Source organism: Bufo gargarizans, unplaced genomic scaffold (genome assembly GCF_014858855.1).
Source record: "Bufo gargarizans isolate SCDJY-AF-19 unplaced genomic scaffold, ASM1485885v1 original_scaffold_1790_pilon, whole genome shotgun sequence".
Lineage (NCBI taxonomy): Eukaryota > Metazoa > Chordata > Amphibia > Anura > Bufonidae > Bufo > Bufo gargarizans.
Genome location: NW_025334517.1, coordinates 1 through 141,652, shown reverse-complemented (window position 1 = coordinate 141,652; position 141,652 = coordinate 1). Strand labels below are relative to the sequence as shown.

At 53.7% G+C, this 141,652-nt stretch overlaps 6 protein-coding genes across 8 annotated transcripts in view; 2 read left to right on the top strand and 4 right to left on the bottom strand.

Moving 5' to 3' along the window:
- The window catches only part of PARP9 (poly(ADP-ribose) polymerase family member 9), a 34,752-nt gene extending 12,136 nt beyond the window's left edge, over positions 1-22,616 (top strand). The window contains exons 2-9 of one of the 2 annotated variants that reach the window (XM_044274503.1): positions 86-943; positions 5,739-5,954; positions 7,375-7,590; positions 9,340-9,412; positions 10,770-11,300; positions 14,202-14,326; positions 14,538-14,697; positions 22,104-22,616. In XM_044274503.1, coding sequence (XP_044130438.1) covers positions 89-943; positions 5,739-5,954; positions 7,375-7,590; positions 9,340-9,412; positions 10,770-11,300; positions 14,202-14,326; positions 14,538-14,697; positions 22,104-22,387 — 2,460 coding nt within the window. In that variant the 5' untranslated portion in view covers positions 86-88 and the 3' untranslated portion in view covers positions 22,388-22,616. Of the gene's footprint in view, positions 1-85; positions 944-4,052; positions 5,955-7,374; positions 7,591-9,339; positions 9,413-10,769; positions 11,301-14,201; positions 14,327-14,537; positions 14,698-22,103 lie in introns of those variants that run through there. The other variant, XM_044274502.1, reaches the window with a different exon arrangement.
- LOC122923652 (serine/arginine repetitive matrix protein 1-like) lies at positions 2,350-3,615 on the bottom strand. Its single transcript, XM_044274505.1, has one exon. It carries the CDS (start codon positions 3,076-3,078, stop codon positions 2,350-2,352), a length of 729 nt encoding a protein of 242 aa, XP_044130440.1. The 5' UTR covers positions 3,079-3,615.
- Positions 22,617-40,650: 18,034 nt separating the features above from the next.
- FAIM (Fas apoptotic inhibitory molecule) lies at positions 40,651-57,374 on the bottom strand. Of its 2 annotated transcripts, none has more exons than XM_044274501.1 (5): positions 56,448-57,374; positions 52,738-52,873; positions 44,389-44,617; positions 42,739-42,788; positions 40,651-41,714 (listed from the first exon to the last, which is right to left on the bottom strand). In XM_044274501.1, exons 2-5 carry the CDS (start codon positions 52,846-52,848, stop codon positions 41,565-41,567), a joined length of 540 nt encoding a protein of 179 aa, XP_044130436.1. In that variant the 5' UTR covers positions 52,849-52,873; positions 56,448-57,374; the 3' UTR covers positions 40,651-41,564. The 2 variants fall into 2 exon arrangements, with proteins under 2 accessions (XP_044130436.1, XP_044130435.1); XM_044274500.1 differs by lacking the exon at positions 56,448-57,374 and adding an exon at positions 53,078-53,101.
- Positions 57,375-60,596: 3,222 nt separating this feature from the next.
- Positions 60,597-68,567, bottom strand: HACD2 (3-hydroxyacyl-CoA dehydratase 2). The gene is made up of 8 exons (XM_044274499.1): positions 68,455-68,567; positions 65,598-65,721; positions 63,653-63,770; positions 63,561-63,579; positions 63,074-63,162; positions 62,866-62,987; positions 62,616-62,794; positions 60,597-61,408 (listed from the first exon to the last, which is right to left on the bottom strand). The coding sequence occupies exons 2-8, from the start codon at positions 65,717-65,719 to the stop codon at positions 61,332-61,334; spliced, it is 726 nt and encodes a 241-aa protein (XP_044130434.1). The 5' UTR covers positions 65,720-65,721; positions 68,455-68,567; the 3' UTR covers positions 60,597-61,331.
- Positions 68,568-68,643: 76 nt separating this feature from the next.
- CEP70 (centrosomal protein 70) lies at positions 68,644-85,141 on the top strand. The gene is made up of 19 exons (XM_044274498.1): positions 68,644-68,786; positions 68,910-68,945; positions 69,047-69,069; positions 76,298-76,385; positions 76,600-76,723; positions 78,353-78,497; positions 79,017-79,180; positions 79,838-79,897; positions 80,753-80,849; positions 80,929-81,017; positions 81,254-81,331; positions 81,880-81,967; positions 82,859-82,957; positions 83,100-83,270; positions 83,339-83,488; positions 84,254-84,413; positions 84,500-84,608; positions 84,715-84,794; positions 84,890-85,141. Exons 2-19 carry the CDS (start codon positions 68,930-68,932, stop codon positions 84,952-84,954), a joined length of 1,806 nt encoding a protein of 601 aa, XP_044130433.1. The 5' UTR covers positions 68,644-68,786; positions 68,910-68,929; the 3' UTR covers positions 84,955-85,141.
- Positions 85,142-85,242: 101 nt separating this feature from the next.
- Positions 85,243-140,648, bottom strand: ESYT3 (extended synaptotagmin 3). Its single transcript, XM_044274497.1, has 23 exons — positions 140,298-140,648; positions 118,985-119,026; positions 117,833-117,967; positions 117,625-117,701; positions 110,322-110,391; positions 109,856-109,945; positions 108,708-108,763; positions 98,231-98,351; positions 96,603-96,779; positions 95,887-95,969; positions 95,757-95,805; positions 95,597-95,686; positions 93,177-93,239; positions 93,022-93,090; positions 92,880-92,942; positions 92,644-92,730; positions 92,277-92,426; positions 91,655-92,025; positions 91,487-91,576; positions 91,276-91,407; positions 90,968-91,073; positions 90,829-90,878; positions 85,243-85,454 (listed from the first exon to the last, which is right to left on the bottom strand). The coding sequence occupies exons 1-23, from the start codon at positions 140,562-140,564 to the stop codon at positions 85,418-85,420; spliced, it is 2,475 nt and encodes an 824-aa protein (XP_044130432.1). The 5' UTR covers positions 140,565-140,648; the 3' UTR covers positions 85,243-85,417.
- Positions 140,649-141,652: the final 1,004 nt, after the last annotated feature.

Below are 141,652 nucleotides of genomic sequence, written 5' to 3'. Positions count from 1 at the left end.
GTCCCAATTCACTTACAGTAAGCAGAGATATTTCCTTACAGCAGTGCTGTGTGTACAAGTGAAGGTCCCTGTGCTTTGTTGGCAGGAGATGGAGCAGGTCTGTAAGGTCACGCTCCCTGAAGATGTCCACCGCGTCCTCCTCAGCTGTAAGACCAATGTGAACGACCTCTTCATCAGGAAGTTCCGGTGCACGGCCGAGGTGAGCGGACACAGGCCGGCCGCCACTACCGCCCCTGTGCCGGTCTATGAGAAGCTGCTGCGCACAGGACAACTGATCAGCGTCTGGCGGGGGGATCTCACCACACAGGACACCGACGTGGTGGTGAATGCAGCTAACGACCACTTGGAGCACATCGGGGGGCTGGCGCGCGCCCTGGTGGAGGCCGGAGGACAGCAGATTGTCCAGGAGAGTCAAATCATCATCTCTCAGAGGGGGGTTTTGGCAGCAGGAGACATTGAGGTGACCAGTGCGGGAACGCTGCCCAGTAAACACATTGTCCATGCGGTGGGGCCCCGGTGGTCTGAGGGTACAGCGGAGAAATGCAAGGGCCAGCTGCGGCAAGCCATCAGGAAGGTTCTGGAGTATGTGAGCAGCCAGAGGGACCTGAGCTCGGTGGCCATCCCGGCGGTCAGCTCCGGCATATTCGGCTTCCCCCTTGACCTCTGCGCCAGTATCATAGTGGAAGTGGTTGTCGAACATTGTCGGACTGAGCACGTGAGTCGCCTGAAGGAGATCCGCCTCGTGAACCATGATGACAAAACCGTGCAAGCAATGAAGAGCGCGTGCGAGCAGGGGCTGGGGCAGAGCGACGCGCTGAGTGGCGCAGCCTCCTCCTCCTCAGCACAGGCCTGGCATCAGGGGGCATCTTCACAAATGACCACCCCCCTCACTGTCAATGGCCTGAACCTTCACCTGAAGACGGGAAAGATTGAGGAGGAGAAGGTCCGTGTCTTCAAGAAGTAGAATTAATTCAGTGGTCATGTGACCTGTGTGCGTGTCATCATGTGATATGACCGTGTGTATGTGAGCCTCTCGCACTGAGGTGTGGGCGCGGGGCTCCTCGTGTCTGATGTGTGGGCGCGGGGCTCCTCGTGTCTGATGTGTGGGCGCGGGGCTCCTCGTGTCTGATGTGTGGGCGCGGGGCTCCTCGTGTCTGATGTGTGGGCGCGGGGCTCCTCGTGTCTGATGTGTGGGCGCGGGGCTCCTCGTGTCTGATGTGTGGGCGCGGGGCTCCTCGTGTCTGATGTGTGGGCGCGGGGCTCCTCGTGTCTGATGTGTGGGCGCGGGGCTCCTCGTGTCTGATGTTGGGCGCGGGGCTCCTCGTGTCTGATGTGTGGGCGCGGGGCTCCTCGTGTCGTCTGTGTGGGCGCGGGGCTCCTCGTGTCGTCTGTGTGGGCGCGGGGCTCCTCGTGTCGTCTGTGTGGGCGCGGGGCTCCTCGTGTCGTCTGTGTGGGCGCGGGGCTCCTCGTGTCGTCTGTGTGGGCGCGGGGCTCCTCGTGTCGTCTGTGTGGGCGCGGGGCTCCTCGTGTCGTCTGTGTGGGCGCGGGGCTCCTCGTGTCGTCTGTGTGGGCGCGGGGCTCCTCGTGTCGTCTGTGTGGGCGCGGGGCTCCTCGTGTCGTCTGTGTGGGCGCGGGGCTCCTCGTGTCGTCTGTGTGGGCGCGGGGCTCCTCGTGTCGTCTGTGTGGGCGCGGGGCTCCTCGTGTCGTCTGTGTGGGCGCGGGGCTCCTCGTGTCGTCTGTGTGGGCGCGGGGCTCCTCGTGTCGTCTGTGTGGGCGCGGGGCTCCTCGTGTCGTCTGTGTGGGCGCGGGGCTCCTCGTGTCGTCTGTGTGGGCGCGGGGCTCCTCGTGTCGTCTGTGTGGGCGCGGGGCTCCTCGTGTCGTCTGTGTGGGCGCGGGGCTCCTCGTGTCGTCTGTGTGGGCGCGGGGCTCCTCGTGTCGTCTGTGTGGGCGCGGGGCTCCTCGTGTCGTCTGTGTGGGCGCGGGGCTCCTCGTGTCGTCTGTGTGGGCGCGGGGCTCCTCGTGTCGTCTGTGTGGGCGCGGGGCTCCTCGTGTCGTCTGTGTGGGCGCGGGGCTCCTCGTGTCGTCTGTGTGGGCGCGGGGCTCCTCGTGTCGTCTGTGTGGGCGCGGGGCTCCTCGTGTCGTCTGTGTGGGCGCGGGGCTCCTCGTGTCGTCTGTGTGGGCGCGGGGCTCCTCATGTCGTCTGTGTGGGTGCGGGGCTCCTCATGTGTGGGTGCGGGGCTCCTCGTGTCTGATGTGTGGGTGCGGGGCTCCTCATGTCGTCTGTGTGGTGCGGGGCTCCTCATGTGTGGGTGCGGGGCTCCTCGTGTCGTCTGTGTGGTGCGGGGCTCCTCATGTCGTCTGTGTGGTGCGGGGCTCCTCGCGATGTGTGGGTGCGGGGCTCCTCGTGTCGTCTGTGTGGGCGCGGGGCTCCTCGTGTCGTCTGTGTGGGCGCGGGGCTCCTCGTGTCGTCTGTGTGGGCGCGGGGCTCCTCGTGTCGTCTGTGTGGGCGCGGGGCTCCTCGTGTCGTCTGTGTGGGCGCGGGGCTCCTCGTGTCGTCTGTGTGGGCGCGGGGCTCCTCGTGTCGTCTGTGTGGGCGCGGGGCTCCTCGTGTCGTCTGTGTGGGCGCGGGGCTCCTCGTGTCGTCTGTGTGGGCGCGGGGCTCCTCGTGTCGTCTGTGTGGGCGCGGGGCTCCTCGTGTCGTCTGTGTGGGCGCGGGGCTCCTCGTGTCGTCTGTGTGGGCGCGGGGCTCCTCGTGTCGTCTGTGTGGGCGCGGGGCTCCTCGTGTCGTCTGTGTGGGCGCGGGGCTCCTCGTGTCGTCTGTGTGGGTGCGGGGCTCCTCATGTGTGGGTGCGGGGCTCCTCGTGTCTGATGTGTGGGTGCGGGGCTCCTCATGTCGTCTGTGTGGGTGCGGGGCTCCTCATGTGTGGGTGCGGGGCTCCTCGTGTCTGATGTGTGGGTGCGGGGCTCCTCATGTCGTCTGTGTGGTGCGGGGCTCCTCGCGATGTGTGGGTGCGGGGCTCCTCGTGTCGTCTGTGTGGTGCGGGGCTCCTCGCGATGTGTGGGTGCGGGGCTCCTCATGTCGTCTGCGTGGTGCGGGGCTCCTCGCGATGTGTGGTGCGGGGCTCCTCATGTCGTCTGTGTGGGCGCGGGGCTCCTCATGTCGTCTGTGTGGGCGCGGGGCTCCTCATGTCGTCTGTGTGGGTGCGGGGCTCCTCGCGATGTGTGGGCGCGGGGCTCCTCATGTCGTCTGTGTGGGCGCGGGGCTCCTCATGTCGTCTGTGTGGTGCGGGGCTCCTCGCGATGTGTGGTGCAGGGCTCCTCATGTCGTCTGTGTGGGTGCGGGGCTCCTCATGTGTGGGTGCGGGGCTCCTCGTGTCTGATGTGTGGGTGCGGGGCTCCTCATGTCGTCTGTGTGGGTGCGGGGCTCCTCATGTGTGGGTGCGGGGCTCCTCGTGTCTGATGTGTGGGTGCGGGGCTCCTCATGTCGTCTGTGTGGTGCGGGGCTCCTCGCGATGTGTGGGTGCGGGGCTCCTCGTGTCGTCTGTGTGGTGCGGGGCTCCTCGCGATGTGTGGGTGCGGGGCTCCTCATGTCGTCTGCGTGGTGCGGGGCTCCTCGCGATGTGTGGTGCGGGGCTCCTCATGTCGTCTGTGTGGGCGCGGGGCTCCTCATGTCGTCTGTGTGGGCGCGGGGCTCCTCATGTCGTCTGTGTGGGTGCGGGGCTCCTCGCGATGTGTGGGCGCGGGGCTCCTCATGTCGTCTGTGTGGGCGCGGGGCTCCTCATGTCGTCTGTGTGGTGCGGGGCTCCTCGCGATGTGTGGTGCAGGGCTCCTCATGTCGTCTGTGTGGGTGCGGGGCTCCTCATGTGTGGGTGCGGGGCTCCTCGTGTCTGATGTGTGGGTGCGGGGCTCCTCATGTCGTCTGTGTGGTGCGGGGCTCCTCGCGATGTGTGGGTGCGGGGCTCCTCGTGTCGTCTGTGTGGTGCGGGGCTCCTCGCGATGTGTGGGTGCGGGGCTCCTCATGTCGTCTGTGTGGTGCGGGGCTCCTCGCGATGTGTGGGCGCGGGGCTCCTCATGTCGTCTGTGTGGGCGCGGGGCTCCTCATGTCGTCTGTGTGGGCGCGGGGCTCCTCATGTCGTCTGTGTGGGCGCGGGGCTCCTCATGTCGTCTGTGTGGGCGCGGGGCTCCTCATGTCGTCTGTGTGGGCGCGGGGCTCCTCATGTCGTCTGTGTGGGCGCGGGGCTCCTCATGTCGTCTGGGCGCGGGGCTCCTCATGTCGTCTGTGTGGGCGCGGGGCTCCTCATGTCGTCTGTGTGGGCGCGGGGCTCCTCATGTCGTCTGTGTGGGCGCGGGGCTCCTCATGTCGTCTGTGTGGGCGCGGGGCTCCTCATGTCGTCTGTGTGGGCGCGGGGCTCCTCGTGTCGTCTGTGTGGGTGCGGGGCTCCTCGCGATGTGTGGTGCGGGGCTCCTCATGTCGTCTGTGTGGTGTGGGGCTCATCGCGATGTGTGGGTGCGGGGCTCCTCATGTCGTCTGTGTGGGTGCGGGGCTCCTCATGTCGCCTGTGTGGTGCGGGGCTCCTCATGTGGGGGTGCGGGGCTCCTCATGTCGTCTGTGTGGTGCGGGGCTCCTCATGTCGTCTGTGTGGTGCGGGGCTCCTCATGTCGTCTGTGTGGTGCGGGGCTCCTCATGTCGTCTGTGTGGTGCGGGGCTCCTCATGTCGTCTGTGTGGTGCGGGGCTCCTCGCGTCGTCTGTGTGGTGCGGGGCTCCTCGCGTCGTCTGTGTGGGTGCGGGGCTCCTCATGTCGTCTGTGTGGGTGCGGGGCTCCTCATGTCGTCTGTGTGGGTGCGGGGCTCCTCATGTCGTCTGTGTGGGTGCGGGGCTCCTCATGTCGTCTGTGTGGGTGCGGGGATCCTCATGTCGTCTGTGTGGGTGCGGGGCTCCTCATGTCGTCTGTGTGGGTGCGGGGCTCCTCATGTCGTCTGTGTGGGTGCGGGGCTCCTCATGTCGTCTGTGTGGGTGCGGGGCTCCTCATGTCGTCTGTGTGGGTGCGGGGCTCCTCATGTCGTCTGTGTGGGTGCGGGGCTCCTCATGTCGTCTGTGTGGGTGCGGGGCTCCTCATGTCGTCTGTGTGGGTGCGGGGCTCCTCATGTCGTCTGTGTGGGTGCGGGGCTCCTCATGTCGTCTGTGTGGGTGCGGGGCTCCTCATGTCGTCTGTGTGGGTGCGGGGATCCTCATGTCGTCTGTGTGGGTGCGGGGCTCCTCATGTCGTCTGTGTGGGTGCGGGGATCCTCATGTCGTCTGTGTGGGTGCGGGGCTCCTCATGTCGTCTGTGTGGGTGCGGGGCTCCTCATGTCGTCTGTGTGGGTGCGGGGCTCCTCATGTCGTCTGTGTGGGTGCGGGGCTCCTCATGTCGTCTGTGTGGGTGCGGGGCTCCTCATGTCGTCTGTGTGGGTGCGGGGCTCCTCATGTCGTCTGTGTGGGTGCGGGGCTCCTCATGTCGTCTGTGTGGGTGCGGGGATCCTCATGTCGTCTGTGTGGGTGCGGGGCTCCTCATGTGGGGGTGCGGGGCTCCTCATGTCATCTGTGTGGTGCGGGGCTCCTCATGTCGTCTGTGTGGTGCGGGGCCCCCATGTGGGGGTGCGGGGCTCCTCATGTCTGGGTGCGGGGCTCCTCATGTCGTCTGTGTGGTGCGGGGCCCCCATGTGTACTGTTTTCTCTTGGATGCTTTGTCTCTTCCAGACGTCGGTCATCGTAAACTCCATTTCCTCGGATCTGGACCTCACTCGCGGAGCCATATCATCAGCCATTTACAGCAGAGCCGGCCCGAAGCTTCAGGAGGAAGTCTGGAGGAAGGGCCACTCATTCAGCAACATGATCTCTACCAGGGGCCCCAACCTGCCCTGCCACTTTGTGTACCACGTGATATTAGCAACTGGTGAAACGAACGTGGAGAAGGCGAGTGTCTTCTTGCACTGTACACCCAGAAACCGGACATCTTTTTAGTGATATTTGTGGTGTATCGCTAGGATATGACATAAATGTTTCCCCGCTGGGACCCCTCTTATGTCCAGAACGGGGCCCAGCACATCGCACCCGCAGCCACCCTCCATTCACTGCGGTGAGTCCCATAACGGTGAAAGGAGAGAACGTCATGCATGTGTGGTGTCACCTCAGGGCCTTGTTCTGGAGATAGGTGGGGGTATTTCCCCTGAGACCCGCTCCTATCAGACATTTATGTTATATTGGGGGGTCTGGAGGAGGGGAACCTGGGGGAGGGGTCTGGAGGAGGGGAACCTGGGGGAGGGGTCTGGAGGAGGGGAACCTGGGGGAGGGGTACCTGGGGGTCTGGAGGAGGGGAACCTGGGGTTCTGGAGGAGGGGAACCTGGGGGGGGGGGAACATGGGGGAGGGAACCTGGGGGGGGGGGAACATGGGGGAGGGAACCTGGGAGGGGGTCTGGAGGAGGGGAACCTGGGAGGGGGTCTGGAGGAGGGGAACCTGGGGGGGGGGTCTGGAGGAGGAGAACTTAGGGGGTCTTGAGGAGGGGAACCTGGGGGAGGGACCTGGAGGAGGGGAACCTGGGGAGGGACCTGGAGGAGGGGAACCTGGGGGAGGGACCTGGAGGAGGGGAACCTGGGAGGGGTCTGGAGGAGGGGAACCTGGGGGAGGGGTCTGGAGGAGGGAAACCTGGGGGAGGGGTCTGGAGGAGGGGAACCTGGGGGGGTCTGGAGGAGGGGAACCTGGGGGGTCTGGAGGAGGGCAACTTAGGGGTCTGGAGGAGGGGAACCTGGGGGAGGAGAACCTGGAGGAGGGGAACCTGGGGGAGGAGAACCTGGAGGAGGGGGAACCTGGGGGAGGGGTCTGGAGGAGGGGACCCTGGGGGAGGAGAACCTGGAGGAGGGGACCCTGGGGGAGGAGAACCTGGAGGAGGGGACCCTGGGGGAGGAGAACCTGGAGGAGGGGACCCTGGGGGAGGAGAACCTGGAGGAGGGGACCCTGGGGGAGGGGAACCTGGAGGAGGAGAACCTGGGGGAGGGGTCTGGAGGAGGGGAACCTGGGGGAGGGGTCTGGAGGAGGGGAACCTGGGGGGTCTGGAGGAGGGGAACATGGGGCAGGGTCTGGGCGAGAGGAACTTGGGGGAGGGGGATCTGGAGGTGGGAACCTTGGGGGGTGGGGTCTAGATGTGGGGAACCTGGGGGTGTGTGGAAGAGGGGAACCTGGAGAAGGTCAGAGGAGCAGTAGTTCTCTCCCCTCTTGCACACATGCATACTCGGTCATGTGGGGTGAAGGTCAGGGAGATAGCTGTTCAGGTGTGTCATGTGTATGGCCGCCATGCTTGGTGTGTAATAATAGAGTGTATGTTTGTCGTATTCCAGACTCTACAAGAAGTCACCAAGAAGTGTCTAATGACCGCACATACTCATAAGTCTTCCTCCATCTCGTTCCCAGCATTGGGGACTGGTAACATGGGTCTGCAGAAACATAAGGTGGCAGACATCATGACACAGGCGGTTCTTGATTTTGCCAGATTGCACCAGTCCTCGATGGAGGTGAATTTCGTCATCCACCCCTTGGACGTGGAAACATTCCAGGTTTGTGCAGATTTTGCTTCCGTTCAGGACGTTATATGGAATGTGGATGATTAGTAGTTGATGATACGAGGGGTTAACCTGCCACACCTGTCTGCAGGGGGAGGTATAGGACATTAGTGGGCGGTATTTTCGTAAATGTCGAGTCTCCAGAGCCCCCATCAATCAGAGCTCCGACCTTCCATACTTCAGGCTGTCAGAGATGCCGACATTTTACATTAGTCTATGTTGCATGTACTTGCCTTGAACTAAAAATAATTTTTTCAATTAGTTTTTATTGAAAATATGGAGCCCTTTTCTCTGTACAGAGCTGAGATTCTGTAGTGGCTGCCTGTGGACTTTCTGTCTTTTCCGTCAGTTGGGGAGATGACGGGCTCCTTATCTCTGCACTCATTATAGCTCAGAGAAGCAGTTATGACCTCTCAGTAGTTTAGCGATAAGATTTATTAGATGACCAGCACAAAGTGAAAGCACCAGTCACACAGAAAAACAGCTAACTCTTTGTGACAGAATGGCTCAATATTTTTAATAAAGGGCATTTGAAAATATGATTTTTAGACAAAAATTTAGTATAATGCAATCATAAACAAAAATTGCCTCCAATGGTGTACATAGCCTTTAAGTCCTTAAAGGGTTATTGTGTTGTCAGACCTTTATTAGGGGGATGAACTGGAAATGTCTGGGATGAGAGTGACGCTTTTAACCACTTCCTGCCCCCTGCTGTAAGCTGAGCCTCTGCTCAATGGCAATTACAGCATCAGTAGAGGGAGGCGACTGGATTATTAGCCCCAGGGATGGCGACCACCGGGGCTGATGGTTTTAAGGAGCAGCTGTGACCCAACAAGAGCAGTACAAGGATGATCCCTTCTCGGGCAAACCTGCCGTGTCCTAACAGCGGTCATTAGAACGTATGTGTGCGACCATCTTGCCTGACCTCCTGCTGTGAGCTGTGGAATGGGCAACCAATCACAGCGCAGCTTCCATTCATCAGGAGAGCTACACCTAATTAAAGCTGCACTGTTTCATAAATCACCTCTATTTACTTGTATGGGAGAAGGTAGAGAGCATGCTGTGTATATGGGAGAGGGTAGAGAGCATGCTGTGTATATGGGAGAGGGTAGAGAGCATGCTTTGTGTATGGGAGAAGGTAGAGAGCATGCTCTGTGTATGGCAGAGGGTAGAGAGCATGCTCTGTGTATGGCAGAGGGTAGAGAGCATGCTCTGTGTATGGGAGAGGGTAGAGAGCATGCTCTGTGTATGGGAGAGGGTAGAGAGCATGCTCTGTGTATGGGAGAAGGTAGAGAGCATGCTCTGTGTATGGGAGAAGGTAGAGAGCATGCTCTGTGTATGGGAGAAGGTAGAGAGCATGCTCTGTGTATGGGAGAAGGTAGAGAGCATGCTCTGTGTATGGGAGAAGGTAGAGAGCATGCTCTGTGTATGGGAGAAGGTAGAGAGCATGCTCTGTGTATGGGAGAGGGTAGAGAGCATGCTCTGTGTATGGGAGAAGGTAGAGAGCATGCTCTGTGTATGGGAGAAGGTAGAGGGCATGCTGTGTGTGTATGGGAGCGTGTCCCTGTCCACCGGCACTTGGTCAGAGCTAGTGATATCCTCAATATCCACATCCTGCTTGACATGGAGAATGTTGACGGTGATATGGATTGAGATAAGGATTCTGGTCAGTAATAATGTTCACTAAAGTAACAAGAAGGAGCAGAGTATCATAACAATCATCTTCTTCCATCCACCTTTAAGGCTTTTCTGGACAAGTTCAAAGCATCTAGGATCACAAATGTCAAGAATATGGAGTTTACCAAGAACCCCAAAGGTGAGAATGTGTGATACTAACTGCCCCCAGGAGGGAAATACTGAGGGGGTAGGTACATCTGTACATCTGCTCCCACCACTAGGGGGAGCTCCTCACATACAGATGTATATACAGTCACCACTAGGGGGAGCTCCTCACATACAGATGTATATACAGTCACCACTAGGGGGAGCTCCTCACATACAGATGTATATACAGCCACCACTAGGGGGAGCTCCTCACTTATAGATGTATATACAGTCACCACTAGAGGGAGCTCCTCACATACAGATGTGTATACAGTCACCACTAGAGGGAGCTCCTCACATACAGATGTGTATACAGCCACCACTAGAGGGAGCTCCTCACATACAGATGTGTATACAGCCACCACTAGGGGGAGCTCCTCACATACAGATGTATATACAGCCACCACTAGGGGGAGCTCCTCACATACAGATGTATATACAGCCACCACTAGGGGGAGCTCCTCACATACAGATGTATATACAGCCACCACTAGGGGGAGCTCCTCACATACAGATGTATATACAGCCACCACTAGGGGGAGCTCCTCACATACAGATGTATATACAGCCACCACTAGGGGGAGCTCCTCACATACAGATGTATATACAGCCACCACTAGGGGGAGCTCCTCACATACAGATGTATATACAGCCACCACTAGGGGGAGCTCCTCACATACAGATGTATATACAGCCACCACTAGGGGGAGCTCCTCACATACAGATGTATATACAGCCACCACTAGGGGGAGCTCCTCACATACAGATGTATATACAGCCACCACTAGGGGGAGCTCCTCACATACAGATGTATATACAGCCACCACTAGGGGGAGCTCCTCACATACAGATGTATATACAGCCACCACTAGGGGGAGCTCCTCACATACAGATGTATATACAGCCACCACTAGGGGGAGCTCCTCACATACAGATGTATATACAGCCACCACTAGGGGGAGCTCCTCACATACAGATGTATATACAGCCACCACTAGGGGGAGCTCCTCACATACAGATGTATATACAGCCACCACTAGGGGGAGCTCCTCACATACAGATGTATATACAGCCACCACTAGGGGGAGCTCCTCACATACAGATGTATATACAGTCACCACTAGAGGGAGCTCCTCACATACAGATGTATATACAGTCACCACTAGAGGGAGCTCCTCACATACAGATGTATATACAGTCACCACTAGGGGGAGCTCCTCACATACAGATGTATATACAGCCACCAGTAGGGGGAGCTCCTCACATACAGATATGTATAAAGTGGGTGTTGTTGGTCCTCTCACCTGTCGGATTCATCGGCACCTCTCGCCCTCTTTTCTGTTTTGCAGGGCCTGAGCCGTCTGATGAGGGGATGTGTGTGACCATTTCTGGGGAGTGCGGTGAGGATGTGGCAGAGGCAGCGGCCTGGCTCCAGGGGGTCCTATCCCCCTCCCCCACGCCGCTGCTCTTACACAACAACCTCCTTCTGCTCTTTGGAAGTGAAGAAATTGACGCTTTAGCATCTTGTCCCGCGAGTGTTGAGATGGAAGAAGATCTGCGAGACGGTCGAGTCACCCTGAAGATCAGCGGTCCTCTGCCAGACAGGATAGTGGCGGCCGTACAGGTAGAGCGCCTCCTCCTGGATGTCCAGAATGAACTGGCGCAGTCCCTGGAGGCGGAGCTGCTGGAGGCCGCCGTCACCTGGTTCTATGAGAGTCCGTCAGAGAGTCACCGATACCCAGCGAAAGCCAACAGGGAGCTGGAGAAAGCGTTCGCCTCCCGGAGGAACTTCGTCCTGAGTGCGCCGCCCGGTCATGTGATCAACTTCGACAATGACACTGCGATGGAAAGAGAGCGGAAATACACCCTCCGGAGACGATGTGAGTGCAAAACCTCCGTCATATGGTCAGAAACCGGGCACCACTATGTCACACTGCAGGGCACTACTACTGACACTGCGGGGCACTACTACTGACACTGCGGGGCACTACCACTGACACTGCGGAGCACTACTACTGACACTGCAGGGCACTACTACTGACACTGCGGGGCACTACTACTGACACTGCGGGGCACTACTACTGACACTGCGGGGCACTACTACTGACACTGCGGAGCACTACTACTGACACTGCGGGGCACTACTACTGACACTGCGGGGCACTACTACTGACACTGCGGGGCACTACTACTGACACTGCGGGGCACTACTACTGACACTGCGGGGCACTACCACTGACACTGCGGGGCACTACTACTGACACTGCGGGGCACTACTACTGACACTGCGGGGCACTACTACTGACACTGCGGGGCACTACTACTGACACTGCGGGGCACTACTACTGACACTGCGGGGCACTACTACTGACACTGCGGGGCACTACTACTGACACTGCGGGGCACTACCACTGACACTGCGGGGCACTACCACTGACACTGCGGGGCACTACCACTGACACTGCGGGGCACTACCACTGACACTGCGGGGCACTACCACTGACACTGCGGGGCACTACCACTGACACTGCGGGGCACTACTACTGACACTGCGGGGCACTACTACTGACACTGCGGGGCACTACTACTGACACTGCGGGGCACTACTACTGACACTGCGGGGCACTACCACTGACACTGCGGGGCACTACCACTGACACTGCGGGGCACTACCACTGACACTGCGGGGCACTACCACTGACACTGCGGGGCACTACCACTGACACTGCGGGGCACTACCACTGACACTGCGGGGCACTACTACTGACACTGCACAGTGTAGGGCATGTCTTAGAGAACAGCAGGGGGCACCGTGCCTCCCAATGCTGTTCTCTGGATGAACCTTGATGACACCATTGTACTAGGTACAGCTGTAGTCAGGACCTGGGGGTCTCACTGTAGTGCAGCGCGCCTGGGGGTCTCACTGTAGTGCAGCGCGCCTGGGGGTCTCACTGTAGTGCAGCGCGCCTGGGGGTCTCACTGTAGTGCAGCGCGCCTGGGGGTCTCACTGTAGTGCAGCGCGCCTGGGGGTCTCACTGTAGTGCAGCGCGCCTGGGGGTCTCACTGTAGCGCAGCGCGCCTGGGGGTCTCACTGTAGCGCAGCGCGCCTGGGATGTCTCACTGTAGTCGCGCGCCTGGGGGGGGGGTCTCGCTGTAGTCGCGCACGCCTGGGGGGGGGGTCTCGCTGTAGTCGCGCACGCCTGGGGGGGGGGGTCTCGCTGTAGTCGCGCGCGCACGCCTGGGGGGGGGTCTCGCTGTAGTCGCGCGCGCACGCCTGGGGGGGGGGTCTCGCTGTAGTCGCGCGCAGCACGCCTGGGGGGGGTCTCGCTGTAGTCGCGCGCGCACGCCTGGGGGGGGGTCTCGCTGTAGTCGCGCGCGCACGCCTGGGGGGGGGGGTCTCACTGTAGTCGCGCGTGCGCCTGGGGGGGGGGTCTCACTGTAGTCGCGCGTGCGCCTGGGGGGGGGGGGGTCTCACTGTAGTCGCGCGTGCGCCTGGGGGGGGGGGGGGGTCTCACTGTAGTCGCGCGTGCGCCTGGGGGGGGGGGGGTCTCACTGTAGTCGCGCGTGCGCCTGGGGGGGGGGGGGGGTCTCACTGTAGTCGCGCGTGCGCCTGGGGGGGGGGTCTCACTGTAGTTGCGCGTGCGCCTGGGGGGGGGGTCTCACTGTAGTTGTGCGCCTGGGGGGGGGTCTCACTGTAGTTGTGCGCCTGGGGGGGGGTCTCACTGTAGTTGTGCGCCTGGGGGGGGGTCTCACTGTAGTTGTGCGCCTGGGGGGGGGTCTCACTGTAGTTGTGCGCCTGGGGGGGGGTCTCACTGTAGTTGTGCGCCTGGGGGGGGGTCTCACTGTAGTTGTGCGCCTGGGGGGGGGTCTCACTGTAGTTGTGCGCCTGGGGGGGGGTCTCACTGTAGTTGTGCGCCTGGGGGGGGGTCTCACTGTAGTTGTGCGCCTGGGGGGGGTCTCACTGTAGTTGTGCGCCTGGGGGGGGTCTCACTGTAGTTGTGCGCCTGGGGGGGGTCTCACTGTAGTTGTGCGCCTGGGGGGGGGTCTCACTGTAGTTGTGCGCCTGGGGGGGGGTCTCACTGTAGTTGTGCGCCTGGGGGGGGTCTCACTGTAGTTGTGCGCCTGGGGGGGGGTCTCACTGTAGTTGTGCGCCTGGGGGGGGGTCTCACTGTAGTTGTGCGCCTGGGGGGGGGTCTCACTGTAGTTGTGCGCCTGGGGGGGGGTCTCACTGTAGTTGTGCGCCTGGGGGGGGGTCTCACTGTAGTCGTGCGCCTGGGGGGGGTCTCACTGTAGTCGTGCGCCTGGGGGGGGTCTCACTGTAGTCGTGCGCCTGGGGGGGGTCTCACTGTAGTCGTGCGCCTGGGGGGGGTCTCACTGTAGTCGTGCGCCTGGGGGGGGTCTCACTGTAGTCGTGCGCCTGGGGGGGTCTCACTGTAGTCCCGCGCGCCTGGGGGGTCTCACTGTAGTCCCGCGCGCCTGGGGGGTCTCACTGTAGTCGTGCGCCTGGGGGGTCTCACTGTAGTCGTGCGCCTGGGGGGTCTCACTGTAGTCGTGCGCCTGGGGGGTCTCACTGTAGTGCAGCGCGCCTGGGGGTCTCACTGTAGTGCAGCGAGCCTGGGGGTCTCACTGTAGAGCAGCGCGCGCGCGCACGCCTGGGGGGGGGGTCTCACTGTAGTCGCGCGTGCACGCCTCGGGGGGGGGTCTCACTGTAGTCGTGCGCCTGGGGGGTCTCGCTGTAGTCGCGCGCGCCTGGGGGTCTCACTGTAGTCTCTTTCTTCCAGGTCTACGTGATTCCTTCCAGAACATCCAGACAAGTCCGCTGCCGTCGCTGGAGGTGGAGCGGAGCAGTCCGGAGTTCAGGGAGCAGAGCACAGAATTCAGGAAAGCAGGGCTGATCCTGCAGAAGGTAACCCGCTATCAGTGCGCCCCTCAGCACTGGGGTGGATATGGGGGGCAGCGGAGGCTCCCTGAGATTGGCAGGATCTGCCAGGTAGAGGCCTCACCGGCATGTACAGCACCCTGTAAATAGAGGGGCAGGATGATGGGAGTGATGGTGTCATATATATTCAGGGGGGGGGGGGGGACCCCTCCAGCCCCTCACAGTCGTCTCTTTCCAGATGGAGAAGGTGCAGAACGAGCTGCTGTTCAGGGTCTTCCAGTCCAAGAAGGATGCGGCGAGGGCGCGGAGGAGCGAGACCCTCTACCAGCTGGTCCCCCGACAATTCTGCAGGGACATCTGTGATGTCGGCTTCCACAGAGTGTACGGCACGCCCAGAGGTGAGAAGCCGCGTCACTTACTGCTCGTCGCCCCAAAAAGCTGCGTCACGTGATTCCTCTCGTCCGCTCGGACAGGATCATGTGACCCCAGATTGGTGGGCAGGAGGGGGGTGAGGGGCGCTGCGTGGGCTCAAGTTTTGTGAAATGTGTAAAGCTGATGCGTTTATTTGCCACAGTTTCTGCAACAAAAACTGTCGGTGTGAATACAGCACTACAGCGGTGGGGGCCCCGGCCATGTACGAGGCAGATCCCCCCCTTAATCCCTTGTGCTCCTCTATATAGAGGAGTCACTATGATATGTGAAGGTGCATGCGGCTCTCTGCGCACTCCCCGTGTTCTCCGCTGGGTCCTGTATGTTTCGCACTCCCCGTGTTCTCTGCTCGGTCCTGAGTGTCACACACTCCCCGTGTTCTCTGCTCGGTCCTGTGTGTCACACACTCCCCGTGTTCTCTGCTCGGTCCTGTGTGTCACGCACTCCCCGTGTTCTCTGCTCGGTCCTGTGTGTCACACACTCCCCGTGTTCTCTGCTCGGTCCTGTGTGTCACACACTCCCCGTGTTCTCTGCTCGGTCCTGTGTGTCACGCACTCCCCGTGTTCTCTGCTCGGTCCTGTGTGTCACACACTCCCCGTATTCTCTGCTCGGTCCTGTGTGTCACACACTCCCCGTGTTCTCTGCTCGGTCTTGTGTGTCACACACTCCCCGTGTTCTCTGCTCGGTCCTGTGTTTCACGCACTCCCCGTGTTCTCTGCTCGGTCCTGTGTTTCACGCACTCCCCGTGTTCTCTGCTCGGTCTTGTGTGTCACGCACTCCCCGTGTTCTCAGCTCGGTCCTGTGTGTCACGCACTCCCCGTGTTCTCTGCTCGGTCCTGTATGTTGCGCACTCCCCGTGTTCTCTGCTCGGTCCTGTGTGTCACGCACTCCCCGTGTTCTCTGCTCGGTCCTGTGTGTCACGCACTCCCCGTGTTCTCTGCTCGGTCCCGTGTGTCACACACTCCCCGTGTTCTCTGCTGGGTCCTGTGTGTCACACACTCCCCGTGTTCTCTGCTCGGTCCTGTGTGTCACACACTCCCCGTGTTCTCTGCTCGGTCCTGTGTGTCACGCACTCCCCGTGTTCTCTGCTCGGTCCTGTGTGTCACGCACTCCCCGTGTTCTCTGCTCGGTCCCGTGTGTCACACACTCCCCGTGTTCTCTGCTGGGTCCTGTGTGTCACACACTCCCCGTATTCTCCGCTGAGTCCCGTGTGTCACGCACTCCCCGTATTCTCCGCTGAGTCCCGTGTGTCACACACTCCCCGTGTTCTCTGCTCGGTCCTGTGTGTCACACACTCCCCGTGTTCTCTGCTCGGTCCTGTGTGTCACACACTCCCCGTAGTCTCCGCTGGGTCCTGTGTGTCACACACTCCCCGTGTTCTCAGCTGGGTCCTGTGTGTCACGCACTCCCCGTGTTCTCTGCTCGGTCCTGTATGTTTCGCACTCCCCGTGTTCTCTGCTCGGTCCTGTGTGTCACGCACTCCCCGTGTTCTCTGCTCGGTCCTGTGTGTCACGCACTCCCCGTGTTCTCTGCTCGGTCCTGTGTGTCACGCACTCCCCGTGTTCTCTGCTGGGTCCCGTGTGTCACACACTCCCCGTGTTCTCTGCTCGGTCCTGTGTGTCACACACTCCCCGTGTTCTCTGCTCGGTCCTGTATGTTTCGCACTCCCCGTGTTATCAGCTGGGTCCCGTGTGTCACACACTCCCCGTGTTCTCTGCTCGGTCCTGTGTGTCACACACTCCCCGTGTTCTCTGCTCGGTCCTGTGTGTCACACACTCCCCGTGTTCTCTGCTCGGTCCTGTGTGTCACACACTCCCCGTGTTCTCTGCTCGGTCCTGTGTGTCACGCACTCCCCGTGTTCTCTGCTCGGTCCTGTATGTTTCGCACTCCCCGTGTTCTCTGCTCGGTCCTGTGTGTCACGCACTCCCCGTGTTCTCTGCTCGGTCCTGTGTGTCACGCACTCCCCGTGTTCTCTGCTCGGTCCCGTGTGTCACGCACTCCCCGTGTTCTCTGCTCGGTCCCGTGTGTCACGCACTCCCCGTGTTCTCTGCTCGGTCCCATGTGTCATGCACTCCCTGTGTTCTCCCCTGGGTCCTGTATGTTGCGCACTCCCCGTGTTCTCTGCTGGGTCCTATGTAGGGTTGCTCCGGGTATCAGATTATCGATACCCAATAGATACTTTTGCACAGTATCGATTCGATACTGGGATTTGCCATTTACAGAGAACATGGAGCACGCTGCTCTCCGCGCGCTCCATGTTCTTCTCAGCAGCACAGGGGAGAAGCAGTTTCTCTCCCTCCCTCCCCCTGTGCTGCTGCCGCTGCCACCAATGAGAAGAGAGAGGGGCGGAGAAGGGGAGGGGCTGTGGCCACTGCGCCACCAATGATGATGATAACTAAACCATTAATACAAATACAGTAGGCGGGTGCTGCACCTGAGGGGTTAACTGCCGCTGATCGCAGCTCCCTGTCATAGCGGTCGGGTGCCGGCTATGTGATTCTGCCGCCGGCACCTGCCTCCTGTATCTGTATTAATGGTTTAAAAACATTGATGGCGCAGTGCACCCCAACACCCCCAGTATTAAATCATTGGTGGCAGTGGCCACAGGGTCCCTTCCCCTCCTCTTTATTGGTGGCAGTAGCAGTTGTGATCGGAGCCACAGCAGAGTAATCGCGGGGCTCCGATCGGTTACCATGGCAGCCAGGACGCTACTGAAGCCGTCCATGGTCAGCACTATGCACATGGCAGCAGGGAGAGTGTGAGGTCCTATTCACCCTGATAGATCTCTATCAGACTCTACTGAAGCCCTGGCTGCCATGGTCAGCTCCCTGCTGCTGTGTGTACAGAGCCCAGGACAGCAGGGAGAGTGTGAGGTCCTATTCACCCTGATAGATCTCTATCAGACACTACTGAAGCCCTGACTGCCATGGTCAGCTCCCTGCTGCTGTGTGTACAGAGCCCAGGACAGCAGGGAGAGTGTGAGGTCCTATTCACCCTGATAGATCTCTATCAGACACTACTGAAGCCCTGGCTGCCATGGTCAGCTCCCTGCTGCTATGTGTACAGAACCCAGGACAGCAGGGAGAGTGTGAGGTCCTATTCACCCTGATAGATCTCTATCAGACTCTACTGAAGCCCTGGCTGCCATAGTCACCTCCCTACTGCTGTGTGTACTATGCACAGGGCAGCAGGGAGAGTGTGAGGTCCTATTCACCCTGATAGATCTCTATCAGACTCTACTGAAGCCCTGGCTGCCATGGTCAGCTCCCTGCTGCGGTGTACACTATGCACAGGGCAGCAGGGAGAGTGTGAGGTCCTATTCACCCTGATAGATCTCTATCAGACTCTACTGAAGCCCCGGCTGCCATGGTCAGCTCCCTGCTGCTGTGTGTACAGAGCCCAGGACAGCAGGGAGAGTGTGAGGTCCTATTCACCCTGATAGATCTCTATCAGACTCTACTGAAGCCCTGGCTGCCATAGGTCAGCTCCCTGCTGCTGTGTGTACAGAGCCCAGGACAGCAGGGAGAGTGTGAGGTCCTATTCACCCTGATAGATCTCTATCAGACTCTACTGAAGCCCTGGCTGCCATGGTCAGCTCCCTGCTGCTGTGTGTACAGAGCCCAGGACAGCAGGGAGAGTGTGAGGTCCTATTCACCCTGATAGAGCTCTATCAGACACTACTGAAGCCCTGGCTGCCATAGTCAGCTCCCTACTGCTGTGTGTACTATGCACAGGACAGCAGGGAGAGTGTGAGGTCCTATTCACCCTGATAGAGCTCTATCAGACTCTACTGAAGCCCTGGCTGCCATAGTCAGCTCCCTGCTGCTGTGTGTACTATGCACAGGGCAGCAGGGAGAGTGTGAGGTCCTAGTCACCACTATAGATCTCTATCAGACTCTACTGAAGCCCTGGCTGCCATGGTCAGCTCCCTGCTGCTGTGTGTACAGAGCCCAGGGCAGCAGGGAGAGTGTGAGGTCCTATTCACCCTGATAGATCTCTATCAGACACTACTGAAGCCCTGGCTGCCATGGTCAGCTCCCTGCTGCTGTGTGTACAGAGCCCAGGACAGCAGGGAGAGTGTGAGATCCTATTCACCCTGATAGATCTCTATCAGACTCTACTGAAGCCCTGGCTGCCATGGTCAGCTCCCTGCTGCTGTGTGTACAGAGCCCAGGACAGCAGGGAGAGTGTGAGATCCTATTCACCCTGATAGATCTCTATCAGACTCTACTGAAGCCCTGGCTGCCATAGTTCAGCTCCCTACTGCTGTGTGTACTATGCACAGGGCAGCAGGGAGAGTGTGAGGTCCTATTCACCCTGATAGATCTCTATCAGACTCTACTGAAGCCCTGGCTGCCATGGTCAGCTCCCTACTGCTGTGTGTACTATGCACAGGGCAGCAGGGAGAGTGTGAGGTCCTATTCACCCTGATAGATCTCTATCAGACTCTACTGAAGCCCTGGCTGCCATGGTCAGCTCCCTGCTGCTGTGTGCACTATGCACAGGGCAGCAGGGAGAGTGTGAGGTCCTATTCACCCTGATAGATCTCTATCAGACTCTACTGAAGCCCTGGCTGCCATGGTCAGCTCCCTGCTGCTGTGTGTCACTATGCACAGGGACAGCAGGGAGAGTGTGAGGTCCTATTCACCCTGATAGATCTCTATCAGACTCTACTGAAGCCCTGGCTGCCATGGTCACCTCCCTGCTGCTGTGTGTACAGAGTCCAGGACAGCAGGGAGAGTGTGAAGTCCTATTCACCCTAATAGATCTCTATCAGACTCTACTGAAGCCCTGGCTGCCATGGTCAGCTCCCTGCTGCTGTGTGTACTATACACAGGACAGCAGGGAGAGTGTGAGGTCCTATTCACCCTGATAGATCTCTATCAGACTCTACTGAAGCCCTGGCTGCCATGGTCAGCTCCCTACTGCTGTGTGTACTATGCACAGGACAGCAGGGAGAGTGTGAGGTCCTATTCACCCTAATAGATCTCTATCAGAGCTCTACTGAAGCCCTGGCTGCCATGCTCAGCTCCCTGCTGCTGTGTGTACTATGCACAGGGCAGCAGGGAGAGTGTGAGGTCCTATTCACCCTGATAGATCTCTATCAGACACTACTGAAGCCCTGGCTGCCATAGTCACCTCCCTACTGCTGTGTGTACTATGCACAGGGCAGCAAGGAGAGTGTGAGATCCTATTCACCACAATAGATCTCTATCAGGGCGATTAGACAAGGGATGAAAAGATCCCAGGTTTTACCCCTAAGGGGGGAAATAGTTATTAAATAAAAAGTAAAAAAAAACCTTAAATATTAGGTATAAATCACCCCTTTCCCAATTTAACATATAAAATATATAAATAAACATCACATATTGCTACGGCCCAAAAGTCCACACTACAAACCGGATTCCAAAAAAGTTGGGACACTATACAAATCGTGAATAAATACTGAATGCAATGATGTGGAGGCGCCAACTTCTAATACTTTATTCAGAATAGAACATAAATCACGGAACAAAAGTTTAAACTGAGAAAATGTACCATTTTAAGGGAAAAATATGTTGAATCAGAATTTCATGGTGTCAACAAATCCCGAAAAAGTTGGGACAAGGCCATTTTCCCCGCTGTGTGGCATCTCCCCTTCTTACAACACTCAGCAGACGTCTGGGGACCGAGGAGACCAGTTTCTCAGGGTTAGAAATAGGAATGCTCTCCCATTCTTGTCTAATACAGGCCTCTAACTGTTCCATCGTCTTGGGCCTTCTTTGTTGCACCTTCCTCTTTATGATGCGCCAAATGTTCTCTATAGGTGACAGATCTGGACTGCAGACCGGCCATTTCAGTCCCCGGACCCTTCTCCTACGCAGCCATGATGTTGTGATGCAGAATGTGGTCTGGCATTATCTTGTGGAAAAATGCAGGGTCTTCCCTGAAAGAGATGACGTCTGGATGGGAGCAGATGTTGTTCTAGAACCTGAAGATATTTTTCTGCATTGATGGTGCCTTTCCAGACATGCAAGCTGCCCATGCCACACGCACTCGTGCCACCCCATACCATCAGAGATGCAGGCTTCTGAACTGAGCGTTGATAACAACTTGGGTTGTCCTTGTCCTCTTTGGTCCGGGTGACATGGCGTCCCAGATTTCCAAAAAGAACTTTGAATCGTGACTCGTCTGACCACAGAACAGTCTTCCATTTTGCCGCACTCCATTGTAAATGATCCCTGGCCCAGTGAGAACGCCTGAGCTTGTGGATCTTGCTTAGAAATGGCTTCTTCTTTGCACTGTAGAGTTTCAGCCGGCAGCGGCGGATGGCACGGTGGATTGTGGTCACTGACAATGGTTTCTGGAAGTATTCCTGAGCCCATTCTGGGATTTCCTTTACAGTAGCATTCCTGTTTGTGGCGCAGTGTCGTGTAAGGGCCCGGAGATCACGGGCCTCCAGTATGGTGTTACCGCCTTGACCCTTACGCACAGAGATTGTTCCAGATTCTCTGAATCTTCGGATGATGTTCTGCACAGTTGATGATGATAGATGCAAAGTCTTTGCAATGTTTCGCTGGGTAACACCTTTCTGATATTGCTCCACTATCTTTCTGCGCAACATTGTGGGAATTGGTGATCCTCTACCCATCTTGGCTTCTGAGAGACACGGCCGCTCTGAGAAGCTCTTTATACCCAATCATGTTGCCAATTGACCTAATTAGTGGTAATTGGTCTTCCAGCTCTTCGTTATGCTCAAATTTACTTTTTCCAGCCTCTTATTGCTACTTGTCCCAACTTTTTTGGGATTTGTTGACACCGTGAAAATTTGAATCAACGTATTTTTCCTTTAAAATGATACATTTACTCGGATTAAACGTTTGATCCGTCATCTACGTTCTATTACACATAACATACTGACATTTGCCATCTCCACATCATTGTATTCAGCTTTTATTCACAATTTGTTTAGTGTCCCAACTTTTTTGGAATCCAGTTTGTATTAAAATATAAAAAAATATCTCCTACTGCGCGATTCGCCATTTTTTTTTAGTCACCTTGTCCACCCTGTTCTATTATGGGCCGGACATTCCATAAAATGCGGAATGCACGCGGCATTTTTGGGGTTTTATTTTCTTTGTGTTGTATCGAGTATCGCAATACTTTTTTAAGGTATCGAAACTGAATCAAAATTTTGGTATCGTGACAACCCTAGTCCCGTGTGTTGCGCACGCCCCGTGTTCTCTGCAGGGTCCCGTGATTCAATCACTCCCCATTTTCTCTGGTGGGCCCCATGTGTCGCACACGCTCCGTGTTTTACACTGGGTCCCGTGTGTCACGCATGCCACGTGTTCTACACTGGGTCCTCCATGTTGACTCTTTTGCTGTCTTTCAGACACTAGGTACGGATCGGGGGTTTACTTCAAGAAGTCTCTGCCCAACATCACCCAGCGCTTCCAGTGCCCAGAGAAGGACGGGCTTCTCTGTGTCCTCCAGGCGGAGGTGCTCGCTGGCGACTTCACCAAATATGCCAGGAATCAGCCTTCTCTCCCCTGCATTGGGTCCGATGCTCTGCAGGTGTACGAGGGTCTTGTAGACGGGGGGATGCCTGCAGAGCATTACGTCATATTTGACCTGTTTCCAAGCCAATCCCCAGTATGTGTTCACCTGCAGACGTAAGGAGTGACGCCCTGCCGCGAGCGCTGCTCAGTAGCACCCATGTGATTTCTTGGACCTTACCCTCCAATATTGCCGTGTACATTTTACGGTTGTTTTGTGTAAATTGCAGTCCGACCGCAGCGTGTGAACACAGCTCAGTATCGTGTGCCTTATAGACGGCTGTGGATCCGCGCGGTGGGAGGAGCTTGTTTACTGATTCACTGCACATTAAATCTATAATATTCTTCCACTGGATTCTGGATTTATTACGCCGAGTGCGAGTGTGTGTGTGTGGGGGGGTGTCACGTCTGAAGGTGATGATCTCGTGGTCTCAGTGCGTCACATTATGGCGGATGCATTCTTCAGATGTACGTGTGCCAGAACATACAACAGCATTGAAACTCCAGGCTGAGTCATTATGGAGCCGGAGCAGAACTCTGACATCATAGTGAAGGGGCGTGTAGACTTATTCAAATTAGACTCTAATCATAATTGTGTTCAAATGAGCAAGAAAAGGGAAACATCCCCAGAAATCGTCTTTACAGGCAGAACAGGAGAATACAGTCTATTGCCCCCTGTTATCAGCCATTTCAGGGGAGAGGACGACTGTAGGACAGGAGAATACAGTCTATTGCCCCCTGTTATCAGCCATTTCAAGGGAGAGGATGACTGTAGGACAGGAGAATACAGTCTATTGCCCCCTGTTATCAGCCATTTCAAGGGAAAGGATGACTGTAGGACAGGAGAATACAGGCTATTGCCCCCTGTTATCAGCCATTTCAGGGGAGAGGATGACTGTAGGACAGGAGAATACAGTCTATTGCCCCCTGTTATCAGCCATTTCAAGGGAAAGGATGACTGTAGGACAGGAGAATACAGTCTATTGCCTCCTGTTATCAGCCATTTCAGGGGAGAGGATGACTGTAGGACAGGAGAATACAGTCTATTGCCTCCTGTTATCAGCCATTTCAGGGGAGAGGATGACTGTAGGACAGGAGAATACAGTCTATTGCCCCCTGTTATCAGCCATTTCAGGGGAGAGGATGACTGTAGGACAGGAGAATACAGGCTATTGCCCCCTGTTATCAGCCATTTCAAGGGAAAGGATGACTGTAGGACAGGAGAATACAGTCTATTGCCCCCGTTATCAGCCATTTCAGGGGAGAGGATGACTGTAGGACAGGAGAATACAGTCTATTGCCCCCTGTTATCAGCCATTTCAGGGGAGAGGATGACTGTAGGACAGGAGAATACAGTCTATTGCCCCCTGTTATCAGACATTTCAGGGGAGAGGATGACTGTAGGACAGGAGAATACAGTCTATTGCCCCCTGTTATCAGCCATTTCAGGGGAGAGGATGACTGTAGGACAGGAGAATACAGTCTATTGCCCCCTGTTATCAGCCATTTCAGGGGAGAGGACGACTGTAGGACAGGAGAATACAAGTCTATTGCCCCCTGTTATCAGCCATTTCAGGGGAGAGGATGACTGTAGGACAGGAGAATACAGTCTATTGCCCCCTGTTATCAGCCATTTCAGGGGAGAGGATGACTGTAGGACAGGAGAATACAGTCTATTGCCCCCTGTTATCAGCCATTTCAGGGGAGAGGATGACTGTAGGACAGGAGAATACAGTCTATTGCCCCCTGTTATCAGCCATTTCAGGGGAGAGGATGACTGTAGGACAGGAGAATACAGTCTATTGCCCCTGTTATCAGCCATTTCAGGGGAGAGGATGACTGTAGGACAGGAGAATACAGTCTATTGCCCCCTGTTATCAGCCATTTCAGGGGAGAGGATGACTGTAGGACAGGAGAATACAGTCTATTGCCCCCTGTTATCAGCCATTTCAGAGGAGAGGATGACTGTAGGACAGGAGAATACAGTCTATTGCCCCTGTTATCAGCCATTTCAGGGGAGAGGATGACTGTAGGACAGGAGAATACAGTCTATTGCCCCCTGTTATCAGCCATTTCAGGGGAGAGGATGACTGTAGGACAGGAGAATACAGTCTATTGCCTCCTGTTATCAGCCATTTCAGGGGAGAGGATGACTGTAGGACAGGAGAATACAATCTATTGCCCCCTGTTATCAGCCATTTCAGGGGAGAGGATGACTGTAGGACAGGAGAATACAGTCTATTGCCCCTGTTATCAGCCATTTCAGGGGAGAGGATGACTGTAGGACAGGAGAATACAGTCTATTGTCCCCCTGTTATCAGCCATTTCAGGGGAGATGATGACTGTAGGACAGGAGAATACAGTCTATTGCTCCTGTTATCAGCCATTTCAGGGGAGAGGATGACTGTAGGACAGGAGAATACAGTCTATTGCCCCCTGTTATCAGCCATTTCAGGGGAGAGGATGACTGTAGGACAGGAGAATACAGTCTATTGCCCCTGTTATCAGCCATTTCAGGGGAGAGGATGACTGTAGGACAGGAGAATACAGTCTATTGCCCCCTGTTATCAGCCATTTCAGGGGAGAGGATGACTGTAGGACAGGAGAATACAGTCTATTGCTCCCTGTTATCAGCCATTTCAGGGGAGAGGATGACTGTAGGACAGGAGAATACAGTCTATTGCCCCTGTTATCAGCCATTTCAGGGGAGAGGATGACTGTAGGACAGGAGAATACAGTCTATTGCCCCCTGTTATCAGCCATTTCAGGGGAGAGGATGACTGTAGGACAGGAGAATACAGTCTATTGCCCCCTGTTATCAGCCATTTCAGGGGAGAGGATGACTGTAGGACAGGAGAATACAGTCTATTGCTCCCTGTTATCAGCCATTTCAGGGGAGAGGATGACTGTAGGACAGGAGAATACAGTCTATTGCCCCCTGTTATCAGCCATTTCAGGGGAGAGGATGACTGTAGGACAGGAGAATACAGTCTATTGCCCCCTGTTATCAGCCATTTCAGGGGAGCGGATGACTGTAGGACAGGAGAATACAGGCTATTGCCCCCTGTTATCAGCCATTTCAGGGGAGAGGATGACTGTAGGACAGGAGAATACAGTCTATTGCCCCCTGTTATCAGCCATTTCAGGGGGGAGGATGACTGTAGGACAGGAGAATACAGTCTATTGCCCCCTGTTATCAGCCATTTCAGAGGAGAGGATGACTGTAGGACAGGAGAATACAGGCTATTGCCCCCTGTTATCAGCCATTTCAGGGGGGAGGATGACTATAGGACAGGAGAATACAGTCTATTGCCCCCTGTTATCAGCCATTTCAGGGGGGAGGATGACTATAGGACAGGAGAAAGGAGATTTTTGTGAAACTCACCTGTAAAATCTTTTTCTCGTCTTTTCCATTGGGGGACACAGACCATGGGTATAGCTTAGAGGTATTAGTAGGAGGGACACTATGCAAATGAAAGAGCTCCTCCTCCTCGGGCTATACCCCCAGACTCCACCAGGAGGAACTCAGGCGTTGCACAAGCAGTAGGAGAAGGAGCAAGAAAAAAATCATGGAAACCATCGGACCAAGCCATAAGGTCCAACCAGAAACAGAAAAACTGAACTAAAGACCCCTCCTGCAACAGGAATAATGGGTGGGAGCTGTGTCCCCCAATGGAAAAGACGAGAAAAAGATTTTACAGGTGAGTTTCACAAAAATCTCCTTTTCTCGTGCTTTTTTCCATTGGGGGACACAGACCATGGGACGTCCAAAAGCAGTCCATGGGGTGGGAAAAAATATCAGCACCGCCAGGAGGAACGCCCCAACGGTCAAACAGGAACCACAGCCTGCAAAACCCTGCGGCCAAAGCCGCATCAGCCGAAGCCAGTGAATGCAACTGACAAAAATTTGCAAAGGTATGCAAGGACGACCAGGTGGCCGCCGTACACAGCTGAGACGCAGAGGCACGACTGCGTCTTGCCCAGGAAGCCCCCTCCGCCCCAATGGAGTGAGCGGCAATTCTAGCCGGGGGAACTCCACCACAAGCGTGACAAGCCGCGGAAATAGCCAAGCAGATCCAGAGCGCCAAGAACGGCGGACGGAAGCAGTAGCCGCGAGACACACCTTCAGGACCCGTACAACATCCAGGGAATGCAGAGTGCGTTCCTTGGGGTTAGCCGGAGAAGGACAAAAGGAAGGCAGGACAAGATCCTCATCAAGGCGGAAGGGAGAGACCACCCTGGGCAAAAAGAAGGGGACTGGACGGAGCACAACTTAATCCTGGATGGAAAACCATAAGGCTCCTGACAGGAAAGAGCGGCCAGCTTCGACACCAGTCTGACCTAAAAGCTCGTGATGGGACGTGAACTCACAGCCACTGCATAATAGCCCAGAACTTTAATCACTACGCTATGTAGCTGTATCAGAAGCTATGGTCACAAGGAAGTCCAGATGAGAACAGTCAGAGAGACCCTCCTCAAAGGCTCGAAGGGGAGCCGACTGCAGAGCGCGCAGAACCAAATTGAGATCCCAAGGAGACAAAGGGGGAACATACGGGGAACCGAATGCGCCACCCCCGAAGAAAGGTCACCACCGGACCCTTAAGAGCAAGGGACCTCTGACGGCCCGCGCCGAAACCTGACCTTACAGGGAACTAAGCGACAGTCCCTGCACAAGCCCAGACTGAAGAAAAGACAGTACCATCAAGATGGAAAACCGAAGGGGAGGGAACCCCGAACCCTCAAAAAAGGATAGGAAGGCCATCCAGGTACGATAGTAAATCCGGGAGGAAGAAGACTTCCCCGGACTGATCATGGTCCTAACCACTGAATCCGAGAACCCCATCTTTATCAGGATGGCGGTTTCAACAGTCACGCCGGTAAACGAAGAGACCGCAAATTCCGGTGGAAGAACGGGCCCTGAGACAGTAAGTCCTGTCCGTCGGGAAGAGGCCATGGGGCGTCCGCCAGCAACCGAGCCACGTCCGAAAAACCACGCGTGGCGAGGCCACTCTGGGGTGATGAGAACGGTCGGAGTCCCTTCCGCCTCGAACTGGCGTAGACCCTTTGGCAGGAGAGGAAAACAGAGGAGGCTGAAGTCCTGCCACGGAGACACCTGCGCATCCATCCGTACGCCTCCGGATCTCGGGCGCGAGCCAGGACCACTGGGATCTTGTTGTTGAACCCGGACGCCATTAAGTCCACATCCGGACGGTCCCATCTGTGGCAGATTTCTTCGAACCCTTCTGGATGCAGAGACCACTCGCTTGGATCCACCGTGTTGTGGCTTAGAAAGTCCGCTGTCCAGTTGTCCACTTCCTGGAATGCAAACTGCTGACAACACCGGAACGTGAGTCTCCGCCCACGTCAGAATTCACTTCACCTCCTGCATCACCATCCGGCTGCGGGTCCCGTCCTGATGGTCGATATAGGCCACGGCCGCGGCATTGCCCGTTTGAACCCGCACTGGGAGGCCCGCAAGGAGAGAGGTCCAATAGGAGAGAGAGAGCGGAAAAAATCGCCCTCAGTTCCAGAAAGTTGATTGGAAGGCGAGACTCTGCCGCCGACCAAATTCCTTGAACCGTGCGAGACTGGAAAACGCCCCCCCAACCCAGGATGCTGGCATCGGTGGCGGCGATCGTCCAGGAGAATGCGAGAAAGGAACTCCCCGACCTCAGGTTCTTTGGGAACAGCCACCAAGGGAGAGCTGCCCGAACCCGCTGAAAGGTAAAGGATCTCCTGTTGCGCCAGGCGAGTGTGAAACTGGGCATATGGAAGGCCTCGAAAGAGGCTACCATAAGACCCAGGACCTGCAAGTATTCCCGAATGGAGAGGCACGGGGAGCGCAGCAGATGCGACACTGCCCCCTGGACCTGGGAGGACTTGAAGGCTGGTAGAATACTTTGGCAGCCGAGGTGTCCAAAATCACCCTCCGGAAGGAGAGCCTCTGGGACGGGAAGAGGCAGGAGTTTGGGAAAGTTACCAGGCCAGCCGAACCGTTCCAGGGTCTGAACAGTGATCCGGACGCTGTCCGTGGTCTGCGGTAGAGAGGGGGGCCTCTATCCGGATATCGTCCCGATAGGGCAGCAAAGGAATGCCCCTGGTACGAAGAAGCGCCATGAGCGGTCCAGGACCGTGGCAAGGACCCGCGGGGTGGTCGCCAACCCGAAGGAAGGGCGACAAACTGACAGTGTCGACCCATAATGGCGAAGCGCAGGAATCGATGGTGGGATTCCCGCAATCGGGACATGTGATAGGCCTAGGAGCAGCAGGGCGGGCTGACTGGGCCCTCTAGTGCCGGGAAGGCTGGTGCAAAGGAAGGCCTCTTTGCGGGCGACCTGAGACCCCCGGCGGAGGAAGCAGGCGACGGCCTACCAGATGAGAAACGGCAAAAGGCATGCAGAGATGAACTCGTCCAGCTGATCCCCATAAGGTCCTGGAAACCCCAAAGGGGAGATTAGCAAGGGAACGCTTGGTGGAGGCGTCAGCGTCCCACACCTTCAATCAGATCTCTTCGCGCTGAGTGACAGAGATGGCCAACCTGCGGGCAAAGAGGGAAACAATGTCCCTAGAAGCTTCGCAAAGAATGTTAGAAGCCTGAGACATCTGGAGAACCAACTCCAGTGTGTTAGTAGCCGCATCTCGTACCGCCAGTTCCTGGTGGTGGTGCTGTAACCACACCGAGAGAGCACTGGCTACTCCTGCTGAGTGAAAGGTAGGTCACAGGGACGCGCTGCCAGCGAAAAAAGGACCTGGAAGAGAGTCTATGCGTCTGTCTACAGCATCCTGGAAAGAGGAACTGACTAAGACAGGAAGGGCCACATAATTGGCTAATCCGGCCACCGGAGGATCCACCTTAGGGGGAGGAGACACCTCTCCTCGCCGTCAGCAGGGAAAGGAAAGTATATTCATGCGCTGGGTGGTCGAGAACCTTATTAAGACCACCCCAGGCCCTGGACATGACCACGGAAAAATCCCTCATGGACCGGGAACATGGTAGTCTCCGACTGCCTGGACGGAAAAAGGGGGAACTCCTGACCAGTGGAAGGAGGAGAATCCCCTTGGAGAATAAAGGTGTCTCGGACAGTCACCACTAAGTCAGCCACCCTGGTGGAGAGCTTAGGCGAGGGGTCCCGCTCCATGACCTAATCAGAGCCGGAAATTCTCCTTCAGACTTGCGCTCCCTAAGGGAGGGGAGAGTCGCCCGAACGCGCCTCTAGACGAGGGGGGGGGGGGGGGGGGGAGAGCCAGAGCCATCCGAGGAGGGATGCTGCTGCTCACGCTCCCTGTTAGTATTCGGGCGTCTTCTGTGGAAAACCACTTAGAGAGGTGGTTGGCGTCACAGGATTTGAAAATGCCCTATAGTCCAAAAAGGACGTGGCTCGTCCGAGCCGGATAATTCTCCTTCGGAGTACTCTCCCTAGGGAGGGGGAAGAGCAGTCCGCAAGCGCCACCGGCGAGGTGAGGGGGGTGGAGAGACAGAGACATCCGAGGTGGGATGCTGCCGCTCACGCTGCCTCTTCGTAGTCAGTCACCCACTGTGGGGACCACTGAGAGAGATGGAGTCGTTAGCGCCACAGGATTAAAGGACATGGTTGCCTTGGTGACTAAGACCAATTTAGCGGCCGCGCTGGACATGGCAGATGCCCAAGCGGGGACCGCAGGCCCCCAGGGACGTGGAGGAGGGGTGGAGGAGGGGGGTAAGGCAGGGATGCAGGCAATACTTATCTGCTCCTGCAGAACTTCTCCCTCGACTCCAGGACCAGCAGGGATGCACCTCATCAGGCTTCTGACTCCTTGTCCAGGAGTGCAGTGTTCTGGTGGAGGGTGGCAGCAGGAGACCCAGTAGCTGGTGGGATACCGGAGCTGCAGGTCGAGCCCGGATCCACTTGTCTTCTTTGGGGGGCAATGGAGGCAGCCAGGCAGCGTCCAAGGACGGCAGCGGGCATTCCACGGGGGACCAGGAAGGCGCCATGCCGACCTGTGTCCCCATCTAGAATAATGTAAACAATTTTTGAAGGCTGAAAGGGGCTTTGAACTCAGAAAGCCTGGACATGGGGCAGCAGCAGCAGCAGTACCACTGAGCTACCAGCTTGCCTGGCACAAAACGGAGTAGAGTGATGAGGAGCTGCACGGCCATGAGCAAACAGAGTCTCCGGTGTAAGGAGAGTCAGAGCGGCATGCCGAGGCTCCGCCTCCCCGAACGCGTCATTATGGCGCGAAAAAAGCGCGCGAAAATAAGCGCGCGCACGAAAAATAAGCGAGAAAATAAGCGCGTGCGCGAAAATAAGCGCGTGCGCGAAAATATGCACGCGAGAATAAGCGCGCGCGTGATTTAAACAAACACCACGTGGAGGAGCGGCCTGCCGGCGGGCGCTGAGGGAGCGCAGCAGCCAAGGCCCGACGAGAGAAGCGCTGAAGCCCACAGTTTAAGGGGGAAGAGATGCCAGTACTCCAGTGCCAAAATGAAGAAAGTGCCCCATCAGGATCCTTCTTCAAGCTCACCCAGGTAGCCACAGACAAATAGACACAGAGGGAGGGGGAGGGATTGGGCAACACTTATCTGCTCAGCATGCTCCCTCGATGTCCAGACCAGCAGGGATGCGCCTCTTCAGACTTCTGACTCCAATCCAGGAGAACAGTGCTCTGGAGGAGGGTAGGCAGCAGGCGTCCCAGCAGCTGGTGGGATGCCGGAGCTAACAGGTCGAGCCCGGATCCACTTATCTTCTTGGGGGGAAATGGAGGCAGCCAGGCAACGTCCCAAAGACGGCGGCGGGCACTCCACGGGGGACCAGGAAGGCGCCATGTCGACCTGTGTCCCCATCTAGAATAAAAATAACAAAAAGGAGTAGAATCAGAGAGTGTCAACCTCCTTCACCAGACACTAAGCAAAGACTGAGTTCCTCCTGGTGGAGTCGGGGGGTATAGCCCGAGGAGGAGGAGCTCTTTCATTTGCATAGTGTCCCTCCTACTAATACCTCTAAGCTATACCCATGGTCTGTGTCCCCCAATGGAAAAAAGCACGAGAAATACAGTCTATTGCCCCCTGTTATCAGCCATATCAGGGGAGAGGATGACTGTAGGACAGGAGAATACAGTCTATTGCCCCCTGTTATCAGCCATTTCAGGAGAGAGGATGACTGTAGGAGAGGAGAATACAGTCTATTGCCCCCTGTTATCAGCCATGTCAGGGGAGAGGATGACTGTAGGACAGGAGAATACAGTCTATTGCCCCCTGTTATCAGCCATTTCAGGGGAGAGGATGACTGTAGGACAGGAGAATACAGTCTATTGCCCCCTGTTATCAGCCATTTCAGGGGAGAGGATGACTGTAGGACAGGAGAATACAGTCTATTGCTCCCTGTTATCAGCCATTACAGGGGAGAGGATGACTGTAGGACAGGAGAATACAGTCTATTGCCCCCTGTTATCAGCCATTTCAGGGGAGAGGATGACTGTAGGAGAGGAGAATACAGTCTATTGCCCCCTGTTATCAGCCATTTCAGGGGAGAGGATGACTGTAGGAGAGGAGAATACAGTCTATTGCCCCCTGTTATCAGCCATTTCAGGGGAGAGGATGACTGTAGGACAGGAGAATACAGTCTATTGCCCCTGTTATCAGCCATTTCAGGGGGGAGGATGACTGTAGGACAGGAGAATACAGTCTATTGTCCCCCTGTTATCCGCCATTTCAGGGGAGATGATGACTGTAGGACAGGAGAATACAGTCTATTGCTCCCTGTTATCAGCCATTTCAGGGGAGAGGATGACTGTAGGACAGGAGAATACAGTCTATTGCCCCCTGTTATCAGCCATGTCAGAGGAGAGGATGACTGTAGGACAGGAGAATAAAGTCTATTGCCCCCTGTTATCAGCCATGTCAGAGGAGAGGATGACTGTAGGACAGGAGAATACAATCTATTGCTCACTGTTATCAGCCATTTCAGGGGAGAGGATGACTGTAGGACAGGAGAATACAGTCTATTGCCCCCTGTTATCAGCCATTTCAGGGGAGCGGATGACTGTAGGACAGGAGAATACAGGCTATTGCCCCCTGTTATCAGCCATTTCAGGGGAGAGGATGACTGTAGGACAGGAGAATACAGTCTATTGCCCCCTGTTATCAGCCATGTCAGAGGAGAGGACGACTGTAGGACAGGAGAATACAGTCTATTGCTCCCTGTTATCAGCCATTTCAGGGGAGAGGATGACTGTAGGACAGGAGAATACAGTCTATTGCTCCGTTATCAGCCATTTCAGGGGAGATGACTGTAGGACAGGAGAATAGTGTCTATTGCCCCCTGTTATCAGCCATTTCAGGGGGGAGGATGACTGTAGGACAGGAGAATACAGTCTATTGCCCCCTGTTATCAGCCATTTCAGAGGAGAGGATGACTGTAGGACAGGAGAATACAGGCTATTGCCCCCTGTTATCAGCCATTTCAGGGGGGAGGATGACTATAGGACAGGAGAATACAGTCTATTGCCCCCTGTTATCAGCCATTTCAGGGGGGAGGATGACTATAGGACAGGAGAAAGGAGATTTTTGTGAAACTCACCTGTAAAATCTTTTTCTCGTCTTTTCCATTGGGGGACACAGACCATGGGTATAGCTTAGAGGTATTAGTAGGAGGGACACTATGCAAATGAAAGAGCTCCTCCTCCTCGGGCTATACCCCCAGACTCCACCAGGAGGAACTCAGGCGTTGCACAAGCAGTAGGAGAAGGAGCAAGAAAAAAATCATGGAAACCATCGGACCAAGCCATAAGGTCCAACCAGAAACAGAAAAACTGAACTAAAGACCCCTCCTGCAACAGGAATAATGGGTGGGAGCTGTGTCCCCCACTGGAAAAGACGAGAAAAAGATTTTACAGGTGAGTTTCACAAAAATCTCCTTTTCTCGTGCTTTTTTCCATTGGGGGACACAGACCATGGGACGTCCAAAAGCAGTCCATGGGGTGGGAAAAAATATCAGCACCGCCAGGAGGAACGCCCCAACGGTCAAACAGGAACCACAGCCTGCAAAACCCTGCGGCCAAAGCCGCATCAGCCGAAGCCAGTGAATGCAACTGACAAAAATTTGCAAAGGTATGCAAGGACGACCAGGTGGCCGCCGTACACAGCTGAGACGCAGAGGCACGACTGCGTCTTGCCCAGGAAGCCCCCTCCGCCCCAATGGAGTGAGCGGCAATTCTAGCCGGGGGAACTCCACCACAAGCGTGACAAGCCGCGGAAATAGCCAAGCAGATCCAGAGCGCCAAGAACGGCGGACGGAAGCAGTAGCCGCGAGACACACCTTCAGGACCCGTACAACATCCAGGGAATGCAGAGTGCGTTCCTTGGGGTTAGCCGGAGAAGGACAAAAGGAAGGCAGGACAAGATCCTCATCAAGGCGGAAGGGAGAGACCACCCTGGGCAAAAAGAAGGGGACTGGACGGAGCACAACTTAATCCTGGAGGAAAACCATTAAGGCTCCTGACAGGAAAGAGCGGCCAGCTTCGACACCAGTCTGACCTAAAAGCTCGTGATGGGACGTGAACTCACAGCCACTGCATAATAGCCCAGAACTTTAATCACTACGCTATGTAGCTGTATCAGAAGCTATGGTCACAAGGAAGTCCAGATGAGAACAGTCAGAGAGACCCTCCTCAAAGGCTCGAAGGGAGCCGACTGCAGAGCGCGCAGAACCAAATTGAGATCCCAAGGAGACAAAGGGGGAACATACGGGGAACCGAATGCGCCACCCCCGAAGAAAGGTCACCACCGGACCCTTAAGAGCAAGGGACCTCTGACGGCCCGCGCCGAAACCTGACCTTACAGGGAACTAAGCGACAGTCCCTGCACAAGCCCAGACTGAAGAAAAGACAGTACCATCAAGATGGAAAACCGAAGGGGAGGGAACCCCGAACCCTCAAAAAAGGATAGGAAGGCCATCCAGGTACGATAGTAAATCCGGGAGGAAGAAGACTTCCCCGGACTGATCATGGTCCTAACCACTGAATCCGAGAACCCCATCTTTATCAGGATGGCGGTTTCAACAGTCACGCCGGTAAACGAAGAGACCGCAAATTCCGGTGGAAGAACGGGCCCTGAGACAGTAAGTCCTGTCCGTCGGGAAGAGGCCATGGGGCGTCCGCCAGCAACCGAGCCACGTCCGAAAAACCACGCGCGGCGAGGCCACTCTGGGGTGATGAGAACGGTCGGAGTCCCTTCCGCCTCGAACTGGCGTAGACCCTTTGGTAGGAGAGGAAAACAGAGGAGGCTGAAGTCCTGCCACGGAGACACCTGCGCATCCATCCGTACGCCTCCGGATCTCGGGCGCGAGCCAGGACCACTGGGATCTTGTTGTTGAACCCGGACGCCATTAAGTCCACATCCGGACGGTCCCATCTGTGGCAGATTTCTTCGAACCCTTCTGGATGCAGAGACCACTCGCTTGGATCCACCGTGTTGTGGCTTAGAAAGTCCGCTGTCCAGTTGTCCATTCCTGGAATGCAAACTGCTGACAACACCGGAACGTGAGTCTCCGCCCACGTCAGAATTCACTTCACCTCCTGCATCACCATCCGGCTGCGGGTCCCGTCCTGATGGTCGATATAGGCCACGGCCGCGGCATTGCCCGTTTGAACCCGCACTGGGAGGCCCGCAAGGAGAGAGGTCCAATAGGAGAGAGAGAGCGGAAAAAATCGCCCTCAATTCCAGAAAGTTGATTGGAAGGCGAGACTCTGCCGCCGGCCAAATTCCTTGAACCGTGCGAGACTGGAAAACGCCCCCCCCAACCCAGGATGCTGGCATCGGTGGCGGCGATCGTCCAGGAGAATGCGAGAAAGGAACTCCCCGACCTCAGGTTCTTTGGGAACAGCCACCAAGGGAGAACTGCCCGAACCCGCTGAAAGGTAAAGGATCTCCTGTTGCGCCAGGCGAGTGTGAAACTGGGCATATGGAAAGGCCTCGAAAGAGGCTACCATAAGACCCAGGACCTGCAAGTATTCCCGAATGGAGAGGCACGGGGAGCGCAGCAGATGCGACACTGCCCCCTGGACCTGGGAGGACTTGAAGGCTGGTAGAATACTTTGGCAGCCGAGGTGTCCAAAATCACCCTCCGGAAGGAGAGCCTCTGGGACGGGAAGAGGCAGGAGTTTGGGAAAGTTACCAGGCAGCCGAACCGTTCCAGGGTCTGAACAGTGATCCGGACGCTGTCCGTGGTCTGCGGTAGAGAGGGGGGCCTCTATCCGGATATCGTCCCGACAGGGCAGCAAAGGAATGCCCCTGGTACGAAGAAGCGCCATGAGCGGTCCAGGACCGTGGCAAGGACCCGCGGGGTGGTCGCCAACCCGAAGGAAGGGCGACAAACTGACAGTGTCGACCCATAATGGCGAAGCGCAGGAATCGATGGTGGGATTCCCGCAATCGGGACATGTGATAGGCCTAGGAGCAGCAGGGCGGGCTGACTGGGCCCTCTAGTGCCGGGAAGGCTGGTGCAAAGGAAGGCCTCTTTGCGGGCGACCTGAGACCCCCGGCGGAGGAAGCAGGCGACGGCCTACCAGATGAGAAACGGCAAAAGGCATGCAGAGACGAACTCGTCCAGCTGATCCCCACAAGGCCTGGAAACCCCAAAGGGGAGATTAGCAAGGGAACGCTTGGTGGAGGCGTCAGCGTCCCACACCTTCAATCAGATCTCTTCGCGCTGAGTGACAGAGATGGCCAACCTGCGGGCAAAGAGGGAAACAATGTCCCTAGAAGCTTCGCAAAGAATGTTAGAAGCCTGAGACATCTGGAGAACCAACTCCAGTGTGTTAGTAGCCGCATCTCGTACCGCCAGTTCCTGGTGGTGGTGCTGTAACCACACCGAGAGAGCACTGGCTACTCCTGCTGAGTGAAAGGTAGGTCACAGGGACGCGCTGCCAGCGAAAAAAGGACCTGGAAGAGAGTCTATGCGTCTGTCTACAGCATCCTGGAAAGAGGAACTGACTAAGACAGGAAGGGCCACATAATTGGCTAATCCGGCCACCGGAGGATCCACCTTAGGGGGAGGAGACACCTCTCCTCGCCGTCAGCAGGGAAAGGAAAGTATATTCATGCGCTGGGTGGTCGAGAACCTTATTAAGACCACCCCAGGCCCTGGACATGACCGCGGAAAAATCCCTCATGGACCGGGAACATGGTAGTCTCCGACTGCCTGGACGGAAAAAGGGGGAACTCCTGACCAGTGGAAGGAGGAGAATCCCCTTGGAGAATAAAGGTGTCTCGGACAGTCACCACTAAGTCAGCCACCCTGGTGGAGAGCTTAGGCGAGGGGTCCCGCTCCATGACCTAATCAGAGCCGGAAATTCTCCTTCAGACTTGCGCTCCCTAAGGGAGGGGAGAGTCGCCCGAACGCGCCTCTAGACGAGGGGGGGGGGGGGGGGGGGGAGAGCCAGAGCCATCCGAGGAGGGATGCTGCTGCTCACGCTCCCTGTTAGTATTCGGGCGTCTTCTGTGGAAAACCACTTAGAGAGGTGGTTGGCGTCACAGGATTTGAAAATGCCCTATAGTCCAAAAAGGACGTGGCTCGTCCGAGCCGGATAATTCTCCTTCGGAGTACTCTCCCTAGGGAGGGGGAAGAGCAGTCCGCAAGCGCCACCGGCGAGGTGAGGGGGGTGGAGAGACAGAGACATCCGAGGTGGGATGCTGCCGCTCACGCTGCCTCTTCGTAGTCAGTCACCCACTGTGGGGACCACTGAGAGAGATGGAGTCGTTAGCGCCACAGGATTAAAGGACATGGTTGCCTTGGTGACTAAGACCAATTTAGCGGCCGCGCTGGACATGGCAGATGCCCAAGCGGGGACCGCAGGCCCCCAGGGACGTGGAGGAGGGGTGGAGGAGGGGGGTAAGGCAGGGATGCAGGTAATACTTATCTGCTCCTGCAGAACTTCTCCTGCAGAACTTCTCCCTCGACTCCAGGACCAGCAGGGATGCACCTCATCAGGCTTCTGACTCCTTGTCCAGGAGTGCAGTGTTCTGGTGGAGGGTGGCAGCAGGAGACCCAGTAGCTGGTGGGATACCGGAGCTGCAGGTCGAGCCCGGATCCACTTGTCTTCTTTGGGGGGCAATGGAGGCAGCCAGGCAGCGTCCAAGGACGGCAGCGGGCATTCCACGGGGGACCAGGAAGGCGCCATGCCGACCTGTGTCCCCATCTAGAATAATATAAACAATTTTTGAAGGCTGAAAGGGGCTTTGAACTCAGAAAGCCTGGACATGGGGCAACAGCAGCAGTACCACTGAGCTACCAGCTTGCCTGGCACAAAACGGAGTAGAGTGATGAGGAGCTGCACGGCCATGAGCAAACAGAGTCTCCGGTGTAAGGAGAGTCAGAGCGGCATGCCGAGGCTCCGCCTCCCCTAACGCGTCATTATGGCGCGAAAAAAGCGCGCGAAAATAAGCGCGCGCACGAAAAATAAGCGCGCGCGCGAAAATATGCGGGCGCGCGAAAATATGCGCGAAAATAAGCGCACCACGTGGAGGAGCGGCCTGCCGGCGGGCGCTGAGGGAGCGCAGCAGCCAAGGCCCGACGAGAGAAGCGCTGAAGCCCAGTTTAAGGGGAAGAGATGCCAGTACTCCAGTGCCAAAATGAAGAAAGTGCCCCATCAGGATCCTTCTTCAAGCTCACCCAGGCAGCCACAGACAAATAGACACAGAGGGAGGGGGAGGGATTGCAACACTTATCTGCTCAGCATGCTCCCTCGATGTCCAGACCAGCAGGGATGCGCCTCTTCAGACTTCTGACTCCAATCCAGGAGAACAGTGCTCTGGAGGAGGGTAGGCAGCAGGCGTCCCAGCAGCTGGTGGGATGCCGGAGCTAACAGGTCGAGCCCGGATCCACTTATCTTCTTGGGGGGAAATGGAGGCAGCCAGGCAACGTCCCAAAGACGGCGGCGGGCACTCCACGGGGGACCAGGAAGGCGCCATGCCGACCTGTGTCCCCATCTAGAATAAAAATAACAAAAAGGAGTAGAATCAGAGAGTGTCAACCTCCTTCACCAGACACTAAGCAAAGACTGAGTTCCTCCTGGTGGAGTCTGGGGGTATAGCCCGAGGAGGAGGAGCTCTTTCATTTGCATAGTGTCCCTCCTACTAATACCTCTAAGCTATACCCATGGTCTGTGTCCCCCAATGGAAAAAAGCACGAGAAATACAGTCTATTGCCCCCTGTTATCAGCCATATCAGGGGAGAGGATGACTGTAGGACAGGAGAATACAGTCTATTGCCCCCTGTTATCAGCCATTTCAGGAGAGAGGATGACTGTAGGAGAGGAGAATACAGTCTATTGCCCCCTGTTATCAGCCATGTCAGGGGAGAGGATGACTGTAGGACAGGAGAATACAGTCTATTGCCCCCTGTTATCAGCCATTTCAGGGGAGAGGATGACTGTAGGACAGGAGAATACAGTCTATTGCCCCCTGTTATCAGCCATGTCAGGGGAGAGGATGACTGTAGGACAGGAGAATACAGTCTATTGCCCCTGTTATCAGCCATGTCAGGGGAGAGGATGACTGTAGGACAGGAGAATACAGTCTATTGCCCCCTGTTATCAGCCATTTCAGGGGAGAGGATGACTGTAGGACAGGAGAATACAGTCTATTGCCCCCTGTTATCAGCCATGTCAGGGGAGAGGATGACTGTAGGACAGGAGAATACAGTCTATTGCCCCTGTTATCAGCCATGTCAAGGGAGAGGATGACTGTAGGACAGGAGAATACAGTCTATTGCCCCCTGTTATCAGCCATTTCAGGGGAGAGGATGACTGTAGGACAGGAGAATACAGTCTATTGCTCCCTGTTATCAGCCATTACAGGGGAGAGGATGACTGTAGGACAGGAGAATACAGTCTATTGCCCCTGTTATCAGACATTTCAGGGGAGAGGATGACTGTAGGACAGGAGAATACAGTCTATTGCCCCCTGTTATCAGCCATTTCAGGGGAGAGGATGACTGTAGGACAGGAGAATACAGTCTATTGCTCCCTGTTATCAGCCATTTCAGGGGAGAGGATGACTGTAGGACAGGAGAATACAGTCTATTGCCCCCTGTTATCAGCCATTTCAGGGGAGAGGATGACTGTAGGACAGGAGAATACAGTCTATTGCCCCTGTTATCAGCCATTTCAGGGGAGAGGATGACTGTAGGAGAGGAGAATACAGTCTATTGCCCCCTGTTATCAGCCATTTCAGGGGAGAGGATGACTGTAGGACAGGAGAATACAGTCTATTGCCCCCTGTTATCAGCCATTTCAGGGGAGGATGACTGTAGGACAGGAGAATACAGTCTATTGCCCCTGTTATCAGCCATTTCAGGGGAGAGGATGACTGTAGGACAGGAGAATACAGTCTATTGCCCCCTGTTATCAGCCATTTCAGGGGAGAGGATGACTGTAGGACAGGAGAATACAGTCTATTGCTCCCTGTTATCAGCCATTTCAGGGGAGAGGATGACTGTAGGACAGGAGAATACAGTCTATTGCCCCCTGTTATCAGCCATTTCAGGGGAGAGGATGACTGTAGGACAGGAGAATACAGTCTATTGCCCCCTGTTATCAGTCATTTCAGGGGAGAGGATGACTGTAGGACAGGAGAATACAGTCTATTGCCCCCTGTTATCAGCCATTTCAGGAGAGAGGATGACTGTAGGACAGGAGAATACAGTCTATTGCCCCCTGTTATCAGCCATTTCAGGAGAGAGGATGACTGTAGGACAGGAGAATACAGTCTATTGCCCCCTGTTATCAGCCATTTCAGAGGAGAGGATGACTGTAGGACAGGAGAATACAATCTATTGCCCCCTGTTATCAGCCATTTCAGGAGAGAGGATGACTGTAGGACAGGAGAATACAATCTATTGCCCCCTGTTATCAGCCATTTCAGGGGAGAGGACGACTGTAGGACAGGAGAATACAGTCTATTGCCCCCTGTTATCAGCCATTTCAGGGGAGAGGATGACTGTAGGACAGGAGAATACAGTCTATTGCCCCCTGTTATCAGCCATTTCAGGAGAGAGGATGACTGTAGGACAGGAGAATACAGTCTATTGCTCCCTGTTATCAGCCATTTCAGGGGGGAGGATGACTGTAGGGCAGGAGAATACAGTCTATTGTATAACACTGTTATACAAGCTGTATACTGACTACTTTACATTGTATCAAATTGTCAGGTGAAAATCGCATTCCCATTACTCCTGGAGTCGGCCCCGTATATCGCGTTTCCGTTACTCCTGCGGTTGGCCCCATATATCATGCTTCCGTGGTCAGCCCTGTATATCACGCTCCCATTACCCCAGAAGGTCCTACTTTTGTAAATTGTGACCATTCATTACAGTCATTAATAAATATTGGCGCCCGGAGAGGAGAACATAACAGCACAAATCATCGGGAGATTTTATTCATTGGGATTTCGGATTAAAGAAAATAAGAAAAATGTTAAAATATTTACATAATAAAAAGCGCCAGGACGAGGCGACCAATCAGGTCCCGGCTTCACCACCTGATGCTGCCCTCTGATTGGCTGCAGTGGGGATTGTGGACACTTTGGCAGCAGTGGCTCTTACACCTGAGGCCAGCTGGAGAGCTGCGATGACATCACGGCACAGACTGCCCTAAACAGCACCCCCCACAGGACGCCGCCATGTCTGGCTCTGTTCACATGTATGCTGAGGATCCCAGTTATAACGGAATCCATGCTGCAAGGGAGATCTGTTGTACTACAGGTACCAGCACTGCCCGGGGAACATCACTTACAATGGAGGTCACATGTCCTTGTAATAACTGATCAGCAGGGCCCCAGCAACAGTATCCCCCATGACCTACTTATCACAGGGAACCCATCAGCAAGGAGGCATGCACAACCCATCATTCACCACTGCTACAGAAGCGTCGTGATATCAGTCCACCCTGTCTCACACTCCAGCGACATCCAAAGCTGTTCGGTACTATGCAACATGATCTCAAAACCTCAGGGCAGCTCTGCATGTGACTGGAGTCATTGACATGATGTAACAGAATAGTGACTGCAGCTTTGGATGTGACTAGAGTCATTGACATGATGTTATATCAGAATATAAATTTTCATCTTTAGTTTCTTCAACAAAAGTAAAAAAAAAAAAAAGACAAAACTCCTTTTGTATTAACAAAATAAAGTCCTCTGAAAGCTAAAAGTTTGTGGCCCCCCCCGGGTGACGGCAGGAAGAGGGGGTGTAACATGTGCGGCTCCGGGGTAACATCCACTGACACCTGCAGACTCCTGATGAGGACCTGAGCGGTGACAGACATTACTCGCTGCTCTCAGGTATTTCCCGCTCGTCCATGATCAGCGTGTGGATGATGCCTTCCCTGCGTTTGCCGCTGCTCACAGCCTTTATACAGCAGTCGTGGTTGCCAATTGTGAAATGCGTCTCGGTGCCGTCGTCTACGAACTCCCCCTGCAGAGAGACAAGAGTCCGAGCTGAGGAGACAAGGAGACAACAGCGCGACCAGCGAGGAGGAGACAAGGAGACAACAGCGCGACCAGCGAGGAGGAGACGAGGAGACAACAGCGCGACCAGCGAGGAGGAGACGAGGAGACAACAGCGCGACCAGCGAGGAGGAGACGAGGAGACAACAGCGCGACCAGCGAGGAGGAGACGAGGAGACAACAGCGCGACCAGCGAGGATGAGGACGAGGAGACAACAGCGCGACCAGCGAGGAGGAGACGAGGAGACAACAGCGCGACCAGCGAGGAGGAGACGAGGAGACAACAGCGCGACCAGCGAGGAGGAGACGAGGAGACAACAGCGCGACCAGCGAGGAGGAGACGAGGAGACAACAGCGCGACCAGCGAGGAGGAGACGAGGAGACAACAGCGCGACCAGCGAGGAGGAGACGAGGAGACAACAGCGCGACCAGCGAGGAGGAGACGAGGAGACAACAGCGCGACCAGCGAGGAGGAGACGAGGAGACAACAGCGCGACCAGCGAGGAGGAGACAGCTGATAACAGCACAAACAACAATTACAGGTGTAGTCTACAAATGGCACAGCTCTCCTACAAGAGCCTGAGGAAGTCTGAATCCCACAGGTTGTTGAATTGTCAACCCCCATATTTTACACTTCAGCTCTGCCTACTCAGGTCACAAACTAAGGGCTTAGTCAGACGGCCATATGTATGGGTTCTCTGTGCAGGCGCATTAATTTCAATAGGGCCCCAAAAGATGCAGACAGCACATCGTGTTCCGTTCCGCGATCCCAGAGAAAACATGTCCTATTTTTGCCTGCAATAGCGGAAAATAATAGGCATTTCAATCATAGGGCCGGCCGTGTGCGGTCTGCAAAATGTGGAACACACACAGCCGGTATCCGTGTTTTGCGGATCCACAATTTGCAGACCGCAAAACACTTATGGCCATCTGATCCCGACTCTACATAAATAGAACAGCATCACATGACACAGCAGTCACCGCCCACTTACTGCCGTCTCCAACATTTTTCCATTGCACCAGACGTCCATCGTGTCCTTCTCTGAAAGAAATATAAACTGCATCAGACATACAGATCAATGACCCCAACCCTGTGCTCCCTCTAGTGGTGACTGTATATACATCTGTATGTGAGGAGCTCCCCCTAGTGGTGACTGTATATACATCTGTATGTGAGGAGCTCCCTCTAGTGGTGACTGTATATACATCTGTATGTGTGGAGCTCCCCCTAGTGGTGACTGTATATACATCTGTATGTGAGGAGCTCCCTCTAGTGGTGACTGTATATACATCTGTATGTGAGGAGCTCCCTCTAGTGGTGACTGTATATACATCTGTATGTGAGGAGCTCCCCCTAGTGGTGACTGTATATACATCTATATGTGAGGAGCTCCCCCTAGTGGTGGCTGTATATACATCTGTATGTGAGGAGCTCCCCCTAGTGGTGACTGTATATACATCTGTATGTGAGGAGCTCCCCCTAGTGGGACTGTATATACATCTGTATGTGATGAGCTCCCCCTAGTGGTGGCTGTATATACATCTGTATGTGAGGAGCTCCCCCTAGTGGTGACTGTATATACATCTGTATGTGAGGAGCTCCCCCTAGTGGTGGCTGTATATACATCTGTATGTGAGGAGCTCCCCCTAGTGGTGGCTGTATATACATCTGTATGTGAGGAGCTCCCCCTAGTGGGACTGTATATACATCTGTATGTGAGGAGCTCCCTCTAGTGGTGACTGTATATACATCTGTATGTGAGGAGCTCCCCCTAGTGGTGGCTGTATATACATCTGTATGTGAGGAGCTCCCCCTAGTGGTGACTGTATATACATCTGTATGTGAGGAGCTCCCCTTAGTGGTGACTGTATATACATCTGTATGTGAGGAGCTCCCCTAGTGGTGACTGTATATACATCTGTATGTGAGGAGCTCCCCTAGTGGTGACTGTATATACATCTGTATGTGAGGAGCTCCCTCTAGTGGTGACTGTATATACATCTGTATGTGAGGAGCTCCCCCTAGTGGTGTCTGTATATACATCTGTATGTGAGGAGCTCCCTCTAGTGGTGTCTGTATATACATCTGTATGTGAGGCGCTCCCCCTAGTGGTGGCTGTATATACATCTGTATGTGAGGAGCTCCCTCTAGAGGTGACTGTATATACATCTGTATGTGAGGCGCTCCCCCTAGTGGTGGCTGTATATACATCTGTATGTGAGGAGCTCCCTCTAGTGGTGACTGTATATACATCTGTATGTGAGGAGCTCCCCCTAGTGGTGACTGTATATACATCTGTATGTGAGGAGCTCCCCCTAGTGGTGATTGTATACACATCTGTATGTGAGGAGCTCCCCCTAGTGGTGTCTGTATACACATCTGTATGTGAGGAGCTCCCCTAGTGGTGACTGTATATACATCTGTATGTGAGGAGCTCCCCTAGTGGTGACTGTATATACATCTGTATGTGAGGAGCTCCCCCTAGTGGTGGCTGTATATACATCTGTATGTGAGGAGCTCCCCCTAGTGGTGGCTGTATATACATCTGTATGTGAGGAGCTCCCTCTAGTGGTGACTGTATATAACTCCAGCTTCTATACAGATGCTGATGATGTAGATATTGGGTTGGCGTGTCTCTTACCCAGCACCACCCGGCAGTCCTCCCCATCCACGTGCAGCACCCACGTATTGGTGGTCTTGGAGCGGTTTTCCATGTATTTCTTGAGGCTTTTACCGTTCACTTCCAGGGTGTATTCATAGGCAAAGCCGCTGACGGCGTCAATGTTGATGGTGGCCTTTGTCTGCGAGGCGCCGACTGGAAATGTCTCTTTCCCGACCAGTTTAAACATCCAGTCCTTCCGGATGATTTCCTGGCAATGGAAAGAAGAGAGAACTCGCACCCGGACACACAGCTCATAAAATACATCCACATCAGAGAGAAACTTTCAAGATTTGGTTTGTTGAAAAATGTGGTTTGGATCTGAAGCGAGAGATGAGATGTCTGCAGGAGACACTGCTCTTGGCTTCCAGGAAGAATAGATGCCGATTGGGATTAGACAGGATACCCTCTCTTTTCTGTTTTGTCAGACAAGCTAATTTGCATACCTTTGGGTTTCTGGGAAAGATATTCAAATCAGCTTTTCTTCCAAAACTGAAAATATTTTTTGGTCTCCCTAATGATGAAGAGCAGCAGAAATGGTAGCCCACCGGCCGCTCAGCCAGAAGCTCGTGGCTTCTCAATGACAGAAGTGACCCCTGCGGTTTCCACAAATGCGGGGAACTCGACTGCGTTATTTCGTGGTAGTGGGGGGACTGCGTTTGTGCTTTCCCCCGATTTTCTCTGGTTAATAACAGTGCTTGATACAATACTACACAGAGACAAAAAGTAATCAGTAATGTAATCCTCGTAGTATTATATTGTACCATTGTTCTGACAACTGATTGTGAATAAGTGTCACCCTGGGTGTCAGAGTTCTCTATTACTTTGGGGTCTGTCTCTGGTTCACCTGTAGGTGCTCGTTCTTAGAGGGTCTCTCTGCGTTCACTATCCTGATCACATGGTGTCCACATGATGTCATTTGTTACCAAAAATAAAGACAAAGCAAAAGAATCTTCAGAGCTGGAACTTCTTTCTGCTGTTTATATCTTGAGAACTTGCAGTGAGTGTAGTGTGTACAGTGAGCAGTGTGTATGTACAGTGAGCAGTGAGCGTACAGGGAGTAGTGTGTATGTACAGGGAGTAGTGTGTATGTACAGTGAGCAGTGTGTATGAGCAGTGAGTGTACAGGGAGTAGTGTGTATGTACAGTGAGCGTACAGTGAGCATACAGTGAGTAGTGTGTATGTATAGTGAGCAGTGAGCGTACAGGGAGCAGTGTGTATGTACAGTGAGCATACAGTGAGCGTACAGGGAGTAGTGTGTATGTACAGTGAGCGTACAGTGAGTAGTGTGTATGTACAGTGAGCATACAGTGAGTAGTGTGTATGTACAGTGAGCATACAGTGAGTAGTGTGTATGTACAGTGAGCATACAGTGAGTAGTGTGTATGTACAGTGAGCATACAGTGAGTAGTGTGTATGTACAGTGAGCAGTGTGTATGTACAGTGAGCGTACAGTGAGCATACAGTGAGTAGTGTGTATGTACAGTGAGCGTACAGTGAGCAGTGTGTATGTACAGTGAGCGTACAGTGAGCATACAGTGAGCAGTGTGTATGTATAGTGAGCAGTGAGCGTACAGTGAGCAGTGTGTACAGTGAGCAGTGTGTATGTACAGTGAGCATACAGTGAGCGTACAGGGAGTAGTGTGTATGTACAGTGAGCAGTATGTACAGTGAGCGTACAGTGAGCGTACAGTGAGCATACAGTGAGCAGTGTGTATGTACAGTGAGCATACAGTGAGTAGTGTGTATGTACAGTGAGCATACAGTGAGTAGTGTGTATGTACAGTGAGCATACAGTGAGCAGTGTGTATGTACAGTGAGCATACAGTGAGCAGTGTGTATGTACAGTGAGCAGTGTGTATGTACAGTGAGCATACAGTGAGCGTACAGGGAGTAGTGTGTATGTACAGTGAGCGTACAGTGAGCAGTGAGCGTACAGTGAGCATACAGTGAGTAGTGTGTATGTACAGTGAGCATACAGTGAGTAGTGTGTATGTACAGTGAGCAGTGTGTATGTACAGTGAGCGTACAGTGAGCATACAGTGAGTAGTGTGTATGTACAGTGAGCGTACAGTGAGCAGTGTGTATGTACAGTGAGCATACAGTGAGCAGTGTGTATGTACAGTGAGCAGTGAGCGTACAGTGAGCAGTGTGTATGTACAGTGAGCAGTGTGTATGTACAGTGAGCATACAGTGAGCGTACAGGGAGTAGTGTGTATGTACAGTGAGCAGTATGTACAGTGAGCGTACAGTGAGCGTACAGTGAGCATACAGTGAGCATACAGTGAGCATACAGTGAGCAGTGTGTATGTACAGTGAGCATACAGTGAGCAGTGTGTATGTACAGTGAGCATACAGTGAGTAGTGTGTATGTACAGTGAGCATACAGTGAGCAGTGTGTATGTACAGTGAGCATACAGTGAGCGTACAGGGAGTAGTGTGTATGTACAGTGAGCGTACAGTGAGTAGTGTGTATGTACAGTGAGCGTACAGTGAGCAGTGAGCATACAGGGAGTAGTGTGTATGTACAGTGAGTAGTGTGTGTATGTACAGTGAGTAGTGAGTGTACAGGGAGTAGTGTGTATGTACAGTGAGCGTACAGTGAGCATACAGTGAGTAGTGTGTATGTATAGTGAGCAGTGAGCGTACAGTGAGCAGTGTGTATGTACAGGGAGCAGTATGTACAGTGAGCGTACAGTGAGCAGTGAGCGTACAGTGAGCATACAGTGAGTAGTGTGTATGTACAGTGAGCATACAGTGAGTAGTGTGTATGTACAGTGAGCGTACAGTGAGCAGTGTGTATGTACAGTGAGCGTACAGTGAGCATACAGTGAGCATGTATAGTGAGCGTACAGTGAGCAGTGTGTATGTACAGTGAGCAGTGTGTATGTACAGTGAGCATACAGTGAGCGTACAGGGAGTAGTGTGTATGTACAGTGAGCAGTATGTACAGTGAGCGTACAGTGAGTAGTGTGTATGTACAGTGAGCATACAGTGAGTAGTGTGTATGTACAGTGAGTAGTGTGTATGTACAGTGAGCGTACAGTGAGCAGTGTGTATGTACAGTGAGCGTACAGTGAGCAGTGAGCGTACAGGGAGTAGTGTGTGTATGTACAGTGAGTAGTGTGTGTATGTACAGTGAGTAGTGTGTATGTACAGTGAGCGTACAGTGAGCGTACAGGGAGTAGTGTGTATGTACAGTGGGTAGTGTGTGTATGTATAGTGAGTAGTGTGTACAGTGAGCATACAGTGAGTAGTGTGTATGTACAGTGAGCGTACAGTGAGCAGTGAGCGTACAGGGAGTAGTGTGTATGTACAGTAAGTAGTGTGTGTATGTATAGTGAGTAGTGTGTGTACAGTCAGCTGTAAGCGTACAGGGAGTAGTGTGTATGTACAGTGAGTGTACAGTGAGTAGTGTTAACTGTTAGCGTAGGGCGAGTAGTGCGTGTGTACAGTGAGCAGTGTGCGTACAGTGAGTAGTGTGTGTACCGTGAGCGTACAGTGAGTAGTGTGTATGTACAGTGAGCATAGTGTGTGTATGTAGTGAGCGTACAGCGAGTAGTGTGTGTACCGTGAGCAGTGAGCGTACAGTGAGTAGTGTGTATGTACAGTGAGCATAGTGTGTGTATGTAGTGAGCGTACAGTGAGTAGTGTGTGTACCGTGAGCAGTAAGCGTACAGGGAGTAGTGTGTGTACAGTAAGCAGTGTGTATATACAGTGAGCGTACAGGGAGTAGGGTGTATGTACAGTGAGCGTACAGTGAATAGTGTGTATGTACAGTGAGTAGTGTGTATTCACAGTGAGTAGTGGGTGTATGTATAGTGAGTAGTGTGTATGTACAGTGAGCGTAGTGTGTGTACAGTCAGCTGTAAGCGTACAGGGAGTAGTGTGTGTGTATGTATGTACAGTGAGCATAGTGTGTATGTACAGTGAGTAGTGTGAGCGTACAGTGAGTAGTGTGTATGTACAGTGAGCGTACAGGGAGTAGTGTGTATGTACAGTGAGCGTACAGGGAGTAGTGTGTATGTACAGTGAGCGTACAGGGAGTAGTGTGTATGTACAGTGAGTATACAGTGAGTAGTGTGTATGTACAGTGAGCATACAGTGAGTAGTGTGTATGTACAGTGAGCGTACAGTGAGCAGTGAGCGTACAGGGAGTAGTGTGTATGTACAGTGAGTAGTGTGTGTACAGTCAGCTGTAAGCGTACAGGGAGTAGTGTGTATGTACAGTAAGTAGTGTGTGTATGTATAGTGAGTAGTGTGTGTACAGTCAGCTGTAAGCGTACAGGGAGTAGTGTGTATGTACAGTGAGTGTACAGTGAGTAGTGTTAACTGTTAGCGTAGGGCGAGTAGTGCGTGTGTACAGTGAGCAGTGTGCGTACAGTGAGTAGTGTGTGTACCGTGAGCAGTAAGCGTACAGTGAGTAGTGTGTGTACAGTGAGCAGTGAGCGTACAGTGAGTAGTGTGTATGTACAGTGAGCATAGTGTGTGTATGTAGTGAGCGTACAGCGAGTAGTGTGTGTACAGTGAGTAGTGTATGTATGTAGTGAGCGTACAGCGAGTAGTGTGTGTACCGTGAGCAGTGAGCGTACAGTGAGTAGTGTGTATGTACAGTGAGCATAGTGTGTGTATGTAGTGAGCGTACAGTGAGTAGTGTGTGTACCGTGAGCAGTAAGCGTACAGGGAGTAGTGTGTATGTACAGTGAGCGTACAGTGAATAGTGTGTATGTACAGTGAGCAGTGTGTATATACAGTGAGCGTACAGGGAGTAGTGTGTATTCACAGTGAGTAGTGGGTGTATGTATAGTGAGTAGTGTGTATGTACAGTGAGCGTAGTGTGTGTACAGTCAGCTGTAAGCGTACAGGGAGTAGTGTGTGTGTATGTATGTACAGTGAGCATAGTGTGTATGTACAGTGAGTAGTGTGTATGTACAGTGAGCGTACAGGGAGTAGTGTGTATGTACAGTGAGCGTACAGGGAGTAGTGTGTATGTACAGTGAGCGTAGTGTGTATGTACAGTGAGCGTAGTGTGTATGTACAGTGAGCATAGTGTGTATGTACAGTGAGCATAGTGTGTATGTACAGTGAGCATAGTGTGTATGTACAGTGAGCAGTGTGTGTATGTACAGTGAGCATAGTGTGTATGTACAGTGAGCATAGTGTGTATGTACAGTGAGCATAGTGTGTATGTACAGTGAGCATAGTGTGTATGTACAGTGAGCATAGTGTGTATGTACAGTGAGCATAGTGTGTATGTACAGTGAGCATAGTGTGTATGTACAGTGAGCATAGTGTGTATGTACAGTGAGCAGTGTGTGTATGTACAGTGAGCAGTGTGTGTATGTACAGTGAGCAGTGTGTGTATGTACAGTGAGCAGTGTGTGTATGTACAGTGAGCAGTGTGTGTATGTACAGTGAGCAGTGTGTGTATGTACAGTGAGCAGTGTGTGTATGTACAGTGAGCAGTGTGTGTATGTACAGTGAGCAGTGTGTGTATGTACAGTGAGCAGTGTGTGTATGTACAGTGAGCAGTGTGTGTATGTACAGTGAGCAGTGTGTGTATGTACAGTGAGCAGTGTGTGTATGTACAGTGAGCAGTGTGTGTATGTACAGTGAGCAGTGTGTGTATGTACAGTGAGCAGTGTGTGTATGTACAGTGAGCAGTGTGTGTATGTACAGTGAGTAGTGTGTGTATGTACAGTGAGTAGTGTGTGTATGTACAGTGAGTAGTGTGTGTATGTACAGTGAGTAGTGTGTATGTACAGTGAGCAGTGTGTATGTACAGTGAGCAGTGTGTATGTACAGTGAGCAGTGTGTATGTACAGTGAGCAGTGTGTATGTACAGTGAGCAGTGTGTATGTACAGTGAGCAGTGTGTATGTACAGTGAGCGTACAGGGAGTAGTGTGTATGTACAGTGAGCAGTGTGTATGTACAGTGAGCGTACAGGGAGTAGTGTGTATGTACAGTGAGCGTACAGGGAGTAGTGTGTATGTACAGTGAGCGTACAGTGAGCGTACAGGGAGTAGTGTGTATGTACAGTGAGCAGTGTGTATGTACAGTGAGCAGTGTGTATGTACAGTGAGCGTACAGGGAGTAGTGTGTATGTACAGTGAGCAGTGTGTATGTACAGTGAGCGTACAGGGAGCAGTGTGTATGTACAGTGAGCGTACAGGGAGCAGTGTGTATGTACAGTGAGCGTACAGGGAGTAGTGTGTATGTACAGTGAGCGTACAGGGAGTAGTGTGTATGTACAGTGAGCGTACAGGGAGTAGTGTGTATGTACAGTGAGCGTACAGGGAGTAGTGTGTATGTACAGTGAGCGTACAGGGAGTAGTGTGTATGTACAGTGAGCGTACAGGGAGTAGTGTGTATGTACAGTGAGCGTACAGGGAGTAGTGTGTATGTACAGTGAGCGTACAGGGAGTAGTGTGTATGTACAGTGAGCAGTGTGTATGTACAGTGAGCAGTGTGTATGTACAGTGAGCGTACAGGGAGTAGTGTGTATGTACAGTGAGCAGTGTGTATGTACAGTGAGCGTACAGGGAGTAGTGTGTATGTACAGTGAGCGTACAGGGAGTAGTGTGTATGTACAGTGAGCGTACAGGGAGCGTACAGGGAGTAGTGTGTATGTACAGTGAGCAGTGTGTATGTACAGTGAGCGTACAGTGAGTAGTGTGTATGTACAGTGAGCAGTGTGTATGTACAGTGAGCGTACAGGGAGTAGTGTGTATGTACAGTGAGCGTACAGGGAGTAGTGTGTATGTACAGGGAGCAGTGTGTATGTACAGTGAGCGTACAGGGAGTAGTGTGTATGTACAGTGAGCAGTGTGTATGTACAGTGAGCGTACAGGGAGTAGTGTGTATGTACAGTGAGCAGTGTGTATGTACAGTGAGCGTACAGGAGTAGTGTGTATGTACAGTGAGCGTACAGGGAGTAGTGTGTATGTACAGTGAGCGTACAGGGAGTAGTGTGTATGTACAGTGAGCGTACAGGGAGTAGTGTGTATGTACAGTGAGCGTACAGGGAGTAGTGTGTATGTACAGTGAGCGTACAGGGAGTAGTGTGTATGTACAGTGAGCGTACAGGGAGTAGTGTGTATGTACAGTGAGCAGTGTGTATGTACAGTGAGCGTACAGGGAGTAGTGTGTATGTACAGTGAGCGTACAGGGAGTAGTGTGTATGTACAGTGAGCGTACAGGGAGTAGTGTGTATGCACAGTGAGCAGTGTGTATGTACAGTGAGCGTACAGGGAGTAGTGTGTATGTACAGTGAGTAGTGTGTATGTACAGTGAGTGTACAGTGAGTAGTGTTAACTGTTAGCGTAGGGCGAGTACAATGATCATACAGAACATACTACAGGTGCTGCTCAGCTGTTCAGCTCTTACATTCACCAGGGGTCAGCACCTCTGACTATAGGGGGCGCTGCTGCATCTCGTTGACGGTCAGGATTGGTTCTAGGTCGGGCTGCCAGGACAGTAGGTCATACTGGAGTTCTATTCACTGCACCAAGTATCATCTGCCTGTTCTTACTTAGACTGATGGACAATAAGAAATCTATGGGATCGTTTTAGTAGAAGCAAAACTCATCGAAGGAGCTGGAAATCCTGTGTGACGGCAGATCTGCTCTAATCTCTCCGCTGAACTCGATCCCTAGCTGATCGGCAGGGGTGCCGCCTTCCAGCCTTTTAAACATGCTTACATAGCAAAATTGGGGGGGGGGGGGCCCTCTGGGTGGGTACTATTTCTATTATGGAGACCAGTTAATATACGTGATGACTGTTGTAGGCTACACAACACTCCTCTTGATGTCTGGGAAACATTTATGCAAAGTTTAGAGGACTAAAAATATCACTGAGGCCGATGAACATGTAAAGAAATCCCGCTCTGCACTCCCTCTCTCTTTGGCTCCCCCCCCCCCCCTCAAAGGGACGATGGACGTTGATCCAGGATTGGTTCTGATGGCCACACCTGGGGTCGGGAAGGATTTCTTTTCCTCTCATGGGGTTTTGCCTTCCCTGGGTCACAGGTTGGACCTGACGGACTTTAGTTTTTTTCCAGCCTCAACAATGATGCACCTCCGGTCTATGTAGGAGATCGAGGCCAACTTTCCCAAGTGTCTCTCTGGGGGGGGGGGGGGGCTCCCTGCCAGCACCACCATCTTCTATGACTACCCCCATCATTGTGTGAAGTCACGTGGAGCAGCAGTACGGGCTGACACCTCCCGCCCGGTCACCTCCAGAGCTGCACTTCCCCCTCAGAGCCCTGACTGATGGCCGCTCGAGCAGATAACTGGGTGGTATGTGAGGACCCCCACTACAGCGCACTCACCTTCCCGTCCACGTACACAACGCGTTTCCCTGAGGTCGTTCCATGTTCAAACTCGATCTTGTGGACCCCGTCACTGAGCGCGACCTCCCACACCGCCACAAGGTCGCTCATCTTCTCCAGGCGGCCGTAACGAGCTCTGCAGGTAACGGGAGGGGGAGGGGAGACAAGAGGCTGATCAGATTACACCAGATTAGTCCAGGTGAAGGATAACCCCCAGCCCTGCTCAGGATGATGGACAACTACCTGCAGGGGTCACATCTATAGGCGTCACACAGACCTTCATAGGGATCAACCCAAAAATGAATACAGCAGCTCCCAGACCTGGGGCTCTATACGTTACCTGACGTCATCCTCGTATACTGCGACCTCCTCACGTGCTGCCGCCATAAGCGCTGATCCCGTCAGCAGGAGAAGAAGAGAGAAGGGTTCATATAACAACCGCACCCAGCAACAGGGGACCGTATACATCGCCTATAGGCCGTATACATCGTCTATGGACCTTATACACCGCCTATAGGCCGTATGCGTCGCCTATAGGCCGTATGCGTCGCCTATAGGCCGTATACATCGCCTATAGGCCGTATACATCGCCTATAGGCCGTATACATCGCCTATAGGCCGTATACATCGCCTATAGGCCGTATACATCGTCTATAGGCCGTATACATCGTCTATAGGCCGTATACATCGTCTATAGGCCGTATACATCGTCTATAGGCCGTATACATCGTCTATGGACCTTATACACCACCTATAGGCCGTATACATCGTCTATGGACCTTATACACCACCTATAGGCCGTATACATCACCTATAGGCCGTATACATCGTCTATGGACCTTATACACCACCTATAGGCCGTATACATCGTCTATGGACCTTATACACCACCTATAGGCCGTATACATCACCTATAGGCCGTATACATCACCTATGGACCTTATACACCACCTATAGGCCGTATACATCACCTATAGGCCGTATACATCATCTATGGACCTTATACACCACCTATAGGCCGTATACATCACCTATAGGCCGTATACACCGTCTATAGGCCGTATACACCGTCTATAGGCCGTATGCATCGCCTATAGGCCGTATGCATCACCTACAGGCCGTATGCATAGTCTATAGGCCGTATACATAGTCTATAGGCCGTATACATAGTCTATAGGCCGTATACATAGTCTATAGGCCGTATACATAGTCTATAGGCCGTATACATAGTCTATAGGCCGTATACATAGTCTATAGGCCGTATACATAGTCTATAGGCCGTATATCGCCTAGAGACCGTACAATCGTCTATGGACCTTATACACTGCCTATAGGCCGTATACATCGCATGTAGACCGCATGCATCACCTATAGGCCGTATATCACCTATAGGCCGTATACATCACCGGTAGACTGTATACCATCACCTATAGGCCGTATATCGCCTAGAGACCGTACAATCGTCTATGGACCTTATACACTGCCTATAGGCCGTATACATCGCATGTAGACCGCATGCATCACCTATATGCCGTATATCACCTATAGGCCGTATACATCACCGGTAGACTGTATACCATCAGCTATAGGCCGTATGCATCAGCTATAGGCCGTATGCATCAGCTATAGGCCGTATGCATCAGCTATAGGCCGTATGCATCAGCTATAGGCCGTATGCATCAGCTATAGGCCGTATGCATCAGCTATAGGCCGTATGCATCAGCTATAGGCCGTATGCATCAGCTATAGGCCGTATGCATCAGCTATAGGCCGTATGCATCAGCTATAGGCCGTATGCATCAGCTATAGGCCGTATGCATCAGCTATAGGCCGTATGCATCAGCTATAGGCCGTATGCATCGCATGCAGACCTTATACATCAGCTATAGCCTGTGCACGTAGACAGTATACATCACCGGTAGACTGTATACATCAGCTATAGCCTGTGCACGTAGACAGTATACATCACCGGTAGACTGTATACATCAGCTATAGCCTGTGCACGTAGACAGTATACATCACCGGTAGACTGTATACATCACCTATAGCCTGTGCACGTAGACAGTATACATCACCTGTAGACTGTATACATCACCTATGGACTGTGCACGTAGACAGTATACATCACCGGTAGACTGTATACATCAGCTATAGCCTGTGCACGTAGACAGTATACATCACCGGTAGACTGTATACATCAGCTATAGCCTGTGCACGTAGACAGTATACATCACCGGTAGACTGTATACATCACCTATAGCCTGTGCACGTAGACAGTATACATCACCTGTAGACTGTATACATCACCTATGGACTGTGCACGTAGACAGTATACATCACCTGTAGACTGTATACATCACCTATAGCCTGTGCACGTAGACAGTATACATCACCTGTAGACTGTATACATCACCTATAGCCTGTGCACGTAGACAGTATACATCACCTGTAGACTGTATACATCACCTATGGACTGTGCACGTAGACAGTATACATCACCTGTAGACTGTATACATCAGCTATAGCCTGTGCACGTAGACAGTATACATCACCGGTAGACTGTATACATCACCTATAGCCTGTGCACGTAGACAGTATACATCACCTGTAGACTGTATACATCACCTATAGCCTGTGCACGTAGACAGTATACATCACCGGTAGACTGTATACATCAGCTATAGCCTGTGCACGTAGACAGTATACATCACCGGTAGACTGTATACATCAGCTATAGCCTGTGCACGTAGACAGTATACATCACCGGTAGACTGTATACATCAGCTATAGCCTGTGCACGTAGACAGTATACATCACCGGTAGACTGTATACATCACCTATAGCCTGTGCACGTAGACAGTATACATCACCGGTAGACTGTATACATCACCTGTAGACTGTATACATCACCTGTAGACTGTATACATCACCTATGGACTGTGCACGTAGACAGTATACATCACCGGTAGACTGTATACATCACCGGTAGACTGTATACATCACCTATAGCCTGTGCACGTAGACAGTATACATCACCTGTAGACTGTATACATCACCTATGGACTGTGCACGTAGACAGTATACATCACCGGTAGACTGTATACATCACCTATAGCCTGTGCACGTAGACAGTATACATCACCTGTAGACTGTATACATCAGCTATAGCCTGTGCACGTAGACAGTATACATCACCGGTAGACTGTATACATCACCTATAGCCTGTGCACGTAGACAGTATACATCACCGGTAGACTGTATACATCACCGGTAGACTGTATACATCACCTATAGCCTGTGCACGTAGACAGTATACATCACCTGTAGACTGTATACATCACCGGTAGACTGTATACATCACCTATAGCCTGTGCACGTAGACAGTATACATCACCTGTAGACTGTATACATCACCTATGGACTGTGCACGTAGACAGTATACATCACCGGTAGACTGTATACATCACCTATGGACTGTGCACGTAGACAGTATACATCACCTATGGACTGTGCACGTAGACAGTATACATCACTGGTAGACTGTATACATCACCTATGGACTGTGCACGTAGACCATCAGCTATAGGCGGTGTATACTCCGCTCTAGGCGGTGGACTTGTGGCTGCCCTTCATGGTGTATACGGGCTCGGGGCAGAGTGCACAGGAGACGCGGTACATCCCGGTTCCGTCCACCGATATCCAGGCCTTACCTGACGGTCTCCGCGGCCGGAAGTTGCTGTGAATCGGCCTCTGCTGCCCGGCAACAGTCTCCAGGCGACAGGGCGTGCGCGGGCCCGACTGCCAGTACTGCGCGTGCGCTCACAAGTCACGTGATAGTGCCTGAGGAGCGCCTATTTAGGTTGTCTGAACTCCATGCACAGAAAGGACCTTGTGTGGGTTTCACGCTGACTCCAGGTAGAGAAGCGGGGGTAATACATGATGGTATGTACTGTGAGGCGCATGGCCCTAAATTGATGCTTCCAATATCATATGACACTAGGACGTCAGAGGGTCCTTACAGCGGATGGCGTTTACTGCTGTATCCAATGTGCGGCCCAGTCTGCTGCGCACTACTCTCCCCATCATGTAGTCTTCCTGGAGGTCATTAGTGCGGTGTCCAGTGGCATTGTTAGGGCCCTCCCCTGCTGCTCCTCCACAAGAGCTGCGGTATTGGGCACATTCCTGCCAGGTGTGAATAATGCTGGAAGCATGCGCTGTGATCAAAGGGTTAACAGGAGGAGACCACCCCCTGAGGGGGAGGAGAGCCCCAGTCAGCCAATCAGCTTCCTCCTCTCCGTGGTGGGCGGTCGCCTCACACTAACCCTTAACCCCTTAAGGACCCTGGGATTTTCCACCTTCCCGTAGTCGCACAGCCTCACGAGGGCTTATTTTGTGCAGGACAAGTTGTACTTTCTAATGGCCCCAGTTACGGTTTTATCCCATGTAGTAGGGAGCGGTAGAATTCCCACTGTCCACTATGCGGTAAAGCAGACCTGTTCTCGTCATTCTCCAGGTCCTTACGGCTCCGGCGATACCACGCGGACATCATTGTTCTTGCATTTTGATACTGAAATTATATCTTTTTTTAAACCTTTTGAGGAATTTTTAATTTATTTTTTCATAACCATACTCCGCCCCCTCTCCTGTAGCCATGTGCACGGCGCTGCGTGGGGCTCATCTTTTGCGGGACGATCTGTTCTTTTCAGTGATACCAATTTTAAGTGTCTGCGACTTTTTGATCACTTTTAATTAAACAATTCTTGGGTAGTTGAAGTGACAAAAAATGGTATATTGGCTGTTTTTTGTTTTTTTTTCCCGCTGCGCCATTATTACTGTTATATTTTAATAGTACGGGCATTTTCACACGCAGCGATGCCCATGCTGGGGTTTTTTATTGGTTAAGTATTTTTATTTTAATAAAATGGGGGCGATTTGAACTTTCAGTTTTTTTTAAGTCACCTTGCGTGACAAATCGCTGGCAATCATTGGCCTGCCCATAGTATTCAGCCACCATTGACGACGTCATCTGCACTATACCAATACAAGGCTGCCCCCTAGTGGCCTGCAAGTAGCGCAAGGTAACAGGTTCCCCGATCTCAGCCGGGGAACGCCATTACTGGACCACAAGCGCGCAACTTCCAGTTCTGGTCTGCGCAGATGCCGTGGTCACATTTAACCACGGCATCTGAAAGGTAAGATGTATGCGATCATTATGGCTGATCACATACATGTGCCGCGGGTCTCTCATTTTAAATAGCAGAAACCCCGCGGCTAAGGCTGCTTTCACACTAGCGGCAGGACGGATCCGACAGGCTGTTCACCCTGTCAGATCCGTCCTCATTGACTATAATGGGGCGGAGCTCCGGCGCGGCACGGCAGTGCCCAGGAAAAGGCCGCCGGACTAAAAGTACTGCATGTCCGACGGCCTCTCACCACAAACTGCGCCGGAGCTCCGCCTCCATTATAGTCAATGGGGACGGAGCGGCAGGATGGATCTGACAGGGTGAACAGCCTGTCGGATCCGTCCTGCCGCTAGTGTGAAAGTACCCTAAGGGACCCGCTGCATTCGAGAGCGGGCGCCATGTTTAGGGGTCAGCCCCATGACGTACAGCTACATCATAGGTCCTTAAGGGGTTAAAAGGGGCACTCTACCTGTCCACAAGAAGTTACAGCACCTCCACCCTCTAGCTACCTTCACACTAGTGTTAATATTTTCCGGTATTGAGATCCGTCATAGGGGCTCAATATCGGAAAAAACGCTTTAGTTTTGTCCCCATTCAATGTCAAAGGGGACAAAATGTAACTGAACAGAGCGGAGCGCTCCGTTCTCAGACTTCCTGTCCTGGGATGCAGAGCAAAACGGATCCGTCATGAACCGCAATGCAAGTCAATGGGGACGGGTCCGTTTTCTCTGCTACAATCTGCCACAATAGAAAACGGATCCATCCCCCAGTGACTTTCGGCGGAGCACACGACGGACCCGTCCCCCAGTGACTTGCAGCGGAGCACGCGACGGACACCCGTCCCCCAGTGACTTGCAGCGGAGCACGCGACGGACACCCGTCCCCCAGTGACTTGCAGCGGAGCACGCGACGGACACCCGTCCCCCAGTGACTTGCAGCGGAGCACGCGACGGACACCCGTCCCCCAGTGACTTGCAGCGGAGCACGCGACGGACACCCGTCCCCCAGTGACTTGCAGCGGAGCACGCGACGGACACCCGTCCCCCAGTGACTTGCAGCGGAGCACGCGACGGATCCGTCTTGGGTATGTTACAGATCATACAATCGGATCCGATCATAACGGACGCAGACGGTTGTATTATCAGTAACAGAACGCTGCCGGATCCAGCAAAAACACTGGTGTGAAAGTAGCCTTAGTAATGTCCTCCAGTCACAGCCAGAGCTGCAGGCTGGAGCCCGGCCTTATAACACCAATCCTGACCAAAGACTGCTCACAGCTGAGGGTTTGTTACAAGGTATCTGAGGCAAACTGACAGGACAGCATCATGCTGCTGTGTGTCACCCTGAGTTCTTATTCCCTGACTGCAAGCAGTGATACACTCCAGCACTTCTCATTCAGACGAGCAATGACTGGGGAGGGGAGGACTCCGGCATAACAGAACGCAGACGGATCCGGCGTACGATGACGGAACGTCTGTAGAGGCATTCTGTTGTTGAATTGCGTTATGTTCCGTGATAACGGAATCCAAGACGCAATTCACTGTCAATCCAAGTCCGCTCACCGGCAGCACCGACACTTTAGACGCGCCAATTATGGCGCACAGAATGGCGATTTCATCTGTACAGCAGACGGCGCAGCATTTACACAACGCGATAGCGGGACCGGCTCTAACGCAGCCGCCGTGTGACCCTCTGTAATCCTGCGCGCGGCGAGCGGTTCCTGGTTACACAACGTCCAACAATGATTTCTGTGCCCAAACAATCGAACCAACGAGAAATCTACCGACTGTCGCGCTGACGCTCATCGCTTTTACACTGCTCTATAATCGCCCGACGCACAGGCTCCATACAGGGCTATTCACACGTTTCTGCTGCTGGTGCCTCTGTCCTGGGCCCTGACTGCCCCCCGCGACAGCACCGGACCAGGCGGTGACCCCAGGGCAGAGGGATCACCGGGCCAGGCGGTGACCCCAGGGCAGAGGGATCACCGGGCCAGGCGGTGACCCCAGGGCAGAGGGATCACCGGGCCAGGCGGTGACCCCAGGGCAGAGGGATCACCGGGCCAGGCGGTGACCCCAGGGCAGAGGGATCACCGGGCCAGGCGGTGACCCCAGGGCAGAGGGATCACCGGGCCAGGCGGTGACCCCAGGGCAGAGGGATCACCGGGCCAGGCGGTGACCCCAGGGCAGAGGGATCACCGGACCAGGCGGTGACCCCAGGGCAGAGGGATCACCGGACCAGGCGGTGACCCCAGGGCAGAGGGATCACCGGACCAGGCGGTGACCCCAGGGCAGAGGGATCACCGGACCAGGCGGTGACCCCAGGGCAGAGGGATCACCGGACCAGGCGGTGACCCCAGGGCAGAGGGATCACCGGACCAGGCGGTGACCCTGCAGTGACCCCAGGGCAGAGGTCATGCAGGGGGAAATCAGAGCAGCCAATCAGATCACTCACTGAACCTGCAGCCGCCACCATAGATTGTAAAAACAAATCCTTAAAGGGGAATTCCATACAAAGAGCAGCTCCATTAAAGGGGCAGAACTGTGAACCCCGCCCCCTTCCTGTCTGTGGAGGGTGTAATACCAGACACAACCTCAGACTGCAGGGGCGCTGTAGGCAGCCATGTTTTTAGCGGATTGATCTGACGTGTCGTGACAAAAGAAACCACAAAGGAGATGAAAACGTCAGAAAACCTTTACTGAAGTCGCCGTCAGTACAAACAGCAGCACGGGACGGCGAGTGTAAACAGGGCCCGACCCGCTCCACATGCAGGGGAAGCATACCACCAGGGTCAGGAACGGGTTAATGTATCGGGCTTGTACCGTTAGCTGGGGAGCTTCCTGTAGGATTAGAATATTACAACGAGGCGGCACAGCGCCCCCTGGTGCTGGGGGGCCACAGGGCACCATCCTCGGGTATGGCAGTACTGAGCGGGGATATTCTGCTTATCCCATGGGTAGAACAGGGGCCCCGCGGTAATCCAGGGCACATAGGGTGTGCGGGCCTCAGCCCTGGTCCGTCGGATGACCTGAGGCAGATTCCAGCACAGGTTTAGAAGGTTCGCCCCCCCCCCCCCGCACTACCGCCCCCATCATCCCAACATCTGGCCACACCTAGCAGTAAGTCCGCAGTGCATGCAGCAGCACAGGGGCCCGCGGCTCCAGAGTCCAGCACCCGACTCAAGCTTTAGTAATAGAAAAGGCGGCTCTCCTGGTGCATGCTGGGGAGTGGGCGGGGTTAGTATGGAAACACGCCATGCCCACCGGCATTTACCTCATCCGTTATTCTCAAAGGAAAGGGGGCGATCAAAACGCTGCAGCAGTCGGGTTTCTAAAGTTTTGGGAATGGGGGAAAAAAAAAAATTATAAAAAATTACAAAAAAAAATAACTGAAAAGATGGTGGACGAGGGGTTAATCCAACTTCTTGGGCTCGACGTGAAGAACTTTCCTGCGCTGGTGAAGCATGTGGAAGTATAACTGCGGGAAAACTGCGGAGAAAAACGGAGAGACGGTGAGACGGGGCAGAGGGCACACGGTCTAACATATACGGACCTATAGCAGTCTCAGGAGGACACCACATGACAGAGCGGGGCCCCAGCAGTCACAGCTCATCTGTTAGCGGTCAGTGGGGCCCCAGCAGTCACAGCTCATCTGTTAGCGGTCAGTGGGGCCCCCAGCAGTCACAGCTCATCTGTTAGCGGTCAGCGGGGCCCCCAGCAGTCACAGCTCATCTGTTAGCGGTCAGCGGGGCCCCCAGCAGTCACAGCTCATCTGTTAGCGGTCAGCGGGGCCCCCAGCAGTCACAGCTCATCTGTTAGCGGTCAGCGGGGCCCCCAGCAGTCACAGCTCATCTGTTAGCGGTCAGCGGGGCCCCCAGCAGTCACAGCTCATCTGTTAGCGGTCAGCGGGGCCCCCAGCAGTCACAGCTCATCTGTTAGCGGTCAGCGGGGCCCCCAGCAGTCACAGCTCATCTGTTAGCGGTCAGCGGGGCCCCCAGCAGTCACAGCTCATCTGTTAGCGGTCAGCGGGGCCCCCAGCAGTCACAACATGTCTCTTAGGCCTCATGCACACGACCGTTTTGCGGAAGAGCACGGACAGCCATTGATATAACTGCCTATTCTTGTCTGCAAAACAGACAAGAATAGGACAGGTTATATTTTTCTGCGGACCACAGAACGGAGAAACGGATGCGGAGATCGCACCGAGGGCTGTCTGCATCTTTTGCGGCCCCATTGAAGTGAATGGGTCCGCATCCGAGTCGCAAAAACCTGTGGCTCGGATGCGGACCAGAACAACGGTCGTGTGCACGAGGCCTTAAGTAGATGTAGACTGCACAATTATCAGGAATGAACGTTACTACGAGCGCAGCTCCGGATAACAGGCCGTGTAAATGAGAATGCATCATTCATGCAGCACATAGAAGCATTGGTTCAGAAGGGCGGATTGCGCTGTGTGAACAGGGATCTGCAGGACGCGCTGCGGCAGGAGCACAGTAATACACGCCACCGCCGCTCGTCACCACACAGGGGAGCGGATCGCTGCTCGGAACCGCAGCTCCTTCCTCCACTGACGAGCAGGCAGTTATTGGAAAGGACAGTCCCTTCCTAATAATCACCTGCGCGGTCGGCGCGTGTAAAGCATCGTTAGCGCTCAGCGAGGGCCTCGCGGTCACAGCTGAGGAGATCAGATACTCACGGGGGATGTAGGACACCATGACGAGGATGAGGAAGGTGTAGTAGTCGAATGAGAAGTTGTACTTGTTGGGCAGCCTAATGGAGTACAGGCCGGTCTGCTGGACATACGGCAGCGCAGCGTAGATAGTCAGTAACTCTCCTACTACTCCCATCGGGTACAGGACAATGAAGAGCGAGTACCTGAAAGAGGGAGAGACGTCACCTGGCGCCTCCATGGCAGGGGGTGTAGGCACCGCCGCCCGCGCACTCACCTCGCCCACTTGATGATGTACGGCAGATGGTTTAGAAGACTGAAGGTATAAAACGAGTAGCGGATGATTTCAGTGATGGTCCAGGCGACGACAAACAGCAGGACGGAGTCCTCATTCTGAACCTGAAGCGTCAACGGGAAATTAACCCTTTATATTCCAGGACATGGTATGTCAAGCCGTCCAGGTAACCCCCCATGTGCACACTCACCTCTCTCACACTGTGCGTGACGGCCCAAGCCAAGAAAACGCGGGACGAAACCTGAAAGGCCGTGAGGACCACAGAGGACGGCACAATTCCTGGGGTGAAGAAACACTGGTGTCGGCGGTGTCTGTCACGTACACGCGTGGCTCGCTATCTGTACAGCGCAGCCGCCCCTGTCTAATATCGGGGGGACTGGGGGCGCTCAGTGCCATACACAGGATAACCGCATGGCGCTCACCAGCTGACATCGCTCATAGAAGGTGGAGAGGACCGGGAGACCGGACCACTGCCGGGCTCCATACTACCTGGGGTCAGCTTCTCGTGCACGGATCTGGCGGGCGGCGCGCCTCTCACGCACAGAATCAGCAGACCATGCCCATGTTATTCCATAATAAGATATAGTAACAGGCGTCTGATTATCTGTAACTTACTGCCTGGGGTCACACACACACTGACACGAAACTGCAGCTGCGGATGTCTGCCAGTGACTTACCCGCTGCGCAATGTACAATCTGCAAACACAAAGACAAGGTCAGTACCCGGCCCCCAGACCACAGCCACAGTGAGAAGAGGAAGGGCCCTCACCTCCAGCAGTGCTCCCGTCTGGAAGAACTTCAGGGGCCGCTCGATGGAGTAGTAGAGATTGTGGTACGTCCCCTTGGCGAGATACGTGCGCACTAACCCAACCGCAATGACCAGCCACCTGCAAGAAGCAGCGACAATAAGGCGGAGCCTCCGACAGAATCACCCGCAATAACCAACCCAACGCCGAGGGGCCCCCACAGATCATCAGAGGGGGCCCCCACAGATCATCAGAGGGGGCCCCCACAGATCATCAGAGGGGGCCCCCACAGATCATCAGAGGGGCCCCCACAGATCAACAGAGGGGCCCCCACAGATCATCAGAGGGGGCCCCCACAGATCATCAGAGGGGGCCCCCCACAGATCATCAGAGGGGGCCCCCCACAGATCATCAGAGGGGGCCCCCCACAGATCATCAGAGGGGGCCCCCCACAGATCATCAGAGGGGGCCCCCCACAGATCATCAGAGGGGGCCCCCCACAGATCATCAGAGGGGGCCCCCCACAGATCATCAGAGGGGGCCCCCACAGATCATCAGAGGGGGCCCCCCCACAGATCATCAGAGGGGGCCCCCCACAGATCATCAGAGGGGGCCCCCCACAGATCATCAGAGGGGGCCCCCCACAGATCATCAGAGGGGGCCCCCCACAGATCATCAGAGGGGGCCCCCACAGATCATCAGAGGGGGCCCCCCACAGATCATCAGAGGGGGCCCCCCACAGATCATCAGAGGGGGCCCCCCACAGATCATCAGAGGGGGCCCCCCACAGATCATCAGAGGGGGCCCCCCACAGATCAACAGAGGGGCCCCCCACAGATCAACAGAGGGGCCCCCCACAGATCAACAGAGGGGCCCCCCACAGATCAACAGAGGGGCCCCCCACAGATCAACAGAGGGGCCCCCCACAGATCAACAGAGGGGGCCCCCCACAGATCAACAGAGGGGCCCCCCACAGATCAACAGAGGGGCCCCCCACAGATCAACAGAGGGGCCCCCCACAGATCAACAGAGGGGCCCCCCACAGATCATCAGAGATCACATGAAGGTATCAGACAGCACTTCAGAGCAGGGTGGATAACAAACTATGATTTAAAAAAAAAAAAAAAAAAACACTGATTTTTTTGGATTTAAATCAGATTTTTTGGATTTAAATCAGATTTTTTAATATAAAATGCTTTTTGAGGAAAATATATTACCATCCAAAGGTTATTTCATTATGAAATAAAGACTACTTTTTTAATTATGTAGAATAAGGCTGTAGATGTTAATTTTTTGTTAAATGCCATCAATCCATTCGGCTGTTTTATTGCTGATGAGATTTGGAAGGAACGGAGTGAACCCTTACAAACAGAACTGCACATGGACAGAATCAAAGTGCAAGCATTAAAAAAACGAATGGGACAAGCACCGGCTCCGGCTCATTTTTTGGCAAATATTGTCAATATCCAGTATCCGGGTCACCCGAGGCGTTCGCTGTGACCGGGGCGGCAATCATCCATCTGTAATGCCAACTACACTGAACTTCAAAGCCAAGGGGGAACCATTCAAGAAAAATATGTTTCTGAAGATATTTTAAAGAAAGTCACAGCAGAGAACTGGTGGAAGTCACTTAAAATATATATTTTTTTTCTGTAACCCAAATTAGTTAACAAACACGGATGTGTAAGCGAATAGCCCGCGGCAATGTTATGGTTTCAGTTGAATAAATCCTATTTAAATCGTTATTATTAAGGTAATGATTATTTTTCTCCTTCCTAAGTACAACAGAAAAATTGTCTAAATATGAATCTTTATGTAAAAAAACTATGATTTAAATCAAATCCACCCTGCTCCAGAGACAGCCTGCCCAGGACCCCACACTGCAGACCCCCTTATATCAACTACGTGGACACCTGCAGCGAGAGGAGCCGCCGACCAACGACCCCACAAACCCCTGCACCCACTCACCCCGCCGTCATAACAACATTGTAAATGACCAGGTAAGCCGTGGCAAATGATCCGGGGCCTCGCCTCTTCCTCTGGCTGCCATTATCAGGAGACCTGCTGCTCCCAGGAGCTGAACTCACCATATCTGTAAGGACGAGACCGGCAAGAAGTCATACAGATCCCTACACTATACTCCAGAGCTGCACTCACTATTCTGCTGGTGCAGTCAATGTGTACATACATTACTTATCCTGTACTGGTCCTGAGTTACATCCTGTATTATACTCCAGAGCTGCACTCACTATTCTGCTGGTGCAGTCAATGTGTACATACATTACTTATCCTGTACTGATCCTGAGTTACATCCTGTATTATACTCCAGAGCTGCACTCACTATTCTGCTGGTGCAGTCAATGTGTACATACATTACTTATCCTGTACTGATCCAGAGTTACATCCTGTATTATACTCCAGAGCTGCACTCACTATTCTGCTGGTGCAGTCACTGTGTACATACATTACTTATCCTGTACTGACCCTGAGTTACATCCTGTATTATACTCCAGAGCTGCACTCACTATTCTGCTGGTGCAGTCAATGTGTACATACATTACTTATCCTGTACTGATCCTGAGTTACATCCTGTATTATACTCCAGAGCTGCACTCACTATTCTGCTGGTGCAGTCAATGTGTACATACATTACTTATCCTGTGCTGATCCTGAGTTACATCCTGTATTATACTCCAGAGCTGCGCTCACTATTCTGCTGGTGCAGTCACTGTGTACATACATTACTTATCCTGTACTGATCCTGAGTTACATCCTGTATTATACTCCAGAGCTGCACTCACTATTCTGCTGGTGCAGTCACTGTGTACATACATTACTTATCCTGTACTGATCCTGAGTTACATCCTGTATTATACTCCAGAGCTGCACTCACTATTCTGCTGGTGCAGTCACTGTGTACATACATTACTTATCCTGTACTGATCCTGAGTTACCTCCTGTATTATACTCCAGAGCTGCACTCACTATTCTGCTGGTGCAGTCACTGTGTACATTCTGTGCATCTGCTGGATGTGAGCTCCAGTGTCAGGAAGGGGTTAATGAGGCGGTGTCTGGCTGATAAGATAGGGGCACAGACTCTGGACCTCACAGCATCACGTATACGCCCTCCCGTGCACTATAGTCCGGTGTATACGCCCTCCCGCGCACTATAGTCCGGTGTATACGCCCTCCCGCGCACTATAGCCCGGTGTATACGCCCTCCCGCGCACTATAGCCCGGTGTATACGCCCTCCCGCGCACTATAGCCCGGTGTATACGCCCTCCCGCGCACTATAGCCCGGTGTATACGCCCTCCCGCGCACTATAGCCCGGTGTATACGCCCTCCCGCGCACTATAGCCCGGTGTATACGCCCTCCCGCGCACTATAGCCCGGTGTATACGCCCTCCCGCGCACTATAGCCCGGTGTATACGCCCTCCCGCGCACTATAGCCCGGTGTATACGCCCTCCCGCGCACTATAGCCCGGTGTATACGCCCTCCCGCGCACTATAGCCCGGTGTATACGCCCTCCCGCGCACTATAGCCCGGTGTATACGCCCTCCCGCGCACTATAGCCCGGTGTATACGCCCTCCCGCGCACTATAGCCCGGTGTATACGCCCTCCCGCGCACTATAGCCCGGTGTATACGCCCTCCCGCGCACTATAGCCCGGTGTATACGCCCTCCCGCGCACTATAGCCCGGTGTATACGCCCTCCCGCGCACTATAGCCCGGTGTATACGCCCCTCCGCGCACTATAGCCCGGTGTATACGCCCTCCCGCGCACTATAGCCCGGTGTATACGCCCTCCCGCGCACTATAGCCCGGTGTATACGCCCTCCCGCGCACTATAGCCCGGTGTATACGCCCTCCCGTGCACTATAGTCCGGTGTATACGCCCTCCCGTGCACTATAGCCCGGTGTATACGCCCTCCCGTACACTATAGCCCGGTGTATACGCCCTCCCGTACACTATAGCCCGGTGTATACGCCCTCCCGTACACTATAGCCCGGTGTATACGCCCTGCCGCACACTATAGCCCGGTGTATACGCCCTCCCGTGCACTATAGCCCGGTGTATACGCCCTCCCGTACACTATAGTCCGGTGTATACGCCCTCCCGTGCACTATAGCCCGGTGTATACGCCCTCCCGTACACTATAGCCCGGTGTATACGCCCTGCCGCACACTATAGCCCGGTGTATACGCCCTCCCGTGCACTATAGCCCGGTGTATACGCCCTCCCGTGCACTATAGCCCGGTGTATACGCCCTCCCGTGCACTATAGCCCGGTGTATACGCCCTCCCGTACACTATAGCCCGGTGTATACGCCCTCCCGTACACTATAGTCCGGTGTATACGCCCTCCCGTACACTATAGCCCGGTGTATACGCCCTCCCGTACACTATAGCCCGGTGTATACGCCCTCCCGTGCACTATAGCCCGGTGGATACGCCCTCCCGTGCACTATAGTCCGGTGTATACGCCCTCCCGCGCACTATAGTCCGGTGTATACGCCCTCCCGCGCACTATAGCCCGGTGTATACGCCCTCCCGCGCACTATAGCCCGGTGTATACGCCCTCCCGCGCACTATAGCCCGGTGTATACGCCCTCCCGTGCACTATAGCCCGGTGTATACGCCCTCCCGTACACTATAGCCCGGTGTATACGCCCTCCCGCACACTATAGTCCGGTGTATACGCCCTCCCGTACACTACAGCCCGGTGTATACGCCCTCCCGCGCACTATAGCCCGGTGTATACGCCCTCCCGTACACTATAGTGCATCCATTCTCCACACCCGGCTCCGGTCCCCTTCTCACCGGCTGACTGTGACGGGGCCCGCGCTGCTCGCTGACTGCTGGGGGCGGAACTAAAAGGTGAAACCGGGGTTGGTTGACGACTCGGTCAACGGTCACTGATATAGAAAAGTCACATGTCTGTCTCCAACCAATCAGCAGTCAAAACTCTCCGCCCTGGCCCCGCCCTCAGCAATTAATACAACTGCTGTCTCCCTGGAAACGGACGGAAGCTGGGAAGGAATAACCAGAGCCAAGAAAGCGGCTGATTTAAACCGATTGTAGACGACCCCTTTCCGGTAGATAGAACCGTCCACTAATAACGGGGTGGAAGACACCAAGCTTCGTAAACAGGGGTGAGCAGAAATGTGTGACTATAGTGAGGCAGTGTAGTTGGGGGGGCGGTGTGATGACAGTATAGTGTGGGGGGTGCAGTGTCCATCCTGTGTATCTGGGGTAATGGTCTCTCTTTCCGGCAGAGTCCTGCGGTCGGGAGGACATGAGCCGCTCAGCAGGTAAGGATCCTGCGGGTGACAGCTCTGACCCGGGGCCCCGGGCCCTCACATGTGGTTCCCAGTGGGAGAAGTAAAGCGGCTTCTTTCTCTTTGTCTTGCAGACGGCGACGAAGCCTCTTCTATGGTAATAAACCTGGTGATGTGTGCATGTAGATCCGGGGGCCCAAGGAGCAGCTCCTCCTGCTGCTGGGGGCCACACAGAGGTCGGGACTATCCTCCGCAAACAACGCTCTCCTTAACCCCCTCAGCCCCGCTAGCTGAGACCTCCTTAACCCCCTCAGCCCCGCTAGCTGAGACCTCCTTAACCCCCTCAGCCCCGCTAGCTGAGACTCTTAACTGACCTCCTTAACCCCCTCAGCCCCGCTAGCTGAGACCTCCTTAACCCCCTCAGCCCCGCTAGCTGAGACCTCCTTAACCCCCTCAGCCCCGCTAGCTGAGACCTCCTTAACCCCCTCAGCCCCGCTAGCTGAAACCTCCTTAACCCCCTCAGCCCCGCTAGCTGAAACCTCCTTAACCCCCTCAGCCCCGCTAGTTGAAACCCCCTTAACCCCCTCAGCCCCGCTAGTTGAAACCCCCTTAACCCCCTCAGCCCCGCTAGCTGAAACCTCCTTAACCCCCTCAGCCCCGCTAGCTGAAACCTCCTTAACCCCCTCAGCCCCGCTAGCTGAAACCTCCTTAACCCCCTCAGCCCCGCTAGCTGAAACCTCCTTAACCCCCTCAGCCCCGCTAGCTGAAACCTCCTTAACCCCCTCAGCCCCGCTAGCTGAAACCTCCTTAACCCCCTCAGCCCCGCTAGCTGAAACCTCCTTAACCCCCTCAGCCCCGCTAGCTGAAACCTCCTTAACCCCCTCAGCCCCGCTAGCTGAGACCCCCTTAATGACCAGGCCACTTTTTACACTTCTGCACTACACTCCTTTCACTGTTTATCGCTCGGTCATGCAACTTACCACCCAAATGAATGTTACCTCCTTTTCTTCTCACTAATAGAGCTTTCATTTGGTGGTATTTCATTGCTGCTGACATTTTTACTTTTTTTGTTATTAATCAAAATGTAAGGATTTTTTTGCAAAAAAATGACATTTTTCACTTTCAGCTGTAAAACTTAGCAAAAAAAACGACATCCATATATAAATTGTTCACTAAATTTATTGTTCTACATGTCTGTGATAAAAAAAAAAAATGTTTGGGTAAAAAAAAAAAATTGTTTGGGTAAAAGTTATAGCATTTACAAACTATGGTACAAAAATGTGAATTTCCGCTTTTTGAAGCAGCTCTGACTTTCTGAGCACCTGTCATGTTTCCTGAGGTTCTACAATGCCCAGACAGTAGAAACCCCCCACAAATGACCCCATTTCGGAAAGAAGACACCCCAAGGTATTTCATGATGGGCATAGTGAGTTCAGAGAACGTTTTATTTTTTGTCACAAGTTAGCGGAAAATGATGATTATTTATTTATTTTATTTTTTTCCTTACAAAGTCTTATTTTCCACTAACTTGTGACAAAAAATAAAAACTTCCATGAACTCACTATGCCCATCATGAAATACCTTGGGGTGTCTTCTTTCCAAAATGGGGTCACTTGTGGTGTAGTTATACTGCCCTGGCATTCTAGGGGCCCAGATGTGAGAAGTAGTTTGACATCAAAATGTGTAAAAAATGGGCGGTGAAATCCGAAAGGTGCTCTTTGGAATATGTGCCCCTTTGCCCACCTTGGCTGCAAAAAAGTGTCACACATGTGGTATCGCCGTACTCAGGAGAAGTTGGGCAATGTGTTTTGGGGTGTCATTTTACATATACCCATGCTGGGTGAGAGAAATATCTTGGTCAAATGCCAACTTTGTATAAAAAAATGGGTGTCTTTTGCCAAGATATTTCTCTCACCCAGCATGGGTATATGTAAAATGACACCCCAAAACACATTGCCCAACTTCTCCTGAGTACGGCGATACCAGATGTGTCACACTTTTTTGGCCCAAGTTAGCGGAAATATATATATTTTTTTTGTTTGTTTTTTCTTACAAAGTCTCATATTCTACTAACTTGTGTCAAAAAATAAAATCTCCCATGAACTCGCCGTACCCCTCACGGAATCCAAATGCGTAACATTTTTTAGACATTCATATTCCAGGCTTCTTCTCACGCTTTAGGGCCCCTAAAATGCCAGGGCAGTGTAAATACCCCACATGTGACCCTATTTCAGAAAGAAGACACCCCAAGGTATTCCGTGAGGGGCATATTGAGTCCATGAAAGATTTACATTTTTGTCCCAAGTTAGCGGAAAGTGAGACTTTGTGAGAAAAAAACAAAACAATTTCCGCTAACTTATGCAAAAAAAAAAAAAATTCTATGAACTCGCCAGGCCCCTCATTGAATACCTTGGGGTGTCTTCTTTCCAAAGTGGGGTCACATGTGGGGTATTTATACTGCCCTGGCTTTTTAGGGGCCCGAAAGTGTGAGAAGAAGTCTGGGATCCAAATGTCTAAAAATGCCCTCCTAAAAGGAATTTGGGCCCCTTTGCGCATCTAGGCTGCAAAAAAGTGTCACACATCTGGTATCACCGTACTCAGGAGAAGTTGGGCAATGTGTTTTGGGGTGTCATTTTACATATACCCATGCTGGGTGAGAGAAATATCTTGGTCAAATGCCAACTTTGTATAAAAAAATTGGAAATGTTGTCTTTTGCCAAGATATTTCTCTCACCCAGCATGGGTATATGTAAAATGACACCCCAAAACACATTCCCCAACTTCTCCTGAGTACGGCGATACCAGATGTGTCACACTTTTTTGCAGCCTAGATGCGCAAAGGGGCCCAAATTCCTTTTAGGAGGGCATTTTTAGACATTTGGATCCCAGACTTCTTCTCATGCTTTAGGGCCCCTAAAAAGCCAGGGCAGTATAAATACCCCACATGTGACCCCACTTTGGAAAGAAGACACCCCAAGGTATTCAATGAGGGGCCTGGCGAGTTCATAGACATTTTTTTTGGGGGGCACAAGTTAGCGGAAATTTTTTTATTTTTTTTATTTGTAATTTTTATTTTATTTTCTCACAGTCTCCCTTTCCGCTAACTTGGGGCAAAAATGTAAATCTTTCATGGACTCAATATGCCCCTCACGGAATACCTTGGGGTGTCTTCTTTCCGAAATGGGGTCACATGTGGGGTATTTATACTGCCCTGGCATTTTAGGGGCCCTAAAGCGTGAGAAGGAGTCTGGAATATAAATGTCTAAAAAATGTTACGCATTTGGATTCCGTGAGGGGTACGGCGAGTTCATGGGAGATTTTATTTTTTGACACACGTTAGTGGAATATGAGACTTTGTAAGAAAAAAAAAAAAAAAAACAATTTCCGCTAACTTGGGCCAAAAAAATGTCTGAATGGAGCCTTATAGGGGGGTGATCACCCATATAGACACCCTGATCACCCCCCTGTCATTGATCACCCCCCTGTCAGGCTCCATTCAGACGTCCGTATGATTTTTACGGTTCCACGGATACATGGATCGGATCCGCAAAACGCATACGGACGTCTGAATGGAGCCTTACAGGGGGGTGATCAATGACAGGGGGTGATCAGGGAGTCTATATGGGTGATCACCCCCCTATAAGGCTCCATTCAGACGTCGTATGTGTTTTGCGGATCCGATCCATGTATCCGTGGAACCGTAAAAATCATACGGACGTCTGAATGGAGCCTTACAGGGGGGTTATCAATGACAGGGGGGGGGGGGTGATCAATGACAGGGGTGGTGATCAGGGAGTCTATACGAGGTGATCAGGGGTTAATAAGTGACGGGGGGGGGGGGGGTGTAGTGTGGTGTTTGGTGCTACTTACAGAGCTGCCTGTGTCCTCTGGTGGTCGATCCAAACAAAAGGGACACCAGAGGACCAGGTAGCAGGTATATTAGACGCTGTTATCAAAATAGCAGCTAATATACCTGTTAGGGGTTTAAAAAATCACATCTCCAGCCTGCCAGCGAACAATCGCCGCTGGCAGGCTGGAGATCCACTCGCTTACCTTCCATTCCTGTGTGCGCGTGTTCACCGGAAATCTCGGCTATCGCGAGATGACTCACGGATGCGTCCAGGAGGAGTAAATCAACCACCTTCCGGACGCATCCGTGCATTAGGCGGTCCGGAGGTGGTTAAAGAGACCCTGTCCCTATGTGATCTGCAGGCAGCGTGTTATAGAGCAGGAGGAGCTGAGCAGATTATATATACAGAGAACCTGTCACCGTGTAATCTGCAGGCAGCGTGTTATAGAGCAGGAGGATCTGAGCAGATTATATAGAGAGAACCTGTCACCATGTAATCTGCAGACAGTGTGCTATAGAGCAGGAGGAGCTGAGCAGATTATATATACAGAGAACCTGTCACCATGTAATCTGCAGGCAGTGTGTTATAGAGCAGGAGGAGCTGAGCAGATTATATATACAGAGAACCTGTCACCGTGTAATCTACAGGCAGCGTGTTATAGAGCAGGAGGAGCTGAGCAGATTATATATACAGAGAACCCGTCACCATGTAATCTGCAGGCAGCGTGTTATAGAGCAGGAGGAGCTGAGCAGATTATATATACAGAGAACCTGTCACCATGTAATCTGCAGGCAGCGTGTTATAGAGCAGGAGGAGCTGAGCAGATTATATATATAGAGAACCTGTCACCGTGTAATCTGCAGGCAGCGTGTTATAGAGCAGGAGGAGCTGAGCAGATTATATATACAGAGAACCTGTCACCATGTAATCTGCAGGCAGTGTGTTATAGAGCAGGAGGAGCTGAGCAGATTATATATACAGAGAACCTGTCACCATGTAATCTGCAGGCAGCGTGTTATAGAGCAGGAGGAGCTGAGCAGATTATATATACAGAGAACCTGTCACCGTGTAATCTGCAGGCAGCGTGTTATAGAGCAGGAGGAGCTGAGCAGATTATATATACAGAGAACCTGTCACCGTGTAATCTGCAGGCAGCGTGTTATAGAGCAGGAGGAGCTGAGCAGATTATATATACAGAGAACCTGTCACCGTGTAATCTGCAGGCAGTGTGCTATAGAGCAGGAGGAGCTGAGCAGATTATATATACAGAGAACCTGTCACCGTGTAATCTGCAGGCAGTGTGTTATAGAGCAGGAGGAGCTGAGCAGATTATATATACAGAGAGAACCTGTCACCGTGTAATCTGCAGACAGCGTGTTATAGAGCAGGAGGAGCTGAGCAGATTATATATACAGAGAACCTGTCACCGTGTAATCTGCAGGCAGCGTGTTATAGAGCAGGAGGAGCTGAGCAGATTATATATACAGGGAACCTGTCACCATGTAATCTGCAGGCAGCGTGTTATAGAGCAGGAGGAGCTGAGCAGATTATATATATATATATACAGAGAACCTGTCACCATGTAATCTGCAGGCAGCGTGTTATAGAGCAGGAGGAGCTGAGCAGATTATATATATATATATACAGAGAACCTGTCACCATGTAATCTGCAGGCAGCATGTTATAGAGCAGGAGGAGCTGAGCAGATTATATATATATATATACAGAGAACCTGTCACCATGTAATCTGCAGGCAGCGTGTTATAGAGCAGGAGGAGCTGAGCAGATTATATATACAGAGAACCTGTCACCGTGTAATCTGCAGGCAGTGTGTTATAGAGCAGGAGGAGCTGAGCAGATTATATATACAGAGAACCTGTCACCATGTAATCTGCAGGCAGCGTGTTATAGAGCAGGAGGAGCTGAGCAGATTATATATACAGAGAACCTGTCACCGTGTAATCTGCAGGCAGCGTGTTATAGAGCAGGAGGAGCTGAGCAGATTATATATACAGAGAACCTGTCACCGTGTAATCTGCAGGCAGCGTGTTATAGAGCAGGAGGAGCTGAGCAGATTATATATACAGAGAACCTGTCACCATGTAATCTGCAGGCAGCGTGTTATAGAGCAGGAGGAGCTGAGCAGATTATATATACAGAGAACCTGTCACCATGTAATCTGCAGGCAGCGTGTTATAGAGCAGGAGGAGCTGAGCAGATTATATATACAGAGAACCTGTCACCATGTAATCTGCAGGCAGCGTGTTATAGAGCAGGAGGAGCTGAGCAGATTATATATACAGAGAACCTGTCACCGTGTAATCTGCAGGCAGCGTGTTATAGAGCAGGAGGAGCTGAGCAGATTATATATACAGAGAACCTGTCACCGTGTAATCTGCAGGCAGCGTGTTATAGAGCAGGAGGAGCTGAGCAGATTATATATAAAGAGAACCTGTCACCATGTAATCTGCAGGCAGCGTGTTATAGAGCAGGAGGAGCTGAGCAGATTATATATACAGAGAACCTGTCACCGTGTAATCTGCAGGCAGCGTGTTATAGAGCAGGAGGAGCTGAGCAGATTATATATACAGAGAACCTGTCACCGTGTAATCTGCAGGCAGTGTGTTATAGAGCAGGAGGAGCTGAGCAGATTATATATACAGAGAACCTGTCACCGTGTAATCTGCAGGCAGCGTGTTCTAGAGCAGGAGGAGCTGAGCAGATTATATATACAGAGAACCTGTCACCATGTAATCTGCAGGCAGCGTGCTATAGAGCAGGAGGAGCTGAGCAAATTATATATACAGAGAACCTGTCACCGTGTAATCTGCAGGCAGCGTGTTATAGAGCAGGAGGAGCTGAGCAGATTATATATACAGAGAACCGGTCACCGTGTAATCTGCAGGAAGCGTGCTATAGAGCAGGAGGAGCTGAGCAATTATATATACAGAGAACCTGTCACCGTGTAATCTGCAGGCAGCGTGTTATAGAGCAGGAGGAGCTGAGCAGATTATATATACAGAGAACCGGTCACCATGTAATCTGCAGGAAGCGTGCTATAGAGCAGGAGGAGCTGAGCAAATTATATATACAGAGAACCTGTCACCGTGTAATCTGCAGGCAGCGTGTTATAGAGCAGGAGGAGCTGAGCAGATTATATATACAGAGAACCGGTCACCGTGTAATCTGCAGGAAGCGTGCTATAGAGCAGGAGGAGCTGAGCAGATTATATATACAGAGAACCTGTCACCGTGTAATCTGCAGGCAGCGTGTTATAGAGCAGGAGGAGCTGAGCAGATTATAATATATACAGAGAACCTGTCACTGTGTTGGGCGGAGCTCCGGCCCCCTGAGGCGCTGTGTTGGGCGGAGCTCCGGCCCCCTGAGGCGCTGTGTTGGGCGGAGCTCCGGCCCCCTGAGGCGCTGTGTTGGGCGGAGCTCCGGCCCCCTGAGGCGCTGTGTTGGGCGGAGCTCCGGCCCCCTGAGGCGCTGTGTTGCCACCTCATTGTCGAGCTCTTCTGTTTTTCTCTGCAGGCGGATCTGACAGAATGGGAGAAAATAAATCCAATGCTGAGGCGTCATGGCTGCGCCGCGGTGCACGTGTCTGGGGACCCCCTTTCTGGTAATGGAAGCTTTGTTTCCACAGGTTGTAAAATAACCGGCGCTGCGCCCAGATATTAGGAGATAACGCGGGGGGAGATGGCGGATATTATTAGGGGAGATGGCGGATATTATTAGGGGAGATGGTGGATAATATTAGGGGATAACGCGGGGGGAGATGGCGGATATTATTAGGGGGTTACATGGACCTTGTGATGTCCCGGTTTCTCCCTCAGGTGCGGTGGTCCTGGACCGGCAGACGTCACTCGCGCTCAGAACAGCCATTAAATCGCTTGTGGAAGACACGGAGAGACGTCAGAACCTGATCCACGGCCTCATCCAGTCCAACAACCAGCTGAAGTAAGTTCTTGTAAAGCCACGGGGCCCCCAACTCTGCCTCTGGCCGGCCTGTCCAGCCTCCTCCCCTGAGGCGAGGCACGGGGCCGGCATGTCCAGCCTCCTCCCCTGAGGCGAGGCACGGGGCCGGCCTGTCCAGCCTCCTCCCCTGAGGCGAGGCACGGGGCCGGCCTGTCCAGCCTCCTCCCCTGAGGCGAGGCACGGGGCCGGCCTGTCCAGCCTCCTCCCCTGAGGCGAGGCACGGGGCCGGCTCACTGTGGAGGTTGTATAATGCTCTGTATACTGTGGAGGTTGTATAATGCTCTGTATACTGTGGAGGTTGTATAATGCTCTGTATACTGTGGAGGTTGTATAATGCTCTGTATACTCTGGAGGTTGTATAATGCTCTGTGTACTCTGGAGGTTGTATAATGCTCTGTGTACTCTGGAGGTTGTATAATGCTCTGTATACTGTGGAGGGTGTATAATGCTCTGTATACTGTGGAGGTTGTATAATGCTCTGTATACTGTGGAGGTTGTATAATGCTCTGTATACTGTGGAGGTTGTATAATGCTCTGTATACTGTGGAGGTTGTATAATGCTCTGTATACTGTGGAGGTTGTATAATGCTCTGTATACTGTGGAGGTTGTATAATGCTCTGTATACTGTGGAGGTTGTATAATGCTCTGTATACTGTGGAGGTTGTATAATGCTCTGTATACTGTGGAGGGTATATAATGCTCTGTATACTGTGGAGGTTGTATAATGCTCTGTATACTGTGGAGGTTGTATAATGCTCTGTATACTGTGGAGGTTGTATAATGCTCTGTATACTGTGGAGGGTGTATAATGCTCTGTATACTGTGGAGGGTGTATAATGCTCTGTATACTGTGGAGGGTGTATAATGCTCTGTATACTGTGGAGGTTGTATAATGCTCTGTATACTGTGGAGGTTGTATAATGCTCTGTATACTGTGGAGGGTGTATAATGCTCTGTATACTGTGGAGGGTGTATAATGCTCTGTATACTGTGGAGGTTGTATAATGCTCTGTATACTCTGGAGGTTGTATAATGCTCTGTATACTCTGGAGGTTGTATAATGCTCTGTATACTGTGGAGGTTGTATAATGCTCTGTATACTGTGGAGGTTGTATAATGCTCTGTATACTCTGGAGGTTGTATAATGCTCTGTATACTGTGGAGGGTGTATAATGCTCTGTATACTGTGGAGGGTGTATAATGCTCTGTATACTGTGGAGGGTGTATAATGCTCTGTATACTGTGGAGGGTGTATAATGCTCTGTATACTGTGGAGGGTGTATAATGCTCTGTATACTGTGGAGGTTGTATAATGCTCTGTATACTCTGGAGGTTGTATAATGCTCTGTATACTGTGGAGGGTGTATAATGCTCTGTATACTGTGGAGGGTGTATAATGCTCTGTATACTGTGGAGGTTATATAATGCTCTGTATACTCTGGAGGGTGTATAATGCTCTGTATACTCTGGAGGTTGTATAATGCTCTGTATACTCTGGAGGTTGTATAATGCTCTGTATACTCTGGAGGTTGTATAATGCTCTGTATACTCTGGAGGTTGTATAATGCTCTGGAGGTAATATAATGCTCTGTATGTAACGTCTTCCTTAGACACGACGCCCGCGTGCAGCAGGACAGAGCCGGGCGCCAGGAGCAGAGAGCGGATGAATTGCAGCGGATTCTGGACGGCGTGAAATCCAAAGTCCGGGACCTGGAAGACGATTTCATCCGTCGGATGCGTCAGCAGCAGAACGAGGTGACTGGTTTACAGGCGGCGGCGGGGGTGAGTGCAGGGCGCCCGTCTGTAGGGGCTGCTGTGGGTACTGTGCCAGGGCGCCCGTCTGTAGGGGCTGCTGTGGGTACTGTGCCAGGGCGCCCGTCTGTAGGGGCTGCTGTGGGTACTGTGCCAGGGCGCTTGTCTGTAGGGGCTGCTGTGGGTACTGTGCCAGGGCGCCCCGTCTGTAGGGGCTGCTGTGGGTACTGTGCCAGGGCGCCCCGTCTGTAGGGGCTGCTGTGGGTACTGTGCCAGGGCGCCCCGTCTGTAGGGGCTGCTGTGGGTACTGTGCCAGGGCGCCCCGTCTGTAGGGGCTGCTGTGGGTACTGTGCCAGGGCGCCCCGTCTGTAGGGGCTGCTGTGGGTACTGTGCCAGGGCGCCCGTCTGTAGGGGCTGCTGTGGGTACTGTGCCAGGGCGCCCGTCCTACCGCCCTCAGATTTTTCTCCTTTTACCAATCTGCTCCTCCTCATCCTGCGCTATTCTTTGCCGCCTCTTGTCAGGATCGTTGCCAGAAACATGAGGAGAATCTGCGGGCGCAGGAGCAGAGCATCGCGTGTCTGAGGCAACGGCTGTCACAGGCGGCGGCTGCAGAGGAGAAGAGGAGGAAGACCTTCCTGCAACTGGTCAGGCGGCAGCCGCAGCAGAACAGCCACCTGGATCAGCAGTGAGTGCGCGGGGGACGCGACCGCCTGTCCTGGGGCTGCGCTGGGGAGGGCTTCGACCGCCTGTCCTGGGGCTGCGCGGGGGAGGGCTTCGACCGCCTGTCCTGGGGCTGCGCGGGGCAGGGCTTCGACCGCCTGTCCTGGGGCTGCGCGGGGCAGGGCTTCGACCGCCTGTCCTGGGGCTGCGCGGGGCAGGGCTTCGACCGCCTGTCCTGGGGCTGCGCGGGGCAGGGCTTCGACCGCCTGTCCTGGGGCTGCGCGGGGCAGGGCTTCGACCGCCTGTCCTGGGGCTGCGCGGGGCAGGGCTTCGACCGCCTGTCCTGGGGCTGCTCGGATGGGGAGGGACGCGACCGCCTGTCCTGGGGCTGCTCGGATGGGGAGGGACGCGACCGCCTGTCCTGGGGCTGCTCGGATGGGGAGGGACGCGACCGCCTGTCCTGGGGCTGCGCCGGGACCACCAGGGCGCTCATCTCGGCATCATTTCTTCCAGGCACATGTGTTAATGGTGGGGGGCAGTGGCTCTGTGAACCCCCTGGTCTCTGATGTGAGGCCCCCCTATATCTCCGCTTCCTGAGACCCTGTGAGTGACGTCACAGCTGGGGCTCTTGGGTCTGGATGGATGATGGGAGTAATCTTCAGCTTCTGCTCTTGTCCTCCAGGATTCTCGATCTCATCGATGGTTACGAGAGTCGGATGAAGCGGCTGCAGGATGAGATCAGGTGAGCGCTGCTCCGGAGAGACGATCAGACGGGCCCCAGAGAACTCCTCTCATCCTCCCCGCTGTAGATTTGGGGCAGTAGTACAGGCAGTTGATATCATAATTTTGGGAAACAGAGTTTTTTAAGAGGACTTCAGATCCACTGATCATAGCCGTGGCTTAATAGTGCAAAACTGCAGTTAAAAGCATGGAGGAGGAGCAGAGCTGGTGAGCTCGGATGTGGGTTCTAGATGCAAAATAATATAGCAGAACTGAAGTGTAAAGCAAGGGGGCAGAGCCTTGGCCTGAGCCTCTGGTGACACAGAAGCTGTGCTTTAAAGAGGACCTCTCACCGCTCCTGACATTCCTGGGTTAATGGCTCCATGCTTTCCCCAGGTACTAACAATCCCGGAGCCTCTGCTCTTATGTCTCTATGTTGTGCCGTTCCTCTATTATTTCTACTAGAAGTTATAATAGAATTGCCAGCAGTCTGCAGTAAGGGTACCGAGGGGCGGTACCCAGGTGGGGGCGTGTCCCTGCACAGTCTGACAATGTCAGCACTGATTGGATAGAGTCAGACGGTGCAGGGACACACCCCCAACTGGTTACCGCCCCTCTGTACCCTTACTGCAGACTGCTGGCCATTCTATTATAACTTCTAGTAGAAATAATAGAGGAACGGCACAACATAGGAATAGGGGCTGCAGAATTGTTATTACACGAGGAATGTCAGGAGCGGTGCTGAAGTGTAAAGCATGTGGAGGGGGCAGAGCTGCGGCTTGAGCCTCTTATGACGGTGGACCCACTAGCTGTATTAGGACGCACTGATGGGGGTTGTGCTCCCTGCACTCATGCTGCCTCTTCTGGTTACTTGCAGGAATTACGAGTCGTCAGTGGAGCCTGTTCTGGAGAGGAATCAGTCTGGAGGGTCTCTGGACCTGGACACAACACCAAATTATAAGGCGCTTATCAAGGTGATGCCCCAGGGGGAGGGGCAGGGGGTCCGGCGGTCTCTGGGGCTGTTCCCCTTTAACTCTGGGGTCCTCTCTGCAGTCCTATCAGGGGCAGATGCAAGAAGCTCGGAGGAAGGAAGAGCGGCTGCTGCAGGAGAACGGCCGGCTGCGCGAGGAGATGGAGGCCAGGTATGTGAGCGGGGATCCCACGGGTAGGGCAGTCCCCCAGCGGGGTCTTCATACTGGTCAGACTGGTGGTTGCAGCTCGTCCTCTAGTGTGTGACTCGGGATCGGGCGGCAGCCCCTCGCTCGTCAGTTGCTTCCTGTGCGGAGGCTGCAGCTCATCCTCTAGTGTGTGACTCTCGGGATCGGGCGGCAGCCCCTCGCTGGTCAGATGCTTGATCTTTCTGCTTCCTCCCTATTAGACCTTCTAGAAAAGAATTCAGAGTCTACAAGCAACAGATGAAGAAAATGGAGAAGATTCTCCTCCAGAATAATCTGAGGTGAGGATGTGACGTCTACTCAGCACAGCGGGTGTAGTGCAGCACAGCGGGTGTAGTGCAGCACAGCGGGTGTAGTGCAGCACAGCGGGTGTAGTGCAGCACAGCGGGTGTAGTGCAGCACAGCGGGTGTAGTGCAGCACAGCGGGTGTAGTGCAGCACAGCGGGTGTAGTGCAGCACAGCGGGTGTAGTGCAGCACAGCGGGTGTAGTGCAGCACAGCGGGTGTAGTGCAGCACAGCGGGTGTAGTGCAGCACAGCGGGTGTAGTGCAGCACAGCGGGTGTAGTGCAGCACAGCGGGTGTAGTGCAGCACAGCGGGTGTAGTGCAGCACAGCGGGTGTAGTGCAGCACAGCGGGTGTAGTGCAGCACAGAGGGTGTAGTGCAGCACAGAGGGTGTAGTGCAGCACAGAGGGTGTAGTGCAGCACAGAGGGTGTAGTGCAGCACAGAGGGTGTAGTGCAGCACAGAGGGTGTAATGCAGCACAGAGGGTGTAGTGCCGCCAGGTTAACAGGAGGCCTTTCTGTTGTATTTTCTCCCTCACTGCCACAGTCCAACCCGCGAGAGCAAGGATGAGGCGGAGCCTCACAGAGCGCGACCGGAGCATCTGTCCGATGTAGAGTGTCAGCGCCACCTACAGGTACTCCTGATGGCAGCAACCCCCAGTGCTACGGCTTTATTATATACCCGATATAATACATACACTCATCGTGTGTTTATCACCGCCTCCAAACAGTCTACTCGTAGAGATCTACAACCCAGGATGTAACTCGGGAGCAGAATAGTGAGTGCAGCTCTGGAGTATAATACAGGATGTAACTCAGGATCAGTACAGGATAAGTAATGTATGTACACAGTGACTGCACCAGCAGAATAGTGAGTGCAGCTCTGGAGTATAATACAGGATGTAACTCAGGATCAGTACAGGATAAGTAATATATGTACACAGTGACTGCACCAGCAGAATAGTGAGTGCAGCTCTGGAGTATAATACAGGATGTAACTCTGGATCAGTACAGGATAAGTAATGTATGTACACATTGACTGCACCAGCAGAATAGTGAGTGCAGCTCTGCAGTATAATACAGGATGTAACTCAGGATCAGTACAGGATAAGTAATGTATGTACACATTGACTGCACCAGCAGAATAGTGAGTGCAGCTCTGCAGTATAATACAGGATGTAACTCAGGATCAGTACAGGATAAGTAATGTATGTACACAGTGACTGCACCAGCAGAATAGTGAGTGCAGCTCTGGAGTATAATACAGGATGTAACTCAGGATCAGTACAGGATAAGTAATGTATGTACACAGTGACTGCACCAGCAGAATAGTGAGTGCAGCTCTGGAGTATAATACAGGATGTAACTCAGGATCAGTACAGGATCAGTAATGTATGTGCACAGTGACTGCACCAGCAGAATAGTGAGTGCAGCTCTGGAGTATAATACTGGATGTATAGAACCTATGAATCCATCCTGCTCATAGTGCGGCTTCTCTTCCATGTTGCTCTCCTGTTTCGGTGCAGGATGTCTGCAGGGAGCTTGGAGTTCAGGAGCTGAAGGATCTTCTTCCAGTCGCTGCATCAAAGTTCAGAGAAGCCAAGAGCTGTTGTAAGCTGTACAAGGTATCGGCTCTGGAGGTGCGGGGCCCGGGGCCCGGACGGTGCTTTGTGCAGGGCATTGTTATAGTGTTAGGAATACAATGTTTGACCCTTACTGCATTTGCGCTGGAATTGTATGTGAATATCCCTCTATTGTGTCCCTCAGATCCTGTCTGATATTAGTGCAGTACTCTGTGGGCCCCGGGCCCCTCCGCTGCTTTATAAACACGGCTCCCGGCATCAGGAGAATCGCGGTCCAGAGACCAGAGACGAGTCGGACTTCCTGCACCTGCTGCCGACTATAGAATTGTGGGCCGGACAGTTACTGTCGCTGCAGGTAGATGTCCCGACCCCAAGGCGTTACGGCACACGGGTACGTGTTGTGTAATCGCTCTCGCTCTGTAGGCGCTGCACCGCTCTCTGAGGAAGCTGAGACACAAGCTGCAGCCCACCCCGCAGGACGACCGGACCGAGGAGGCGGCTGGTGGGGTCCGGGTGGAGGATCTTCTGCTTCTGGTGGATACAATGCTGGAGGACGTGGAGAACCAGAGGCAGGTGAGGACCCATCACCCCTGGGAAGGCCAGGACCTGGCTGCACAATAGCTGCAGTCTGTACAGCAGCCACTAGATGGCGGCACAGTCATATCATGTTCTCATTCACAGGCTGCTGCGGTCCGCAATGCGTGGGCACAGTCCGTGGGGCAGGCGCATGGGGATTGCCGACCCGTTCACTTGAATGGGTCCGTGATCCTTCTGTTCCGTGAAAAGATAGCGCAAGTTATATCTTTTTGCGGTGCGGAAGCACGGAACGGAACCCTAGAAAGCACTCCATAGTGTTCCCTTGCGCATCTTTGGATTTGTGGGCCCATTAAAATGAATGGGTCCTAATCCGTGATGCGGAATGGCCACGGAACGGTGCCCGTGTATTGCGGGTCTGCAATACGGCAACGGGCATCACACGTTTGTGTGAACGAGTCCTTATGGAGCGTGTGAGCAAAAGCGACCACAACCTACGGAACCTTCATCCTGATTATTACCTTTCAGGTGTCTTTTAGGGTCACCGGCTTCTGACGGATCCAGATGTGGCGCAGTGCGCTCTGTTACTGGCATCCAGCTGAGCCGGACATTAGGCAGTCTGATTTCAGCTGGATGTTGCGCATGGTATCCAGCCCTGAGTCTGGGGGTCGCTGTAGTTTAACCCTTTAGAACACTCTTCCCAGGACAGTTGCTGTAGTGTTCCCCTTCGTTAGGGAGTGGAGCCGTGAGGCTGATTGTGCGTTATCCGGTTATATGTGGCCCCCCTTCTCTTTGTGTCCACAGGGCTCGTCCCCTCATGTGCTGCAGGCGCTTGTCTCGCACTTCCAGAAACTGTTTGACGTTCCATCCGTGACCGGTATCTACCCGCGTATGAACGACGTCTACAGCAAACTGGGCGAAATGAGCAACGCCATGAACAACCTGCGCTGCCTTCTCGGCCTGGGTAAGCCGCTCGCCCAATTACATGGCTGGAGTGGTCACTGAGGGTCTCTGTCCTGATCCCTTTAACCCTTCATATCCTGCGTTCAGATGACACGGCCAGTGCCGGGACAGTAGTGAACGCCGTAGGGAAACTGTGCAGAGAAGAGGAAGGTGGCCACAGACTGCAGCAGATCCTCGGGACGCTGGATATAGACAGGTAGGGTGACCCCTCGCATCCCGGGTATGTTCTGGGCAATGCTGATGCTGCCAGGGTGCTCGGATCGTATTTCGGGCTTTAACCCCTTCTGCTTTCTTCTCTGCAGTATCGTAAACAAGGTGCAGGAGCACGAGGAGTTCTTTCCAGCATTTGAGGAGTTAATAAAGGAGCTGCTGGACATCTTAGGTGGGCACGGGGGCTGGGTGCAGACATCTTAGGTGGGCACCAGGGGCGGAGTGTGGATGGATTGTCAGCTCTTATGCCTCTCTGTGTCTCTGCAGGGATCAGTCACCTGGAGGAGATTCTGCCCGAGGTGCAGAGGTTAAAAGATCTGAAGGCCCGGTGACTGGTGATACTGGTTATACTGGTGATCATCTGCCCTGTGTGGGGGTTCACTGTCTGGAGCCTCGCCCTCCCGCCGATACTGGACGACTAGCGGTGTGACGCTGGGACTGGATTGTAGACGTGTAGTGACGGCCATGCTGGTTGTCCCTCGGATTTCTAAAGTGACTGAAATAAAAACCGCAAATGAAGAATAGCCGTCCTCGCGTTGTGTGTGCAGCGCCCGTGCAGAGCTACGTGTCTCCATGGTGACAGTCGGGGGATTTGTGCAAAACCAGACTGGGGAGACGAGTAGAATGGAAATAATTTTATTTGCGGTATGACGGCGGCGACTGATTCCGGAAATAAATAATCTGCTCTCAGACCGGAGCAATATTTATATATTATACACTTTACATAAGAACATCTGCAGCAATATATTACATATCTACATATTTACACGCAGAAAAAATGGCGGCTGCCGGAAATCAGGCGGTCGGGTGGCCGGACATCGTCAGCTCAAACCTGTAAAACACGGAGAGGGCGGCCATTAGTCCAAGGCGAGGAATCTGCAGCAAAACCCTCATCTTCCGCACAAGGATATTCCTGCAGATCTGCAGCACAGAAATCCTCCCCATGACGACTTACGTTTGTGGGGGCGCGGTGGAGGGAAGAGACCGGGAACAGCCGTGTGTCCGGCCTCCATGTATGTGTGCAGTCCGTGCTGTGTGTCCGGCCTCCATGTATGTGTGCAGTCCGTGCTGTGTGTCCGGCCTCCATGTATGTGTGCAGTCCGTGCTGTGTGTCCGGCCTCCATGTATGTGTGCAGTCCGTGCTGTGTGTCCGGCCTCCATGTATGTGTGCAGTCCGTGCTGTGTGTCCGGCCTCCATGTATGTGTGCTGTGTGTCCGGCCTCCTTGTATGTGTGCAGTTCGTGCTGTGTGTCACGTGTGCTCCCGGCCTCCTTGTATGTGTGCAGTTCGTGCTGTGTGTCCGGCCTCCTTGTATGTGTGCAGTCCGTGCTGTGTGTCCGGCCTCCATGTATGTGTGCAGTCCGTGCTGTGTGTCCGGCCTCCATGTATGTGTGCAGTCCGTGCTGTGTGTCCGGCCTCCATGTATGTGTGCTGTGTGTCCGGCCTCCTTGTATGTGTGCAGTTCGTGCTGTGTGTCACGTGTGCTCCCGGCCTCCTTGTATGTGTGCAGTTCGTGCTGTGTGTCCGGCCTCCATGTATGTGTGCAGTCCGTGCTGTGTGTCCGGCCTCCATGTATGTGTGCTGTGTGTCCGGCCTCCTTGTATGTGTGCAGTTCGTGCTGTGTGTCACGTGTGCTCCCGGCCTCCTTGTATGTGTGCAGTTCGTGCTGTGTGTCCGGCCTCCTTGTATGTGTGCAGTCCGTGCTGTGTGTCCGGCCTCCATGTATGTGTGCAGTCCGTGCTGTGTGTCACGTGTGCTCCCGGCCTCCTTGTATGTGTGCAGTCCGTGCTGTGTGTCCGGCCTCCTTGTATGTGTGCAGTCCGTGCTGTGTGTCCGGCCTCCATGTATGTGTGCAGTCCGTGCTGTGTGTCACGTGTGCTCCCGGCCTCCTTGTATGTGTGCAGTCCGTGCTGTGTGTCCGGCCTCCTTGTATGTGTGCAGTCCGTGCTGTGTGTCACGTGTGCTCCCGGCCTCCTTGTATGTGTGCAGTCCGTGCTGTGTGTCACGTGTGCTCCCGGCCTCCTTGTATGTGTGCAGTCCGTGCTGTGTGTCACGTGTGCTCCCGGCCTCCTTGTATGTGTGCAGTCCGTGCTGTGTGTCACGTGTGCTCCCGGCCTCCTTGTATGTGTGCAGTCCGTGCTGTGTGTCACGTGTGCTCCCGGCCTCCTTGTATGTGTGCAGTCCGTGCTGTGTGTCACGTGTGTCCGGCCTCCATGTATGTGTGCAGTCCGTGCTGTGTGTCCGGCCTCCATGTATGTGTGCAGTCCGTGCTGTGTGTCCGGCCTCCATGTATGTGTGCAGTCCGTGCTGTGTGTCCGGCCTCCATGTATGTGTGCTGTGTGTCCGGCCTCCTTGTATGTGTGCAGTCCGTGCTGTGTGTCACGTGTGCTCCCGGCCTCCTTGTATGTGTGCAGTCCGTGCTGTGTGTCCGGCCTCCTTGTATGTGTGCAGTCCGTGCTGTGTGTCACGTGTGCTCCCGGCCTCCTTGTATGTGTGCAGTCCGTGCTGTGTGTCCGGCCTCCATGTATGTGTGCAGTCCGTGCTGTGTGTCCGGCCTCCTTGTATGTGTGCAGTCCGTGCTGTGTGTCACGTGTGCTCCCGGCCTCCTTGTATGTGTGCAGTCCGTGCTGTGTGTCCGGCCTCCTTGTATGTGTGCAGTCCGTGCTGTGTGTCCGGCCTCCATGTATGTGTGCAGTCCGTGCTGTGTGTCACGTGTGCTCCCGGCCTCCTTGTATGTGTGCAGTCCGTGCTGTGTGTCCGGCCTCCTTGTATGTGTGCAGTCCGTGCTGTGTGTCCGGCCTCCATGTATGTGTGCAGTCCGTGCTGTGTGTCACGTGTGCTCCCGGCCTCCTTGTATGTGTGCAGTCCGTGCTGTGTGTCACGTGTGCTCCCGGCCTCCTTGTATGTGTGCAGTCCGTGCTGTGTGTCCGGCCTCCTTGTATGTGTGCAGTCCGTGCTGTGTGTCACGTGTGCTCCCGGCCTCCTTGTATGTGTGCAGTCCGTGCTGTGTGTCACGTGTGCTCCCGGCCTCCTTGTATGTGTGCAGTCCGTGCTGTGTGTCACGTGTGCTCCCGGCCTCCTTGTATGTGTGCAGTCCGTGCTGTGTGTCACGTGTGCTCCCGGCCTCCTTGTATGTGTGCAGTCCGTGCTGTGTGTCACGTGTGCTCCCGGCCTCCTTGTATGTGTGCAGTCCGTGCTGTGTGTCACGTGTGCTCCCGGCCTCCTTGTATGTGTGCAGTCCGTGCTGTGTGTCCGGCCTCCATGTATGTGTGCAGTCCGTGCTGTGTGTCCGGCCTCCATGTATGTGTGCAGTCCGTGCTGTGTGTCCGGCCTCCATGTATGTGTGCTGTGTGTCAGGCCTCCTTGTATGTGTGCAGTCCGTGCTGTGTGTCACGTGTGCTCCCGGCCTCCTTGTATGTGTGCAGTCCGTGCTGTGTGTCCGGCCTCCATGTATGTGTGCAGTCCGTGCTGTGTGTCACGTGTGCTCCCGGCCTCCTTGTATGTGTGCAGTCCGTGCTGTGTGTCACGTGTGCTCCCGGCCTCCTTGTATGTGTGCTGTGTGTCACGTGTGCTCCCGGCCTCCTTGTATGTGTGCAGTCCGTGCTGTGTGTCACGTGTGCTCCCGGCCTCCTTGTATGTGTGCAGTCCGTGCTGTGTGTCACGTGTGCTCCCGGCCTCCTTGTATGTGTGCAGTCCGTGCTGTGTGTCACGTGTGTCCGGCCTCCATGTATGTGTGCAGTCCGTGCTGTGTGTCACGTGTGCTCCCGGCCTCCTTGTATGTGTGCAGTCCGTGCTGTGTGTCACGTGTGTCCGGCCTCCATGTATGTGTGCAGTCCGTGCTGTGTGTCACGTGTGCTCCCGGCCTCCTTGTATGTATGCAGTCCGTGCTGTGTGTCCGGCCTCCATGTATGTGTGCAGTCCGTGCTGTGTGTCACGTGTGTCCGGCCTCCATGTATGTGTGCAGTCCGTGCTGTGTGTCCAGCCTCCTTGTATGTGTGCAGTCCGTGCTGTGTGTCACGTGTGCTCCCGGCCTCCTTGTATGTGTGCTGTGTGTCACGTGTGCGCCCGGCCTCCTTGTATGTGTGCAGTCCGTGCTGTGTGTCACGTGTGCGCCCGGCCTCCATGTATGTGTGCAGTCCATGCTGTGTATCATGTGTGCTCCCGGCCTCCTTGTATGTGTGCAGTCCGTGCTGTGTGTCACGTGTGCTCCCGGCCTCCTTGTATGTGTGCAGTCCGTGCTGTGTGTCACGTGTGCTCCCGGCCTCCATGTATGTGTGCAGTCCGTGCTGTGTGTCACGTGTGCGCCCGGCCTCCATGTATGTGTGCAGTCCGTGCTGTGTATCACGTGTGCTCCCGGCCTCCTTGTATGTGTGCAGTCCGTGCTGTGTGTCACGTGTGCTCCCGGCCTCCTTGTATGTGTGCAGTCCGTGCTGTGTGTCACGTGTGCGCCCGGCCTCCATGTATGTGTGCAGTCCGTGCTGTGTGTCACGTGTGCTCCCGGCCTCCTTGTATGTGTGCAGTCCGTGCTGTGTGTCACGTGTGCGCCCGGCCTCCTTGTATGTGTGCAGTCCGTGCTGTGTGTCACGTGTGCGCCCGGCCTCCTTGTATGTGTGCAGTCCGTGCTGTGTGTCACGTGTGCGCCCGGCCTCCATGTATGTGTGCAGTCCATGCTGTGTATCACGTGTGCTCCCGGCCTCCTTGTATGTGTGCAGTCCGTGCTGTGTGTCCGGCCTCCATGTATGTGTGCAGTCCGTGCTGTGTGTCCGGCCTCCTTGTATGTGTGCAGTCCATGCTGTGTATCACGTGTGCTCCCGGGTGAAGTGTCATGTGTGTGTGCCCGGCCTCCATGTATGTGTGCTCCCCGGTGAAGCGTCATGTGTGTGCCCGGCCTCCATGTATGTGTGCAGTCAATGCTGTCTGTCACGTGTGCTCCCGGGTGAAGTGTCATGTGTGTGCCCGGCCTTCATGTATGTGTGCTCCCCGGTGAAGTGTCATGTACGTGCAGTCCATGCTGTGTGTCACATGTGCTCCATGGTGAGGCGTCGTACGTGTGCTCCCCGGTGAAGCGTCATGTGTGTGCTCCCCAGCCTCCATGTACGTGTGCTCCCTGGTGAAGTGTCATGCATGTGCTGTGTGCTCCCTGGTGAAGCATCATGTGTGTGCCCGGCCTTCATGTATGTGTGCAGTCCGTGCTGTGTGTCACGTGTGCTCCCCGGTGAAGTGTCATGCATGTGCTGTGTGCTCCCTGGTGAAGCATCATGTGTGTGCCCGGCCTTCATGTATGTGTGCAGTCCGTGCTGTGTGTCACGTGTGCTCCCCGGTGAAGCGTCATGTACGTGCAGTCCATGCTGTGTGTCACGTGCTCCCTGGTGAGGCGTCGTATGTGTGCTCCCCGGTGAAGCGTCATGTGTGCTCCCCAGCCTCCATGTACGTGTGCTCCCCGGTGAAGCGTCATGTGCGTGCAGTCCATGCTGTGTGTCACGTGCTCCCTGGTGAGGCGTCGTATGTGTGCTCCCCGGTGAAGCGTCATGTGTGCTCCCCAGCCTCCATGTACGTGTGCTCCCCGGTGAAGCGTCATGTGCGTGCAGTCCATGCTGTGTGTCACGTGCTCCCTGGTGAGGCGTCGTATGTGTGCTCCCCGGTGAAGCGTCATGTGTGCTCCCCAGCCTCCATGTACGTGTGCTCCCCGGTGAAGCGTCATGTGCGTGCAGTCCATGCTGTGTGTCACATGTGCTCCCTGGTGAGGCGTCGTATGTGTGCTCCCCGGTGAAGCGTCATGTGTGTGCCCGGCCTCCATGTACGTGTGCTCCCCGGTGAAGCGTCATGTGCGTGCAGTCCATGCTGTGTGTCACATGTGCTCCCTGGTGAAGTGTCATGTGTGTGCCCGGCCTCCATGTATGTGTGCAGTCCATGCTGTGTGTCACGTGTGCTCCCAGGTGAAGCGTCATGTGTGTGCCCGGCCTCCATGTACGTGTGCAGTCCGTGCTGTGTGTCACGTGTGCTCACCGGTGAAGCGTCATGTACGTGCAGTCCATGCTGTGTGTCACGTGCTCCCTGGTGAGGCGTCGTATGTGTGCTCCCCGGTGAAGCGTCATGTGTGTGCCCGGCCTCCATGTACGTGTGCTCCCCGGTGAAGCGTCATGTGCGTGGTCTCACCGTCTGCCCAGTTGTCGATGGGCTGCGGTCCCGTTAGTCTGTAGACTTACCAGTCGGTGAATCCCTGTTCGATATCTTCTCTGGACAGGTCCACCAGCGTCTGTGAGGAGAAGGAAAAGAGATTCAGCCCATGGGCCGAGCATACAGATGAGGGGAGTAGTAGTCCGTACTGCTGTGTTCATCACTCACCTTCCCCATCTCCTTCCTCTCATGGGATCCGAACGGCCGGTTGTTCTTCACTGCGATGTCCAGCGTCCGCTTCTTGGCATCTTCAAGGGAAACCAGAAACTCAAACCTGGAAGACAAAGAGAGGGGGGGGGGGGGGGGGGGGGGGGGGGTCAGACACTGGGAATCCCGGAGCCCCCAATACCTAGGAGGACCCCAGTATATAGAGAGGTTGATGGGAATGCCTGTTGTGGCCCTAGGATCTGCCCAGCACTAATGTAGAGGGCCTAACTACTGAGCGGAGCCGCCATGTCTGGTCACAGGATTCTCACCTCTCATTGTAGATGGGGTTCAGGGTCTTTCTCTTCACCGTCGTCTTCTTGCGGCTGGCCCACCTCCGGTCCGGGAGCAGGTAGATGCGGACGTAGGGATCGGCTCCATGGTTCGAGCACTGGATCAGATTCCTTGGTGAGAACACGGAAGGCAATGTTAAGTGACTGCCGGATGGGGTGAGGTCCGGGCGACATTGGGGCTCCACCTTACCTGCAGCCATTGACGGACACGATGAGGGAGCGCCGCAGTGAGGCGTATCGGACAGAGATGTTAATCTCTCCAGTCACCTCACCAGGACCACTGGAAATATGAAGGTGACTATTAGTTCTCTGCTGTATCGGGCATTCCTGTCCATGCGCAAGGGTTAACCAGACCTACCTGGGGTCCTCACTGGGGTCAAACACCGAGGAGGCCACCGAGCTGAGTGAGAGGAGGCTGGGGGCCATTCTCTGCAGGTGTTTCAGGTTGGGGGTGCGAGGAGCCGCCTGTCCTGGGGTCTGATGGGGGATTGCTTTTTGAACGGAGCCGGCCTGGTTGATGCGCTGGCTGGCGCTGTCCATGCTCTCCTTCCGCATCAGCTTGTTCTGTGGGACATAGTGGATCTGCTGACGCTGCTGGGAGTCACTGGGTTTGCGTTGGTTTCCATGGGATTTCTCTTGGGACTTCCGCCTAATGGAGACTGGTCCGTGCTTCAAGGAGTTAATTCCTGCATAGACTGAGTCCGGGTCTGGATCCTCAATGTGCAGAACCTGGGACATGGAGGACATGCTTAGGGACAGGCTCGGGGACAGAGAACACACGGGGGACACGCTCGGGGGACGGAGAACACACGGGGGACACGCCCGGGGGGACGGAGAACACGCGGGGGGGGGGCAGAGGGCACGCCCGGGGGGACGGAGAACACTCGGGGGACACGCCCGGGGGGACGGAGAACACGCGGGGGGGACAGAGGGCACGCCCGGGGGGACGGAGAACACGCGGGGGACACGCTCACACTCACCCGCAGGATGATCTTCATCTTGATGAAGCTGTTGGGCCCGGAGTTAGTGAGTGGAAACTTCTGGTCCATGGTCATGTCCTCGCTGGTCAGGAGGCGATGCAGCGGGAGGTCCAGCATGCCCAGGGCACACTGCCTGTCCTCGGCCTTCACCTGGAGAGACAGACTCATGAGGACGGGGCAGAGGATCAGTTCACACTAATGATTCTCTGTTCTGCAGTCTCTGCTTGCTGTCAGTGAATGGGCACATTCCACTTTACAGCTGAGATCCTGTTCTGGCTCCGTCCCGCTCACACGGGCGGGGATCTCATAAGCCCTTCCGCCTTAAATCTTGCAGCAGTTGCCATTTCAGGCCGTGCGGCCATATTACCTCCACGTGAAGATGCTGCATATAGACGTTCTGTATGAAGAAAGCGAAGGCCTGTTCCCACACGGGGTCCATGGAGCCGGAGCAGGTCTGTCAGGAGAAGAGAGTTACTGATGGACAACGGAGGGCAGCCATGACACTGCAGTCACCCCCGCCATCAGCTTGGGGCTGTGTGAGCAGGACCAGGGCAGGAGACGGTAATGAAGAAGCTGGGCCCCGGGGCCCCTGCAGCCACTTACCTTACTCTTCACTGACTTCTTCCCCACATACATGACAACATACGAGCTGGGCTCCTTCTCACTCTGCACCGAACACAGAACATGGGATCAGAGAACAGCAGAGAACATGAACACAGTGAGAAGGGGCGCCGCTGCTCCTCACCTTCAGGGATGGGGTGTTCCGCTGCTTCTGGACCGAGTACTCGCTGTTTGAATATTCAAAATGGTTTCTCTGCAGGAAGAATAGGACATGGTTAGTGGGCGATGCGGGCGACACGGAGAGGTGGGCGTCTCCCTGTCTCATAATACATCACTTACCGGCAAACAACTGGCGCTGTCCAAATACACGATGATCATGGCGGTGGACAAACCAGTTGTCGTCTAAATTGGAAGAAAAGACACAGAGACGTCACCGGATCAGTACTCGGGTAAGTCCAGTGTTATCTCTGAGGTAAGTCCAGTGTTATCTCTGAGGTAAGTCCAGTGTTATCTCTGAGGTAAGTCCAGTGTTATCTCTGAGGTAAGTCCAGTGTTATCTCTGAGGTAAGTCCAGTGTTATCTCTGAGGTAAGTCCAGTGTTATCTCTGAGGTAAGTCCAGTGTTATCTCTGAGGTAAGTCCAGTGTTATCTCTGAGGTAAGTCCAGTGTTATCTCTGAGGTAAGTCCAGTGTTATCTCTGAGGTAAGTCCAGTGTTATCTCTGAGGTAAGTCCAGTGTTATCTCTGAGGTAAGTCCAGTGTTATCTCTGAGGTAAGTCCAGTGTTATCTCTGAGGTAAGTCCAGTGTTATCTCTGAGGTAAGTCCAGTGTTATCTCTGAGGTAAGTCCAGTGTTATCTCTGAGGTAAGTCCAGTGTTATCTCTGAGGTAAGTCCAGTGTTATCTCTGAGGTAAGTCCAGTGTTATCAGGTCACGGCTCGTCTCTGAGGTAAGTCCAGTGTTATCAGGTCACGGCTCGTCTCTGAGGTAAGTCCAGTGTTATCAGGTCACGGCTCGTCTCTGAGGTAAGTCCAGTGTTATCTCTGAGGTAAGTCCAGTGTTATCTCTGAGGTAAGTCCAGTGTTATCAGGTCACGGCTCGTCTCTGAGGTAAGTCCAGTGTTATCAGGTCACGGCTCGTCTCTGAGGTAAGTCCAGTGTCATCAGGTCACGGCTCGTCTCTGAGGTAAGTCCAGTGTTATCAGGTCACGGCTCGTCTCTGAGGTAAGTCCAGTGTTATCAGGTCACGGCTCGTCTCTGAGGTAAGTCCAGTGTTATCAGGTCACGGCTCGTCTCTGAGGTAAGTCCAGTGTTATCTCTGAGGTAAGTCCAGTGTTATCTCTGAGGTAAGTCCAGTGTTATCAGGTCACGGCTCGTCTCTGAGGTAAGTCCAGTGTTATCAGGTCACGGCTCGTCTCTGAGGTAAGTCCAGTGTCATCAGGTCACGGCTCGTCTCTGAGGTAAGTCCAGTGTTATCAGGTCACGGCTCGTCTCTGAGGTAAGTCCAGTGTTATCAGGTCACGGCTCGTCTCTGAGGTAAGTCCAGTGTTATCAGGTCACGGCTCGTCTCTGAGGTAAGTCCAGTGTTATCTCTGAGGTAAGTCCAGTGTTATCTCTGAGGTAAGTCCAGTGTTATCAGGTCACGGCTCGTCTCTGAGGTAAGTCCAGTGTTATCAGGTCACGGCTCGTCTCTGAGGTAAGTCCAGTGTTATCAGGTCACGGCTCGTCTCTGAGGTAAGTCCAGTGTTATCAGGTCACGGCTCGTCTCTGAGGTAAGTCCAGTGTTATCAGGTCACGGCTCGTCTCTGAGGTAAGTCCAGTGTTATCAGGTCACGGCTCGTCTCTGAGGTAAGTCCAGTGTTATCAGGTCACGGCTCGTCTCTGAGGTAAGTCCAGTGTTATCAGGTCACCGCTCGTCTCTGAGGTAAGTCCAGTGTTATCAGGTCACGGCTCGTCTCTGAGGTAAGTCCAGTGTTATCTCTGAGGTAAGTCCAGTGTTATCTCTGAGGTAAGTCCAGTGTTATCTCTGAGGTAAGTCCAGTGTTATCTCTGAGGTAAGTCCAGTGTTATCAGGTCACGGCTCGTCTCTGAGGTAAGTCCAGTGTTATCAGGTCACGGCTCGTCTCTGAGGTAAGTCCAGTGTTATCAGGTCACGGCTCGTCTCTGAGGTAAGTCCAGTGTTATCTCTGAGGTAAGTCCAGTGTTATCTCTGAGGTAAGTCCAGTGTTATCAGGTCACGGCTCGTCTCTGAGGTAAGTCCAGTGTTATCAGGTCACCGCTCGTCTCTGAGGTAAGTCCAGTGTTATCAGGTCACGGCTCGTCTCTGAGGTAAGTCCAGTGTTATCAGGTCACGGCTCGTCTCTGAGGTAAGTCCAGTGTTATCAGGTCACGGCTCGTCTCTGAGGTAAGTCCAGTGTTATCAGGTCACGGCTCGTCTCTGAGGTAAGTCCAGTGTTATCAGGTCACGGCTCGTCTCTGAGGTAAGTCCAGTGTTATCTCTGAGGTAAGTCCAGTGTCATCAGGTCACCGGTCGTCTCTGAGGTAAGTCCAGTGTCATCAGGTCACCGCTCGTCTCTGAGGTAAGTCCAGTGTTATCAGGTCACCGCTCGTCTCTGAGGTAAGTCCAGTGTTATCTCTGAGGTAAGTCCAGTGTTATCTGGTCACCGCTCGTCTCTGAGGTAAGTCCAGTGTTATCAGGTCACCGCTCGTCTCTGAGGTAAGTACAGTGTCATCAGGTCACTGGTCAGGCTGTGGTCACTTACCTCCTGCAGCTTATTCGGAGCAGCCAGCAGGGAGAGCCACTCCAGCTTCAGATGGACGGAGCCGCTGACTACGTCACTGAGCGGGAACCACTGCGGAGGGAAGGCGCGGAGGTCAGAGGACAGCCGCCAATCACTGCTCACCCACCGCCACCTCACTCACCTCATCCACCATCCGATCCTTCATGACGCCCTCCAGACAAATGACCAGACTGCGGGACACAATGTGCACACGTTACATGTATGACCATCCGCGTAACACGTAAGCCCCCTCCACATCCGGCCGACATTACCTTCCCAGAAAGTCGTCTTTGTCCGGATCCTCGTCGTAGAGATCGACCTCCAGGTCCTGCCCGGGAACCTCATGGATGACGAACTGTGGAAAAAGGGCGGAGTCACAGGTGGAGCGGCACATACATGTAGATATCCTGAGCAGCACGTGTATTACACGGGTTATACTGCGCACAGCACGGACACTGCAATATGCAGGAGATTGGGCACAGGTAGGTACAACACACGGGGGGCAGATATCTGCTGTATACCACACACGGGGGGGGAGATGGGGGCAGATATCTGCTGTATACCACACACGGGGGGGGGGGGGGCAGATATCTGCTGTATACCACACACGGGGGGGGCAGATATCTGCTGTATACCACACACGGGGGGCAGATATCTGCTGTATACCACACACGGGGGGGGGGGCAGATATCTGCTGTATACCACACACGGGGGGGGGGGGGGGGGCAGATATCTGCTGTATACCACACACAGGGGGGGGGGGCAGATATCTGCTGTATACCACACACACACGGGGGGGGCAGATATCTGCTGTATACCACACACAGGGGGGGGGGGGGGGCAGATATCTGCTGTATACCACACACAGGGGGGGGGGGCAGATATCTGCTGTATACCACACACGGGGGGGGGGGGGCAGATATCTGCTGTATACCACACAGTATCTACCATACACTACATGTAGGTCACATGGGGCGCGTCCTCTCACCTCGTACATCTCGTTCCAGTGAGGGCTAAGGTTCTCCCTGATGGTCCGGCTCTTGAAGCTCTGGTTGCCCACCTTCAGGATGACGTACGGGTCAGACTTGCCCTTTATCATGCCCTTCAGATAATTGTCCTTCGGGATCAGGTGTTCGGCCTCGAGGAGATAAACTCTCAAAACGCCCTGAAATGGAGACAGTGATGTCAGCGCTGACCCTGTCCCCCCGGCTAGTGGTCAGACTGGTAGAGACCCGGGTAGGAGCCTGGCGACACCGATGGCGCTGAGACGGCTCGCAGTACAGAGCTCCTCGGGCGCCAGGTTTCAGACTGACCCTGTCCCCCCGGCTAGTGGTCAGACTGGTAGAGACCCGGGTAGGAGCCTGGCGACACCGATGGCGCTGAGACGGCTCGCAGTACAGAGCTCCTCGGGGGCCAGGTTTCAGACTGACCCCGTCCCCCCGGCTAGTGGTCAGACTGGTAGAGACCCGGGTAGGAGCCTGGCGACATGGATGACGCTGAGACGGCTCGCAGTACAGAGCTCCTCGGGGGTCCGGTTTCAGACTGACCCCGTCCCCCCGGCTAGTGGTCAGACTGGTAGAGACCCGGGTAGGAGCCTGGCGACATGGATGACGCTGAGACGGCTCGCAGTACAGAGCTCCTCGGGGGCCAGGTTTCAGACTGACCCCGTCCCCCCGGCTAGTGGTCAGACTGGTAGAGACCCGGGTAGGAGCCTGGCGACATGGATGACGCTGAGACGGCTCGCAGTACAGAGCTCCTCGGGGGTCCGGTTTCAGACTGACCCCGTCCCCCCGGCTAGTGGTCAGACTGGTAGAGACCCGGGTAGGAGCCTGGCGACACCGATGGCGCTGAGACGGCTCGCAGTACAGAGCTCCTCGGGGGTCCGGTTTCAGACTGACCCCGTCCCCCCGGCTAGTGGTCAGACTGGTAGAGACCCGGGTAGGAGCCTGGCGACATGGATGACGCTGAGACGGCTCGCAGTACAGAGCTCCTCGGGGGCCAGGTTTCAGACTGACCCCGTCCCCCCGGCTAGTGGTCAGACTGGTAGAGACCCGGGTAGGAGCCTGGCGACATGGATGACGCTGAGACGGCTCGCAGTACAGAGCTCCTCGGGGGTCCGGTTTCAGACTGACCCCGTCCCCCCGGCTAGTGGTCAGACTGGTAGAGACCCGGGTAGGAGCCTGGCGACACCGATGGCGCTGAGACGGCTCGCAGTACAGAGCTCCTCGGGGGCCAGGTTTCAGACTGACACGTCTTTGGTTAAAGAGGCGAATCAACACGTGGTTTTTCTGTGGCAATTAAAGAGAGCGTCTCTAGGCGCCTGTTACGTGGCGGTATTACTTTACGGTACGGAGGCCGTAACAGTGTGGAGAAAAGAGGAGATTACTGGGGCCTCTCTCCTGAGGAGCATTATTGGGGGTCCGTCGCCCCCCGCCACAGTCAGGAGCTTGTGACGTAACGCAGATCGCTACGTGAATAGTTCTGCAATCAGATGAATTGTTACGGGCGTTATGATTCTGGATCGTTTTTGGGGCGCTGTCTCTAGGACACGCTCGGAATTCCGCTTCCTGCACTTCTTGTACAATGACAATAAAGTCTCTCTCGTCCGTTACTCACCTGCGGTACGGGGAAGCGGAGCTGGGCCGTATTCACCTGGCCGCTCAGAGGGAACGTGAATCGGTTGGGCAGCACCAGATAGGACGCGATGAGGTCGACTATCATCCCATCCGACATGTTGCTGCAAGAGACCAAAAAGGAGGAAACCATGAGCCGGGTCGGGCTGGAGCAGGATGCGCAGTCCCATGTAAATTCACCTTTTTTCATCTTTGCACACGGCGTGCACTCTGCCACTATTTCTACATCTATTAGAACCTCAGGCTTCACTGCTGCACATTATGTCCACCGGGTGGCCCCCACCTCGCACCGTCCACCTGGTGGCCCCCACCTCGCACCGTCCACCTGGTGGCCCCCCACCTCGCACCGTCCACCTGGTGGCCCCCCACCTCGCACAGTCCACCTGGTGGCCCCCCACCTCGCACAGTCCACCTGGTGGACCCCCACCTCGCACAGTCCACCTGGTGGACCCCCACCTCGCACCGTCCACCTGGTGGACCCCCACCTCGCACCGTCCACCTGGTGGACCCCCACCTCGCACCGTCCACCTGGTGGACCCCCACCTCGCACCGTCCACCTGGTGGACCCCCACCTCGCACCGTCCACCTGGTGGACCCCCACCTCGCACCGTCCACCTGGTGGACCCCCTCGCTACGTCCTGAGCACTGTGCTGAGGTTTTCATTATTTTAACCCTTTACTCATCAAAGGGACATAGATGGCGGTGATGAGAACATAGTCCTGCCACTTTACACATCACTGGTCAGACCACACATGGAGGACTGTGTACAGTTCTGGGCTCCTGTGAACGAGGCAGACATAGCAGAGCTGGAGAGGGTCCAGAGGAGGGCAACTAAAGTAATAACTGGAATGGGCGGACTACAGGTCCCAGAAAGATTATCAAAATTAGGGTTATTCACAGTAAAAAGACAACTGAGGGGAGATCTAATAACTACAGTTGTGTTCAAAATAATAGCAGTCAGACATCACTAACCTGATCAGTCACAGTTTTTGGTAGAAATTATATTTCTACATGGCAAATAATTTACTGGCAGGTGCAGTAGAGCAATAGAAATCCAACAGTCAGGACCTGCTGCTGCTGATTCTGTGTAATAGAATCACTAATAGAAAGGGGCATGTTCGAAATAATAGCAGTGTGGAGTTCAATGAGTGAGGTCATTCATTCTTTGAATAACAGGTGGCAATGATTGCCCTTAATTAAGGAAGGAAGGCAGCAAATGTCGTACCTGCCGGTTACACTGCATTGGTCTCTAAAATTCTGAGGAACATGGGTCGTTCCAGACATTGCTCAGAAGAACAGCGCACCCCGATTAAAAAGTTGATTAGAGAGGGGAAAACATATAAAGAAGTGCAGAAAATGATAGGCTGCTCAGCTAAAATGATCGCAAATGCTTTAAAATAGCAACCAAAACCTGAAAGACGTGGAAGAAAGCAAAAAACTACAATTCAGATGGATAGAAGAAAAGCCAAAATGGCGAGGACTCGGCCAACAATCAGCTCCAGGAAGATGAAAGAAGGTGTAAAGTCACCTGTGAGTCCTGTTAGGCCCCTTTCACATGGGCAAGATTTCCGCCCGGTTGCAATGCGCGAGGTGAACACATTGCACCCGCACTGAATCCGGACCCATTCACTTCTATGGTTGTGCACATGAGCGGTGATTTTCACGTTGTGTGATAATCGCAGCACGCTCTATGTTGTGCGTTTTTCAAGCAATGCAGGCCCCATAGAAGTGAATGAGGCTGCGTGAAAATTGCAAGCAAGTGCGGATGTGGTGCAATTTTCACGCACGGTTGCTAGGAGACGATCGGGATGGGGTCCCTATCATTATGATTTTCCCTTATAACACGGTTATAAGGGAAAATAATAGCATTCTGAATACAGACTGCAGAGTACAATAGCGCTGGAGGGGTTAACAAAAAATAAAATAATAATTTAACTCCCCTTAATCTACTTGATCGCGCAGCCGGCATCTCTTCTGTCTTCATCTTTGCTGTGCACAGGAAAAGGACCTGTGGTGACGTCACTGCGCTCATCACATGGTCCGTCACATGATCCATCACCATGTTATAAGGGAAAATAATACAATCTACACAACACCGATCTGTGAAGAAGTCCGGGTTCGGGTCTGGGTACCAAACATGACGCATTACAATGTTTTGCACTCGCGCAGAAAAAGTGCGCATTTTCCCACGATGCACACGTATCTTATCTGGCCCAAAAACATGACGCCCGGGTGAAAGAGGCCTTACAATGAGAAGACGCCGATGTGAAGCCGAGCGATCTGCAAGAAGCCCCCGCAAAGTCCCACTGTGGAAACAAGACGTGGGCTGAAGAGCTTACAATCTGCCAAAGAGCCCATTGACCGGCCTGAAGAGACATTCTGTGGACTGATGGAAGCGAGATGGTTCTTTCTGGTTCTAGTGGCCGGAGACAGTTTGTCAGACGACCCCCAAACACTGAATTCAGCCCCAGTGCACTGTGAAGACAGTAAAGCATGGTGGACAAGCATCCTGATACGGGGATGTGTCTCAGACTACGGTGTTGGGCCTATTTACCGCAGACCAGGGATCATGGATCAGTCTGAATCCATCAGATTACTGGAAGAGGTCCTGCCGCCTGATGCTGAAGAGGAAATGCCCTTGAAATGGGTGTCCAACAAGACAACGACCCCAAACACACCAGTAAACGGGCAACATCTCGGCTCCAGACCAACAAGACTGACGTCATGGAGCGGCCGGCCCGATCCCCGGATCTTAATCCTATAGAAAACTTCTGGGCAACATCAAAAATGCAGTTTCTGAGGCAAAACCAAGTAATAGAGAAGAACCGTGGAACGTGGTCCGATCCTCCGGGGCTGGAGAACCTGGTCACAGGGGCAGAAGGTGGTGACGCCGAGCAGCACAGACGCCCAGCAGGTCTCAGACAGCGGGTATACAACTGAGTATCAGTGACGGGATTCAGAGGAGAGGAAATACTCAGACATTACTCAGTTTATAGAGTGAATGCTTGTAGAAGACAAACACTGCTATTTTTTTGAACAATCTAATATTCACTTTGCTTCAATTTTTTTTAGAGGAACAACACAAATGTGATATAATTTTCTTCATGTTTTGATTTGGAACAGAAGGTGCAGTGTTCCCGATGCATCTGTGTGGATGGAGATAGAAGCCATTAGACGGGTTCTGAGCTTTATTCACTTTTTTAAACACTGCTATTATTTTGAACACAACTGTATGTATAAATATAATCAGGGGTCAGTACAGAGATCACCACTCCCATCATCTATTTATCCCCAGGACTGTGACGAGGGGACATCCTCTGCATCTGTCAGAAAGACAGTTTCTACACAAACATAGAAGAGGGTTTTTTTTTTTTACTGTAAGAGCAGTGAGACTATGGACTCTATACTGTAAGAGCAGTGAGACTATGGACTCTATACTGTAAGAGCAGTGAGACTATGGACACTTTACTGTAAGAGCAGTGAGACTATGGACTCTATACTGTAAGAGCAGTGAGACTATGGACTCTATACTGTAAGAGCAGTGAGACTATGGACTCTATACTGTAAGAGCAGTGAGACTATGGACTCTTTACTGTAAGAGCAGTGAGACTATGGACTCTTTACTGTAAGAGCAGTGAGACTATGGACTCTATACTGTAAGAGCAGTGAGACTATGGACTCTATACTGTAAGAGCGGTGAGACTATGGACTCTATACTGTAAGAGCAGTGAGACTATGGACTCTTTACTGTAAGAGCAGTGAGACTATGGACTCTTTACTGTAAGAGCAGTGACACTATGGACTCTATACTGTAAGAGCAGTGAGACTATGGACTCTATACTGTAAGAGCAGTGAGACTATGGACTCTATACTGTAAGAGCAGTGAGACTATGGACTCTATACTGTAAGAGCAGTGATACTATGGACTCTATACTGTAAGAGCAGTGAGACTATGGACTCTATACTGTAAGAGCAGTGAGACTATGGACTCTATACTGTAAGAGCGGTGAGACTATGGACTCTATACTGTAAGAGCGGTGAGACTATGGACTCTTTACTGTAAGAGCGGTGAGACTATGGACTCTGTACTGTAAGAGCAGTGAGACTATGGACTCTTTACTGTAAGAGCAGTGAGACTATGGACTCTTTACTGTAAGAGCAGTGAGACTATGGACTCTATACTGTAAGAGCAGTGAGATTATGGAGCTCTATACTGTAAGAGCAGTGAGACTATGGACTCTGTACTGTAAGAGCAGTGAGACTATGGACTCTATACTGTAAGAGCAGTGAGACTATGGACTCTGTACTGTAAGAGCAGTGAGACTATGGACTCTATACTGTAAGAGCAGTGAGACTGTGGACTCTTTACTGTAAGAGCAGAGAGACTATGGACTCTATACTGTAAGAGCAGTGAGACTATGGACTCTGTACTGTAAGAGCAGTGAGACTATGGACTCTTTACTGTAAGAACAGTGAGACTATGGACTCTTTACTGTAAGAACAGTGAGACTATGGACTCTTTACTGTAAGAGCGATGAGACTATGGACTCTTTACTGTAAGAGCGGTGAGACTATGGACTCTTTACTGTAAGAGCGGTGAGACTATGGACTCTTTACTGTAAGAGCGGTGAGACTATGGACTCTTTACTGTAAGAGCGGTGAGACTATGGACTCTATACTGTAAGAGCGGTGAGACTATGGACTCTATACTGTAAGAGCAGTGAGACTATGGACTCTATACTGTAAGAGCAGTGAGACTATGGACTCTATACTGTAAGAGCAGTGAGACTATGGACTCTTTACTGTAAGAGCGGTGAGACTATGGACTCTATACTGTAAGAGCAGTGAGACTATGGACTCTATACTGTAAGAGCAGTGAGACTATGGACTCTGTACTGTAAGAGCAGTGAGACTGTGGACTCTTTACTGTAAGAGCAGTGATACTATGGACTCTATACTGTAAGAGCAGTGAGACTATGGACTCTGTACTGTAAGAGCAGTGAGACTATGGACTCTGTACTGTAAGAGCAGTGAGACTATGGACTCTTTACTGTAAGAGCAGTGAGACTATGGACTCTGTACTGTAAGAGCAGTGAGACTATGGACTATATACTGTAAGAGCAGTGAGACTATGGACTCTATACTGTAAGAGCAGTGAGACTATGGACTCTTTACTGTAAGAGCAGTGAGACTATGGACTCTGTACTGTAAGAGCGGTGAGACTATGGACTCTATACTGTAAGAGCGGTGAGACTATGGACTCTATACTGTAAGAGCAGTGAGACTATGGACTCTGTACTGTAAGAGCAGTGAGACTATGGACTCTATACTGTAAGAGCAGTGAGACTATGGACTCTATACTGTAAGAGCAGTGACACTATGGACTCTATACTGTAAGAGCAGTGAGACTGTGGACTCTATACTGTAAGAGCAGTGAGACTGTGGACTCTGTACTGTAAGAGCAGTGAGACTATGGACTCTGTACTGTAAGAGCAGTGAGACTATGGACTCTATACTGTAAGAGCAGTGAGACTATGGACTCTATACTGTAAGAGCAGTGAGACTATGGACTCTATACTGTAAGAGCAGTGAGACTATGGACTCTATACTGTAAGAGCAGTGAGACTATGGACTCTATACTGTAAGAGCAGTGAGACTATGGACTCTGTACTGTAAGAGCAGTGAGACTATGGACTCTATACTGTAAGAGCAGTGAGACTATGGACTCTATACTGTAAGAGCAGTGAGACTATGGACTCTGTACTGTAAGAGCAGTGAGACTATGGACTCTATACTGTAAGAGCAGTGAGACTGTGGACTCTGTACTGTAAGAGCAGTGAGACTGTGGACTCTGTACTGTAAGAGCAGTGAGACTATGGACTCTGTACTGTAAGAGCAGTGAGACTATGGACTCTATACTGTAAGAGCGGTGAGATTATGGACTCTTTACTGTAAGAGCGGTGAGACTATGGACTCTATACTGTAAGAGCGGTGAGACTATGGACTCTATACTGTAAGAGCGGTGAGACTATGGACTCTATACTGTAAGAGCGGTGAGACTATGGACTCTGTACTGTAAGAGCGGTGAGACTATGGACTCTATACGGTAAGAGCAGTGAGACTATGGACTCTTTACTGTAAGAGCGGTGAGACTATGGACTCTACTGTAAGAGCGGTGAGACTATGGACTCTATACTGTAAGAGCGGTGAGACTATGGACTCTTTACTGTAAGAGCAGTGAGACTATGGACTCTTTACTGTAAGAGCAGTGAGACTATGGACTCTATACTGTAAGAGCAGTGAGACTATGGACTCTATACTGTAAGAGCGGTGAGACTATGGACTCTATACTGTAAGAGCGGTGAGACTATGGACTCTATACTGTAAGAGCGGTGAGACTATGGACTCTTTACTGTAAGAGCAGTGAGACTATGGACTCTTTACTGTAAGAGCAGTGAGACTATGGACTCTATACTGTAAGAGCAGTGAGACTATGGACTCTATACTGTAAGAGCAGTGAGACTATGGACTCTATACTGTAAGAGCAGTGAGACTATGGACTCTTTACTGTAAGAGCGGTGAGACTATGGACTCTTTACTGTAAGAGCAGTGAGACTATGGACTCTTTACTGTAAGAGCAGTGAGACTATGGACTCTTTACGGTAAGAGCAGTGAGATTATGGAACTCTCTGCCTGAGGAGGTGGTGATGGCGAGTACAATACAGGAATTCAGGAGGGGTCTGGATGTGTTTCTGGAGTGTAATAATATTACAGGTTATAGTCACTATAGAGGGGTCGTTGATCCACGGAGTTATTCTGATTAGGAGAAAAATAAAATCCTTCCCGACTTCAAAGTGGGGAAAATTGGCTTCTACCTCACAGGTTTTTTTTCTTCCTCTGGATCAACGTGCAGGATGACAGAGTTTCCTCACAGACAGGCGCAGGGATTGCCCGTCCACACGCTGTGATCTGTCATTGCTGCTCAGTGTAATTCACGTTATACCGCCCCATAATCTACGTACGACACACGAGGCATTAGTGGATGTTTTGATCAAAATGCATGAACCCACTCAGCACATCAAGGTCACCTCCTCCAGTGGGTACCTGCTCTAATCTGGCGTGGCGCGATACTGTTTAGCTGCCATCATTGCTGTGGAGAGGGTTGGTGGGGCCCGCTGCCGGATTGTCTGCACCGACACACTGTAGCGAGAGAGTTGCTGATGCCTCCTTATACAGACTCCAGTAACACAGCCCTCCCCAGCAGATGCTTTATGGGCTTCCTCCCTGCTCCACTTTACCAAGCAGTAAAACTCATTAACTCTTTGGTGTCCACACTCTCCATGGCACAGAGAATGAGGACAGCAGTGACTGTGACAGAACCGCGACTACGTGAATTTACTGACGCAGTTTTCTCCATTCTGATCTCAGAATAATAACCAATGTTATAACTGAAAAGGGGAAGTGCAAGATTATAACAGAGCTGGAGCGTGGTTACAGGAGCATGAAACATGGGGGCAGGAGGAACACCACAGACATGGCTGATAACAGGGGGCAATAGACTGTATTCTCCTGTCCTACAGTCATCCTCCCCCCTGAAATGGCTGATAACAGGGGGCAATAGACTGTATTCTCCTGTCCTACAGTCATCCTCTCCCCTGAAATGGCTGATAACGGGGGGCAATAGACTGTATTCTCCTGTCCTACAGTCATCCTCCCCCTGAAATGGCTGATAACAGGGGCAATAGACTGTATTCTCCTGTCCTACAGTCATCCTCTCCTCTGAAATGGCTGATAACAGGGGCAATAGACTGTATTCTCCTGTCCTACAGTCGTCCTCTCCTCTGAAATGGCTGATAACAGGGGGCAATAGACTGTATTCTCCTGTCCTACAGTCATCCTCTCCCCTGAAATGGCTGATAACAGGAGGCAATAGACTGTATTCTCCTGTCCTACAGTCATCCTCTCCCCTGAAATGGCTGATAACAGGGGGCAATAGACTGCATTCTCCTGTCCTACAGTCATCCTCTCCCCTGAAATGGCTGATAACAGGGGGCAATAGACTGTATTCTCCTGTCCTACAGTCATCCTCTCCCCTGAAATGGCTGATAACAGGGAGCAATAGACTGTATTCTCCTGTCCTACAGTCATCCTTTCCCCTGAAATGGCTGATAACGGGGAGCAATAGACTGTATTCTCCTGTCCTACAGTCATCCTCTCCCCTGACATGGCTGATAACAGGGGGCAATAGACTGTATTCTCCTGTCCTACAGTCATCCTCTCCCCTGAAATGGCTGATAACAGGGGGCAATAGACTGTATTCTCCTGTCCTACAGTCATCCTCTCCCCTGAAATGGCTGATAACAGGGGGCAATAGACTGTATTCTCCTGTCCTACAGTCATCCTCTCCCCTGAAATGGCTGATAACAGGGGGCAATAGACTGTATTCTCCTGTCCTACAGTCATCCTCTCCCCTGAAATGGCTGATAACAGGGGCAATAGACTGTATTCTCCTGTCCTACAGTCATCCTCTCCCCTGAAATGGCTGATAACAGGGGGCAATAGACTGTATTCTCCTGTCCTACAGTCATCCTCTCCCCTGAAATGGCTGATAACAGGGAGCAATAGACGGTATTCTCCTGTCCTACAGTCATCCTCTCCCCTGAAATGGCTGATAACAGGGGGGCAATAGACTGTATTCTGTCCTACAGTCATCCTCTCCCCTGAAATGGCTGATAACAGGGAGCAATAGACTGTATTCTCCTGTCCTACAGTCATCCTCTCCCCTGAAATGGCTGATAACAGGGGGCAATAGACTGTATTCTCCTGTCCTACAGTCATCCTCTCCCCTGAAATGGCTGATAACAGGGGGCAATAGACTGTATTCTCCTGTCCTACAGTCATCCTCTCCCCTGAAATGGCTGATAACAGGAGGCAATAGACTGTATTCTCCTGTCCTACAGTCATCCTCTCCCCTGAAATGGCTGATAACAGGGGGCAATAGACTGTATTCTCCTGTCCTACAGTCATCCTCTCCCCTGAAATGGCTGATAACAGGGAGTAATAGACTGTATTCTCCTGTCCTACAGTCTTCCTCTCCCCTGAAATGGCTGATAACAGGGGGCAATAGACTGTATTCTCCTGTCCTACAGTCATCCTCTCCCCTGAAATGGCTGATAACAGGGAGCAATAGACTGTATTCTCCTGTCCTACAGTCATCCTCTCCCCTGAAATGGCTGATAACAGGGGGCAATAGACTGTATTCTCCTGTCCTACAGTCATCCTCTCCCCTGAAATGGCTGATAACAGGGGGCAATAGACTGTATTCTCCTGTCCTACAGTCATCCTCTTCCCTGAAATGGCTGATAACAGGGGGCAATAGACTGTATTCTCCTGTCCTACAGTCATCCTCTCCCCTGAAATGGCTGATAACAGGGGGCAATAGACTGTATTCTCCTGTCCTACAGTCATCCTCTTCCCTGAAATGGCTGATAACAGGGGGCAATAGACTGTATTCTCCTGTTCCATGAGTTGCTTCGTGGTAATGTGACCTGTAGGGAACTGCAATATTTCTGGAGTCACTGCACAATGCAAAATTCCTGACAACTGATTCTTCCCCGTTCTCTCATCCAAGAACAAAGGTGAGTCACAGAGAGTTTCACACCTCCCTGAGTGGCCGCACCCGCAGTCTCCAGAATCCAGGACACCGTAACTACAGTGACAACTGATTCTATGAGCCTTTTACTGACACACTGTCGCCTGTGACTGCTGTGTATTATCTACGTACACACTGTCGCCTGTGACCGCTGTGTATTATCTACTGACACACTGTAACGCCGCCTGTAAATCCTGTGTATTATCTACTCACACACTGTATTGCTGCTGCAGTTTAGTTACAGTCGCTCCCAGAATTGCGACACCCATGTTCTTCTCTTGAGAAACAAGTTGTCAGTAAACTGGAAATTCTGGTTGTGCGGTTACAGACAGGCCGCTGCAGGAAGTGCCCCCAGCGTGCACAGGACAAGATGTGCCGGCCCCGGGGCCCCGGACTCTGACAGCTGCCTGTACAACAAATGGACGGCAGATCTGCTATACACACTCTGGTAATAGACTGCTAACATTGTGTGCAGAGGTCTGGGGGGCATGGGGAATCTCTGGAGGTCTCGGGGAGAAAGATCTCAGGAGGTCTTGGGGAGGGGGGGGGGGGGATCTCTGGAGGTCTCCGGACCATCAGGTAGTCTCAGGGGTTTTAGTGGGATCTCAGGAGGTCTCGTGGGATCTTAGGAGGTCTCAAGGGGATCCCATGGGGGCTCTAGTTCTCCTCATGGAGACATCAGGCGGAGCAGGGAGTCTTACAGGCAATGCTCCCTGGGGAACATTATGCAAATGATCTCTAATCCAAATGGGAGGAGACAAAATGTAGAGACACTAATACATTGTAACGAGTAACAGGGCGCAGTTACCTGACCCCCGGGATCTCCAGGATGTTCGTTAGGCCGGTCCAGTTAATATCCAGTTGCTGCAAAGAAGTAAACAATAGAATCACATCACACCGGCACCAGACTGCCATCACCGAACTGCCACATCGGCACTGCACCGCCACCAAACCGCCATCACCGAACTGCCACACCGTCACTGCACCGCCACCAGACCGCCATCACCGAACTGCCACACCGTCACTGCACCGCCACCAGACCACCATCACCGAACTGCCACACCGTCATTGCACCGCCACCAGACCGCCATCACCGAACTGCCACACCGTCACTGCACCGCCACCAGACTGCCATCACCGAACTGCCACACCGGCACTGCACCGCCACCAGACTGCCATCACCGAACTGCCACACCGGCACTGCACCGCCACCAGACCGCCATCACCGAACTGCCAAACCGGCACTGCACCGCCACCAGACTGCCATCACCGAACTGCCACACCGGCACTGCACCGCCACCAGACCGCCATCACCGAACTGCCACACCGGCACTGCACCGCCACCAGACCGCCTTCACTGAACTGTCACACTGCCACCAGACTGCCATCACTGAACTGTCACAGCGGCACTAACCCTAACCCCACCTTCTCCACGTCCTCTTGAGCCCCACCTTCTCCACGTCCTCTTGAGCCCCACCTTCTCCACGTCCTCTTGAGCCCCACCTTCTCCACGTCCTCTTGAGCCCCACCTTCTCCACGTCCTCTTGAGCCCCACCTTCTCCACGTCCTCTTGAGCCCCACCTTCTCCACGTCCTCTTGAGCCCCACCTTCTCCACGTCCTCTTGAGCCCCACCTTCTCCACGTCCTCTTGAGCCCCACCTTCTCCACGTCCTCTTGAGCCCCACCTTCTCCACGTCCTCTTGAGCCCCACCTTCTCCACGTCCTCTTGAGCCCCACCTTCTCCACGTCCTCTTGAGCCCCACCTTCTCCACGTCCTCTTGAGCCCCACCTTCTCCACGTCCTCTTGAGCCCCACCTTCTCCACGTCCTCTTGACCCCCCCCTCCCTCCACATCCTCTTGACCCCCCCCTCCCTCCACATCCTCTTGCCCCCCTCCCTCCACGTCCTCTTGCCCCCCTCCCTCCACGTCCTCTTGCCCACCCTTCTCCCCCCTTACCGGCTTGTGGATAAAGAACATAGTGACGGCTCCCACGAAGGGCACATCGGCCAGGATTGGCGCCAGGATCACCCGCAGCGTCCCGTGTACCTACCAAGGAAACAGTTACAGGTCAGTGCTCAGCGGGGGCAGGGCTCTCCTGTGGATACAATGTAGCAATCAGCTGAACTAGCTAGTGTTTACAGATTTGATTCTATAAGTGTCTGTACAGCCCTGTTCACGTGTGTTACACGCCACAGACGCCCTGTGGACCGCATCGACCTTCATGGGGCCCCCAGATGGAGGTGACTGATGCAACAAAGGGCCCCATATATATATATCCCTACGGTGCAGTTCACATCATGTCTTGTCCCATGTTGAATGTAGGCGATGTATACATATCATCACTGGACTCTGCAGGAAGAAACGCGTAGAAAACTGATGTGAACACCACCCAACGCTGCCCCCCCCCCCCCCCCCCCCTCACCTGTATCCCATTCACTCCGGCCTTACACAACTTCTTCACCTCCACATTAATCTCACAGTCTCCGATGTAACTGGAAAGAGAAAAAGGAGCGGTCACCACAGGGTTAACCACCCACCACCACAGGGGGTAATTAATGCAATTAACTGATCGGCTACATCAGAATAGTGAGTGCAGCTCTGGAGTATAATACAGGATGTAACTCAGGATCAGTACAGGATAAGTAATGTATGTACACAGTGACTGCACCAGCAGAATATTGAGTGCAGCTCTGGAGTATAATACAGGATGTAACTCAGGATCAGTACAGGATAAGTAATGTATGTACACAGTGACTGCACCAGCAGAATAGTGAGTGCAGCTCTGGAGTATAATACAGGATGTAACTCAGGATCAGTACAGGATAAGTAATGTATGTACACAGTGACTGCACCAGCAGAATAGTGAGTGCAGCTCTGGAGTATAATACAGGATGTAACTCAGGATCAGTACAGGATAAGTAATGTATGCACACAGTGACTGCCCCAGCAGAATAGTGAGTGCAGCTCTGGAGTATAATACAGGATGTAACTCAGGATCAGTACAGGATAAGCAATGTATGTACACAGTGACTCCGCCAGCAGAATAGTGAGTGCAGATCTGGAGTATAATACAGGATGTAACTTAATGATTTTCCTAGTCTACGACGTAAAGTCATAGTTTTATTAAGACACGGAGGCGAATATTGCTTTCTCTTCCTTTACTGATCACCATAGCAGCAAGGAGAAACAAAAAACAAATGCAAATGGTCACCATAGTAACCCATATGTCCCACCCCCTACAGCCCCCATATAAGGCTGTGTCCAAGGTGGCACTTCCTCTTTCTCTGCGAACCAGTCCATAACAACCAATGAACAGCAACTCAGGAACAGTCCAAGAACAATCCGCGTCAACGAAACCCTCAGAATCCAAGCAGGAACTCTCCAGCGACAGGATCCACATCAGGAGACGGACTGGAACCAACATCCAAGACTCCCAGCACATCCAACGTGGAAGCAGCAGGAGCCGAAGGGAACAACCTCATCCAAAACAGGAGCAATCAAGGGCAGGAAGGCTCAACCTGAAAGAACAAGAGAGATAAACACCGATAAAGCGAGGTCATGGCACCAGCCAAAACCCATCTCCAGTGGACACACAGGTCCAGGCCGATGGTAAGCATACAATCAAGCACGAGCACATAATGGCGAACAACTGAACCCCCCCAGCGTACCAACAGACCCAAAACCTGCCTACCCACTAAGTAGAGGTAAGCGGCCAAACACACCCCCCCATACAACCAGAGTCCAGGGGAGGGAAGGGAGGGCAATATTCGCCTCCGTGTCTTAATAAAACTATGACTTTACGTCGTAGACTAGGAAAATCATTAAGTTTTACATCAGACACGGAGGCTTCATATTGCTAGTTCAAAGCTGGTTAACCAAGGGATCAAATAAATGAGGAGGAGGACGGAAATAATACTCACGGAACGTGGAGGAACTCGACCAGTCCGCCAATCGTAGGATGTCCTCCAGGCGAGCACCCGAGACCGCCAAGGAGGTAGACGTCGCCCCGCGCGCCGAATGAGCTGTAAACACCGAAGTGTCCACACCGGCAAGAGCCATAACCCATTTTAACCAACGGGCCAAGGTGGGACTAGTCACCGGGCCGAACGGGTGACGGATGGAGAGAAACAACTGCGGCACAGTCGGAGACCTGTGAGGACGAGTCCTGGCCTCGTACTCTTTCAAGCAAGCCACCGGACACAAGGCCGGGGAAGCTGGAAAGCTGGGATACGAGACGACCCGGATGTTCGTCTTCGTGCGTCTAGAAATGTTAAATGACACGCCCTCCGGGGTGAAGGATCTGGCGTCGTGGTCCAGAGCCCGCACATCAGAAACTCTTTTACAAGAAATCAAGCAAAAGAGCGTGAGCAACTTCGCGGAAAGCTGACGTAAGGAAAGGTCAGCATTGGAAGGCCAAGAGGACAAAAAGGTAAGTACCAGGGAAACATCCCAAGTGGAAGAAAACCTCGGGCGGGGAGGCCGAGAAAGACGTGCGCCTCGGAGGAGGCGCGAAACGGAAGGATGCTGTCCAGCCGGAACGCCATCAAACCCTAGGTGCGACGAAGAGATCGCCGAACGAAAAAGGTTGATCGTCCTGTAAGCCTTACCCCCTTCAAACAGAGAGGTGAGGAATTGCAGCAACTGAGCTACAGGAGCTGAAACGGGATCCAGGTCCCGTTCCAGGCACCAGCCAGCCCAAGTTCGCCAGGCCGCCCGATAAGATTTTCGGGTGCCGGGAGCCCAAGCGTCGTCCAAGAGGCGCCTAGCTGCCTCCGAAATTCCGTCGACCGCTCCTGGAGTCCTGAGAGCCGGCAGGCCATCAAACGGAGGGATCCGTCCAGGAGCAGGGGGTGGGGAGTCCCCTGAGGGCAGCGCAGGAGAGAGGTCGGGTTCGGTAGAAGGACTGGGATGTCCACCAGAAGCTCCAGGAGAGACGGGAACCATACCTGAGATTCCCAGAACGGGACTATCGCCACCAACTCCGCCCGATGGCGACGCACTTGGAGAAGCATCCGAGGAATCATCATGAATGGGGGAAAAGCATAGAGAAGGCCGGAGGACCAGTCCTGCAGAAACGCGTCCGCCGCCATCGCCTCCGGATCCGGGCGCCAACTGTAGAACCGAGGGAGGTGAGCGTTGAGCCGGGAGGCGAACAAGTCCACGGAAAAGGGTCCCCATCTGGACGACACCACCGAGAAAATCGACGGGTCCAACTGCCAGTCGCTGCCGTCCGTAAGATGGCGGGAACTCCAATCCGCCCGTACGTTGTGAAGTCCCGGCAGGTACTCGGCTTGCACCATGATGTCCCTGGAGAGACAATACGCCCAAAAATCCTTCGCCAACCCCGCCAGGGTGGCCGACTGGGTTCCGCCCAAACGGTTGATGTAGCGAACCGCTGAAATATTGTCCATCCGGAGACGGATACATGCATTGGCCAAACCGTTGGTAAAACTCTTGACGGCCAAAGAGCCGGCCAGCAACTCTAGGGCATTGATGTGCAAGCGCGTCTCGACCTGCGACCAAGGCCCCCCGGTGGAGACCCCGTCGCAGTGTGCTCCCCAGCCCTGAAGGCTGGCATCCGACTCGATGGTGAACTCCGGCTGGAAGCCAAAAATCGCCCTGCCGTTCCAAGCTTCCAGATTGGCGATCCACCAACGGATCTCTTCCGTGGCCTCCGAATCCAAGGCCACCAAGTCCGCAAAGGAGGCCCCCGAGCGGAGGTGCGCAATCTTCAAGCGCTGCAGGGCCCGGTAATGCAAGGGCGCCGGGAAGACCGCCTGTATGGAGGATGCCAGTAGGCCGATGATGCGGGCTAGATGACGCAGGGACAGGTGGGCACTGGCCAACGCCCGCCGCAGTTCCTTGCGAATGGACCGTAACTTGTCCCCCGGCAGGCTGAGGGATTCCGAGATCGAGTCCACCGTGAAGCCGAGGAAGTCCAACCTCTGGGAGGGAGTGAGCCAAGACTTCTCCAAGTTGAGTAGGAAACCGAGCGACTCCAGGAGATCCGACGTCCATCGGAGGTGTTGCAGCAGCGACGATCTGGACAGATGCATCAGGAGGATGTCGTCCAGATAAATTATGAGGCGCACCCCGCGACTCCTCAGCCAGGCCATGACCGGACGCAGGAGCTTGGTGAAACACCACGGAGCCGACGACAAGCCGAATGGAAGGCATGTGAATCTCCAAACCTCGCCCTTCCAGAGGAAACGAAGGAGATCCCTGGACTGGGGGGCCACCGAGACCGTCAGGTACGCGTCCTTCAGATCCAGCTTCACGAGCCAATCCCCGGGGGAGAGGAGGTCCCGAAGTAGATGGATGCCCTCCATCTTGAAGTGACGGTACCGCACGATGCTGTTTAGCGCCCGGAGATTGATGACGGGACGCATCTGCCCCCCTTTCTTCTGGACTAAGAAAATGTTGCTTATCACCCCCCTTGAGTGACCGTGAGCTCTCTCTATGGCCCCCTTGAGGAAAAGGGAAGAGAGCTCCTCGTCCACCCGAGCGGAGTCCGATCCCCTCCGCAGAGGGGCCGGCGGGAGCTGCACCGAGCAAGGGGCGTCTATGAGCTCTATGGAGAAGCCCCTGACCGTCCCCAGAACCCACGGGTCTGATGTGATTAGTTCCCAAGCGGGTAAAAAATGCCGAAGCCTGCCCCCTACATAAGGTACCGAAGAATCCCCGACCGGGGTCTGACTTACCGGAAGACTTGCGGGGAGCCGTGTTTCCTCGGAAGGAACGGGAGCGCCATTGTCCCCCTCTGGATGGGAAGAACGTCTGGGGAGACCGCTGGTCTTGAAACGCAGCTCGCTGGGAGAAGGAGCCTCTGGAAACACCCCTGCCTCGGGTGCTGGAACGGCCGGACAGACGGCCCCTGTTGCTGCCGGCCCTGTGAGAGACCCGGCCCTGGAAGACTTTGCGCATAGTGGCCTGCGCCTTGTCCAGAGCGGAAAACGTGCCGACGAAGCGGCTGAGGTCCTTAATAAAGGAGTCCCCAAAAAGTAGGCCTTCCGCCTCTTTGCCCGTCTCCGTCTGGGCGAGATTGATGAGCTTGGGGTCTATCCTAAGCAGGATGGCCTTGCGCCTCTCCACAGATAGGGACGCATTGGTTCCCCCGGCGATGCAAATCGCCCTCTGGGCCCAGCCCGTGAGCTCCTCCGGGTCAATGTGGGAACCCTCCTGTCTGGCGGACTCCGCCAACTCCATGATCTTTGCCAGTGGGCCGAAAATATCCAGAAGCTTATCCTGGCAGCCTCTAAGGGCCGAATCTAGACCCTTCTTGGCATTCCACCCAGACTTAGACAAAAACTGGGTCATCTTTGGGTCCACGACGGGCGTGTCGCAGACCTTATGGGGTATAATGGGCCGAGGGCACTCAGCCCGTAGTTTACTGCGCGCCTCTTTGGACAGAGGACGGCGGGCCCAATGCTCCAGATAGCTACTAATCTGGGACTCGGGGAGCCACTCCGCTGATCTGGGATGATGGAGGGCCTCAGGGTCAAACATGGGGGCCCCGGAGGAGTCCAAAGGTAAATTGTCAGCTGAGGTAGTGGAGGAACCTCTAGCTAAAGGCATAGCAGGGGGAGTGGCAATGGGGTCGGACCCCCGAGGGGAGTCATCCTCCACAGAAAAATCAGAAGCCTCTGCTGGATCCTCCGGGCCCGAACCCAGATCCGAGTCAGAGACGGCATCTGCTAGGGCTCTAGCGTGCTTCCACACCCGCGATTTGTCAGCCTGGCGGGGACAAGCTCTCTTACGCGACCTCAGCGCGTCGTCTGTGGTGGTCATCAACCCACCGGTCATCGTCTCCTGTCCAACAGGAGGTTCAGCAGCAAAAGAGTGCTGTGCAGTCTCAGGTGGAGCCAGTCTGGCCCCAGCTAGGGGGTGTGCAGACAGGGCCTGGGAGATGGTCTGGGACAAAACCGTGGACATGGACCCCATGGCCTGCAGGATTGCATCAGACACAGAGCGCTGGATGAGTTGCGCCTGTGAGTCTGAGCCAGGGGGACTAATATTGCCAGAGGTTCCACCCCTAGGGGGAGATTGGGCCGAGGGGTCCATGCTGCTTAAGCAAAAGAAACAGGGCACCTGTAAAGAGAGGGCAAAGAGGAGAGCCGGAGGCCAAGAAAAACGCAGCGCCAGGTAACTAAGGGGTTAATCACCCCAGGAGCGAGAGGACAGGAGCGCTAATACAGAGGAACCGGCAGCCGTCACGCAGGAGACCGGATGAAGCGAGATCTCGCGGGAACGGGAACCAAAATGGCCGCCGGAATCTCGCGAGATCTCGCTCCAGTCAGCCAGAGCGAGCGCGAAAGCGGGAAGAAAAAGGGCGCCGACCAGAGCGAAGACGCGCGCAAGGTGAGGGGCGTGCCTGAGGGGAGAGCCCAGCACAGGGGAGGTAAAATGGCGGCGAGGCCAGAGAATCGGCCCGGCACTGTGTGGAGTCCCAAGTAAAAGTCCCAGGGGATAAACAAAGTTAGACCACCGAAGCGACGGCACTGCACATAACCCTGCTCCCTGCTGTAGCAGAGAGGGGATGAGCGGAAGGGGCCCCAGGGAAAACGCCGCGCACGATCAGGTCCCAGAACTACTGGGGTAGGCAGAGGATGCCCCGACAGGGGAACAAAGATAAAATATATCTTTATATCTCGCTGCCTAAACGTCAACACCTAAAGGAGAAAACAAAACCCCAGGGGAGAAATATAACCCGGGGAATAGCCAGAATTAAACACTTAGGGAATAACAGCCAGCAGATAAAATAAAATGTCACTTATCTGGTGAGCAGCAAGAAAGAGGAAGTGCCACCTTGGACACAGCCTTATATGGGGGCTGTAGGGGGTGGGACATATGGGTTACTATGGTGACCATTTGCATTTGTTTTTTGTTTCTCCTTGCTGCTATGGTGATCAGTAAAGGAAGAGAAAGCAATATGAAGCCTCCGTGTCTGATGTAAAACTCAGGATCAGTACAGGATAAGTAATGTATGTACACAGTGACTGCACCAGCAGAATAGTGAGTGCAGCTCTGGAGTATAATACAGGATGTAACTCAGGGTCAGTACAGGATAAGTAATGTATGTACACAGTGACTGCACCAGCATAATAGTGAGTGCAGCTCTGGAGTATAATACAGGATAAGTAATGTATGTGCATTGTGACTTTGCTGGTTATGGAGATGATATTATCTGGCGGTGTTCATACATCTGAGGGGGTGAGGTGCAGGTGACAGTTTCGTCTCATGAATAATTCTGTCCCCTGGAGGTAGCAGGTGTCAGGCGGTATATGGTGCCCCTCCCCCACATTATTATATACTTTAGGTGATTATACAGGTGTGAAGTCCTGTGTCTGGGGAGCTCTGCGCTATTATCACCACTGGGAGACGCTATGAACCCCCCGCGGGGTTAACCATTGTCAACAACATGTAAAAGGGAGAAAAATCCCTCATCAGTCACTTGCATTTCCTGCGGAGAAGCAGATTCAGGGGCACAAGTCACTGCTAAATCCGGATAGAAACTTGAACGTGTGAACCGGACCACGCTAGGTCAATGCTTTACTGATCGTGAGTTACCTCCAGAGCTGCAGTCTTCTGCTCATACATCATGTCTTATACTCCAGTCACATCCAGAGCTGCAGCTATAGTTCTTCTGCATTGCCGTTTCCAGTGTCCATGGGTCGGGAGAGGAGGAAGAGTCCACGGACCTCACATGGCACCAGCCTCATACTCACCAGAGCTGCAAGTCCAGGATCACCTCCCTCTTGTCCACCTTCTTGGTGTAGGCTTTCACCCCATTGATCCTGGGGGACTGACCATGAAATACATAAGGCAATGTAACAATGTAATACAAGGATACAATGTAACAAACACAGTGCTACAATGTCAGCTAATAAGTCCACGTTAGGCAGTGAAGCTCATGTCCATCTTGGTAATCTTTACCTTCTCTCCAAAGTGGATCTTCGTGAAGGTGAAGGCATTCAGATGAACATTCGATGCTCTGATCAGTGGCTCAATCTTCTCTTGAAAAAGTTTCTCCATATACATTCCAAAGTAAGGCCACATCTGCTGCACAACCTAAATCCAGAGAAATGACTGATCACTATAGTCCTCACCACCCACATCCAGAGAGATGACCACTCACCAGTGTCCTCATCACTCCCATCCAGAGAGATGACCGATCACCAGTGTCCTCATCACTCCCATCCAGAGAGATGACCGCTCACCAGTGTCCTCACCACCCACATCCAGAGAGATGACCGCTCACCAGTGTCCTCACCACTCCCATCCAGAGAGATGACCGATCACCAGTGTCCTCATCACTCCCATCCAGAGAGATGACCGCTCACCAGTGTCCTCACCACTCCCATCCAGAGAGATGACCGATCACCAGTGTCCTCATCACTCCCATCCAGAGAGATGACCGCTCACCAGTGTCCTCACCACTCCCATCCAGAGAGATGACCGATCACCAGTGTCCTCATCACTCCCATCCAGAGAGATGACCGCTCACCAGTGTCCTCACCACTCCCATCCAGAGAGATGACCGATCACCAGTGTCCTCATCACTCCCATCCAGAGAGATGACCGCTCACCAGTGTCCTCACCACTCCCATCCAGAGAGATGACCGATCACCAGTGTCCTCATCACTCCCATCCAGAGAGATGACCGGTCGCCATAGTCCTCACCACCCACATCCAGAGAGATGACCGGTCACCATAGTCCTCACCACCCACATCCAGAGAGATGACCGGTCACCATAGTCCTCACCACTCACATCCAGAGAAATGACCGGTCACCAGTGTCCTCACCACTCACATCCAGAGAGATGACCGGTCACCAGTGTCCTCACCACTCACATCCAAAGAGATGACACTGGTCACCAGTGTCCTGACCACCCAAAACCATAGAGATGACCGATCACCAGTGTTCTTAACACTCACTTCCAAAGAGATGACTGCTCACCAGTGGCCTGACCACTCAAAACAAGAGAGATGACCGGTCACCAGTGTTCTGACTACCCACATTCAGAGAGATGAGCAGTCACCAGTTATACTGTCTCCCTGTAACATCTCGGGAGACGTCCGTGTTACCTTGTTGATCCATTCGACCCGTTCAACATCTGGAAAATTCACCTATGGAGACAAAGGAAGACATCAGTTGAAATGTCATACAGAATGTGAGCTCCTCAACTAAATGTCACGCCTTGCCCTGTGAATGTGCGGAGATCTGTCAGACTGGCTGCACGTCTGACTTCTTGGTTTGTTTTGGATTTGGATTTGAGCTGGATCCACCTTCCCTCAGGTGTACTGGGTTTTATCGTTAGTGAGGCTATTTATCCCCCCCACTGGCCTGTGCAGGTTATAGTTCTGTCCTGGGAGCTCTTGATTTGTGGTGGATCGTCTGCTCCAGCTCTGCTCAAGATAAGTCCTCTCCTTCATTTCCCTTTGTGTGTTTTATCTAGGCCTCTAGGGAGACGCTTGCTTCCTCCTGGTTTAAAGAAGCAGGTTGCCTCTTCCCTTTTCCCTGCTGCTTAGGGTTTGACTGGCGCCTCACACTGTGGTCACACACCATTTTTCTCTTCTCCTTTACTTCATGTATGTGTTGAACTAGTTCACACTACCGACCACATCTGGCTGCCTATCAATTACTTGACCTAACTCTGTGTCCTATTTATTCTTATTCTTTCCTCCTCTGGCGCCCTGCAATTAATTATACAGACTTCTTGGATTGGCTTCCAAGTAAGTCTGGTGATTAACCCTCTACATTTTTTTTTCTCCTATACCTGTCGCTTAGGGTTTGCCCAGGGTGTTTAGATTTAGGCACGAGGGCATGTGCATATCCACCATAAGGGTATGCACATGGGCACAGAAGTTTAGGGAAAGCTTTTTAGGGATCGCTAGGAGTTGACCCTTTTCTCCCTAGCTTTTAGGCCTAGTTGTTTGTTTTCCCGTGTTTGGTTATTTCCCCACTTACCTACCAATCGTGACACTAAATCACAGAACATACAGCTCAGAAGATCAGAAAAAGAACTCTATACAACCACCTGTCACCGGGGAATATATCAGGAACTCTATACAACCACCTGTCACCAGGGAATATATCAGGAACTATATACAACCCCTGGTCACAGGGGAATATATCAGGAACTATATACAACCCCCTGTCACCGGGGAATATATCAGGAACTATATACAACCACCTGTCACCGGGGAATATATCAGGAACTATATACAACCCCTGGTCACAGGGGAATATATCAGGAACTATATACAACCCCCGGTCACCGGGGAATATATCAGGAACTATATACAACCCCCGGTCACAGGGGAATATATCAGGAACTATATACAACCCCCGGTCACCGGGGAATATATCAGGAACTATATACAACCACCTGTCACCGGGGAATATATCAGGAACTATATACAACCACCTGTCACCGGGGAATATATCAGGAACTATATACAACCACCTGTCACCGGGGAATATATCAGGAACTATATGCAACCACCTGTCACAGGGGAATATATCAGGAACTATATACAACCCCCGGTCACAGGGGAATATATCAGGAACTATATACAACCCCCGGTCACAGGGGAATATATCAGGAACTATATACAACCCCCGGTCACCGGGGAATATATCAGGAACTATATACAACCCCCGGTCACCGGGGAATATATCAGGAACTCTATACAACCCCCGGTCACCGGGGAATATATCAGGAACTCTATACAACCCCCGGTCACCGGGGAATATATCAGGAACTATATACAACCCCCGGTCACAGGGGAATATATCAGGAACTATATACAACCCCCGGTCACAGGGGAATATATCAGGAACTATATACAACCCCCGGTCACCGGGGAATATATCAGGAACTATATACAACCCCCGGTCACCGGGGAATATATCAGGAACTCTATACAACCCCCGGTCACCGGGGAATATATCAGGAACTATATACAACCCCCGGTCACAGGGGAATATATCAGGAACTATATACAACCCCCGGTCACCAGGGAATATATCAGGAACTATATACAACCCCCGGTCACAGGGGAATATATCAGGAACTATATACAACCCCCGGTCACAGGGGAATATATCAGGAACTATATACAACCCCCGGTCACAGGGGAATATATCAGGAACTATATACAACCCTCGGTCACCGGGGAATATATCAGGAACTATATACAACCACCTGTCACCGGGGAATATATCAGGAACTATATACAACCACCTGTCACCGGGGAATATATCAGGAACTCTATACAACCCTCGGTCACCGGGGAATATATCAGGAACTATATACAACCACCTGTCACCGGGGAATATATCAGGAACTATATACAACCCTCGGTCACCGGGAATATATCAGGAACTATATACAACCACCTGTCACCGGGGAATATATCAGGAACTATATACAACCCCCGGTCACCGGGGAATATATCAGGAACTATATACAACCCCCGGTCACAGGGGAATATATCAGGAACTATATACAACCCCCGGTCACCAGGGAATATATCAGGAACTATATACAACCCCCGGTCACAGGGGAATATATCAGGAACTATATACAACCCCCGGTCACAGGGGAATATACCCATACACCACCAGTCAGCCGCTTATTTCACATACATGTACTATTCTGGGACAATTATCCCTCACAATTAGGGTACAGGACGCTGGACCGTCTCCATGGCATCATCTATAATGAGCAAGGCGTGGGGGGCTGGGCAAGCTGCAGGGACTCGCTCCGCAGGTTGGGCGACTCTGCACGTTCAGACACAAGTCCTCGCTATGACTACGGAATATAAATTCGCAGAGATGCCAGCGAGACAGTCACTGTAAAATGAGACCTCCTGCAGGTTTATAATAGACATCCTCTTTAAATGCCTCATGTTATTAAGACCTCTGCTTGATGTCGGTAAATGGAAACAACAGTCAGAGGATCGCCCGCAGCTTGTGACAAACCCATCAGCGGTGCGAGCGGGCCGGGTCACAAGGGGTTTCTTTTGTCTCTGGATAGAAACTGCTGTTTTTAGTCACTGACTGCAATCAGAGATCTTGAAAATGATGAGGACCTCCCAGTCTATATCCTGTGTGGGTTCTGTCCTCTTGCACACGTTATCCTCTCGTGTATCAGCCCTGACGATGCGTGTAACGAGGCGAAGCCGCTGAGGGGACGGATCCACCTTCATAATCAACAAGCAAATATGAAAAGTGCGACAGCTGCAAATCAAACAGGATTAAAACCGCACCCCGAACACACACAGAGCAGCGTCTCAGGGGCCCACACCCAGCTTTCCCAGAGACCAGAACAACTGGTGATGACCCCTATGGCAGACACAGCTGAACTGACAGAAGAGCACGACCGGCCAGGGGGCGAGAGCGGACAGCAAGAGAGACTGGGGGGGCGAGAGAGGCAAGTGAGACCAGCCTGGGGGGGGGGGGGGGGGGCGAGAGTGGACAACAGGAGTGGCCGGGGGGGCGAGAGTGGCCAATGAGACCAGCCTGGGGGGGGGCCCCCCCGAGAGCGGTAATGGCGAGAGAGGCAAGTGAGACCAGCCTGGGGGTGGGGGGGGCAAGAGCGGACAGCAAGAGCGGCTGGGGGGGGGGGGGCGAGAGCGGACAGAAAGAGCGGCTGGGGGGGGGGGGGGCGAGAGCGGACAGAAAGAGCGGCTGGGGGGGGGGGGCCAGAGCGGACAGAAAGAGCGGCTGGGGGGGGGGGCCAGAGCGGACAGAAAGAGCGGCTGGGGGGGGGGGGCCAGAGCGGACAGAAAGAGCGGCTGGGGGGGGGGGCCAGAGCGGACAGAAAGAGCGGCTGGGGGGGGGGGGGGCGAGAGCAGACAGAAAGAGCGGCTGGGGGGGGGGGGGCGAGAGCGGACAGAAAGAGTGGCTGGGGGGGGGGGCGAAAGCGGACAGCAAGAGCGGCCGGGGTGGGGGGGGGGCGAGAGCGGACAGCAAGAGCGGCCGGGGTGGGGGGGGGGGGGGGGGGGCGAGAGCGGACAGCAAGAGCGGCCGGGGTGGGGGGGGTGGGAGCGAGAGCGGACAGCAAGAGCGGCCGGGGGGGGCGAGAGCAGACAGCAAGAGCGGCCGGGGTGGGGGGGCGAGAGCAGACAGCAAGAGCGGCCGGGGTGGGGGGGGGGTGGGCGCGAGAGCGGACAGCAAGAGCGGCCGGGGGGGGGGGCGAGAGCAGACAGCAAGAGCGGCCGGGGTGGGGGGCGAGAGCAGACAGCAAGAGCGGCCGGGGTGGGGGGGGTGGGCGCGAGAGCGGACAGCAAGAGCGGCCGGGGTGGGGGGGTGGGCGCGAGAGCGGACAGCAAGAGCGGCCGGGGTGGGGGGGGTGGGCGCGAGAGCGGACAGCAAGAGCGGCCGGGGTGGGGGGGGGTGGGCGCGAGAGCGGACAGCAAGAGCGGCCGGGGTGGGGGGGGGGGGTTGGCGCGAGAGCGGACAGCAAGAGCGGCCCGGGGGGGGGGGCGAGAGCAGACAGCAAGAGCGGCCGGGGTGGGGGGGCGAGAGCAGACAGCAAGAGCGGCCGGGGTGGGGGGGGTGGGCGCGAGAGCGGACAGCAAGAGCGGCCGGGGTGGGGGGGGTGGGCGCGAGAGCGGACAGCAAGAGCGGCCGGGGGGGGGGCGAGAGCAGACAGCAAGAGCGGCCGGGGTGGGGGGCGAGAGCAGACAGCAAGAGCGGCAAGCGAGACCAGCCTGGGAAGGGGGCGAGAGTGGACAGCAGGAGCGGCCGGGGGAGGCGAGAGCGGCCGGGGGAGGCGAGAGCGGCCAGCGAGACCAGCCTGGGGGGGGGGCGAGAGCGGCCAGCGAGTCCAGCTTGGGGGGGGGGCGAGAGCGGCCAGCGAGACCAGCCTGGGGGGGGGCGAGAGCGGCCAGCGAGACCAGCCTGGGGGGGGGCGAGAGCGGCCAGCGAGACCAGCCTGGGGGGGGGGGCGAGAGCGGCCAGCGAGACCAGCCTGGGGGGGGGGGGGGCGAGAGCGGCCAGCGAGACCAGCCTGGGGGGCGAGAGCGGCCAGCGAGACCAGCCTGGGGGGGAGAGAGTGGACAGCAAGGGAGGCTGGGGGGACGAGAGCGGCTGGGGAGGCGAGAGCGGCCGGGGGAGGCGAGAGCGGCCAGCGAGACCAGCCTGGGGGGGGGCGAGAGCGGCCAGCGAGACCAGCCTGGGGGGGAGAGAGTGGACAGCAAGGGAGGCTGGGGGGACGAGAGCGGCTGGGGGAGGCGAGAGCGGCCGGGGGAGGCGAGAGCGGCCAGCGAGACCAGCCTGGGGGGGGGGGCGAGAGCGGCCAGCGAGTCCAGCCTGGGGGGGGCGAGAGCGGCCAGCGAGACCAGCCTGGGGGGGGGCGAGAGCGGCCAGCGAGACCAGCCTGGGGGGGGGCGAGAGCGGCCAGCGAGACCAGCCTGGGGGGGGGGCGAGAGCGGCCAGCGAGACCAGCCTGGGGGGGGGGCGAGAGCGGCCAGCGAGACCAGCCTGGGGGGGGGGCGAGAGCGGCCAGCGAGACCAGCCTGGGGGGGGGGCGAGAGCGGCCAGCGAGACCAGCCTGGGGGGGGCGAGAGCGGCCCGAGACCAGCCTGGTGTGGGGGCGAGAGCGGCCAGCGAGACCAGCCTGGGGGGGGGGCGAGAGCGGCCAGCGAGACCAGCCTGGGGGGGGGCGAGAGCGGCCAGCGAGACCAGCCTGGGGGGGGGGCGAGAGCGGCCAGCGAGACCAGCCTGGGGGGGCGAGAGCGGCCAGCGAGACCAGCCTGGGGGGGCGAGAGCGGCCAGCGAGACCAGCCTGGGGGGGAGAGAGCGGCCAGCGAGACCAGCCTGGGGGGGAGAGAGTGGACAGCAAGGGAGGCTGGGGGGACGAGAGCGGCTGGGGGAGGCGAGAGCGGCCGGGGGAGGTGAGAGCGGCCAATGAGACCAGCCTGGGGGGGGCGAGAGCGGCCAGTGAGACCAACCTAGGGGGGGCGAGAGCGGCCAGTGAGACCAGCCTAGGGGGGGGCGAGAGCGGCCAGTGAGACCAGCCTGGGGGGGCGAGAGCGGCCAGCGAGACCTGCCTGGGGGGGCGAGAGCGGCCAGGGAGACCTGCCTGGGGGGGCGAGAGCGGCCAGCGAGACCAGCCTGGGGGGGGAGAGAGTGGACAGCAAGGGAGGCTGGGGGGACGAGAGCGGCTGGGGGAGGCGAGAGCGGCCGGGGGAGGTGAGAGCGGCCAGTGAGACCAGCCTGGGGGGGGCGAGAGCGGCCAGTGAGACCAGCCTAGGGGGGGCGAGAGCGGCCAGTGAGACCAGCCTAGGGGGGGCGAGAGCGGCCAGTGAGACCAGCCTAGGGGGGGCGAGAGCGGCCAGTGAGACCAGCCTAGGGGGGGCGAGAGCGGCCAGTGAGACCAGCCTAGGGGGGGCGAGAGCGACCAGTGAGACCAGCCTAGGGGGGGCGAGAGCGACCAGTGAGACCAGCCTAGGGGGGGCGAGAGCGGCCAGTGAGACCAGCCTAGGGGGGGGCGAGAGCGGCCAGTGAGACCAGCCTAGGGGGGGGCGAGAGCGGCCAGTGAGACCAGCCTAGGGGGGGCGAGAGCGGCCAGTGAGACCGACGGGGAGGGAAGAGAGAGAAATTGCCCCCTGACTGGAGTGGTTTTCACTCGGCTTGTATTCGGCCCCTGTTGGACCCCCACCGCTCTCATGTGTTGAGCACAATGCAAAAAATAAATAAATAAATAAATAAATAAATAAATCAAAAGTCATAAAAAGGTGGCGTAGCGCTGTAAGTAAATGACCCCTAGAGATTTTATAGCAAATGAGAGGCCGCCTATGGGGCGGAGGGATACATGATGGGGGGAGTTGTACTTTGTCATCACTGGTTCTGAGGTTAAGTGTCCCTTTCCGTTTCCAGCTGTGATGGTGGCGATTACTCAGCAGTGATTTGTGGGCGCAGCGCAGTCGGAGAATTGCAGCGATTACAGACTCATTAGTCTTCACTGGGCGAATGAGCGCGGGGGGGCGGGCGACATCGATCTCACTGGCGGTAATCCGGTAATCACATGACACACGCCTGCCCCATCAGACGGCTCCCCCGCTGTCACCCGTCTGCGCTCCGGGCGGTTTACACGTTCAGGTTCTTTGATGGTAAAGTCAGGGACGGATGATGAATGGAGAAAGTCTCCTCCACCCCTGGGGGGCGCCGCTCTGAAACCTGGACACCCGGCCTCCATGTCATCCACATACATGAGCCGTGTAGAACAGAAAAAAAGCACAGCGGCGCCTCCAGGCCGGCCCCGAGACAGCGGTGCCTCCAGGCGGGCCCCGAGACAGCGGCGCCTCCAGGCGGGCCCCGAGACAGCGGCGCCTCCAGGCGGGCCCCTGAGACCCTGCAAAGAGTCTAGACAAAGAGGAAGTTACCGATATAGGACAGGAAGTAGAAGACAGAATCCACGACTGATAATACGGCGCCGCTTTAACCAGACTGAGAAATGGCTCCAGGCTGATCTATACAGGGAGTGCAGAATTATTAGGCAAGTTGTATTTTTGAGGATTAATTTTATTATTGAACAACAACCATGTTCTCAATGAACCCAAAAAACTCATTAATATCAAAGCTGAATATTTTTGGAAGTAGTTTTTAGTTTGTTTTTAGTTTTAGCTATTTTAGGGGGATATCTGTGTGTGCAGGTGACTATTACTGTGCATAATTATTAGGCAACTTAACAAAAAACAAATATATACCCATTTCAATTATTTATTTTTACCAGTGAAACCAATATAACATCTCAACATTCACAAATATACATTTCTGACATTCAAAAACAAATCAGTGACAATATAGCCACCTTTCTTTGCAAGGACACTCAGAAGCCGCCATCTATGGATTCTGTCAGTGTTTTGATCTGTTCACCATCCACATTGCGTGCAGCAGCAACCACAGCCTCCCAGACACTGTTCAGAGAGGTGGACTGCTTTCCCTCCTTGTAAATCTCACATTTGATGATGGACCACAGGTTCTCAATGGGGTTCAGATCAGGTGAACAAGGAGGCCATGTCATTAGATTTTCTTCTTTTATACCCTTTCTTGCCAGCCACGCTGTGGAGTACTTGGACGCGTGTGATGGAGCATTGTCCTGCATGAAAATCATGTTTTTCTTACCTTGCAGACTTCTTCCTGTACCACTGCTTGAAGAAGGTGTCTTCCAGAAACTGGCAGTAGGACTGGGAGTTGAGCTTGACTCCATCCTCAACCCAAAAAGGCCCCACAAGCTCATCTTTGATGATACCAGCCCAAACCAGTACTCCACCTCCACCTTGCTGGCGTCTGAGTCGGACTGGAGCTCTCTGCCCTTTACCAATCCAGCCACGGGCCCATCCATCTGGCCCATCAAGACTCACTATCATTTCATCAGTCCATAAAACCTTAGAAAAATCAGTCTTGAGATATTTCTTGGCCCAGTCTTGACGTTTCAGCTTGTGTGTCTTGTTCAGTGGTGGTCGTCTTTCAGCCTTTCTTACCTTGGCCATGTCTCTGAGTATTGCACACCTTGTGCTTTTGGGCACTCCAGTGATGTTGCAGCTCTGAAATATGGCCAAACTGGTGGCAAGTGGCATCTTGGCAGCTGCACGCTTGACTTTTCTCAGTTCATGGGCAGTTATTTTGCGCCTTGGTTTTTCCACACGCTTCTTGCGACCCTGTTGACTATTTTGAATGAAACGCTTGATTGTTCGATGATCACGCTTCAGAAGCTTTGCAATTTTAAGAGTGCTGCATCCCCCTGCAAGATATCTCACTATTTGTGACTTTTCTGAGCCTGTCAAGTCCTTCTTTTGACCCATTTTGCCAAAGGAAAGGAAGTTGCCTAATAATTATGCACACCTGATATAGGGTGTTGATGTCATTAGACCACACCCCTTCTCATTACAGAGATGCACATCACCTAATATGCTTAATTGGTAGTAGGCTTTCGAGCCTATACAGCTTGGAGTAAGACAACATGCAGAAAGAGGATGATGGGGTCAAAATACTCATTTGCCTAATAATTCTGCACGTAGTGTACATCACCCACAGACATACAGTGTAAGGCAAAAGTCAGTGCACCCCTATACACAGCGCCTCACAGAAGTCAGTGCACCCCTATACACTGCGTCTCGCAGAAGTCAGTGCACCCCTATACACTGCGTCTCGCAGAAGTAAGTGCACCCCTATACACTGCGTCTCACAGAAGTAAGTGCACCCCTATACACTGCGTCTCACAGAAGTAAGTGCACCCCTATACACTGCGTCTCACAGAAGTAAGTGCACCCCTATACACAGCGTCTCACAGAAGTAAGTGCACCCCCATAACTTTTTTTTTTTTTTTTTTTTTTTTAATCAGGTTTAACATGCAAAAGCCGGATCCCAGTTTGACTGAACACACGGCGCCGGATCCGGCGTTAATGCAAGTCAATGGGAAAAAGACCGGATCCGGCGTTCAGTCAAAGTGTTCAGGATTTTTGGCCGGAGGTAAAAATACAACCTGCTCCGGTTTTCTGAAAAGCCTGATCAGTCAAAGAGACTGAACTGAAGACGTCCTGATGCCTCCTGAGCGGATCGCTCTCCATTCAGAATGCATTAGGATAAAACGGATCCGTTCTTTTCCGGATTTGAGCCCCCAAGACGGAACTCAGCGCCGGAAAAGAAAAACGCTAGTGTGAAAGTAGCCTAACTGTGTAAATTGGGCGTGTCCTCAAAATAACTCCACACACCGCCAATAACGTCTAAACCGCTGACTACAAAAGTGAGGACACCCCTAAGTGACAAAGGCCAAATTGTGCCCAATCAGCCATGTTCCCTCCCCGGTGACTCGTTAGTGTTAGGAGGTCTCAGGTGTGTGACCTTCTGTGCTCTCGCTCTCGCACTCTCTCATAGCGGTCACTGGACGTTCAATATGGCTCCTCATGGCCAAGAACTCTCCGAGGATGTAATTAGGGATTAAACATCCCTATTCCGATACTGTACAGAGCGGGAGCGGGAGCGGGAGCCGAAGCGGGAGCAGGAGCGGGAGCAGGAGCCGAAGCGGGAGCGGGAGCAGGAGCGGGAGCAGGAGCAGGAGCCGAAGCGGGAGCAGGAGCCGAAGCGGGAGCAGGAGCCGAAGCGGGAGCAGGAGCCGGAGCCGGAGCGGGGGACGTGGGGGACGTCCACTAGACCCATATAATGATGTGTGCGGTGGGGGACGTCCACTAGACCCATATAATGATGTGTGCGGTGGGGGACGTCCACTAGACCCATATAATGATGTGTGCGGTGGGGACGTCCACTAGACCCATATAATGATGTATGCGGTGGGGGACGTCCACTAGACCCATATAATGATGTGTGCGGTGGGGACGTCCACTAGACCCATATAATGATGTATGCGGTGGGGACGTCCACTAGACCCATATAATGATGTATGCGGTGGGGGACGTCCACTAGACCCATATAATGATGTATGCGGTGGGGGACGTCCACTAGACCCATATAATGATGTGTGCGGTGGGGGACGTCCACTAGACCCATATAATGATGTATGCGGTGGGGACGTCCACTAGTTCTATATAAAGGTGTATGCGGTGGGGACGTCCACTAGACCCATATAATGATGTATGCGGTGGGGGACGTCCACTAGTTCTATATAAAGGTGTATGCGGTGGGGACGTCCACTAGACCCATATAATGATGTATGCGGTGGGGACGTCCACTAGTTCTATATAAAGGTGTATGCGGTGGGGACGTCCACTAGACCCATATAATGATGTGTGCGGTGGGGGACGTCCACTAGTCCCATATAAAAGGTGTAAGCGGTGGGGACGTCCACTAGTCCCATATAATGATGTGTGCGGTGGGGGACGTCCACTAGACCCATATAAAAGGTGTAAGTGGTGGGGGACGTCCACTAGACCCATATAATGATGTGTGTGGTGGGGGACGTCCACTAGACCCATATAAAGGTGTAAGCGGTGGGGACGTCCACTAGTCCCATATAATGATGTGTGCAGTGGGGGACGTCCACTAGACCCATATAAAAGGTGTAAGTGGTGGGTGAGGGACATTCACTAGACCCATATAATGATGTGTGCGGTGGGGGGACGTCCACTAGTCCCATATAAAGGTGTATGCGGTGGGTGGGGGACGTCCACTAGTCCTATATAAAGGTGTAAGCAGTGGGGGACGTCCACTAGTCCTATATAAAGGGGTGTGCGGTGGGGACGTCCACTAGTCCTATATAAAAGGTGTAAGCGGTGGGGGACGTCCACTAGTCCCATATAAAGGGGTGTGCGGTGGGGACGTCCACTAGTCCTATATAAAGGTGTAAGCGGTGGGGGACGTCCACTAGTCCCATATAAATGGTGTGTGTGGTGGGTGGGGGACGTCCACTAGTCCCATATAAAAGGTGTGTGCGGTGGGTGGGGGACGTCCACTAGACCCATATAATGATGTGTGCGGTGGGGACGTCCACTAGACCCATATAAAAGGTGTGTGCGGTGGATGGGGGACGTCCACTAGTCCTATATAAAGGTGTAAGCGGTGGGGGACGTCCACTAGACCCATATAAAGGTGTAAGCGGTGGGGGACGTCCACTAGACCCATATAAAGGTGTAAGCGGTGGGGGACGTCCACTAGACCCATATAAAGGTGTAAGCGGTGGGGGACGTCCACTAGACCCATATAAAGGTGTAAGCGGTGGGGGACGTCCACTAGACCCATATAAAGGTGTAAGCGGTGGATGGGGGACGTCCACTAGTCCCATATAAAGGTGTGCGCGGTGGGGGACGTCCACTAGTCCTATATAAAGGTGTAAGCGGTGGGGACGTCCACTAGTCCCATATAAAAGGTGTGTGCGGTGGGGGACGTCCACTAGACCCATATAAAGGTGTAAGCGGTGGGGGACGTCCACTAGACCCATATAAAGGTGTGTGCGGTGGATGGGGGACGTCCACTAGTCCCATATAAAGGTGTATCAGGGTGAACGGAATCTAATGAAAGAATAACAATACAATAAGAGGCCGATAGATGGAGAATGATGCAAATAAACCTTATAACAGCAGAAGACCTTGTTCAAATGCTAAAAAATTCTAAGCGCCGTATAGTCTCCTGCTCCGATGCGCTCCCTTTCCCTGCTAGATGGCGCAGGGCACGGGCTCTTTTGTGTTCAATAACACACTGCCGGGTGGAAACTTCCGCCCGGCGGTGTGTTCGGTGACGTCACCGGCTCTGATAGGTGGGCTTTAGCGCTGCCCTAGACGTTTTACTGGCTAGGGCAGCGCTAAATCCCGCCCATCAGTGCCAGTGATGTCACCAGGCTTCCTGGCAGCCCCATGGAGAGCCCGGTACGTCACCGGATCGCCAAAAAAATGCCTTTGCCCTGCGAGATATAGCGCAGGGCAAAGAAGAGCATCGGAACATGAACTGCTCCAATGCTCAAGTCAGGGGGGCTGCCGGGGTGAAAATGGAGGGATGTCCAGGTTCAGACAACCCTTTAAGACCGAATGGTGTTAATGTATTAAGGCGGAAAGTAGTTGGTATGACTGCGGTATCCATGCAATCGGGGTGACCTGTTAGAAGGACGGGTCACCCTCATGTGATAATATCTTCCTGGTGATATTGGAACGGTGTTCATTTAGCCTCTCTCCTAGGGTTTGGGTCATCTGACCAATATAGAGGAGGTTACAGGGACATGGTAGCAGATATATGACATTCGAGGTCCCACAACCCATCCTATGCTTGATGTTGAAACCCTCTTGGTTTTTGGGGGTCCTGAAGTCTTTCGTATCACGTGTTGCTGCTACAACATTTGCATCTCCTGATTTCACACCTGAAAACACCCGCGACCTTTGATCTCATCTTGCTACTTCTCCTAGTTTTATTAAGACTGGGACAGAAGGGGGCTACTAAAGTTTTAAGTGTCTTAGCCCGGCGGTAGTAATAGTAGGGGCCAGAGGGATTATTTTGCCTAGAATAGGGTCTTTCAATAAAACCAGCCAGTTTTTTACCAGGAATTTTCTAATTAGGGTGCGTTGGAAATTAAACCTCATAATAAGGCTAAGGTGGTGGGATTCCCTTGTGGCCTCCTCAACTGATGTTTTTAGTCGTGGTACTAGACTTTCTTTTGGTAGAATCTTCCTCGGGTATCCTTTTTCCCTAAATCTAGTTTTTAGGGTCTCCATTTGGCCTCTCATTACCTTATCATCCGAACAGTTCCGCCTTATTCTCTTCATTTGACTGAAGGGAATATTGCGTTTCCATTTCTTGGGATGGCTACTACTGTATTCCCAAAAACTATTAGCATCAACACTCTTTAAACGTGTCTTTGTGGATACAACCCTATTCTGAACCTGAAGGTGTGGGTCTAAGAAGACTACTCCTATAGCGTTAGATTTAAGTGTGAATGGCAAGTTCCAATCATTGCAGTTGATCAATTCAATAAAGTGGTAAAGTTCGCTGACTTCCCGCTGCCATACAAAGATGACGTCATCAATAAACCTTCGATAAAATGTTATTTTAGGATGTGTTACCAATCCGAAACGCTCTTCAAAAACACCCATGAAGAGGTTGGCATAAGAGGGAGCAAATGTTGTCCCCATTGCTGTTCCCCTGGTTTGGATATAACAGATATTGTTAAAAGTAAAATGTTTCAACATAAAATCTTTCTGGGAATCATTACGACGCCATTCGAGAGTAGATATGGCTGCAGTGCCTGAATCATGTCTAATATTGCTATACCACGAGGAAACGTCGAGTGTGACCCAAATAATCTTCCTCCCATTGAGAGGCTCCAGTAGTCGTATGAGGTGGGATGTATCTCCACGGTATGAAGGGAGCATTGACACTTCTGTGAGTAGTTGACGTAGGCAGACAGATTTGAAGTCAGACAACCTACGCCAGAAATAATTGGTCTCCCCGGAGGGTTTTCTAGGGATTTATGTATTTTTGGTGAAAAATAAAACCTTGATGTAGATGGATGTGGAGTTTTTGGGAAAATCCTCTTTTTTTTTTGTCAATGATACCGTGAGAGTATCCAAAATCTATTAGTTCAGAGGGATTTCCTAAAATCCTTCTCTTAGGATTTTGTAATATTTGGGGTCTGAAAGTATTCGCTGTGATTCTGCTAGATAATCAGACTCCATGATCACCCCCACCCCCACCACCACCACCACCACCACCCCCACCACCACCCCCACCTTTATGTCCTTATTTCTCATAAGGTTTTTGAGGGCGGACCGTTCACTTGCCTTGAGGTTATTCCTGCAATAGTCTCTATGGGAGCGTCTGTTGTCTCTTTATTGTGGTCAAGTCCCCCAATGTGCTTTTAACATCTTCCATGACCATATTAAAGAAGCTCTCAATATGTAGGCCTCTGCTCTCAAGGGGGTAAAAGAGGATTTGGCCTTTAAATTGGATGGAAAGCTTGGTGTGAGGCCCTTACGTAATAGTGATGTCATCGGCCTCCAGAGAATAATTAGAAAGATTAACGATCCCCCCGGCCATTTCTATTGTCCTTGGGGGATTGAGGATTTGTGTTAGTGCTTGGGGAGCCGGAATCCGCCAGCTCTAATGTTCTTTTGGCTTGGGCCTTTTTTTTTGTGGGTGTTTGTGTCACCCCCCCCACCCCGTCCTCTACATTGGACATGTGTCTTTTTCCTGTTGTGGTCACTGGGGAGTAGAAATGGGTGATCTTTAATGTTTGATGGTTCCGAGGGGCATGTGGTGATGTGAATAGTGGACTCAGGGTTTGAGTGGTAGACCAGATCTGCCTTACGGATGCGGTAGGATTCTTGACGTTTTTTTGCTGCTGACGATATTTGTTCTAAAAAAGGACTTTCAGAAATACTAGCCGGTAGTGCCAAAAAAGTTCCGGACTGGAGCTAAGCGCGGATGCTGAATGGGTAGAAATGCTGATAGATAAATCTTGTAGCCCAGATTTTGGGTCTACATGGAGAGGGGAAAGTTGAAGGGGAATTGGCGGATTCGTTGCTAGTCCTTCATGGACATGCTCTAGGGAGAAGGAGATATCCTGAGGAGTCCTGTAATAGCTATAGGAGTCCTGTAGATGGAACTGTTCCAATCCTCCGTACCTAGATCTATATTTATTGACTGTCCGGCCGTCTTCTCTTCCGTTATTTCTGATCTTAAGTCCAGTGTAGAAATAACCTCATTAAGTAAATCTATCTTCATGTCTGGGATTATGGAGTACTTACCTTCAGGTTTAATGGTGGATCCCCGAGGTGGACTTTTCATCGGATTGGGGCAGATGAGGATGGAAGTATTATTCTGACTGCTTATATTCAATGTGAGTGAAGGGATGGTGGAGAAAGCTTCTGTAGTGTGTGGTCTCCGCTCTCTGAGCCGAGGGGTGGATTTTATCGAAGATATCTTGGCGATCACAGGATCTCGACGAGATGGTGTACCTTACTGTTGTAGGTGGTCCCACTGTGCGAGAACCCACCGACTCTACTGTCGTAGGTGGTCCCACTGTGCGAGAACCCACCGACTCTACTGTCGTAGGTGGTCCCACTGTGCGAGAACCCACCGACTCTACTGTCGTAGGTGGTCCCACTGTGCGAGAACCCACCGACTCTACTGTCGTAGGTGGTCCCACTGTGCGAGAACCCACCGACTCTACTGTCGTAGGTGGTCCCACTGTGCGAGAACCCACCGACTCTACTGTCGTAGGTGGTCCCACTGTGCGAGAACCCACCGACTCTACTGTCGTAGGTGGTCCCACTGTGCGAGAACCCACCGACTCTACTGTCGTAGGTGGTCCCACTGTGCGAGAACCCACCGACTCTACTGTCGTAGGTGGTCCCACTGTGCGAGAACCCACCGACTCTACTGTCGTAGGTGGTCCCACTGTGTGAAAACCCACCAACTCTACTGTCGTAGGTGGTCCCACTGTGTGAGAACCCACCGACTCTACTGTCGTAGGTGGTCCCACTGTGTGAGAACCCACCAACTCTACTGTCGTAGGTGGTCCCACTGTGTGAGAACCCACCGACTCTACTGTCGTAGGTGGTCCCGCTGTGTGAGAACCCACCGACTCTACTGTCGTAGGTGGTCCCACTGTGTGAGAACCCACCGACTCTACTGTCGTAGATGGTCCCACTGTGTGAGAACCCACCGACTCTACTGTCGTAGGTGGTCCCACTCTGTGAGAACCCACCGACTCTACTGTCGTAGATGGTCCCACTCTGTGAGAACCCACCGACTCTACTGTTGTAGATGGTCCCACTCTGTGAGAACCCACCGACTCTACTGTTGTAGATGGTCCCACTCTGTGAGAACCCACCGACTCTACTGTTGTAGATGGTCCCACTCTGTGAGAACCCACCGACTCTGTTGTAGACGGTCCCACTCTGTGAGAACCCACTGGCCACTTGCTCATAGGTGTGTTCTTCTCAAATGTATGTACACAAGGTGCAGTGGATCTTCTCTCTGCATTATTTAGGTCGAGATTTCTGGGCCCCTGTAGGGGGTCCCTTGTTTTCTCTCCCATACCCTTACGCTACTATTTTATAATCTAGTAGGGCTCGAGCTTAGAGCATTTGGTCCTGACCTCGTTATATTCATGCGCTCTCAGTGTAGAACAAGGGAGAGACGGATGGGATTTTGCTTTATTACTTTTAAGAAATAATAATCTTTTTAACCCCAACGCTGCACTGGAACCGATACGTTTACGTCTTACAATAAGTGCCCTCCTGTATCCATCAGAACCCTTGTAAAGGTCATGGTGACCGACGTCCTCGTGGAATAAATCCCAGTTCCAAATATAAGGAAAGAAAATACCAGTCAGTCTCGTTATGGAGGAGGAATTCCTTCATCGTATCGATAAGATTCACATCAAAGCCTTGGATATTTACGTCATTATTTTCTTTACTGATTGAGGAGCGGCCCCTCTCCGGTGAGGCGAGCGAGTCTCGTTTGGGGTTCACCTCTTGTTTCATCCCATTGATGAGGTCTTGTACATACACCCCCCTCCTGAAGGGGTCCTGAGCTTTATCCGACAGACTTCCCCCCAGTACAGTGAGTCGACAAGGTCTTCTGCTGTTATAAGGTTTATTTGCATCAGTCTCCATCTATCGGCCTCTTATTGGATTGTTATTCTTTGATTGGATTCCGCTCACCCTAATACACCTTTATATGGGTCTAGTGGACGTCCCCCACCCACCGCACACATCTGAGGGGGAGGGGCGGCGGACACTGCTGTCACCAATGAGGAGGAGGGGAGGGGCGGCGGACACTGCTGCCACCAATGAGGAGGAGGGGAGGGGCGGCGGACACTGCTGCCACCAATGAGGAGGAGGGGAGGGGCTGCGGACACTGCTGTCACCAATGAGGAGGAGGGGAGGGGCGGCGGACACTGCTGCCACCAATGAGGAGGAGGGGAGGGGCTGCGGACACTGCTGCCACCAATGAGGAGGAGGGGAGGGGCTGCGGACACTGCTGTCACCAATGAGGAGGAGGGGAGGGGCGGCGGACACTGCTGTCACCAATGAGGGGGAGGGGTGGCGGACACTGCTGTCACCAATGAGGAGGAGGGGAGGGGCGGCGGACACTGCTGCCACCAATGAGGAGGAGGGGAGGGGCGGCGGACACTGCTGCCACCAATGAGGAGGAGGGGCGGCGGACACTGCTGCCACCAATGAGGAGGAGGGGAGGGGCGGCGGACACTGCTGCCACCAATGAGGGGGAGGGGTGGCGGACACTGCTGCCACCAATGAGGAGGAGGGGAGGGGCGGCGGACACTGCTGCCACCAATGAGGAGGAGGGGAGGGGCGGCGGACACTGCTGCCACCAATGAGGAGGAGGGGAGGGGCGGCGGACACTGCTGCCACCAATGAGGAGGAGGGGAGGGGCGGCGGACACTGCTGCCACCAATGAGGAGGAGGGGAGGGGCGGCGGACACTGCTGCCACCAATGAGGAGGAGGGGAGGGGCGGCGGACACTGCTGCCACCAATGAGGAGGAGGGGAGGGGCGGCGGACACTGCTGCCACCAATGAGGAGGAGGGGAGGGGCGGCGGACACTGCTGCCACCAATGAGGAGGAGGGGAGGGGCGGCGGACACTGCTGCCACCAATGAGGAGGAGGGGAGGGGCGGCGGACACTGCTGCCACCAATGAGGAGGGGGGGAGGGGCGGCGGACACTGCTGCCACCAATGAGGAGGGGAGGGGCGGCGGACACTGCTGCCACCAATGAGGAGGAGGGGAGGGGCGGCGGACACTGCTGCCACCAATGAGGAGGAGGGGAGGGGCGGCGGACATTGCTGCCACCAATGAGGAGGAGGGGAGGGGCGGCGGACACTCCTGCCACCAATGAGGAGGAGGGGAGGGGCGGCGGACACTGCTGCCACCAATGAGGGGGAGGGGTGGCGGACACTGCTGCCACCAATGAGGAGGAGGGGAGGCGGACACTGCTGTCACCAATGAGGAGGAGGGGAGGGGCTGCGGACACTGCTGCCACCAATGAGGAGGAGGGGAGGGGCTGCAGACACTGCTGCCACCAATGAGGAGGAGGGGAGGGGCGGCGGACACTGCTGCCACCAATGAGGAGGAGGGGAGGGGCGGCGGACACTGCTGCCACCAATGAGGAGGAGGGGAGGGGCGGCGGACACTGCTGCCACCAATGAGGAGGAGGGGAGGGGCTGCGGACACTGCTGCCACCAATGAGGAGGAGGGGAGGGGCGGCGGACACTGCTGCCACCAATGAGGAGGAGGGGAGGGGTTGCGGACACTGCTGCCACCAATGAGGAGGAGGGGAGGGGCTGCGGACACTGCTGCCACCAATGAGGAGGAGGGGAGGGGCGGCAGACACTGCTGCCACCAATGAGGAGGAGGGGAGGGGCTGCGGACACTGCTGCCACCAATGAGGAGGAGGGGAGGGGCTGCGGACACTGCTGCCACCAATGAATGAAATTAACCCATTAATACAAATGTAGGCGGCGGGGCCTTAACGACAGGGCAGGCGGTCCCGAGAACCCTGTCAATTAACCCCTCTGGTGCCGAAGACTTCTGTGCTGAGTTCGGACTCTTTTACCTCAGCGCGGCGGATCGGCTCCGGATGCGTTCAGTGAAATTCCCACCATTTTACAAGCTCAGTCTCGTCTGCGATCACGTTCAGTTTTCTCTGCGCGGTTGCGATGCGTTTATCACGTGCGTAAGAAAAAACTATTTATAAACAACAACTCCCATCAACCATCAGTGAAAAACGGGTCACATCGGGTCAGATCCGTTTTTTACTGAAGCCCCATTCTCTTCTATGGAGCCAGAGCTGAGTGAGCAGAGCGGGGGATGTGCGGTCACCTCACACATCGCACGGAGCTGAAGACTGGGGTCCATCACAACCATCACCTGACAACAGATCCATCACCTGACAACCCCGCGTCCATCACAACCATCACCTGACAACCCGCGTCCATCACAACCATCACCTGACAACCCCGCGTCCATCACAACCATCACCTGACAACCCCGCGTCCATCACAACCATCACCTGACAACCCCGCGTCCATCACAACCATCACCTGACAACCCCGCGTCCATCACAACCATCACCTGACAACCCCGCGTCCATCACAACCATCACCTGACAACCCCGCGTCCATCACAACCATCACCTGACAACCCCGCGTCCATCACAACCATCACCTGACAACCCCGCGTCCATCACAACCGTCACCTGACAACCCCGCGTCCATCACAACCATCACCTGACAACCCCGCGTCCATCACAACCATCACCTGACAACCCCGCGTCCATCACAACCATCACCTGACAACAGATCCATCACAACCATCACCTGACAACCCCGCATCAATCACAACCATCACCTGACAACCCCGCATCCATCACAACCATCACCTGACAACCCCGCGTCCATCACCTGACAACCCCGCGTCCATCACAACCATCACCTGACAACCCCGCGTCCATCACAACCATCACCTGACAACCCCGCATCCATCACAACCATCACCTGACAACAGATCCATCACAACCATCACCTGACAACCCCGCATCCATCACAACCATCACCTGACAACCCCGCGTCCATCACAACCATCACCTGACAACCCCGCGTCCATCACAACCATCACCTGACAACCCCACATCCATCACAACCATCACCTGACAACCCCGCGTCCATCACAACCATCACCTGACAACCCCGCATCCATCACAACCATCACCTGACAACAGATCCATCACAACCATCACCTGACAACCCCGCATCAATCACAACCATCACCTGACAACCCCGCGTCCATCACCTGACAACCCCGCATCCATCACAACCATCACCTGACAACAGATCCATCACAACCATCACCTGACAACCCCGCATCCATCACAACCATCACCTGACAACCCCGCGTCCATCACAACCATCACCTGACAACCCCACATCCATCACAACCATCACCTGACAACCCCGCGTCCATCACAACCATCACCTGACAACCCCGCATCCATCACAACCATCACCTGACAACAGATCCATCACAACCATCACCTGACAACCCCGCATCAATCACAACCATCACCTGACAACCCCGCGTCCATCATCTGACAACCCCGCGTCCATCACAACCATCACCTGACAACCCCGCGTCCATCACAACCATCACCTGACAACAGATCCATCACAACCATCACCTGACAACCCCGCATCCATCACAACCATCACCTGACAACCCCGCGTCCATCACAACCATCACCTGACAACCCCACATCCATCACAACCATCACCTGACAACCCTGCGGCCATCACAACCATCACCTGACAACTCCGCATCCATCACAACCATCACCTGACAACCCCGCGTCCATCACAACCATCACCTGACAACAGATCCATCACAACCATCACCTGACAACCACACGGCCATTATAACCATCACCTGACAACCACACATCCATCACAACCATCACCTGACAACCCCGCGTCCATCATACCCATCCCCTGACAACCCCGCGTCCATTACACCCATCACCTGACAACCCCGCGTCCATCATACCCCTCACCTGACAACCCCACGTCCATCATACCCATCACCTGACAACCCCACGTCCATCATACCCATCACCTGACAACCCCACGTCCATCATACCCATCACCTGACAACCACACGTCCATCACAACCATCACCTGACAACCCCGCATCCATCATACCCATCACCTGACAACCCCGCATCCATCATACCCATCACCTGACAACCCCGCATCCATCATACCCATCCCCTGACAACCCCGAGGCCATTATACCCATCACCCGACAACCCCACGTCCATTATAAGAATCCCCTGACAACCCCGCGTCCATCACACCCATCACCCGACAACCCTGCGTCCATTATAAGCATCCCCCGACAACCCCGCGGCCTCAGGACGCCGCACTCACCCAGGCCGGCAGCTGGTGGGCGCTCAGCCCGCGGGTCACCTCCAGGCTCTCGTTCTCCAGCAGCTCCCAGGCCGCCCGCATTCGGGCGAGTTTCGACTTTTTGTTTCGGTTCCAGAAAATCCAGAGAAAAAGTCCGAGGAGAATCCAGGAGACGCCGAGGCCGATCCGTCCGCAGACGTAGACGGGCAGCAGCAGCCCGAGGGCCCGGCACAGCGGCCTCAGGGGCCCCAGGCGGACGGGCTCCGAGCCCTGCGGGTCACCCGTCATGTCACCAGGGATGCCAGGGTGCGAGTGGGCTGCCCGACACGGGCGCTGCAGGTGACCCGGCGAGGCCCCGCCCCCGACACACCCGGCGGCCCCGCCCACAGCAGGGAGGCCTGCCTGCTGACGGTCTGCTCGGCGCCTGGGGGTCATCTGTATTTGCCATTTGGGGCCGGGTGACAATCGGTCAGGGGGCAGATTTACTAACATTTACACCTGGAATGACTGCGCCATAAATCAGGCGGAGACAAAGCCCCACCTCCGCGCCCCAAAATCCGCGTTATGATACCGCCATCTTCAGATTTACGGATGGACGGATCAGGTTGGCGCCATGCAGACCCGCTAACGGAAGAAATTCGCAAACGCAGAATGTGCGGATCTACATTTAACCCATTGATTTTTTTTTATATAGACTAAAAGCGGTGCCCGTCCTGAGCCGATGACCGCGCCGCGACGTTCCTGAGAAAAACAAATGAAAAGAAAAACCGCTGCAAAACGACGACATAACAAGATGGCGGCAAAAAGCGAAACAAGCAGAATAAACAGCTGAAGTTGAAGGGTTAATTCTGAATGGGGGCGCCACGTGCGGCAGGTGACGGCGGCCTCCGGTATGTGCTGCGGATGATGGCGAGCGCCGCCCTGGAATGTCGCCCGGAATGTGGATGATTTCTCGCCATCATCACCGGATGAGAGGAAAAGAAAGTGAAACGTGTGAGGGGAGGACGGGGTTAACACACACGTGATGCGCTCCTCACATTAACCCTACAGCACTGAAACTACAACTCCCATCATGCTGTGTACTGTGTCACCCTGGGGACGAGTGCGGCAGATTCCAGAGAGCTGACTGTGAACCCACAATGATTGTCAGCTCACGAGGCCGACCACGCTCATCCAGGGCAGCCTGATTCCTGAGCCATGATCATATAATAATGTGGGGGAGGGGCTCGTAATAATAAGCGACGGCAGGGTCCGCCACAGCCTCCATGACAAGTTGGGCCCCTGCACTGGGGGGTGTGATGTGGGCCCCGGGGTGTGAGGGGACGAGTGTTGGCCCCAGGGCGTGAGGGGGTGTGCTGTGGCCCCGGGGCGTGAGG

Bases quoted from the DNA above. Each gene is read 5' to 3' on its own strand.
- LOC122923652 (XM_044274505.1), bottom strand. From the start codon at position 3,078: ATGAGGAGCCCCGCACCCACACATCGCGAGGAGCCCCGCACCACACAG.
- FAIM (XM_044274501.1), bottom strand. From the start codon at position 52,848: ATGAGCGACCTTGTGGCGGTGTGGGAGGTCGCGCTCAGTGACGGGGTC. The intron at 42,789-44,388 runs GTAAGAGACACG...TATTTCTTTCAG, and splicing joins GGACTGCCGGGTGGTGCTGG to AGAAGGACACGATGGACGTC. The intron at 41,715-42,738 runs GTAAGTGGGCGG...GTCTCTCTGCAG, and splicing joins GAAAAATGTTGGAGACGGCA to GGGGAGTTCGTAGACGACGG.
- HACD2 (XM_044274499.1), bottom strand. From the start codon at position 65,719: ATGGTGAGTTCAGCTCCTGGGAGCAGCAGGTCTCCTGATAATGGCAGC. The intron at 63,771-65,597 runs GTGAGTGGGTGC...TGCTTCTTGCAG, and splicing joins AATGTTGTTATGACGGCGGG to GTGGCTGGTCATTGCGGTTG. The intron at 62,988-63,073 runs GTGAGTGTGCAC...TTGACGCTTCAG, and splicing joins TCACGCACAGTGTGAGAGAG to GTTCAGAATGAGGACTCCGT.
- CEP70 (XM_044274498.1), top strand. The intron at 76,386-76,599 runs GTAATGGAAGCT...TTTCTCCCTCAG, and splicing joins GTCTGGGGACCCCCTTTCTG to GTGCGGTGGTCCTGGACCGG. The intron at 78,498-79,016 runs GTGACTGGTTTA...GCCTCTTGTCAG, and splicing joins TGCGTCAGCAGCAGAACGAG to GATCGTTGCCAGAAACATGA.
- ESYT3 (XM_044274497.1), bottom strand. From the start codon at position 140,564: ATGACGGGTGACCCGCAGGGCTCGGAGCCCGTCCGCCTGGGGCCCCTG. The intron at 92,427-92,643 runs GTAATATGGCCG...CTGTCTCTCCAG, and splicing joins TGCAGCATCTTCACGTGGAG to GTGAAGGCCGAGGACAGGCA. The intron at 91,074-91,275 runs GTGAGAATCCTG...TTTGTCTTCCAG, and splicing joins AACCCCATCTACAATGAGAG to GTTTGAGTTTCTGGTTTCCC.